The sequence below is a fragment of the Limanda limanda genome, chromosome 20 (genome assembly GCF_963576545.1).
Source record: "Limanda limanda chromosome 20, fLimLim1.1, whole genome shotgun sequence".
In the NCBI taxonomy this organism is placed as follows: domain Eukaryota; kingdom Metazoa; phylum Chordata; class Actinopteri; order Pleuronectiformes; family Pleuronectidae; genus Limanda; species Limanda limanda.
In genome coordinates, this window is record NC_083655.1 from 10563622 (window position 1) to 10679770 (window position 116149).

At 43.2% G+C, this 116149-nt stretch overlaps 4 protein-coding genes across 5 annotated transcripts in view; 2 read left to right on the plus strand and 2 right to left on the minus strand.

Annotated features, from left to right (window-relative positions):
- The window catches only part of trpa1b (transient receptor potential cation channel, subfamily A, member 1b), a 16001-nt gene extending 12779 nt beyond the window's left edge, over positions 1–3222 (minus strand). Inside the window, 6 exon segments of the mRNA XM_061094305.1 lie at positions 337–482; positions 1017–1125; positions 1312–1419; positions 2198–2373; positions 2584–2746; positions 3130–3222. Of these exon segments, the coding sequence (XP_060950288.1) occupies positions 337–482; positions 1017–1125; positions 1312–1419; positions 2198–2373; positions 2584–2746; positions 3130–3222 (795 nt within the window).
- A 24278-nt stretch (positions 3223–27500) lies between these two features.
- On the plus strand, positions 27501–101179 carry kcnb2b (potassium voltage-gated channel subfamily B member 2b). The gene is made up of 2 exons (XM_061094167.1): positions 27501–28085; positions 99245–101179. Exons 1-2 carry the CDS (start codon positions 27501–27503, stop codon positions 101177–101179), a joined length of 2520 nt encoding a protein of 839 aa, XP_060950150.1.
- Positions 101180–106258: 5079 nt separating this feature from the next.
- On the plus strand, positions 106259–111273 carry terf1 (telomeric repeat binding factor (NIMA-interacting) 1). Of its 2 annotated transcripts, none has more exons than XM_061094168.1 (10): positions 106259–106471; positions 106846–106941; positions 107354–107481; positions 107696–107782; positions 107875–108024; positions 109679–109791; positions 109888–109914; positions 110169–110266; positions 110374–110441; positions 110560–111273. In XM_061094168.1, the coding sequence occupies exons 1-10, from the start codon at positions 106288–106290 to the stop codon at positions 110716–110718; spliced, it is 1110 nt and encodes a 369-aa protein (XP_060950151.1). In that variant the 5' UTR covers positions 106259–106287; the 3' UTR covers positions 110719–111273. The 2 variants fall into 2 exon arrangements, with proteins under 2 accessions (XP_060950151.1, XP_060950152.1); XM_061094169.1 differs by having other exon boundaries at positions 110512–110623.
- On the minus strand, positions 111149–115318 carry LOC133027145 (somatomedin-B and thrombospondin type-1 domain-containing protein). Its single transcript, XM_061094170.1, has 5 exons — positions 114776–115318; positions 113793–113987; positions 112772–112850; positions 112114–112290; positions 111149–111602 (listed from the first exon to the last, which is right to left on the minus strand). Exons 1-5 carry the CDS (start codon positions 115002–115004, stop codon positions 111485–111487), a joined length of 798 nt encoding a protein of 265 aa, XP_060950153.1. The 5' UTR covers positions 115005–115318; the 3' UTR covers positions 111149–111484.
- Positions 115319–116149: the final 831 nt, after the last annotated feature.

Genomic DNA, 116149 nt, shown 5'->3' on the forward strand with positions numbered 1-116149 from the left:
GAACAATAACTGTTAACAAAGACAACAGGCTCAGTTACACTTGTAATTGATTATCCATGTTGCACTCTGCACTGGTAGACACGGCTAATGGTTGTTTTGTTCCTGTCACATGATAGGAACCTGACAAATCAGCAAGGCTACGTCGTGACTGAAAGACCTAATCAGCAACGTCATTATTTCCAAACATCTCAGTTTCTGCTTGCCCAGACTGAAAAGCAGTAGAATGGACGCCAAGTGTGTCCTTAAGCAGAGTTGATGGGTTTTCAATTAAAAACTTAGAAGTATGGATGTACCCTAAATGTACTTAAGTGTAAACTAATTGCCTGCTTTTAGTACCTGTTGCTGGTCCACTTTGGCCCCAGAGGCAATGCAGAGGCGGATGGTTTCAATATTTCCACCATGAACAGCCAGGTGGAGGGGACTGCTCTTCGACTTGTCTAAATAGTTGATGTGAACTGCAAAGGAGTGGCCCATCTCCTCTCCTACAGGGAAGAAGGAAACAGTCTCTTAATTGTAAATACTGTAGTCAATGCTTGTTGGTATAAGAATATTTGTTTTTATTGCTAACAAGCTCTCAAGGGAATTTCAACTGCAGGACCCTTTTTTTTTGCATGAAATTAACATTTAGGTTCTTTGTTTTTTTTTAGAAAGGAAAGGAAGTGAAGAGCAATAGAATCCGTTCTTCCTAAGCTTCTCAGTGGGATTTCACAAACTGTAAAAAAGAACCCATTAATTCCCTTGCCATACAATAGCAGAGTCATCATAAATATTTTGTCCTCTGACTGAGCCTTTCTCCAAAACACAAGATTTACCCAGCGACCTCCCACTGTGGATAAACCCACTGTCAATCTGTGGCATCTAGCCTGTAGACAAAGTCTCATGATAATTTGTCTCTGCGGCAGAGGTGAACTCCCTTGTTATCTATCAGCCTAATGTGCAGTTCGGCCTTGTGAAAACTTTTTCGTTATTGTCAGCACTTTCAGCTTTTTGATGATAGATCATTCGTTGTGTCCTACCGATCTTCAGGATCGTTTCCATGGCTTCCTTTGCACCTGCGAAGGCAGCTGCGTGGATGGGATAGTGGCCGAGCTTGTTCCGTTGGCAGAGCCGCGCTCCATGCTTCAACTTTGACAGATCAGGGAATTGATGGGGAGGAAGACAAACAGAGACAATTCGTTGTCAGAGACATCCGCAGTGTAGTGACTGTCAGTTTAATGCAGAGCTACATAATCTTTTATGTACTGACAGGCAGTTTTCCTTTAAAGACTGGTGAAGGTACAACACAACTGAACAAAAACATTTTGTACATACCAGTATGCTTAAAGCCTCACAGTTATTGACAGAGCAGGCCAGTATCACCGGGTTGTTCCCAAGGTCTCCCTCCAGGCTACAGTTTGTGTCAGTGTAAGACAGCAGCAGCTGTAGGGGGCAGAGATGAAGACTTAGCAGTGATCTCCAGCTTGTCCTCTATATACGCGTATGTATATGCATATGTGCGTCCTTCATCTTCCACCATACTGTGACTGCAACCTGTGTCAGTTTGTGGACAGCAGCCAAATGCCATGGGGGTGACATTACAAAGTCTTTCCAGGCCGACCGTGGAGTCCAGTTCTGTCAGTCATGTACAAAGTTGCCAGATGACTTTAGAAAACAATGGCCGCATGCAATGACAAGTTCATGTGGTTTCAAAGATATTATGTTAAAAAAAATAGAGAGAGATTTCAAGGCTACATCCTTTCTCTTTTAGCCCACAATCAAGACAACCTTGTGGTATGATGGGTCCATCAGAGAGAGCTTTTAACTATCTTGTATAACCAGCACTGGCAGGAAAAAAGTCCTGTGTCTTTCATATCTATACCACAGCAGACTGTAATTAAAGATGGACGACTTGTTGCTGTAAATGTGGAAAATATTGATTAACAGCAGGTGACTTTGACTCTTTCTTTTCTTTAAACAAGATGGCGTTGTTTGTATTTGACATAGTTCAGCTTCATTCCTGTATAGTTGGAGGAAGTGGAGATGCACCGTCAATCTTTATATATGGTTTATGATCTATATATTATGATGTGTAACTTTACTGTGTATGTGCGCGTATTTGAGTATGATCAGTGTATTGGGTTGTGTGAAACACCTCTGCTATGTCCTTGCTATCACTGAGAAAACCCTTATTTCACTTGAGCACTTTTAGCCTGTTCACCTCCACCAGGTTGTTGTGTCCGCGGTTGACAGCCAGGTGCAGAGGGGACAGCAGGGCCGTGTTGAGGATGTTGGGGTTGGCCCCCAGGTCCATAAGAGCCCTGCAGCTCACCTCTTTGTTCCTCTCCACTGCCCAGTGCAGGGGCACGTTACCCTGCTCATCACAGCTGTTCAGCTCTTGGAGAGGACGCGACAACACAAACACACACACGCAAAAAAATGTGAATACATGAAGATTTGTGTACTGCCACTTCCTACACGTGCCAGATACAAATCAAACACTCCGTTCGATACAGTAACTCAGAGGCAGAATTATGGTGATTCACGATCCACATATTTTACCTGGGCTGGAGTGCAGCTGATGATCGATGGCTGAGGCATGCTTACCCTGTGAGTCCATGACAGTGGTGATGAATTGGATGAGGGGGACGTGGCCCCCTGCGGCAGCGTGATGAAGGGGACTCGCTCCGCATTCATCTTTCCCACTCAGGACCTTTGGGCTCTTCCTCACCAGGTGCTGCAGGAGAGCGAGGTCGCCCTTCTCGGCCAACTGGAACATAATGGAGAAGAGAAGTGGAAAAGACGTCAATCCACGTAGACCAACAGATACTTTAACAATCGCCATAGTGTGGTGTCTGATGTAATAGATGATATAAGAGTTATTTGTCCATTTTTCACTGCACTCACGTAACATTATTATGCAATCAGGTCTGTATTCGTCTCTCACACTGACTTTCTTAAAGGTTGCACAGAACTGGGATTAGTGATACAGTGTTACATAACTTACATTGTTAAAGATTTGCAGAATAAAGACATCACGTCTTAAAATGTCTTTGAGAGACGTTTAGTTTTTCTTGTTTGTCCATTGACATCATAAAAGTATTTTTCAATCTAAATATCTAAGTTTTTCGTACAGTTACATGTCAGTTTCACCTCAAACACATTTAGGCTCGCCAGGGCTGGATCGTCTTCAGCTACCACACAGGTATACGAGCTGTTCTGTCGGGCCAGCTGCCTGAAGTTCATCATTCAACAGAACCTCCGAGGAGATGAGTCGTCATGTAGAGGGACGACAGTGACACGTGTCTAGACACAACCACGTACACACACACAAACACACACACACATGCACAAAAAAGATAGTTTCAATTAGGTCCTGTACAGTAACCGAACACATAAAGCCTGTTTTACACGGGAGGGAAACATAAAGTGTTGTGTGCCAGAGAGGGCAGATGACGCCTTGAACCATAGACTCCTCTTGAGGAGTGTATCCCTAGAGGAGATGTGGGTACAGATGACTTTGACTCCACCCAGAAGGGCATTCAGATCTGCCGAGTATTCTGAGGTCGAACCCCCTCTGTTTGAAGAAAGCAATTATGTTCTTCACAGCTGGGGGGCAGCGTGTTTGAATCCGTCCCAGGTGTCCTTGCGTGATCCTGGGTGAGTGCGACTGAGGGAGACCTTGTAATTTGCGTCGCACACGAGGCCCCTCGGTCACATTCATAGGGCTAAACGACATGTGCCATTCTTTTTGGTGGGGGAATTACCACGTTGCAGTTATGTCGAAAAAAGTCTCTCGACCTTATGCTTTCCTCTCGGTGTACACTGTGATTGATCAAAATTGTTTCTCAGGTCAAAACAGCAGCCCCTGTCGGGAGTCACATTTTGAGGAAATTATTTTCTGTTTCTGTTACTCACTTTTGATTTAAATCACATTTCTGTACAACTTTGCTCACACACCACCTCTCAACAGACAGGCGTTTACTGGCCGATTTAAGGTGACTCTGACTCCGATCCCCGGATTAGAGATCATTATTTGGGGAAATTACAGAGATTAGGAGCAAAATGGTATTTTGACAAATGGCATAAATCCAAATAACAAACTTATTGTCTCATAAAGAATAGCTATTTTCAAATCTTTTGTTTTACTTCTACTTTTTTGTTTGACTGTCCTGGGTATGAGGACACAAGAGTTGTTCTTTTGAATAAGATTTCCTTTATTGGTGCTCATTTCTATTGGTTGAAGGATTTTAAAGGTGTGCTTCAGTCAGGTAAGTTTTGTTTTAGTTTGGTTGTATAGATTTTATTCGCAAGGCTTGGGAAAGAGGGTTCATGAGGTGTAAAAGAATTGACAGAGCACTGAAACTGTACTTCTTGTGTCCGATAAACTGATGTTTCAAGTGCATGACATGAAAATGAAGAAAACAAACTTGTAGGCTGGTGTTATTTCTCCCAAGGAATAACCACATATGCGAGCGATATATTCCAGCCAAGTTTGTAATCTGATGATGTCCATAAATTTCTACCCAAAAAATCCATTATGATCCATCAATTATTAAATACTCGGTATACTTGGATCAGCCTTGCACTTAAGTCGTGACCACAATATAAAATAAATGATGTGCGGTGGGCGACTGTCATCTGCACCTGATATCTCTCATCCTCTATGGACCCATGTACGACAGAAGGAAGATAACAGCCCAGCCTCCTTTTCCTCTAATTTGGTGACTTTGATAATGACCCAGCGTATGTACCCTCCCTGCTGATTCCTCATTTCCGATCATCAGCGATAAATAAGTGTCATTGTCCGTTGTAAATGAGCCTGTGACTGATCTGTTTGCAGAAGCCCAGTGTGCAGGAAGTGCACTAATGGGCACATGTTAAACAGATTTCCACAGCTGAGGAACAAGTAGGATATGAAATTTTATTTACTTGCGACATCCTTGCATTTAGAAATGTGCTTTTTATATAGTTCAGTCTGAAATATTATATAATACTCGTATTAAAAAAACATGTCTAGTGCAAGAATTTAATTAAGAAACTTAATTAACTCAAAACACTTTCAATGACCAGTCATTTTTTAATAATAGACAGATTCTTAATGAAGAAACCATTTTTACAGCAAAATAACAAAAATCCAACAAAATTATTAACTATTAGACAATTGATAACTTAAAACACTGTGATTATAAAAGTTAGTACAAAACTTTTAAATTCATATGATTATCTCAAATGAATGTAGAGCATTTACCGAGTTGCTGTTTTCAGTGTGCACACTTGTTGGATGTTAAACACACGCTGCAGTCCTAGTTAAGTTTACATTCAAGTAACTTTGAACTAAAAACATATTTTCCTCAATGTAAACATTTGTAAGCATCCAAACTCGCCCTAACATTTCCCCGACTGTAAAGTTGTGAGCGTTAAAGAAGGAGCTGAAGTCTACTTACTGTGTTTGCGTGGTGCTGCTGACGAGCTGAGCAAACAGGACGCTCTCCCTCGCCACTGCAACAGGGTTTTAAATACTACGGGGAGAGAGCTACTTCCCAGTCTGACTCCTGATGCCCACAAGATGCTGCCCCCCTGCGACAGAACGACTCTCATGATGCTTTCACAGACAAGAGGGCGAGCCCGCATGTTGTAACGTGAGAGCCATGCATTCAGCAGCAAACACTGCTCACTGCTGTCTCCACTCCTGATAAGCTTATTAGACTGGAGGCTTGACACCCGATTTACGAGAAATGTGATCTTCAATTTTAATGGCGAAAAAGTGTTTTGGGGGTTTGATTCCGAGCATGAAACTCATGTGGGAGGAAGCAGGGCATGTGCTCATGTCCAAAACAACCTTTTACAATCATTTTTCAAGTTTCCAGTCCCCGTCCTTATTGCTTGTATTTGATTTGATGTCAAACCTGATGTTTAAACAACCTAAAGCAGCAACCTGACCACCCAACTGCGTTTACCATATCGTGTACCATTAATCAAACAGTTACCCGCCGCCCCAGACAAGGCCTGGTTTGCTGCATATGCTCAAAAAGCAAGAGACTCTTGACAAGAGAAAATGAAGACAACCTCTGAAACCTCCTTGTTGATCGTGGGGATTAAGGAATATTCCTCAGGGAATCTTTATCGGGCAGGATTATCAGATAAGGTATATCATTAACTGAGGATTATACTCGCGTTTCTACCAGCATCATCATTAGGCGAGTGAGTGCGACTGGCCTTTCAAGACTTATAACGTGTACTCGCCCTGCCTTGCCAGCAGAGCCGATTTTTTAAATATTTAGTCAGTTAACAACAAGCAAGAATATTACTTGTAATGAATGATCCACTCAGTCGGAGAAAGAACAGGAAGAAAAACGTGTTTCAGCCACAAGGACGTGACCACATACTTTGATCCAGACTGAAATGTTTTTTGATTAAAAATTAATTTAGAGATTTGGTTTTGAGGTATTTGTGCCAACTTGAAGTTGCTGTCTAATTCAGAGGCAAATATTGTACTTTTTATTCTAATACATTACCTGAAATTATTCTTTGCAAATTCAGAATTACCAATAAATTATATAATAAAATACATCTAAGAGTAAGCTCCCCACCTGTACAGAAAGCAGGTAGTAACTGCTTCTCAATTAGCTGTGATATTAAAGTGCTGCCCATGTGTTACTGCATTTGATGTATATATTTTGAGTACTTTCACTTCAGAAGACTTTAGCTTAACGTTGAATTCAGGACTTTCTTTTTAAAAGTAATAGGAGTCTTTATTCCACCAGACCAAATGTATTATTATTATAGTTAGACTCTAGGGGAAGGAACTGTACAATTAAACAGTAATGGTTCCAGGATGATGCTTCATTATGACTGATTTTTGCTTTTAGTGACTTTTCTCAACAACTATCAAATGAATTGCCGTGAAACGAATGAGACAGATATTAACGTGTCCCCTCAGGATAAATTCTCATAATTTTGGTGAAGCCTCAGCATTGCATCTTTTGATATAATTTGTATTCATCACGATAGTCTGGTACTCCAGTCTTATTTGTCTTATATGATAATTAGTAATGATAATAATACCTGCCAAATTGCTGCCAAACAGCAAAGTACAACACTATCCATCACAGTAAATGTCAGCAGGTATGCTTTACCGAGAACCAGAGTCCACTTCTACCAACAGCACCAAACAAATATTTGCCTGGTTATTGTTCTTATCTGTGAGATCTCATCTTGTCTGAGCAATATTTGCAGAAAAGCCACACATGCACTAGAAGCAGAGCACAAAGGGGATCATTATCTCTCCCGCTTAGCTTGATGAATGGCTGGGATCGGGACGCATTACAAATAAAAACATGAGTAATACCTGCAGAACAATCGTTTGAGTTTATCTTGGAAATTGGCAGTGGGGGCTAAGCTGCTGCACACAGAGAGAGATGGAAGTGGAGGAGAAGTCAGGTCAAGTGAGGAGCACCTGTGGTGTTTTGACTACATTTGTTTTGGGGGTTGACTCTGAGTGTTCCTGTATGTCCAGTGGATCGGTAACAACAACATGATTTGAATGTTATGCCATTCAGACGGTGGAAACGTGTACTTAGCGGTGAAGGGATTCTAATGTCCGGATAGTGCACTTCATCTGTCCAGAGAAACCACAACCGCTAACGACTCGGTGCTAGGAAGGCAGGTACCATTATTACTAATACACAAACAAACTTGATTTCCCGTTTTACACACTTGCTCTGAATTGTATATTGAGCGTTTTGCTGGAAACAGAACGTCCTCGAGCATCATGGGACTATCTTTGAAAATCATGTCAACCATGAGAGGTGTCATTGGTTTACAGAGTATGAAAAGACCAAGTGTAACGTGTTGCTCACCATAGATTTTCCAATCCAGAGATGAGGCCAAAACATCCCGGATACGGATGTGTGTCTATGGTTTGGAGCCGGACTCTGGACAGTAGTGATCGGGGGGGTGGAACTGCGGTAGCAAGGTCCAATCAAGTCAGTGTCAGCTTTCAATTATGATGTAATACCCTGTATTTATAGCCTCATATAACAAACTGAAACCAAACATAGTAGAAAAACAAACACACTGTCAGAGACCGTCTTTGAGAAACATGTCCCTGTCCCATCCACTTACATGGATGAAAAGGTTTCGTGATTTATGCTGCGGCAGCAAAAACATTAGGAAACAAGAGAAAATCCGCACCCCCCCCAAAGCTCTCATTAAAGGATTCAGCCGTGTTGTCAATCTTAATATACAGTCTGGTCGCGCCACACACAGAAAGTGGCTGAGAGCAGCGATATGCAAAGTGCATTAACCGCTGAGATGTCAGTCCGAAGTTCATCCCGGCCTGAGTGGTGTTAGCGTGTGTGTTCATGTGTGTCGCCGCGGTAACATGTGGCATTGCGTCGGCGTTCCATCACTTATAGATGAGGTTTACCCCGTAAGAGTGGTGGTGTCCTCGGGGACGGAGCAGCTGCCACACAGCTTTTTGACACTTTATTTGTCGCTGCTGAGGAGGCACTCAGCGTGTTGGACTTTTACGTCCAGATCCACTGAATCGTAAACTAAAGCCACTTCCCACGTCAATTAGGCCGGCGTGACTCAACACAACTTTTAGAATAATTCTGCCCATTTTGCACAATCTCCTGCGGTCACAGTGACGTGCCTTTCAGACGAGTGTAAATCATTTGGAAATGGGGATGCAAATCTCAATATAAATGTGTTTGCACGGGGAATCTCTTTAGTCATACCGGGGATTAGATTCTTTCAAAGCGCGGAATTAAGAGCTCAAAGGCCTGCTCTTCAGGCTTTAATGAAATATGGAGTTATGCCAGAGAGACATATTCAAATCATTCCCTTTTCTGAATGGAACAAATGCCATACTTGTGTTTCTCCATGTTCCTTTTCTGGGTAATTAGGACTTTAAAAGAAATTCGGAGTGAATTTACAATGACAAGGAACAGTAGAACACATTTAAGATTACAATTCTCCACTATACTCAATACACTGAATCTCAAAGTATCGCTTCAGCCGCTGGCTCTTTGACTCTGGATTTGCACGCTGCCATCACTTAACTCTGCTTTACTCCAATTTTTACTCTTGAGAAATATTGTCAACTGCCCTCAGAGCAGACGTCTATATAAACAAGCTTTTTTACAGGGACTATTTTAACATAAATTGTCTATGTTGTTATCAGGCTGTTATTTCTTCATATAGAAACTTTATAAATTCCTTTTCAACTTCACATACAGCCTCATGTCTGGGACCCTGGAGATAAAAATACAAAAAAGTTTGGTAGTTTGACAACAAATACATTTTGGGCTGTTTAAAAGATTCAAAGCTTCATAGTTTGCTTTAAAACTTCGATTTTTGCCTCATGTTTCGTTTTTTAGCTCGATCCCTGGAATCGTTTCCCCTCTGAGACAAACATGTTGTTCTGACAACTTAACACAATAACGTTCAAATGTAATTATAAGTGATGCACGATTGTCCTCATCTCCAGGAGACTTTAAAGTGTTGCTCTCGAGTTTCTGCCATCCGCCTCTTCGTCTCTGTGCCTTGTTTTCCGTCTCTAAAAACACGGCGCCGGTCTTTGCTAAGCTGAAGTGAGCTCAGCCGCACACTGTCTTGAGACTAGCATGAGCATTATGACTGCTGGAACCCCCTGAGGTCTAAATCCCTGATCCCGGTGGCCGTGATTATCCGTGTGGATTCGCACCGGTCGAATTGGAAAAACAATCATGAGCCACGCAGGCTTGGTAGGTCAGAGACGGTATCATTTTCTATCCCGGTGACACCATCTGCTCAGTTTGTCAGGCCGCGCCCTCGCTGCAGCTTTGTATTAGTCTGTATTCCAGTTTATTTCTCAAAAATGTTAAAAGTTGGGATCATGTGTTGTGTTTGATAAAGCACAGTACACATCCTGATACCATTATTGAAATACACACAGCGGATTACATTTATATACAGATTTATGGAGAAACATTCTAGAGCTGTTTTGTGTGTGTGGCATAAATTGCCCAATTCCTGAACCTGCTTCTTTATGATCTTTTAAAGACACGTCTGTGATTTGTAACTCTCTGTCCCCCACCAAATCTTACTGATCAGCAATAACTCCGCGCCGGGACCGAGGAGGAGAAGGATGTGAGCTGCAGCTGCTTCGCAAAGCGATCGATGCCCTTCATGTGCTTCCAGGAGGACCACTTCCCCTGAGCCAACCTTTAATCCTCTTTAGAAGTATTCTTCCATCTGTCAATGTTGTGCCCCGCGCCAATCATTACCGCTGCATTTACACTTCAGCGATCCACCTGGTCGATCCGCTCCCCCCCCCCCATAGGGGCTTACAACGTCGGCAACAGCGAAGTAAGCTTCAACTCTGCGATAAGCAGCGGTACGAGCAAACAGAGTGAAACTGTCCAAAAAAGAAAGGGACTTATTATTTAGTGTGTGGAAAGTGCTTTTTAAGTTCTTAGTTAGAAGCCGGAAAACTGAATGATCGGGAGTCGGTGAACCATCACCCGCTGTGACATGATTCCAGTGGACGTTTTATAGGAAAAGGGAAAGTCTGTAACATTAAACTGACAGTCCTATGTACATATAATAATACTTTGGGCTTGGTGTCATTGACTGAACATAAAGATGGTGGACGTGTCTCTACTTTGCCATGTTACAGCCAGCCACCAAGTGTTTTGATCCACGTCTTGTACTTTTAATCAGAGACATTGCTTGTCATTTATAATGTTCATTGATATTGAGCGGAGTTAGCCTAACAGATGCACTTTAGATATTAAGTATGAGTTTATAGGCTTGTTTGGAAATACAGGGCATGTAGTGGTATTTTTTATAAATTAGATATATAACACGTTTGTAGTTTATATCACATGAAACATGTCACATATCATGTTTTAATCAAAAGTTAGATCATTTGACTGTATGTCATGCTTTCATTCAACTTAAATAACATCTTGCACCGACAAAAAATCGAATAAAAAATATAGGTTGTTGATCAATCTCTGGAAAAAGAGAGATTTTATTATTATTATTATCCATATAACAGTTATTAACAAGTTGAAATTCAAAAAGTAACAAAAATTATATTTGATGCATAGGTTTCTGACGTTCGGTCGAAATGAATCTGGTCACATACAATTGTCTGGTCAGTGTTTGCAGCTCAATGTTCCAATTCATGGAAGCTTCCGATGCTGGTGGTGGCTCAGTAATCTGATCATGAGTCATGGTTAGTTCCACTTGGCTGCAGACAAAGCTTGTTAACCCTGACACCAGGGGGGTTATGCCCGAGTAAACCCTGCCACGACCAGAGCTGACCACCCGGCAGTGTGTTGCCCGAGACAGAAAAGCGGTTTATGTATAATTGTAGTGTGTAATCACTTATCAGCCCTTGGGAGGTTAAACATCAATAAGTGATGATTACTGATTAAAGTATTAAAAAACAAAAACAAACAAGAAATCAACTTTGAATTTTTTTTTAATTCTTGCTGTGCAACAGTTTACAAGAATATTTTCCATTAAGACATAATTATCTTGTATTTTTTCTAACTATTGCAGAGCAAGAATATAATTATAAGTATTAATTGTTTGCATGCAGCCATACAGAACCCTATATTTGGTATTAATGAAGTTTGTGGCTCAGTGCAGAGTGTGAGCAGCAATATTGCACGTGATTGCACTACTACACTATATATACATTATTCTCTCTGGTTTATTTGGATATTATGGATTCTTATATGATATTATTCTTTATGACTTTTAATAGTTGTGTTTGGACTTGGATACCAATACCAGACTGTACTCTTTGACTGAGGAAAGGATCAGTAGATCATGGATTTTTCCACAATTTGGACCTTTCAAGGTAAAGTGAGGACTCACATTTAGAAACCATTAAAATTGGTGTCTTTCTGAAACAGTTCAGGTAAGACATACGCCACCATCCCATCATCTGAAACTACAGTGGACTCCACATTTTTGTTTTTATTGCACAATGTGTTGTTTTTCTTGTAACATGGCACGGCAAAATGTTCCTTGTTTCAAGCGCTGGTTATTGGCAGAGAAGTGGAGCGAGGGGGAGTTTAGGTGACGAAGAAGAGAGAGGATGAAATGCAGGGAGAGACAGCAGAGGAGATTGGGTTGGAAAAGCACAGCGGCTTGAAAAAAAAGGGGACAAATAGGAGACAGAGATGAGAGTCGCCACTCTCCAATGTCCTGTTTACTTGCCCTTATTAAGTGATCGAGGACGTGCAAGCTTGTGGACTGACAGGCATCCTGGGTAATGAACTGTCTCCACTCTTTCTGCAACCATTATTTTGAAGGTCAGTGGACGGGTCAAGACAGCCAGCTCCACGGAGCGATACCTTCCAAACCGTGGTAATGACGCCTTCACCGCCTCACTTCACTGAGCCGCTCTGAGCAGTAAATGCTTTTCGTCCAGTCACACTCGGCACTCCACACTATGGGATGGCGAAGGTTCAGAGCCTCTCGACTGACTCTAATGACTGCAGAAATAGAAAGAACATGCTCGTTATGCAAATCTTTCTTTTTTTTCCGTTAATTACAGGTTTGCTTCGGTCTTCATTACACTGTTGGTTGTGGTGAGTGGTGCAGACGTGGGTGGGGGGGGGGGAAGAGAGAGGTTGTATCGCCCACTCCAAGGAGATGGATGGAGGGTTGTGAACATGAGCTGCTACGTTCAGCTAATGAGCATGACTCCACCTTGTGGAGACAGCACAGACTTGATGCTGAGGGACTTGTGGACACTCTGCATGAACCCATTCAGAAATATCAGACTGTACTTAGACAGGAAATCTGCTCAATTTTTCATGTGAGAGGAAAATGCTTATCAGACAAATTTACCAAAAAAAGGCTTGTGGAGTGCAGTTCCACCCAGACGCCAGACACCTCTTCTTACTCTAAAAAAAAAAAAATGTTTACCTTGTGGCCACTCTATCCCACCTCTAAGGACATTGGTTTTGAAATGTGTTCCACTTCATTATTTAAGAGGTAACACCAAATCAAATGGAACCACCTCCCCTTCCCCCCCCCCCGACTGCCCCTCCGAAATCCAATCAGGGTCGATGAATCTGAAATTGATAGCAAATCTTTATGAGCTCCGGCACTTACTCGTGTGTGCCATGAGGGCCACTGAGAAATGAGAGGAAGAGGAGCTGTAGGGAGAGATAGCCGGTAGGAGACAAGAGAGAGAGAGAGAGGAAGGGAGAGAGGGGGGGGGGAGGAGTGAGGATACACCGGTAGATTTATGACTTCTCGTTTGGAGCATACTGCTGAAACAGACTCATAAATGTTTTTGATGGTCCGCAAATAAATAACTCCCAGCGTGTCTGCTCAGCACACGATAAATAATCCTCAAAAGTTTAATCATTCCCAATCCCCCCCCAATTTATTCTGGGGATATTTATGTGAGCCTATATAGTCTGTATGCTGTGAGGTCCATACAGACGAGGCAGAAGCGTACACTATCTGCACCAATAAGCCCATGTGTCAACTCTGATTCGGGGAGATTTTGATGAAGCTGTGTGCCGCATTGAAGTAAAATTGTTGGGCCTGCAGGATTGTGAGAAACCGAGAGTCGGACGTGTTTTTGTTTTCTATTGGTTGTCTCCTCAGTGTCTTGTTCGCCCTCGATCTTCCTCCACGCTCACGGCAAACAGCTTCCCACACGCACAGGTCGGGAGACGCACTGTAGAGACGGCCTCGGTATTCGAAATAAGGTAGAGAAAGGATCAGGGGCTGCATGTGTGTTTGTTTGTGTGTGTGTGTGTGTGTGTGTGTGCACAAATGTATCTCCTCTATGTATCTGTGTGCATGTGTAAAAAGGTGCAGCTTGAACTGTAAGTGCATCAGCATGCGCTTACAAGATGCACTCCTGTGTAGGAAGACATTTGCAGTGATGCATGTGTTGGAGAAGTGCCTAAGATTGACCAGTGTGTGTGTGTTTGTGTGTTTGTGTGTGTGTGTGTGTGTGTGTGTGTGTTTGTGTGTGTGTGTGTGTGTGTGTGTGTGTGTGAGAGAGAGCTCATGTGTGTTGGCGGAGGTTTCCCTGGAGAGGCCGAGCAACAGAGCTGACCTTGCAGTAAAAAAAAAGACGATAATTTATTCATTGGCATTGCACAAATTTTTCTCTATCTTCTATTAGGTGTTCAGCTGTTATCTCAGCTGTTTTGAAGCGACTCTTTCCTGCACTCTGCGCAGTATTGATTTCTTCCAATACTCCGTCGTTACTCTAGGACATCCAGATTGAGATCCCAATTTATGATGTAATCAGTGCTCCCTCAGTAGCTTCTCCTTCATAATGTGGATTCAGTTTGATGCCGCTTTATAGAGCCACACTGACCCGCCTCCCTGCTTTGTGTATTTTTAAACCCTGAAGCTTAACCTCACTGTAAAAATGTCTCTTATCGGACAGGGTCCAGCTGGCAATGTCAAACCAATGGCTTTATACCCTCTAGGGTTTCCATTCGGAATAAATTTGATCGATAAAATACCAAGAGGGCACTTAGGGAGCGGACAATTAAACACCTTGCATAGAACAGAGTCCAGCTGCATTTCAAATGACTGAAAGATTATACTGATGAATGCCGCCATTAAAAAAGACAGCACTCAATAGCATTTCGACAATGGAAAGTAAACACATGAGCCGAGTGAAGACGGATTCAGAAATCACCTTTCTAATGCAAACTTGGGCTCAGTCTGTTTTATTTGAAGAGTGCATTACGGGAAAGAGTTGATGTTGGCTTTGGGATTAGATCTGTCATTCATTGCGACGTTGAAAGCTCTCAATTTGTGTTTGATGCACGAGTGAAAGATGTGCCACCGGTATTCTTGACAAAATAGTCCCTGTGCTGTTTAAACACTCTAATTCATTGCAGTAATGGGAGCCATCTATTGTCAGCGGGGCGCCTGATTAAAGGCTTTTAAATTGCTTGGTTCAAATCAAACAGGCTGCAGTTTGGGGATCTCGCGGATTTTGTAAAGCAGGGATAATGAACGTCCGAGAAAATGCTACTTTAATGACTTGAATGAATAAGTGAAGGAAGAACGATTTATTTCCCAGGACTGTCTCTCCCCATCTCCCTCCCCCGCCCCCCTGCTCCTCCTCAAGTGACTTCCCTCAGCATACGTTCAGGGATTGTGTCCAAACAACTATCCGGTGACAACTTGTTGGTGAGACGGCAATCCCGCACAGCGTTGGACTGCCACAACCGCCGGAACGATGAAACTTTAATCGAATCCTATACTCAACATAATTAAACTCTATCAAGTTAATTACCTCTGCTGCTGTCACAGTAATCAAATGGATGGAGTGCGGCTGTGGGCTAACCTTTTCCTCAGGTGTGAGTTACAGAGCACCCGGGGGATAGCGTTACCGGCGCCGCTGAGGGCCTGTCTTGTCCTTTCTTTTTGAGGGCTTCATTTCCTTTTTTCTGTCCGTCTGCCAGGCCCGGAAAGGATTTTCTGCCACAGGAGCTCCTGGATGCCGGTCTCTATTAGTGCCGTCCAAAACCCAAAGAAAGTGGAACCTACTACCAACAGAAATTATAAACGTGACAAGTAAATGTATGTTCAAAAAGCAAATAATGAAACACTTGGGTACAACATACTTGTGACACTAGATGGTGTGGTACTGTACATAAAAGTGTAGTATTCTATTACATGGTTTGCAGTTTTCGCTTCTATGGAATTGGATATATCAGTGTTTTATATCATAACAAAGGTAAAACTGCATAAACACTAAGTTAATTTGAGATATCTGTAATATAAAATTGTATGATCATTATTTGAATGTATTTTAACTTTTGATAATTGTAATTTAACGTATGTTTTAAATGTTTGATATTGGTATTGTAATGTATGTTTTAAATGTTTGATATCTGTATGTATGTCTTAAATGTGGACCCCACTAAAAGTAGCTCTGTCTTAGGGCAGAGCTAATGGGGATCCTTCTACATAAACAAATGAACAAATAAAGTATTCATGGAACAATGATCCAGCTTCCTGGTGAATGTCCCGCCTGAGCCTGATCGCTTCACAAGATTTGGGTGCTGTGATCCAAGGAGGAGTTTGCTTTTGGACCAGGGCTCAGACCCTTGCGCCGGGCACAGAGGACGTGCTGAGCTGGTCAGGGTTGCAAGGCACACACCGCATGATGGATGAGGGGGAAGGAAGTCTTAGTCCCGGCATGGATCATTCAGCCTGCCTCGTCATCAGGGATTTGGAAGCGCAGGGCTCGTGTCTGGCTTTTGAAAGTGCCGTAAAAATCAATCAGGAAGCTTTTTTCCAAAAAGAGAAGTCAGAAGGCTGAGATGATCTTATCCCACTCACATTTTTACCTTCAGATATACTTGAAACGCGGATACTTCACCTTTGAACGACTTATACTGCACATGCTGGTCTATCATCACTTTGTGGATTAACTTTCCTTTTTACACCTCCAGGAATGTATCCAACAGGGTTTTTCTTTGGCTCAACAGCAGTATGTGTGTCGGTTCCTATAACAGGTACACAAGGGATATGCTCTGGTACCTCAAGTGCATTAAAAGTTTACGATTCGCCCAAACAGCAAAACTGCCCTTTTCCCAAACACAACTTATATAGCAGAGAGGAAACATTTAAGTGGCCCGGCCAGGTCAGATTTACAGTGATAGGAAAAAAGCCTATTGACTTCCTCTGATGGCTAATGGTATTAAATTCCAAGGCCATAAAGAACTGTGTGTAAAACTCATGACATGCGCCACACAGGCAGACCTTAGAAATACGCCGAGCTAAACACACATCAGCCTCGCAGCACATGTCCGAGTGCTATTATACGACAAAAGGGCGTGTCAATCAGAGCTGTGCATGCAGACATAAGTGTGGTTGTCAGATCTATTTTAACCAGCTATTCAGATACATTAACACATTCAGAGATAACTTCATGGCATCAGCCTTTTGAACTTCTGCTAGTGAGAGCGAACTGGGAGGTAAAACTCAATGAAGCCTTGCATTTCCTGGGCAGCTTTAAGAACCCATTAATGATATAATATGTAGCAATTCTTTATTAAAATGTCTAAAAATGGATGTGGATCAAGGGGCGGATTTCTTTTTTTCAGTTAACAAATTGCGTAAGTAGGTTATTTGACCACTTCCTTATTTCTTTTGGGAGCTCGAGACACTTTTTTTTGTCTTCATTCTGATGACAGAGGAGAGGAAACAGGGGATGACATGCAGCAAAGAGCACAGGGAGAAATCAAACCTGTGACGCTGCAGTTAAGACTCAGCCTTTATCCATAGTGTTGCTAAAGTGTTCTACCAGTGCACCCTAGCCCACCCTCTTCTTCCTCTGTGTAGAAAAACAATCTTGTTCTAGTTTCGGCTCCTTGGAGATATCTCATGCCCAATTTACTGACTTCTGCCTCTGCCCACCCCAGTCTGTGCGGCATCCAGAAATAATAAGGGTGAACACATGCACCAGCCTCAAACAGATTGAATTTGAGAGCAACTTAGTGTGTGTGTGTGTGTGTGTTTGTCTGTGGTTGTTGTCAGTAGAAAGTCCGAGAGAGCGGAGGGCAGAGAAAGACACACAGAGAGGACAGGAGCAATTTATCTATTTCACAGAAGAAAGCAGAAGGGATCCCTGGACTGCACCATTTGAAGAGAGCACTTGTAGAAATGGTTCAAGGAGTTCCAGAAATGGAAGAAGATAAAACAGACAATTGCAGAATGAGTTGAAGCTATGGCTCTTACAGTAAATGCTGAACTTGGATGACGACCAAAGTGACATCGTTTTACTTCTCTGTCGCCTGATGGCCCCTGTCAATCCCCCCATGGTCCCCTTAGTTACTTATACAGTTTTCATATTAAACGCCTAGAAGAATGCCTGGAACTAATTTGCAGTGGGATGCTTTAATTTGAAGCCTGTCATTTTAGAATCAAAAAAACATCCAGGTAATGTATTTAAAACCCCATTAGGATTCGAGACAGTCTGGAGATGATGTAATAGAGCAGTTGATATTATGCTTGAGTGGATCACATTCTCCATCAAATTTCCAACACACCAGTTGAACTACGGCACGGATCGTTAATCCAAGCTTGGCCCCCAGCCCCACGTGTTCCATCCTCTGATACCACGACGCTGTGGGTCAATCCCTGTGGGACCCACATGGGGGGGGGGGTCGCCTGGCGTCAAGGACAGGATCCAAGATCAGCACCGGTGACCTCTTTAATAGACTGCTTTAAATTGGAAGGCCCTTCCATCAAGAGTCCATCAAGAGCCTTGACATCTCCAGCAGTTTGCATTATCTTTAAAGTCCAATATGTGTAACCTTGAAGGACGTGAGCGAGAGGAAGCGATATCCCGTCGCCACCGGACGCTGATAGTGACAGAACATATCAATTGTGTACATTGGATTGGTGCACGTCTGGTGGCTTGAGGAATTGGTAAATGCAAATGTCCAAGGTTATCGCTCACTCATGTGCCACACATACGTGCACACACACACACACACACACACACACACACACACACACACACACACACACACACACACACACACACACACACACACACACACACACACACACGCACACGCACACACACACCAGTTGGCTGAGGGGATGGGGGTTGGATCACTGTAGCTCAATCTGCTCAACCTGACCACAGGTCCATGTCAGCAGGTAAACTACGGCCGGAACAAGGAAACATGGGACATAGGACGATATCATATTCTAGTTGTTAACCTTCACTCACAGACAATGTATGTGAACACGCGCCTGTAGTTCGCCCCATTTGTAAACATTTCTCAGCTATTGGTCTGTTCACAGCGGGAAACGAAAGGCAGACATGAATAAATAAACTATAAGTGAAAGAGGCTTTAATCGAGCATGAACAAAATGAATTAATACAGGCGGGAAAAATTTACATGAAGAGGTAAGAACTCCCACAAGATTTTAATGTAACAGCATCTCCCACTTTATTAAGTCATAATAACTTTATTTGAAGACCACTTTCCTTCTCAATTTAATAAATGATGTGTAATAGGAAAGAGGAAATAATTCTTGTCTGTTTTAAGTCTTTGCTAAAAACATACTTTCTTCAGAAGGCATATTCCTGAATTGCCTTGGGGTGTCACGCAGGCTATTGTTGGTCTTTTACCTCTATTGTTGTTATTTTTTACCCATTTGATTTCTCGTTTTGCCGTACTATGTGCTGTGTATTGAAAGGTGCTCCTTAAATTCAATAAGATTCAATAATAATTATACTAATACTAATAATGACTAGTATTGGATTAATATAATTGATTACTAATTTTGTTTTTTATTGAATTGTAAATATAATTCAAAATTCACCCAGAGATGTTTTCTAAAGAATGTTTTAAGAGGGGATTTTAAGGCAGAAACCTACGTCGCATCTCGTGTGCAGGCTCATAAGGAGTTGGTTTAAATCTTTAAAAGTCATCAATAACAATTTGAAATGGATGCGAAAATGAACAAGGAGCCAAAGCAGCGAGCCCAGAATATCTGTTATGTGTTCACCTTTTCCTGAACTGTGCAGTAATAATCCTTAAAGCAGCATTTTGTACCAATTGAAGGGAAATATAGAGCCTTATTAGTTTGATCTTATCATTGATTCCCATAATTTGTAAAAAATATATAACATTTTAATTTCTTAGTCAAAGACAGGCTACCGACCTGGACCTCTGTCATATCTGGTTATATTTACAAGCTGCTGTTCCTATTCTTTCCCATTATGGCTTCTATATTGAAAATAAAAACACACTTTCACCATGTTTTGATTCCCTTAATAATATTCATATTATTATGCCACTTTCAAGGTGAAAACACAGTCAGCATTACCCACCCCCATTTAAAAAGACCCCTTCTTTCTCCTGTGTTCGTCTGTGAGTGGAAGAAAGAAATTTCCCAATTTTCCTCTCAGGAGTGGTTTTTGTTTCCTGTCCAGATGATTAATCATTCACATTCTTTCACAGAAGGACTCATAACACCCTAACACTACCTGTGGACCCAATTACACAACTGACAGCAATATCAATGCAACTCCCTGACTTATGGAAGCGTAACACGGCAACCTTTGTGTCACATCAGCACGAGTCATACACACAAGAAATATGCACAGACCAACAGCCTGGCTCAGATGCATAAACATGGATTTATGCAGTTTTGGCATCTTTTAGTTCAAGAAACGGCTTATACTTAAAGTACTAAGGTATCACCAGAATCCTATGATTTAAAAACCTATTCGCTAACTGGTTTTCTTGCAATTCTCACTGCGATATACCACAAACTATAAACTAAAACCCCCGTGTTTTGAACGTTAAATGGCACAATCAGCTTGTAAGCATAAACACAAGGCAGGTGTGGACTGAATGTACTTATTGCTTCGCCCCCGAGCTCAGGTCCAGTCTGAAGTGACTTCATTGCTATTCACACCGCGGCGTGTCCTCGCTGTCTTTCACTCCCGTGTACATCACGCAGTAATCACTGGAACACGCTCGAGGTGCCACACCTGCCTTGATTACATAAACGCTTACATTCTCAAGACGAATCTCGACGGCGGCGGCGGGTCAGATTGCCGTCCCCGGTTGTTTTCCCACCAATTAGACCGAGTGCATTATATACACATTATCACGCAGCCACAAGCACTCAGGGTTAAGGTGCAGCAGGGAGTGTTTTGTCTACCCTGCAAGGCAGCGGTATTCTCACTGACGAATGCTGATGAGTGTGGCACCGAGTGGAGAAGTGTGGAGGTCACACTGAAGCTGTGCTGCCAGGGAGGTGGAATTCTTTTACCTGGGAAACGGTGATGCTGCCGTTTGGAGTCAAAGCGAACTGAGGCCTCTCCTCGTGTTTTTTATTTCCACCTGCCTGTGGCCGGGTGCGTGCATGACTGTGAGAGAAATTGACCAGCGGAGATTCCAATAAAAAATACATGTGTGTGTGTGTGTGTGTGTGTATATATATAGCTTTAGCGTGTGTGTGTTTATGCAGTTGCTTTGTGTGTGTGTGTTTATGCAGCTGCAGTGTGTGTGTGTGTATATGCAGATGCAGCTTGAGCGTGTGTGTGTGTGTTTGTATAAATGTATATATGCGGTTGCCACAAAGATCCCAATAAAATAAACAAATGCACACAAATGGACGTACTACGCAAACAAACCCAGAATGATGAGTAGTAATCAATCATGTTTGTTGGTCCCCTGGTAACAGCAGCATCTGACAGAATGCAGTTGATAGAGCGACACAGACATAACATGGAGCGGAAAAAACACCATACTTCTTTTCAAAGACCGTGTTTTAGGGCATTGTTGCCGTGCTGTGATTGATGAGAGGAGGGAGAGACAATAACCACGAGGAGATGGGGGGGGGGGGTCCTTGGATGTTGACATGTTAGTGACTTAGACTGATGGGTCACCTGGACACCCAACATGTGTTCTGTTTCTACACAACAAATCACCAAAGCACGCTCCTGCTCATTGTGTTGTGTGTATTGCCGACATGCTTAGCACTGTTGGCAGCATCAGAGGTGAACAGGTGTGCTTGGGGGGGGGTTGAATGGAAAGATGACATAGATTAATGACTCTGGTCTGTGACGGACCATTATATCGAAGGCCACTGCTGCCCACTGTGGGTGGGTGGCTTGTGTGGACCTTGACATGGCCAGCAGCTAAAAATAGCCAAAGAGAATAAACAGGCTGCTGCCATGGTGTGTTTCCTCCCTCTTATTGACAAAAAACACAAACACACACACACACAAGCGTGCACAGACGCAGCCACACACACATTAACACACACACACCTTTGTTAATAATGTATCATGGCGCCCTTACCGAGTCTTCAAACTCATAGTTGGTGGCCTCAAGTCGAGCCAGTCATCAACCCTCCATAACTTTGAGTTTCACAGAATAATAAATGACGCCTTTGAAAATTACATTATATCCGGGCCCTCAAAATATCAGGGAGCAGGCGGCAGAGAAAAAAGCGAGAGAGGACGTGTGGATACATTTTGTAAATCTTGCCTGCCCATGCAGTCTTTTTTTTTTTTTTCATAACAAACTTTTAAATTGTTGCAGGTTCCTATTAATAGAAATGTGTTGTACATTGATTGAATGCTTATTATTGTAATTCAAGTGAATGTGACTCTTGCTCTCCTCCTCCTCCTGCAGGAGTGCGCACTAAATTACAGCCCTCCACATTTCTTTCTCCCCTCTATCTCTTCAACCGCACTCACGGATTCACTTCACATGCGAGACAAAGTAGCTCAATAACTTAAATGTGCTCTACCTTTGCGAAAGAAGAACATGTTTATGAGATAAACATCTTTATCACGCACTGCAGTGCTTTACGAACCTCACACAGCAGCAAATTCTTCATTTAAGTGAATGCATTCAGCTGATTAGATGAAAAGCTCGGAATGATCTGCACACTGCTCCTCAGTGTACCTTTCTAATGAGTGCGTTATAAAGAAATCATGACGTGTCTCTCTCTTATGAGCTGACAGCACAGAAGAGAAGCTCTGGGGGGCAAGTGTGTCCGCCGTGTTGTTTGGACGATGGTGTGGACGCAGTTTATGATAAATTGGAAACGGGAATCACCAGCAGGCGGTGAAGGACTCTGGGATGAGGCAGTGTAGTCGGTCCACTCTTTTTTTTCCGGCGTAGGAGTGATGAGAAGACGCCCACAAAAGTAGAACCTGTGGGAGCGATGGGCTCCTGACCTTTGAGTTCTTCATTCCTTACTCTCCTTTTTCCCCCCACGTGCGGAATAACCTGAATAAACATCAGCGTATGGCGTTCAGTCCTCATTATCACATCACATTATCCCCGTCAGACTGTGTTATATACTCTGATAGATACCGACAGCGGAGGTTAATTGACCAAACGGGGGATTCAACTGCTGTCACAGAGCGCGGGCCACGCCAGCTCTGCAAAGCCTCCCTGGCTGCATGCATGGCCCAAAGTGTTTCTCCAGCATGATGCTACAATTTGAGTTGCCATGGCAACAGCCCACACAAGCGCACATGCCCACATTGTACATAGGAATTAAAAAAGAACAAGAAAAACATGCATAAACCTCATCTCTGCGAACAACCTTGAGGGGAAAGAAAAAACATTTTTTTTAGTCTTGATAACCTGCAGAGCATCAACACATTTCTTCATGGTGAGTTAGTAATTACAGATGTGAGGCTGGTAACTAGAGTCATTCCGCCCACACGGTTGGACGCGGGCTGACTGCAACTCCCCAGTGAACACATGCATGCAGGTGGTGTGAGTAGAGAGCTGGAAGCAGCTACCGCATTAAGTATTACATTACTCCACGTCACACCTCACTGCAGCGTGCGATCCTGCTCTGCTGATTCTTTTCCACCGACGCCGCGGCATTCCCTCACACGTCCTGACTCACAGGAGACATGACTGGCCTCCACGTTTGATAATATTTGATGAAAAGGGGGACGCACGTCAATCCCCTTTAATCTTTCCTCTGTACCTTGAGTAATTAACAACTGCAGCATCAGCAGTTTTGCCATCACTCAACTCGAGGTCAGGGAGACGCTTCCCTACTTTAGGCCTGAGCGCTGCCAAATTGATGTCAGCATGGTGTCACGGGTTCAAGGAGGAAAATTCAATCTGCAAACTGTACATCAGGGGTAAATATTGTGTTGTTGGAAGAAAAAGAATACAAACAACCTAAGTGAATATTTGCACCATAACTGTATATTTTCCACAAGACTCCTCTAACCCTGTCATCTTCAAATCCCATTTACACAGCGGCAGCCCCAGTGTTCTCGACAGCCAGAGTGGCAAAGTCCCATTCAAATAATTAATTCGATCCATATGCGACTGCTAGAAACACGGGACTCAGTGGGAATGTCAATGCGCAGAATATCTCCCGCAGATCTCCATGTGACATCGAGACAGCAGCGCTAAAGCTTTTGACCTTCAAATAACAGTGTCCACTCGGTTAAGACACAGAATACGTGCACACAAAGACCCTGTTTAGTCAATGCGGCATTATCGATCACTTGTCACTGGAAGGAATGAACATGGCGGGGAAATCAATTACACATATGCACTGTATAATCAAATTTCTGCAAAAGCGCTGGGCTAAGGGGAAATGGTGAACTGACATATAAGCTCTACGGAGAAATATCATTGCTGTATTGAACACTACTCATATGAACTGAGAGTGAGGGAAAGGGGGAGAAGGGGGAGAATGCTCCGGTGGAGTATAGGTAACGATCTGAGGGATAATAAGGGATACATTATTTAATATCTCTATTTATTCATTTAAAGCCAGGGAGCAGGGAGATCATTATATATTGATAGCTAATAGAGAAGATGGGTTTTTTCTTACGTGCAGGAGGCACAAGGTGTATCTGCCCCGGGGTCGCAAGGGATCTACTGCGGCTTGCTGTCTAAAGTGGTCAAGAAAAAGAGGGTCAGGCCATATTATTGTCATCTGCGGATCAGATTACTTGCTGGAGGGTTGAAATGGAGCATCTCACATGGTTGTTGCATTTTGAGGTCTGGGCTGTTTTGCATGGCCGTCGACACGGGTAGTGTGTCAGAATGAGTGGAGGGGATGGATGTTGTGTTTACGTCCTAAAAAGAGGAAGGGAAATTTAGTTTTCATTCAGTTTTAGAGGAGATTTGTTGCCAGGGGCAGATCCAGGGATGGTGTGAGGGGGGGCACTGGCCCCAGCTGGAAACTGTAGAGCCCCCGTCCTGTCAGTGCAAACAATAAATCATAGTCAAAAAGTAACAAGAAGACAGGAATTTGTATTTTCTAAGATTTTTTTGAAGTCAACAATGTGCATTGTCAGTGTTTCTTATTTTGTGTAATTGAGGTGGAGGCTTCAGGATATCCCTCTGGGTGTCCTGCCTCCTATACTGCACAACTTAATATCATTTTGCATTTGTGTGACATGACATTGCTCAAAACAATAGAAATAACACTAAACCAGGAATGACATTAAATGTGCTGAATCATGAATTGTGCATGGTTTGGCCCGTCTGTGTAAATTATGGCCCCCCCTTATTGTCCCAGCTCTAGAAACATCCTATATACGCCCCTGTTCTTTGCAGTGCTGCACAGAGTTTATTCTGCATTTATATTCCCTGTGTAAATCTTTATAGTCGTTTCACTAAAGAGAGTGCACCTGATTCCATTAGACACTTCAAAAACCGAGCCATTGGGACAGGACGGAATCATGGGAGACTATGATTTGATTTCTCAGATATGAAATAAAGGTTATAATGTGTGTGTATTACACTGTTATAGCAGTTATTATACCCGAAACAGTCAAACATCTAACATGAACTCCATGCTGCTCGGGAATCAAAGAGCTGATGTGATCGCTTTTGCATTTCTATAAAAAAACAACCTGCTGCCAAGTTGCATGGAAGGTTCACCTCTGTCATTTCTGGTTTAGTGTTACTGAAATAACACTGAACCAGGAATGACTTAAATGTGCTGAATCAGGAATTGTGCATGGTTTGGCCCGTCTGTGTAAATGATGGCCCCCCCTTATTGCCCCTGCTCTAGAAACATCCTATATACGCCCCTGTTCTTTGCAGTGCTGCACAGAGTTTATTCTGCATTTATACTCCCTGTGTAAATCTTTATAGTCGTTTCACTAAAGAGAGTGCACCTAATTCCATTAGACACTTCAAAAACCGAACCATTGGGACAGGACGGAATCATGGGAGACTATGATTTGATTTCTCAGATATGAAATAAAGGTTATAATGTGTGTGTATTACACTGTTATAGCAGTTATTAGACCCGAAACAGTAAAACATGTCGGGAATCAAAGAGCTGATGTGATCGCGTTTGCGTTTCTATAAAAAAAAACAACCTGCTGCCAAGTTGCATGTTCACCTCTGGGACGTGGTGCAGCCCTCCTGCCCCCCCACCCCCCCTGCTCCTCCTTCACTCCTGTGCAGCGGGACAGTCCTCTCTCCGCAGCTCGCTTCATCCCCGGGTCCCTCCCGTTTGGCTCTTTTACGCGCACGACGTCTGCAGCCCACAGTGCTTCAGTGGAGCCCGTCTCCTCTTTGGATGAAGACTCTGTCCACAGTGTCCCGATGGAGAAACCCAAACGCCGCCTGTGTGTCCGCCGCAGCCGCTGAGGAACACGTTTGTCTTCCTTCTTTGTCTTTCTTTCTTCTGTCCTCGCCTGGGCTCGTCTTTCCAACAGAATGCGGGACGCGCGGTCTTCTTTGCGCAGCGTCCGCGGAGTGCTCTGCCCGGCCGTGGCCGCTTGACGAGTGGGGGGGGATCCCGGCTCCCTTTTTCATCCGCGTCCTCCTGTATAGGACCGAGAGGAGTTTTGCATGCAAAAGGTGGCTCATCCCTGCAAGGTGAGCCTCACTTCAATTCTCTCAGTGTTGCATTTTGACATTCCAACATCTACTTTTTCTAAACAGAGTCGAGAGGAGATTCTGTGCGTTGCCAGCAGCACAAATTGGATGTAGACTGATTTAGGTGCACAAGTATAAAGGCATCAGAGAAATCACTGAGCACAAGAGGCGTTGTAGCGTAACAGGTATGAATGTATTCAACTGCAGAACAAGTAGTTTGCCCCTTTATATCCATATCTGCACCTATTTGTCCATCTGGAATATTTATATGGTACAGTTGTGGTCCAGGCAACTCGGCAGTGGCGAATGTTAACTGTTGCATTCAGGAACAACCTCTTGGCGGATTCTCGACACTGAAATTTAAGCTTTAGTCTGAATTAAGATGATTATTTTCTTAAATGAACCCACAAAAAATGAAATACTTGCAATTCAATTTCTCTTTGTTGCATTAATCCAAGTGTAAAGGATATTTAAAATCTCTGTGTCGGATTATAAATTCTCTAGAGCAGCTTTTTTCACACAATCACACACAGAAAATGTGACAATAATAATTAAAAGGCATGTGGTAATGGGGGGCTTCAACAATAAGACCCCGGGACCTGCTGTCAAGTGCCTCCTCCATCCAAAGTCATAATACATGAGTGAATTTCGAGACTCCTTCCGTCCCACTTGTGTCCCAACCCTACCCCGGGCTCCACACTGTGACCGATGGTGCACCAGCAGGGGCTCATCTCCTCACCACAGCCACAACAGTGCCAGTGTCAGAAGCAGAGCAGCCATATTGAGTGTTAAAACAAAGTCATTGATTCCGTCTAACACCTCCGTGGAAACGTGATGACGGGATCAATGAGCTTGTGCTATTTTTGACTGACAACACGAGTTTAACAAGCGTGGAGTTGATTTATTGTTCAATTTTGTAAATGTGCACAGGCATTATACTGTGATTTACTGTATCCCCCATATTGATACTGAAATTGACTCATGTGTCATCAGTCATTTTGTCATGTCACAAACTATCCTTTTTTCGCTCCTCAGCCATGGAGGGACTTGCCTGAAGAGGGTCCGACATAATTTAAAAGCATTTTGGACTTTTTTTCTGGTGTCACCGTAACATCTCCCTCACGTCGAGTCTCCCTCTCCAGCACCATGGCTGAGAAGCTGGGACCAGCAGGGCTCAAGCCCACCAACGCCCGGAACAGTCCCTCGCTGCCCCCAGAGCCCATCGACATCATCCGCACCAAAGCCCGCTCGCGCAGAGTCCGCCTCAACGTCGGGGGTCTCAACCACGAGGTGCTGTGGCGGACCCTAGACCGGCTCCCCAGGACCCGGCTCGGCAAGCTCCGGGACTGCAACACCCACGAGTCCCTGATGGAGGTCTGCGACGACTACAGCCTAAACGAGAACGAGTACTTCTTCGACCGGCACCCGGGGGCGTTCACGTCCATTCTGAACTTTTACCGCACGGGCAAGCTGCACATGATGGAGGAGATGTGCGCCCTCTCCTTCGGCCAGGAGTTGGACTACTGGGGCATAGACGAGATCTACCTGGAGTCCTGCTGCCAGGCCCGCTACCACCAGAAGAAGGAGCAGATGAACGAGGAGCTGCGGCGGGAGGCGGAGACGATGAGGGAGCGGGAGGGCGAGGGAGAGTTTGATAACACCTGCTGCCCGGACAAGAGGAAGAAGCTGTGGGATCTCCTGGAGAAGCCCGGCTCCTCGGTGGCTGCCAAGGTAGGGAACCGAATGTGGAAGTGTGATCACACCGCCCCCATCGCACGATTCCTGTTCACACGCAGCGACGAGCACTCTGGATCACAGCACATTACATGCACACGTATTCCAGACCTGCTCCCCCCATAATCATGAGGAGTTCATTGATTTGGGTGTCAGGCCTGCCCTGTGCTGTTCTCTCACCAGGAGCTTTCTCGTCCAATCTGTTTGTTTTCCATCAGTTGTTAATGGGGAATTGAACGCGGAGAAATGTGCAGTGTTGGGGATGCAACGGAGAAAGAGAAGCAGAGGGATGGGGAGTGAGGGTGGAGGAAAGGATGCAAACATGGTAAAGGCACATGTAAAGTTCTGCAAGTGGAAACGCCAGCAGTGGAAACACTACAGGGGCTACATTTACACTGCATTAGCCTTGACAAGATAATTGGCAGGTGAGTCAGATGAAGTGTGTCAGCGTCGATCGGACCCGTCGGTGACTTGTGACGTGACACATCTCTCGGGGGGGGAGAGAATTGTCGCCGCTCGTGCCACAATCGCTGATTGGATGAGCGTCCTGACGGTAAACGACAGGATGAATGCAGTCTCTTTAGCTCGTTACTATTTTTACTTTGGCCATTTTTTTTTTTGATTTTGAAGGCTGGGAGGGGGAGAGGGCGGGAGGAGGGGGGGGGGGGGTAGTCATGAGTGTTTCTCCCCATCCCACGTACCACATGTTTCAGAGAGCTGCCGCCTCAGTCACATTTTTCACATGATGAATCCTGCAGAAATGACTGTGCGGCAATGTCAAGCATCCCCCCCCCCGCCCCCCCCCTGAAAACAATGACATCTCCCTCAAATCCCCCCGCCCCCCACTCACCCCCTGATCTGACTCAGTCCCTCAATTAGGTAGGTCAACCTTGATGAAATCCAATCACTGGTAATTTACGTCGGGTCTCCAGTATCCTGATCTCATCATCGGCCAGGGCTGGGCTGGGCTGGCCGGGATTATATTCCATGTCAGAGGATCATAAAAACAGGGTCCATTGTGTGTGTGTGTGTGTGTGTGTGTGTGTGTGTGTGTGTGTGTGTGTGTGTGTGTGTGTGTGTGTGTGTGTGTGTGTGTGTGTGTGTGTGTCTGTGTGTGTGTGTGGGAGACCAAAGCCACAGCCTCACCTCTGTGTAAGAAATGCAGCTCCTGATCATGCTTTTGTTTGTGGTGTACTGTTGTGAGCCCTTTCCCTTTGAATCAAAGGATGTCTCCCTGGCCAAAACATTTTAGAAATCCTGATATATTTAACTTTATATTCCTGGCGTCTTGCGCTAAATTTAGAGCTCAGTATTATGCTTTTAAAAATAGCAAAAAATACACAAATAAAACTGAATACAAAGATCCAGTTACAGGACGAATATTTTAATCCCTGTGTGCTATTCCTGAATGGCTTGTTCTCCCTGAACAAACGGCTGATCTGTGATTGACAGGGGGTCTCGTCTCATCTTAATAATTGTTTCCAGCCTCCATTGAGAAGCCGGGTATCGTATGAATCATTTTAAAGGAGGCTGCCAATATCTAATCTAAGGCAAATCAGGTGATGGGAGCCAGGTAATTTGATGCGCTGTGTGATATTCAAAGTGATTTACCTTCTCGTTACGGGTCCGGCATTCTCTCCAAACACATCTCCGTACTGCTGACCTGTTCACTATCGTGTGGGGAAAGCCTGTGGAACCTTAAAGGGAAATCCCACTCTAATTCAAAATTGGGTTTACATTCTGCTGAGTGCTCTGCGAGGAGGACTTTAACGTGACTCTAATGGCTCGGCCCTGTGTGCGCCCTACAGCTGAAAGTACATTTGGAAATACACTGCAGTGTCCGCTCGACTGTCAGATGGCAGCACAGTGCAGTGAGAACCCCTTAAAGCTACTGACCAAGGAAATGTCATTACTAAGCTGGTACACAACTGAGCGCTTCGATACAAAGCAACCTGAGCCTTTTTCTCCAAATGCAATCACAGATTATGGCATATAAATATTCTCTCTCAGTTTCTGTCTCTTTCTCTTTCACTCCCTTTTCTTTTCTCTTCCCTTAATCTAATATTAGCACCCGATGTGTTGCTTTATGGCACTTGTGTTCCTCTGTGGCCTTAAACAAAGGTTAAGCACGAGAGAAGTGACCTTCTCAACAGCGCCGATCAAGACAGAATTACAACCATCATGCTTTTGAAGAGTGGGAAAGAAAAACGACTGTGGAACCAGCCACGTTCCACAGTCGTTTGTTTGGTGCAAAGTTGGTTGAGGGGTGTTTGGAGCGACCCACAAGTGAGGGAGGGGAGGTGGTGGAAAGGGCAATGACAGAGCAAAGCCCAGAGAGAGGGTGATGTAAGCGGTGCAGTCATGTAAATAAGTCACGCCTCCGGATGCTGAGCTGGATCTTTGCAAACCTTTACCGATGAATAATGAATGAAATGGTCAAAACATAAGAGGACACGGGCTAATGCACTGGCCTCTCTGTGTTTAGGTTGAGTGAGGAGGAGGAGGAGGAGGAGGAGGAGGAGAGTTATTTTGTGCCCCGTTCTATCTGCTGCTTGTCTTGTCACAGGTCCTGAAAGTGTTGTTGGGAAGTTTCTATTGAAATTTGAATCACGGCAGAGTTTGAAGAGCAAAGCCACATTAAAAAAAAATAAATCATAATCCTTCCTATTCTGTTTATTCTGCATCGCGGTCCATTTCTATTCTGTCTGAGTGTCAGCTCATAGCCAGGAGGTGTGCTACTAAATTATACAAGAACTGAGAGGCCGTCATGTCCAGAGAAGCTGTAATTTCTATTAATCCAGCAGAACGTGTCATCCTTGATATTGAGCCAGAAGGATTTGTGCTGCCCTGACCCCCCCTTTGTTTACAATGAGTCACGGTTGTAGTTGCACAGCCAATACACTTAGCATGAGCTCATATAAGGTAGCCATATCCAAATTTAACGGACTGCTTAAAGGGCTTTTGAATCACAGCGCCTTTTGCTTTGTATCTCCACGTGTAAATGTATTACAAATGCATTCCCGCGACGGCCAATCTTGCAGCTTGGAGAGAACCTGCTTATGATTTATCACTGGAATTGTGTTTTTTGGTCCGCATGATGTGGGACGTTATGCAGAAGGTTTGCAGTAAATAACAGGACCTCACCAAGTGTTACTCCACAGCAGTGATTTAGTGAGAGCTTCAACTATAACATATGATGTCCCTGGTATCATCTATCACTGGTATGAGTTGTTCCGTGCATGGCTACACTGCTTGGCTTTAATATATGTGTAGAATATTTTGCAGGAGCAGCATCTTTTTTATTTTGATTTGTGCTCACGCGGAGCTCCTAGATAAGCTTTTCAGAATATGAACTGTGTAATATGAAATATTAGAGCTGTAATACACTCGTCACTCGGAGGCTGAAATTATTCAATTTTCTCGACGTCAGCCCTCAGTCAGTCTGGGTAAATAACGGCTGTGGATTCTGGGCATTTTCAAAAGATCGACGTTTCTACTCGCCAGACAATATTAAGGTGGACTTTCCTGTCTCCATCCTTCCTCCCCACACCGGCCAAGTCCATCCCCGTGCCTGCTCTTAATGTGGATGTGCACCATTACTCTCTCCTTTATCTAATAAGCTGGTCGAGCTAGTGGGAATGCTAAGCAGTGGGCCTGCATGGGCGCATGCGGGTGCTGTTTGGTCCTCCCACGCTTGGAAGCAGCCAGAGTCAGTCCGCCACAGACACTGATGATGATGATGATGATGCCAAAATGTGATGAAGCTGTAGAATCACAAGGAATCAGAGCAGACAAACACCAATATTTATTGACCTTATTCCGAATAAGACTTTTAATTTCTATTATGATGTTTACAAGTTACTGAAATAATATTTCGTTCATATTTCTGTTTACATGTTACAGAGCATAGTCGTTGCACCATTTCAACCGACGTGATCCCAACAGTTTTAAAACCCCAACCTGAAATATTCAAAAAACCCTAAACCCTAAAAGTCGTATATCGGTATCACAAAATGCTGGCAGAACGTGATTGGGCATTATAATGCAATTAAGAGTTATACATGTCTCCACATGTCCCGACTTGATTATTGCTCATTCCCTATATAACCTTCTTGGGGTTAAGATACTCAGAAAATGCTGTTTTCATAGCAGTGTCTTACTCAGACTACGGGCTTCGTCAGGTTAATTTTGGAATATATTGTGTTAATGTAAAATGACTCATTGTTGTCATGATCATCTGTCTGGATGCGCTGCACACTGTTGATTCATTGTCGTTCCACCCACTGCTTTGCTGTAACTTCACAACAGGAGGCACAGAACCGGAACCGCACAGACAGGTTCATGTAATCTAACGGGAGATGACGTCCTTGTCCTCCTGTTTGCATTCTTGGGAAAATATCTGTAAAGCGATGCAGCACCTGTGCACCTGCAGCTGTCAGTGAGTTTCCTCAGTGACGACTTGCCTTCGCCTGTGGATATCGAATGCTAATACTTTTCTGCACTTTTACACGTACGCATTTAACGTGGTGACAGCTGGCCGTTTTCTGTCTTTATGTAATCTGTTTCAATGTAATAGCAGTACACTGTCTGTTGTGTTGTTGAGGGGAAGTGAACGGGTTCAGGGTGGTAGGTGGTAGGCTTTCACAATAAAACAAATCCTTATGACTGACTGGGCTTCATATAAGCTGATTTAGACCAAAACAAATTGTGCACAATCATTTTAATTTCTAGTTTCTCCAGAAAACAAAATTGCTCTCGCCCGCTGCCCGCCTGCATTTAGTTCATGATTTTGTATAAATGTATATTTTAGCTGATTACACATCCTGGTGCAGGGAGAGTCAAACAGGAAGAGAGGCAGGGGATGGAGAAAATGAGAGAAAGGCCTTTAGTCAGCACTACGTCAAACGTCCTGTACAGTTAGGTTCAAGCAGCAGGTCCACTACCTTTTGCTTCATTATCATCCTTTCATCTCTGCATGAATTGTGGTCAGTCTTCAGGAGGTTAAATCAATGGACACTGACATTTTATGGAAGAAATGTTCTCAGCTTGTTGGGCAAATGGATCGTAGTTACATTATTGCTGTTTCGTAAAAAAAAGGCCTTTCCCACTGGCTGCTGTCCACGGCTCCTGCAGACATGTGAAATCAGATTTTTGCTGTTTATGGCTCTTCAGTCATTATTCAGACGATAACTTTCAAGTCAGACATTTCTCTCGTTGCGACTCCTCTGTGCAAGAGGCAGAGCGGCTGATAACACCTGCAACCTGTCGGAGTTATTGTTCCACTAAAGTATTGCTGTACTACATTATCTTATTTGACCTTTAGCAAGTTATCGTGATGTATTATAGGAGCGTAGTTTATCATTTAGGTAGTGTACACCTTCTCCCCTCCTGCTGCCTCCGAGTTACATAAGCCTTCCAGCAGACCTCTAATCAGTACAGCCTAGCATTTAGGCAGCAGCAGCACCTAAATCCTCTTTACCCCGCAATCATAATCAGATAAGAGAGAACCTCCCTAGATTATGGGCATGAGTTCTTATAGTGTCTGTGTTGGTGGAGAGAGGCAGCAGCATTTATCATCCGCATGCTCCAGGACACACTTTAACCCCGGACCCCCTGTCCTCTGCCGTCTTTCTTTTCTCTAGATAAGTCAAGTTTATTTTTGTAGAACATTTTGCATGAAAGGCATAGACTCAATGTGCTTAAAGAAAAAAAAAATCAAAGATAAAACATATAATATGTGACCTGAAAATCTATGAAAAAAATGGATAAACATAAACTCAATTTAACTCCTTAACAATTAGCTCTTGGAACAATTTGCTGTTACCTTACATCCTCCTGATTTTTATTTTTATTTTAATCTGTCTGCAACCATCCCTGTTGTTTTTATGTAAAGTGAGTCTTATATAGAGTAAATACTAGTTTTCTCATTGTAAACTCTAGTCTCCTCATATGGAAAACAAACTGCACCAGTTGGAATATATAGTTGTATGTTACTAAGCACCAAATATCAATATTCACAACAGCAGCGATGCCCCTTCACCAGGATTATGGTACAATCAAATTAATTACAAAATCTAGGAAATTAGTTCTTGCAGTTCCAGACGTAGCGTTTGACCTGTTTACATAATTTTTTTGTGAGTTTACACTGATGCTGCAGATGCATTTTATCCTGCTGATCATGTAGAAGAAATGCATGTGGTGCACATTAAACAAGGAGAACATCAAATCAACAGTTCACCGCACTAATGCTATTTTTATTTTTTAATTGCTGTGAAAACTGCACTCGCACTGGATGACCTCCGCCTGTTGAAAGGCCTGACGAGACCTCATTTGGGTTTTACAGTAGCAATATCCCAGGGTCATATTTGTAAAGAAAGGGGAAGAAAGGACACTGCAGCCCTTTAATGGTCCAACTAAAACGTTTGTATCTGTTGAGTTTCACCTGCGGGCTTGAAAGGGAATAATTCAACTGAAGGCGGAGGAGGAAGTAGCTGGAGACAAAGCAGCAGAAAGCTATTGCCGCTCCTGACCATTAAAATTGATCCGTTGAAAACATGCTGTTGTACATTTTTAATTATTCAAGAAATGCTCATTGATCATCGTGTCGCCTAATTGCAAAAACACAAATGCACCCTCTTCTTTTTGCTTTGCTTTTTAATAAATAACCAACAGCTGTTTTGCAGAGGAATGACAATGCTGCAGAAAATCACTGGACTGAATCGGGGCTTATTGCGCTTGACCGTGCACATAGTGATACACAAATTAAAGCCGCCGTTAAGTGAAACCCCTGCACGGCAGCACAACACTTTGTTATGTAGCTAAAGTAATGAAGCCCAGCGAGCACAGCGGGCGAAGCATGATTCAGTGGATCTTCAGTGGAACACGAAAAACTCACTTGAGCACAAGTCCAGTATAAACGACATGGCCAATACAAGCCACGGCTAATGAGTGGCCAGATGGTGTGAGAGGCCTGATGGCTGAAGTCTCATCAGTAATTCCACTGTCATCCCCAGAACACACCCTCACATTCTCTGACAGACCTTAGTTCACCTTATTTCGCCTACGGTTGCGAAACGAGGATTGTTTATGGCATTGATTAATATGTCAACCGCTCTCTCAATTAATCAACTAGTGTGTAAAAGGGTTCGGAAATAGTCGAAAAATGCTGCTCACAATGTTTAAGAACCCACGCTGATGTCTTCAGATGGCTCGTTTTGTCAAACCAGCAGTAAAAAAGTTCATTTAATTTACAACCAAATAAAACAAGGAAAGCACAAATCCTCAAGTTTTAAAAGCTAAAGCAGTTACAAACTAAAACTGCATGTTTGACACACACACATTTATGTGAAAGTGTTGTTGCATTTTGGAGACAAGCTGTGAGCAAAACCCTGATATACTACAGTTTAAGTTGATTAACATTAGCATAACATGGCCGGGCTATCTATTTGATTTTTTACTCTTGACGTGTCTGTAATTGGGGAAAACTTCTGGTTTGTGACAGGTTCTCACACAAAACAACAGAATGCCTGTGGTTTCGGGGCAGTTATTTTTGTATCAGGATCAAACTTCGTAAAGAGTTGGTAGCCTAGAAGGCAAATAGCATAGTGTACATTTATATGGCTTTATTGTTGAAAACAGCTAATGCAACCAAAAAACAATCTTTGAACAGTGAGACTGAAGCAAACAAGTAGTTGTCGGGTGGCAACCAAAATAAATGCAAAAATGTCTACACAGGAAAAACAACTGCTTTTCTGCTACTGCTCATACCTGCTCTATGTGATCATAGTTTAACATTAGAACATTTACTGCCGCTACTTGAAGTGAGGTTTCTTAGTGTACGTTTGCCTGTACGTTTCCTCTTTTCACTTTTTACCTGTTTCACACATCATTCCTGTTCGGCCTGCACAAAACCCGGGAGAAGTAAACTGGCACAAGGCCCGAGGGTCCGAGCACCAATCAAAGCCAGACATAAATCCCACTGATGGTTGGGAGTGGCCGTGGACCAGTAGTGAGCGGCTGCCAGCGTGAGTGACACTCTGAGTAAGAGGCTAATGTGTTCCTTCCTCCGCCCGCTTCTCTCATCTCCTCCCTGTCCTCCTCCTCGTTGCCTCCGCCGCTGCCTCTTGTGAGGTTTGCTCACCCTGTCGCTCGCTGATTTTCTCCTCCCAGAAGGCATCAGAAAATAGGGCCAGATGGAGAGAGGACAGTGGCGGCTGGAGAGTCATCGTTCTAAACGCTGCAAACACCAGGTCTCTATTACGTGCCTCAGTGATCCCCCTACACACACAGACACACACACACACACACACACACACACACACACTGTGTAGTCACAGTTAACACTCAGTCTTCCACATCTTTGCACATCCACACAATGATACACGCATTATGCACTCAATAACAGCACACAAGCAAACGTGCTCATATGCAGCACTCGCTCATACACACACACACACACACACACACACACACACACACACACACACACACACACACACACACACACACCTCTTTATCTGCAAACCTTCAAGTACTGCTGAGCCAGCTTTCTGTGGGTACCACAACACAGTCAGTGCCACGCTGTTGTCTCACTCTCTCCATGCCATCTCTTTTTCAATATCCTTCACCCCCCCCCCCTCTACTCCTTCCGCAGCTGCTTTCCCCCCCTCATATTTTCTTTTTTATCACCACCACTATACAATCCAGTCATTTCCTCTTATAACTTCAACTTCCTGCGCCCCTCTCGTCTCACCGCTCTGTTTCCCCGTCCCCTACACATTTCTGTCTTAAAGCGAAAGCTGAGTTGTGATCCCGCTCGACCTTCCATCTCGGAAGCGGTGACTTGTAAGTGCATTGGTATGCATTGCAGTGTTTTCACATTCGGCTCTTTATCCATCATATTTGTGATTTATCAACAGCTCAGCTCAGAGGTGCTCTGCTGCTTTATTGTACAAAGAAAGTGTGAGTGGTTTTGTGCGTTTAAAACTGTAAATGCACAAACAATCCAGACAGCTTGAAAAATTACGATCGGAGAAAACCAAATGGGAAAAAAAGGGATATTCCTTGGATTCCTGGTTGTCGTCTCTGCCCAAGAAAAACCCTCTGATAAGCTCTTGACAGTAAAAAACATCAGCGTGTAATCAACTTCATTTTACTTGTTTCCTGTGAAATCCTGTTTGCGTAGTTTCCATGGTGACCGTGGTGTGCCATGGTGACTTATTGACACCCAGGGAGCAATTCATCTCTATACAGGCTGTGTGAGAGGCAGAGCAGCTGGCACCTCAGCCCCCACAGCCACAACCCCTAATGCAAATGTAAGGAAAATGCTGGAGCTCTACCCTATTGCATGTGTTCTCGCTCATTTCAGCCCATGCCCTCAGATTGCATGCTTCTTGCTCACGCTCCCTGGTGAAGTGTCTCTGGTAATTTTCTTTCGCTAATGCCTAAATACTTCTCAACGGCACTGCAACAACCTCCAAATGTGCAGCAGGGTGTGCAGAACGAGTCCACGCAGGCATGCACAGCGCAGCCGCTGCTGTGATATGATTAGTGTAAAATACCTTTCACTTTAATTGCAGCAAAATGCACTAATCTGTTCCTCTCTGTTTGAGACCATCCGGAAGAGAGGAGAGCCGCAGGAAAGATGGGTATGGGTTCATGGGAAGAAGGAAAAGAGGAATAGAGGCGTCTCTGTTTTTCTTGAGGCTCGGCCCTCCAGGTCAGTCCGAGTCTCAGGAGCGTCAGCAGCAGCACGGGGACTTGGCTCGCAGCTTATTAATTAAAACCTCTGCTCTATGAAGGAGCCTCTGAGGACATAAAAGAGGAAAGAGACGGATAGAGCAGATCAGTGGGAGGTTGAAAGCGGGGTTGATACCCACTTGTTAGCCATTGCCTCATGGACACAGGGCGAGAGGGGAAGCAAGGACAATTTCCTGCTCATCACCTCCCCCTCATCCCTCTCCTCATCCTTTTTCCTGTCTTTTTCCTATATCCCATCCTCTGTTGGACCGCTTCCATTTTCATACGCTGTCTTCCATCATGTGCTGTTGGTGTCACTGTGGGCTACGCTGCCAGCTGTTTGCTGTCTCCCAGCACCGCAGGAAGTGACAGAAAAAATGATCATATCTCCTGCTCCTGCTATTGTGTGTGGCCCTGCCGCGTCTTCTGCTGAGCCACAGGAGTTCCCTCGTTGCTGACCACAGTAACTTTTATGCTTTAATGCGCCCTGAAATTACATTTTTCATATATCTGTGAAGCTTTCTTTTAAAAAGGTCATTTGAAATAGATTTTATTTCATGTGAATTTAAAAGTTTACAATGTTTAACAATTTACTACCGTGATAGGTTATATTTCTGGGAGGGTTTTTTTCTCTTGTGAATGTGTCACTGAAGGTATTAGATGATGAATTGTGATAATAAGTTCAAATAACAATGCTGGTCCCATAACTTTTCATCACCAGCTAGTGAAACTTTTAATGCTTTAGTTTTATGTGGGCAATGAATGTCTCATTTTGTGCATAATGGCAGAATAAGTGAACCTTTAGTTGTGAATTATACTTAATGTTGTTTCGCAAATGTCCGCATGCTAACACACGGAACTAAGATGTGAGCATTGAAAGTATGTTCGCTTGCTGACGATAGCATATAGCTCCAAACAACAGTTTAAAACTCTCTTGAAAACTCTCTTCTCAAGAGAAGAAACCGAATAACATACATCATCAATATTAGCAAAATCACATTTTATTTTTATAAAGCCTGAAAGTGAAAGTGAAAATGGTGCCTGACACCAATCTGTTTACGATTTTTGATTTAGTCCTTAAGGCAACAGGGACCAGCCACTAAAACCTTCCTGTAACCTAAAGGTCATATCGCTCTAATCCGCATTGCAGCTCATGTGACAAATATGATAAAAAGTAAAGCTTTACACGATATAATATACTCTATTCATCCCCAGGTTTCCTTTGTCATTCAGCCTCCATCCAAGCCATTCATGAAATTAGTGTCAGTCAAACACGTCCCTAAATGTCCCCTCAAGCAGAACTGTCCATCTGTGTGTCTAGTCAGACGAGGTCACGAGAGGCATTGATACAGCCCTTTAACTCCCTGACTGTATGATTGTAATCAGCTTACTGCCCTCAGGAGGCAAGGACCCGGCTGGCCCGAGGGCTCACAGGGACTAAGACACACAGTCCGACCATGTGACCCTTGTCGATGTCAGGAAGCTGAACCCTGGGCCAAAAGATCAGCGTCTGATACGCCTGAAAGGTCACAGTGACGTCTGACGCCTTTCTCTGCCGTATATGTGGATGTGGACCTTTTGGCTGCACATTTTAAATATATGTGGGTGCAAAGCTGATTTCAGGCACGCACTGAGAACTTAAATGTCCAAGTTAGTTGCTGGGGACATTTTCTGAAAAGTTAAGGATTAAGAAGAGGTGCCATACTTGCAGAGGATGTAGATGAAGATGTCAACTTGGAAAGATAATGCGTTTCGAAAGCTTTTGACAAAAAGGGCAGACGCTGGTGTTGATGTGCTATAAAGCAAAACTTTCATGTCATGTCCTGTTTTCCTGCATTCTCTACCCAGGTGACACCTTTATCTGAAAGTTCTGAACCTTTCCCTGTGGTTGTGAACGCGTCTGACCCAAACAATCTCCTGCTGCGCTCCTCATATCAGAAAACGTCTGGACCCCATTTTCCCAGAGTTCGTATCTGAAAACGGCTGAATCCTTTTGAAAGTTGAAGAATAAAAGTAACGCTCGACATCTTCTGCAGTGACGCCTCACATCACCGCACAGATTTTCTCCTGCGTCTCTTTGGGCTCTTATGGGTCACTGCCACCTCGAGAAGGATGTGTCCTCCATCACTGCGGGATCAGAGAATATTTGGGCCTGTCGGTCGTTGACATTTCATGGAGACCTTCTGAATCGATCGGATGGCTCTCCGATATTAACCAGAGTGCTGAAAGGCCCAGCTGCCTCATTTTATTGCAAAGTACAAGTTGTGTAGTACTAAGTAGTATGGAAGTCTCAAACATCAGTTGTCTTGCACGCTGTGGCTGCACCGGCGCCTTAACACCCTTGTATATTGCTGATATTTGCTTTTTCGCTCCCTGAGCTGCGGCACATATCGTTTATTTATGTCTGGATTCTTTTGTTTATTTCCCTGAACTTGGTGCTTCTTTTATAGCTCCTCTGCTCTTTTTCTTTTTTGCTTGTCCGTGATTCCCCCGCAGTGACTCACACTAAAGTTGATTCTCTTTATACCCATCTTTGATTATCCACATCTCTCATGTGAAATTCTTGTTGGCCTCTTCTTCTTCTCTGTCCTTCATTTTACTGTCATGTCCTCTAATCCTTCACTCCTGCTCCCAAATCACCTGTTTTCCTCTTCAGTGTCCTGCCTTCCAGATACTCTTAAAAAACTAATATTCATTTATGCAACTTTTCAAACTAGTTTTTATTAAATTTGCCTCGTCTGCTGCCATGCGGATCCGCTGTGAGAGTGCGTCCAGACTCCCCGGCGCTGGGGACTGTCTCTGGCAATAGGCCAACTAAAGATTTTTAAAGTATACTTGTTTTGCAATAAATCCCTCTTAAGTAGCATGACAGTATCTAAAGGCCACCTAGCGCTATTAACTATCCCTAGTTTTGTATCTCCTGCTTTAACGTAATGAATAAGGTGTCTGGAAGCGAATAACAATACTAATGTTGATGGATGACTGTTGATACAAGGGAAAGTAGCAGCTGCCTTTGTCACGTTTCCAGCGCCGCCATTCTCGCCTTTTTGAGTGGTTGCTTTCCCGCACTAAGAGTGACAGTGTTCCCGCTCCGCTTGAATCACACTAATACCACTTTAAAACTGCATTAACGTCACCACAACTGTCGTCTTATGTCACAGATAGTCATCATAAAGCTTAGCATGGGAAATACCAAAGACGTGTAGCACTTAGAGGCAAATGTAAAGGGAAGCTCACCTCTAAAATACCCACAAGTTAGGCGACTAGTGCCACCACTGTAAGTGAGAGTAAACAACAGTGTGCATTCGCACAGGGAATTAAACCTTAGAATCTAGATTTTCTCTACTCTGGTTAGTCTTGTGGGAATGCGGAGGGAGATTAAGAGGTAACATATAGCTGCATTGTGAATGGGTACAGGCTAATGCGGATTATAATGTGAAGCATTAAATCGGTTAAGGCAGTGATTTATCCACCCGTGGATGCTGAATTCATCTCCTCTGTTATTACTTCAATATGTATTTATTCCCTTTCTTCACATGTCCCAGCTGATGAAACCCCTGGCCTTTAATCTTTGCTTGATTCAGCCGGGACAAGGCAGATGTTTATGAAATGACTCCAGGGTGACCTTTTTGGCTGTGTATGTATGGACATGTACTTTATGTATCAGTATGGATGTTGATTTAATTATTTAAATAAGCATTCAGGAGACACAGGCTGAGGATTATTCATCAGAAACAGATGAAAGACAACACGGTGTCAATTTCATTTCCATCCCACAGATGACAGGCATCATCAAAAGATTTATGTTGTTTAACTTTGAAGCTTATTTGACACTAAAATCACGTATTTTTAAAATTTTTGTTTCATCTCAGTTCTCCACCTTCATTCAATCCTTCGCTTTCCTCTCTGAGTTTACCCTCAGATTTACAGGTTTATACAGCTGACGGATCTCCTTGCAGGAATGCGTCTGCAGAAACAGCACGCACTTTGGCAGTGGAAAGTCGTCCGACGGTGGAATGCTGTTTAGGTTTAATAGTTTAAAAGTTTCATAAATATTCATTTGAAAATGTTTACCCTTTCGAGCGGTGATTCAATCACAGACGTGTAATTTCTCTTACAGAACGCAGTCAAAAATTCCTCAAATTACTCCTAATTGGAAGCCCAAGCCCATATTCTTGTGAGGATTAACACTGGAGTAGGGGATGTGTAAATCCAGCCTCCTGTTTGACTGACAGACAGGACAGACACACCCCCAACCTGATGTGCTGCAACCCTTATCCCATCTGATGACACTACACAGTCTAAAGACAGAAATGAACGGCCTTGTGACGTAGTGTCAACTGCGACATCCTGCCAGCCTGTCATCGCTGTAATCACACGCCCATGATGACGGCAAATCAATTAGCATTGCTGGCAAATATCAGATTAAGCCTAACCAGGGTCAGAGGGAGGCTCATTAAAACAGTTGTCTGTTTGGCTCATCTAATAGACGGCCAGGCTGAGGCTTAAAGGCGGAGGGTTAGAGTTGCTAAGGGAAACTATGGACTGCCGGGGTTCAGGGCCTAATCTGGAGTATTTGGCTTCTCTTCGTCTCCAAGATGAACTACGATGAGGAAGGACAGGATTACAAGTAGAGAAAGATAAACGGTTTTATGCTTGTATTTAAAACTGATCTTGTCAAACCTTTTGGGGTAATAGTGGGACTGATGACTGTGTAATGTCAAAGGTCATGAACTTGGTCTGCAACATTCAAGTGAAAGTTGGCACCTTGGTAGATCAGGCAGGAGGGAGCACATGACGTATAATCTTTGCTATGACTATCACATTTTACAGTACATCGAAACCAGAGTCTGCCCTTATCGCCAAGAGCTCGCCAAAAAATAGTGCTCAATTTTTCTAAACCAGTTGTCTGGTTTAGAGCAGATGTTTTTGTTCACTCTCACCTCTCTCAGCAGCTTTGTTCGTCCATGTTTAAAATTATAACTGGTGAACATAGTCGAACATTTAGCAGGTTAAAGCAGGTGGTGGAGACCAAAAACAGAACAAAAAGAGCCAAGACTGTAAATGTTAATATTAATTTGCAGAATCACCTGAAACAATGTTTGTGTAGGTAAAACAATTTGTTGCTCACAAATTGGCCAAATCAACTATCGGCCTGCGGAGAGAATTTTGAGCCTCATTGGACCATGTTTTGGTTTTATTTTTAAACATAACTATCTTTCCACTAACTTTAATATATTTAATATACTCACATGACTACAATCTTTCCCCGATCATATTACAACAATAACATATCTGTATTTGCAATGCAAAAATCATGTAAAACCATTCCTGGTTATTTTTACGTTCAAACACTAAATATGAGTACGTGTTTGAAACATATATGTTCATTTGTGTTCATTTGTACATGTTTGTCTCTGTGATAACGTGGTTACATACATGTGTGTCTCCTTTCCTGCCCAGTTACAGGTGGGATAGCCCGCAATCCTGCAGGAACAGTATATAGGACCCCTCCTATTTATCCCCTCAGGGCTTTGTACTGAAAAATTGCAGTGTACACCGCCTGCAGATTACATTAGTGCACACTGCATGCATGTGCACATAGCGTGTATGCTTGTGCATGACTGTGTAGGAGTGCAAATGCAGCACACTGCAGCCAGCCATGTAGAACATTGCATGGCCAGCAACATGCAAAGTACATTGCGACTCGAGTGCTCTGCAGAAAGCGCGGAGTTCCATTCACGAGAATATATCAAATACAGTCTCAGTTATGAATGTCGAATAAATTTCCCATTCGTTCTTTGTCCCGTAGATTGAACGTGAGCTCTGGGTGAGCTAATGTTTTGCTGAGACCTTTTTTTTCCCCCCGCTCTGAACACGAGTAGTATGATAATGAAATCTCCAATCTTATCTGCTGCAGATATCTGCTCTGCTCTCAGACAAAGCACTCATTCATATCCGCGAGCGCCAGTGGAGGCTGTTTTAAAGGAGCAGTTAGTAAGGGAGATGCACTTTGATATGAAATATTGATAGCATGGACATTTACTTGAATCGCAACGACGTCCTCACAAACAAGAAAACAGGGAGTTTTGACGAAGGAAAAATAAACCTGAATTATAGAGTAAAGGCGGGGAACTACCATAGGCAGAGGGGGGTGGGGGGGTCAGAGTAACAGAATGCAGCAGTTGGAGGGATGAAATCTTATTATGGAGAATCTTATTATGAAGCTTCACAGGGACGGAGCTTTTGTTGAGGCTGTGATCCTGTGACCATAACAGGGAGGTGGCTCCATATCCACAAACATATCCACATAACATTTTCTACTGATCACAATCTGCTGCAGGGATCATTTGCCACAAAGAAGAATAAACACTACTGCATTACAATCAATAGTTACTAAATAATTTCCAAATTTAACATATTTAATGTGTGTTTACTTGGGCCTCTGCGAATTGAGGTGAATGTTTAATGGTCATGTGTGTTCAGTCCTAGTCTATGTATTTTGTATGTGGGGCAGTGATCCACTGTACCTGCACCTGATCCATCACCTTATTGAGGCCGTAAAACAACTCGATAGTTTACATCCCATTATTTATTCCCATCATTCCCATTCTTCATCTCCTTTCACTCTGCTATACTTTATCTCTCTTCCTCTTCTTTTTCTGCCCTTGATGCCAATCCCTTTTTCTTGTTCCACCTACACACCCACCTACTATCATCTGCTCCTCCATCCAGCAGAGGAAACTGCATTGCTTTCAAATGTCTCCCCGTGGAGGACACTTCTTGTAACCTTTTATCATCCCAAATCCTGCTTTTGTACTCACTTAATACTTTTTATACAACAATTTCGGACACTTGAGTTTGTTCTTTTTCAAAATGGGACCCTGTTTGTTTACCGAGCAGTGAGAGTTCAAGTCCACGTCAGACATCAAAGGCAAAATTAGCAAGTCTGCACTGGTGCTAATCCGGCAGAAACATAGAGAGGGCTATTTAAAGTTCAGTTTTCACTGCAACAAGTCAAATTTAGCACAGCCACTGAGGTGTATGGATATCACTTTATCATCCTGATAACTTAATCCCTTCTTTGTGTAGTCATGCAGGAGGCAGAGATAGAGTGGCTGGAGTCGGGGGGGTGGGGGGGTGGATGGGTGTGAACGTGTATTAATAAGTTCATGGAACTCTGGTTGGAGCAAAAGGAAAATACCTGCCGGAGAGACGGGAAGGTGATGAGGAGAGAAAGACCCTTATGGGCTTTGACAGTGATGGAGGGCCACTTGTGTTTCTGTTTCCTGTTAAAATAGAGTTTTATTTTTTATTTTTTATAAAACGTTCAGGGAGAGTGTGGAAATTGTCTTCGGTTAAAGTTGAACCAGCTTCAAAAAAGGCGGCGGGAGTTCTTGCCTCAGAGAGCGGGGGTGTTTCAACACAACGCACTCCCACACAACTGCTTCAGAGAGGCCGAGGAACCCAGTGAAAGTGATGTTTATTTTACACCAAAATACTGTCTCAGTTTCCAGATTAGCATGTAGTCAAGCGTTTCGGCTGCAGTCTTCATTTGACTTTAAGATAGATATGTTTATATGCTCATGCAGGGTGAGGTCATTGACGGCTAGAGCATATTTATTCTACAAGAGAAAAGGTGGTGCAGTGATGGTGAGGCTGGATATGGAAAAAAACTGATGAACTGTCACACGAAAAAAAGCAAAATGTAAATGTGGAGATGGAAGATAAAAGGTGGAGAGGGAGAGAGAGACAGATAGAGTGCGAGAGAGAGAGAGAGGGTGGGATCAGAAAGGGCAGGAGGGAGGGAAAGAGAGATGAGAGAAGGAAACGAGAGATGGTGGGATGGAGGGCGGGGGGACTAATGTGTCCTTCATGGGGTGAGGCTGGACAGAAATGGCTCAGCGTGGAGCTAAATTGACTCCATTACAGGAGCAGCGCACCGGAAAGCATCAGTGACATCACCCGCCCCTCCCAGACAGGCAGTTACAACTCTCGGAGGGGAGAGCATGGGAATGATGGGAGCAGTCTATCTGCAGGATGCGGTACCCGCTGTGGGTTAGGCGTGTTTACTGGCGCTTTGCATGTTTGACACGTGACACTGCTGAGACGGGCAAGATAACTCGCTGTGGACACAGTGTACAGGTAACAGAGTGGAGCCTATAGAGCAGCGCACTCACCAATGCACTCGTCAGCATGTTGCACCTGCAGTGACTCGTGTGGATACAGGCCATGTGGCTACTGCACTTTATGAACACATTAACCTTCAGGCACTTATATAAATATTGAAATTGAGTCAATTCATGTTTATAATTCATTAGGTTTGATATCAGTATTTCAGCTATGCCAAGTTATTGATTAAATGTCAGTGTATTATTTATGATTAAATTAGGGCTAAAACTAAAAATTATCTTTGTTATTCAGAAAAATCTAATATTTCCTGAGAAAATATTTAGAAGTTTAAAAGTCTAGTCTCACCCACAGCTCAAAGCCCAGTTTACGATCATAGAAAATGCAAATTGATTTTAAATCATTTAACGGATCAATTAACCAAATAATTGTTTTGGTTAAAGGTGATACGAGCATGTTATACTTATAGAGTTATGTACAGTCACACAGCTGAGGAGATTTGACAGAAATTGTCCTTATTAAACAGAAACATTTCGTTTTAGAGGAAAAACCATGATCATCTATGAGCATGTGTGAGACATCCCTGCCTCGTGTCACCTCGTCTGAACTCTTCCTCCTGAAACCGTCTGAGCGTTTGCTTCTGTTTCAGAGAAAACAGGTGATGGTGTCCGTACAACTCATTTGACCATCAACACCTACAGTAAAAGCAGAGCGACTAAATACAAAATGCAGTTAAAATTCTGAGCCAAATCCAACCTGCTAGCTTCGGATCAACAGCAACACACAGGAATCCGCTTCAGCCCTGTTCCAGTGTCGGATTGCTCATGCACCGGCTTAAGGGAAGGTCATGCTACCACAAGAATGGCATTCATACGCCACGCCGCCATGTTGCTCTGCCTACTTGTATTGTAATACACTGTGTGTTTCGAATCATTGAAGAGGCCTCATCGTGGATATGGTGACAGACCTTGTGGTTTAAGTTGATCTCTTGTGTCCCTCCTCGCCTCTCAACCTGGATCGATACGGTTTATGCGATGGCGTTCATCATACCTGGTTTCAAATGTCATTTTTTTTACATCCCGCCATTCATTTCTGCTACTTAGTGCTTCCCACTGTGTTCCAACTGTTGACTCATACCAACGGGGGCTTCCTCTGAGTTCAGAACCCTCAGCGTTATTAATAGAGGCAGAAAACACAAGAAGGAAGATGTAACCAAGACAACAGTGGATACTTTCACTTTCCGCACTGGATTGGGCTGAATGGAAAAGAAAGCATACAATTATGTTTCTTCCCTTACTGTGATACATCTGCCTGATTATAGAGGCACAGCATGCACAAGCTGGTGAACACATCCAAACAGAAGTGACTGTGGAACACAGTGTGCAGCTTGTAAACACCCATCAGACAACAACGTAATCTTGTCAAATTATTCCACTGGCGTTTGTCTCAGTCTCAAAACTGCTTGTGTATCGACTTTGTCCAGAACTCATTTGAAGCACTGTTGCCATTGGATTAACCTGCACTCTCCATGTCCTGAGCAGGCCACGCTGAGTGGTCTCTTGGCTTTACATTAGGAGGAGCAACACTCAGGTAATGAACAACGAACAAGGGTAGAAAAATATGGTATGCACCAGCGAGCGACTGATTAGAGGAGGTTAGAGGAGTAATTATGCAGCTGTATGGAGTAGTTAATTAAAAGGAGCACTTGGCAGATCAAGCGTGTTAGACACGCAGAGTATAAGATGGAGGAGCCTCACCGCAGTACCCGGCCAGGACAGTGGGAACTGTGCAGCTGCATTCCTCCTGGCCTCTGGCCCGAGGCCTTGGTTTGTGCCCACGACCTGTCCTCCATTTCCTCAAATGGATCCCCGGCTGTTCCCCGAAGCCAGAGCACCTGCTGTCCGCTCTTTACCAGAGCGATTTCCATCTGTTCCTCTTTGAATCTCCTCTGAAGAATATAAGCTTGGGGAAGACAAGGAGAGGGAGACCCTCTCATGGTTAATGCAACAGAACCACGTTGTCTTCTCTTCTCGTCTCTCTGGCCAGCTCCATTATTGATAGCTTTTTCCTGAGGAATTGTACAGTAACTGATTTCTTCCAGCTGGTCTTGATCCATGAGTGACAGTCACAGATCATAGGTCTCCGATGTACTCTAAGAGCTTTGCACAGGAGATGCAACTATCCTTCACAGCTGAAGCCAGTGCGTGTCTTCTAGATCATATTTCAAATTTCTTCCGGCTTACAGTGAAATATTTCCTTAAATCTCTTGTTCGTGCATGACATCTGATACTTCTGGACTTATCCACCCGGAGCGTCACAGTGTTTGTGTCTCTCTTGTCTTCTCTGTTGGCAAGAGCAACATTAACAGACTTTATGAGTTGCATTTGTGCTTGTCATGGTGACCAGTAATTAGTGCATAGGAAGAGAACAGAGGGACATTGTGGTCTTTACAATTCACTTAACCCCCATTATGTTCACAGATTTGATCTGGTACCCCCTTACTCTCATTAGCAGGGTAATTATCAATCTGAGCCCCAAGATACGAGACCCACATTTGGTGGAGCAGCATCCCTGTGTTATCATGCCTGTATTAATTAGACACATCCTGAATCAGCCTTCGTGAACCGCTCTGATGTTCTCGTGTAGGATCAGAAACTTCTCACACCTGCAAAGCTTAATCTCAGCTCCTGTGCTATCAGTGGCCATGCATCTCCTCATTTGCTAATAACACTGTGACCCTGCCGCTAGAGCGATTCCGGTGGCCCCTGTCATCACAGGGCATCACTCCATCACCACAATTAAAGCTTTATGTTTCAGGTCGCCAGGTCTCCTGCTTTAAAGGAGGTGAAATGAAAGACACTGCACGTTGAAGGGGGCTCATGGGAAAGCTTGCGGTGAAGAAGGATTGGAAGGAGGGTGGGTGTGCACTGACAGGGGAGGGGGATTATCTGTCCTTGCATTTATGCTAACAAAGAAGTTTCCTACTTCACAGTTTTTGACAGAGAGGGGAAGAGGTTATTTTATCAGTGGGAGAAAAAAGTGAGCGATGAAGGGGAAAGGAAAGTAGGGAGGGAAGTTACTTCTCAGACAATAGAAAGTGAACGAGGGATGAAAGGAGAGCGAGTGGCAATGAAAGGCAAAGGGAAGGACAGGAGCTTTTTGATGTGGAGTCAGTTCGGCCCTGCTGAGGGGCCCACCTTTATTGTTCAGGTGCACTTTGCCCAGATCTGAAACGGGCTGACTCGGACGGCTCTTTGGATTTCAGCGAGGCTTATTTCCTTATCAAAGAGCGCTACCTCTTAGGAACCATGAGTGCAGGGCTGGCTCACTGTCTGCCCTGTCAGTTTATTTAAATGAACTCAGCTTTTATGCAAGCTAGTCAGGAGAACAGGGCAGGCACTTCCTACATTCCCATTTCTGTCTCAGCTGTGGAGGACTGCCTCTATGGCTCGAGCCCATTTGTCGATTTGGCAGTGAAGCTTTTTTATTTTTTTTCTTCTTTGTTTGCTTTGAGAATACTCAGTCACAAGAGTAATCAGCCTTTTTCAAGTAAGTCTTTAAAGTGGTTGTGCTCATACTCTGATCAGTAAAAGTCATTAAATGTAATTGTATTCACTAATAATCTCTTTACAGTAGTTGCTTTAGTGCTATAGTACAACTCCCATGCTGGATTCATATACATAAGAAATTCAAAGGGTGGATGGATGATATCATCCTTGTACTCTCTACACTCATCAGAGAGAATTGCTAATGTACACTGAAAGTTTCCGTCTGCTACTCGTTCACATTTAGAACATTTGACTTGTGAAACACTGTCTCACGACTTTAGGATTATGATATTTAAAATCCTTCAGAACGCTATCAATATGGGATATGGTTAACAATGGAACAATGAGTGACCACAGTGAGCTTTCAGTCAAAGAGATGTGCCAACTTCCTCCTCAGCAACTCCTTTCACTGTATTGGCAGCTGTGTGGCTAATTACTCACTGTGCTCCAGGGAATCAAACTGCGGTTGCCAATAGCTAATTATTATACACTGACTTTTCTATTAAAACAACGTGTGTTTTTTGGGCTGCACTGTAAACAGACACACAAGTTGCTCTTTTTGTTGTATTTCTCACAAGAATCCAGCAGCTGCTCAAGGACTATGTGATGCCTCCAGACCCCACTTACACTTTGTTGTCAAATCAATAAAGGATGACTAATTTCGTAAATTAATCTTATGAAAAGTGAGATGTCTCCTGCGCTGTATTTGGTAGTGGAATACTTAATTAAATAAATTATAAGCTTGGATTTTTCAGTGCATGTTCTCTTTAGTGTTGGTTTGGGTAGCCATTCATAGTTTAAAGCAGAAATACAGGAAGGAGACAAAGCCCGTTTGGTCTAAATATATCCAGTTGGAGGTTAAGTGTATTCTAAGGTGGAAACAGACACGGCCGTCCCAGTGGACGCTCTGTCCCAGCCTTTATTTTTATGTCTGGACAGCAGGACTGACTTTTACTGTGCTCTACCTGTCCTATGAATGTGGCAGACTCCCCCTCATCCTTCTGTGATCTCGCCCACACTACAGCCGGCCGACATGGCCCATGGCGAAGTTAGCTTTATTCCACGTCCATAAGAAAGTGTACACACATAGCAAAAACAAACGCCACGAACCATGACCAGCACGATTTATAAAGGAGAAAGACCAAAAAAAAAGGGAGAACATGGAGTGAAGGCTAAGTTGTTGAATACATATGAAAGAAAGGACGACAGAGTGAACGGATAGGATGATAGAATACAGTAGAGACAGCTGAGTCACATAGCTTCTGTCTGAAATAATCAGATGGTGTTATTCATGTGGAGCAGGCTGCACCACGCTGCCACGGGCCATGTGCAGCAGCTGAATTACTGCAAGGAAAGTGAATGACAAGCTAATGGACTTCTGTGGGAGTGTGAGGAAGCACTCTGAGGGGAGATGCGCTCATGTGTTTACTTTGTGACATTTGCAACATCATCCCGGCTCATTATTGGCTTGTTTTCCTTTCCTTCTCTCTCTGTATTTTGTTCCTCTTCTCGTGAGTGAGGCTGTCCAAATAACACATGGAGCAATGACGGGGAAAGGGACCTGCGTTTGTCTTCTATGCTCCAGCTGACTGGGAGAACTAACCTGTTTTCTGTGAGATGGAGTCTGCGGTTTGAAAAGCAATCTCTGTCAGATGATTTACTTCACGGAGAACAATAGCTCTATATTACATGACCTGACCGAAGCTGGGGCACGCACACACAAACCTACACAGAGAGGACCTACACTGATATACACCCACACCGCCGTGTAGAAACACATGGACGCTTCCACAATGAGCTCCGCAGAGAATCAACGTGATATATTTAAGCAGATCATATAACCTCTCTCTGTGCATAATGTGCACATGCTCCTATTACCTTTGGTCTTTCTCTTTCATGTTCACAAACCAGTGTCCTCACCTCATCAAGCCTCATAATAAACTGAATAAACTTTCATCATAAAAGGAGAGAACCTGCAGCTGCGAACTGCAACGTTACAGTAATATCTCTCCTTTTTCATCCTATGCAAAGTCCCGTCTGTGTACGTTTAGCCCGTATGCGTAATGTATGTCTCCAAACGGGATAATTGCACCATCCTCACGTCGAACCATGAGGCGGTATTGCATCCTTCTTCTTCCTCAAGTCCCACAACGCTGCAGACCATCAATAATGAACCAATTCGGGGGTTTGATGTGGTGCTAAACAGCAGGATATGATACGTGGAGAGGAGTGTTGGCATATTTGTTATTCTCTGTGTAGTGCGAATGAATTGTTTTTCCCCAGTCTCCTCTGGCTTCATCCCATCATTCAGGTGGAGGACGGCCAGATATTAGCGAGAATTTGTCTGCAGGAATTCAACCACCAAAGGTTTATGCAGTTATTCATACTTAATGTGGGCAAATTATTTGAAAAATACAGATTTACCAGTGAATACTTTTGTTAACAAAGCAAAGTTGAAGGGGTCTTGACACAACCGCAAATACTAATTATAACTTTATCTACTAACTACTTGTGAAAAAAGGTTATAAAATGAGAAGCTATCTACTGAAATCTAATGTTAGCTTGAACCCCTGAAGCCTCTAAAACTGCTCACACAATTAATTATATTATGTTAGGTTATCTTGACACAATTGACTACTTAAGCTAGACATTTTTTTTATAATTTGCGTTACAAATTGAAGTAATTTCTCCAGTGAATGTCGGTAATACACTCTGTGGTTTGGCCCAAGATGTAGCTTGAATTGATTAAAGCTTTAAGGACGTTTAGCTTTTCAACTCATATAAATAATAACCTATTAGAGAACATTTAAAGGTACAGTTCAAAAGTAGCATAGGTTATCACCTGGCTGGTCTTTATGTCATATTTTGTCCTCCTGGGTTTTAAACTTCCATTATGTCTGTGGTGTGGGTTTTCTCTTTTCTTCTTGTTGGTTTCTCGCCTAAGGGCTTAACATCATTAACACTGGGATCCACTGGGAAGCCCCCTGAGACTTAGTTCACAAGTCAGCGAATCACAATGAAAACGGTACAACCTGCCTCTTTCCTGTAATCACTTTATATGTTGCTGCTCCCCTGTGGAAAAGCCAGGTGCACGTCATAAATGATTTGTTATCATCATTACGCTTAACAATTTATCCTGTGTTTGGGGAACGAGTTCATTCATCAGTGACGGCTGAAAATTGCAGCAGAAGATTGGCGAACAAGTTAATATCAATTCTTTCATGCATGTGATGCAGTGGTCTAATCCATTAGGTAAAACCCACGTGGCGAAGGGTCATGCAGCATCTAACTAGATTCCAATAGCTGGTGTTAATTTGATATCAGGTATAAAAGAAAGGCGAGGGAGTCATTACACTATGAGGGGCCGTTCTATCCCATATTTTCATCCTGGCGGAAGCTATTATTCTGTTTCATTTGTCACATGAGGCGTGCAGGACGGCCCTGTGATTAATGGGGGCTTTATGCGGGTCTGCACATCTCCTCTACCCCCCTCTTAAATTCCTGTCTTCATTTCATCCCACAACTCTCTCACATTTCCGTACCTCCTCGCCCTCTGCTCATTCTGTATGATAGGAACAGCAGAGCGCTTGGTGAATGATTTGTCTAAACTTGGATCACACGTCATAGGCATAATGGTGGAAGAATTTGCGTTTGATACAGCGGATGGCTGTCAGTCAACGTGAAGAGCATGGATAGGTATACGTTGGTTGTTTGGTTGGACGGTAGGTAGGCAGACAGACTTACAGATCAACTTTTTGGCCTTCAACTTTGTTGTCGACACAGCAAGAACGTTGACCGCCTCGTACAATCTGGTTCTCACCTTCCCAGTGACCTCCCATCTCTGGGGGATGAGAGTATGAGAGCCAGTAATTAGCCACCCTGTTGAGATTGGGGGGGACATTAGCCTTTGTCTAATTTAACGCGAGCTGATTATATGACACACTGACACACCTGAAGGGTTTCATCGCCGGGGATGAGGGACGTGAGTGGAATTGGTTCGGATCTGACCGTAGCTGGCCTCTAATGAAAGCATTTACTCTTTTATGACAAATAGCCCGAACAGCATCTGAGTTCCGGCGCTATTAGCGATCTTTCAAGCTAACAAAAGGTGGAGAGGTTTAATGAGGTTCAACATGGAGCCTGATAAAACCCAACCCATTACAGGACGTTCTCCAAAACCATCCTCCCATCCAGCTGATTCGCTGTTAAGAGATGCTAAACATCCTCTCTGCGGTTGTTTCTCAATGATTGGAGTTTAATATGTGTGATGTATGCTTGGCAGGCGTACTAATGGTTAAGAGACCCCGCTGTGATCTCTTATTACTATTGAATGTTGTAATTTGCCGTACTCTGCGTAAAAGCCGTCATTATCGTGGGGCGGCTGAATGATGCGTTGTTGCTGATTGCAGGAAGCAGTGAGGGATCTGTTGTACCGCATCACACTTTAAAGGCTTATTATAGATTCACATGGAAACACATGCACCCACCCGGTCATTATCAGACATCTCATTGCAGAGACGGAAACATACTCAGAACCACACACACACAAAGATGGGGATTGTAAAGACAGTGCACATAGGGAGGCTCATCCCTGTCCCAGCAGTGTGTTCCAGGGAATATTGACTTTATTACTGCACCACCACGGCTCCACCCACTGAAAACCATCAGCCGCATCCGTCGCTGATATCAAGCATGTTTCACTTCATTAATAAGGCCATTATCAGTGATGATGCTTATCAGGATGGGACAGATGCTGAACATGCATGGGTGTGTGAGTGTCTGCAGGGGAAATTATTTCTGGAACTGTCAAGGTCCCGGCGACTTTCCCCCTCGGTGTCTAATGGTCGTGTGTGCGATCTTGTCATGGTCTGACATATAGGACGCGCGAGTTCATCCAACACGCCGCACAGCAGGTGCGACACCGCTTGAAAGCATCGGTTAACTGAGACAGAGAGTTTGTCTGTGTGCCGTGATGAGAACCATTGCAACAAGTTAGAGAAGCGAGCCGTCATCATAATGGTGCACCATTGTCCATCCCCACAACAATTTGCAGATCGGGCCTCGTAGCCAGCACCAGCGCATGACTCATGGTGAGCCAATTCTGATTTATCTGTGGCTTTTGCCATGTGAAAATGATTCATGGCTCTACTTTATCCAAACCCATGCAGCATGCAGTCTGGCACACTCCCCGTAACCGCCTGCTTTTATAAATCATGGTCTGAATATGCATCGACTTGCTTTTTCTGGATGAACCTCATATTGTTTGTACACCACAGAATGTAGTGTAGCATGTGCAGTGGCACACAGTGATACAGTCTATTGGGACATTTCATGTTTTAATGCAATGTATTTGTGAAGGGTATTTTTATATTTTTATTCTTGAAGAATTCTAAAATAACGTCCTCTTGAGTTTGTATCAGGACACAATGCTGGATCAGGGCGTGCAACATGTAAAAAAGTACATTGGCATCAGTGTAAAAGCAGTGGCTGGGCAAAATGTTTTTGCGGACATTAATGATACACTCTGGTATGCCTGTGAGGAAGCTGCTAATTGTTAGTTATTGGAGTCAGGGAAATAGAGATGATAAAAGCTCTTAGAGATCACTGCCAGCAAGAGAGAAAGCTTTCCTACAGCGCCTGGCCCTCTTCACTCTTATGACTGCAAAGGGTGTTCCTCAGTCAAGAAGCTAAATAGACTTGCTGGAAGACACACAGAAGAACAGCTTGATAATCCGGAGGGTGTTTATTTAAAGTACAAGTGACATAGCTTGCTTATGAACTTATTATAATGATGAATATCGATTATGATTTCTAAAGGGAAAAAAACAGTTCTACATTTTTTTGTCACAAGTTACCAGAGCTCATACCATCAGAGATATAACTAAGGTATATAATTTCACATTTTTGTTATTGATAGGCCATTATAACCTTAAAATCAACGCAATAAATAGAAATAATGTTATATATTTTACCGATGTATTCACCTTCACCTTGTCTGTTAGTTAGCAGGTAGACAAATTCCTACAAAACTGGATGGTAGGATGTGGTATGGATCGTGCCCATTATATTTTATTTTTTATTTTTCTCAATTACTTTAAAATTGTGAAAGTTTTTTTACATTTTCATTGATTTGTCCGAGAATTATTTGTGGATCTTGATGAAGAACGTATTTACGGTTAAGGCAATGATATTTATGAGTGTGTGCATTTTGATGCAGATCCAAATTAAAAACTGGATCTAGTGAATTAAAGTGTGGTTTTATTAGGGGAGTGTTGGGCCTTGACGGAGGTATGCCGTCTACTGCTAGATATTAATATGTTCTTCCTCATTATTTCCCTCTTGTTACCTAATAGGAGCAAATTAAACTTTAGTATTGAAGAAATATTCTTATATTTTCAAAGTTTTAGAACTTTGTCGGTGGACTCGTCTCCTAATTGACTGTCTACTCCATTCTTCCTCCTTCAGCGAAGCTTTTAACAGTTTATAGAGAAAAATGTCATGACATACTTTTCGTACGTGAGCAGCCGATCCTAGACTCAACAGTTGAGGCTGGGGCAGTGAAGCGTGCAGTTTCTGAGTTCATCAAGCCTCTATGTGTACTGTCAGAGTGCCCTCCTGGGAAAGACTACAATGACATTTAATAAGAGGATGGCTGCTGGCATGAGGCCTACCTGTCACTTTCCTGAGGCTTGATGTAAACAAATGCGCTGAGTTGTGACAAAGTCATCCACCTGCACACTGTATGGTTTATAACTCACCAACACTTACTGCGAAATAAAAGCGTGCACCTATATACTGTACAGATGGACATATAGGAAAGTGACTAATGAAATGTATAATGTGTCGACCCGAATGACCTCCTCCGCAGTCTTTCTGAGATATGACACATCACTTGGCACCGCATTGCCTTTTCCACCTTCACTCCAGACAATGGTGCAGGACATCCATAATTCATGACATCATCACACATGTACAAAGGGATCCTCACTTTGATTTGTCTCCACATGTGTGCGCGAGAGGAGGAGGAGGTGGGTCGTGTTTAACAGGCGGCGTGGACAGAATAGCTGTACAACCGGCTGAGTCAGTGTTACATGTTCACTAAGCGCTCGACTGAGGTTAATCAAGTTAAATGGGATTGAACCAGACAGTGTGCGCTGTGCTGTGTGTTTGGGACATGACAGCGCTTGTTGCGTCACTGTTTGGTGGAAAAGTTTCCTGAAGAAATGAGCGGATTATCGAGAAATTGAGAAACGTGTCTGACGGGCAAGAAAAGAGCTTTATTTATAAATTCTGAACATGAACAAAAAAAGAGCTTGAAACGTGTGTGTGCTTTAATGCAAATGGTGGAGTGAAGATAGAAAAAAGAGATGTCTGATGAGAGAGGTGAATAAAAGCATTAACTCGATCCTCAGTTGTGCTATTGTAAATATATGAGTTTATATAGTTGTCACAGAGAAGATTTTAGATTTTGTAGAGGCCTCTCAGGTCAACCTCCTCTGAGATATAAATACATCAATATTAAAGGTAGAAAACGATGCATCTGTCCAAATCTGTCCAGACCTCTCAGACTTTAATCTGTGTCATTTATGAATGACAAGCAACCTATAAGGTATGCAATTAGATGCTCTCACACTTTTTAACTCACATAAGAGGAAACACCCCGGGTTCACCCGAGGTAACCATGAATTAAAAATCTCTGCGTCACCATCCTTCTGTGCAACAACACCTCAGACGAGACACCAAAACAGCACAGAGCTCAGGTGTCCCTCGGACTTCTGCGGTGGCAGCTATGCTTTGTCTTTACCCGGCAGTGCGATCCTTGGCACCAACTTTGATAATCTACCAGTTCCTGTAGCTCACTGAACTGGGAGTGCCGGCAATGCCAGGATATTCTGTCACCTAATAAACCTTCTCCTATGACAACCAGTGACCTGTGAACTATGAAGTATTACAAGCCAAAGGGTCCTCAACACCCACCTCTGTTTGACACTCTACCCTCCTCACTAAGTCGCTCTTTGATTGTTTGTCGTAAACAGCTTTTTGTATGAGTCACATAGAGTTATATTCGACCCTTGTTAACATGCAGTGTGCATTTTATAGATACCTTTGGTGGAAAAGTACTCGACATCAGTATGGATAGGTCCATAAATCTAAACGTACCGCAGGTGTAAAAAGTTCTGTTGGGATGGGGTGTAAAATAGACAGAGAGACGGTGTGAGAGACTGGATTTACATACACAGAGAAACAATCTTCTTCTCTTGTGGATGCAGAGGCCATAAATCGAGCGAGAGAAGAATCATTATGAGCGCTAAGAGTGTGAGAACAAAAAGAACAGCCTTTGTTTCCTCTTAAACTTTTTCTCATTGTCTGCCTCGTCGCTCTCCTCCTCATCCCACACGCCTCGGAGCTCATCCCACACAGCCCTAATCCTGTGTTCCCATGGGGATTAGCCCATAATTCAGATTGTTCCTAAACTTTGGCACAGTGTCGTCACTGTCTCGCCTCAGTCAGCAGGCAGCGCTACGCACATTATGTCCCCGAGATTAAGATGTGGCCTGGTATGCTTTATTCTCACATCTTTCTAAACCCAAAACCCAATTCAATTAAAGAACAATCGCACCCCACATTGCGTTCTAATTGCCACGGGCTTGTTGGCATGAGCTCCCAAAAAGCGTCTTGTTGTGTTTTCCGGAAAACTGCCCACCCGCATAACAAGGAGGGATTGTACCGGAAGTTTTGAGTGGATAGAGAAAGACCCACTAGGATTGAATTACTTTGCCATTACCGACCACTTAACAGTGGAGACACACACCCGCGCACACACATCAGCAGCAGCATCTGGGTTATGGAAGTCTAGATGGTATGCACTTTATTTCGTCCACTTCCCGGAGACAGAGGTTGGAGACAGAAAACTTAAAAAATACACATCAAGCCTCCAAACACTACTGTTGGGCCTGGAAACTATCTGATATAACATAAATGTCGGGATTGCAGGAAGGCATCGGGGGTTTGATTCATACTCAGACGTAATTGCACTTGAAGAGGTTTGTGGCTTGTGGTTTCTTAATGGTTAAGGGAGGGTAGTGGAGTTCATTATGTGGCATCTGCCAGTCAGTTCAACCTTAATGTCTTGAATGCCAGAACCCACATATGAGTGAAACACATGTCGATAGCTCGGGCACCATGAAGAGCCACATGGCAATTTTGGTCTTCACGTTAACCACTGATGGTTGAAAGCTCTCTCTGCTGTCTTCATGTTCTGGTAATTGACTGATTTGTTCTGAGGAAAGTAAAATTTGCTCTGTCAAGATCAAATATAATAACCCACTCAACGAGCCAGAGAGTTTTCTGATCTGCAGCACAAAGTGTCACTGGTAGAATTTGGCAGATAGCATGAAGGCATGTCCGACCGGTGTTCCTGCCCTTCCTGCACACACGTCCCATCCTTGTGAAGACCTGAGGTCAGTTCGACAGACAACAGAGACGTCCAGTGGTGTCCGCTGATAAGGCTAGTTACCATGGCGACAAACTGTAGTGGCCCCCCTACGTTGTAAAGAGCTGAATACTTGATGAGTCCTATTATTGTTGCCATGTCTGGGATAGCGATAAGATTTAATCTCTGGCAACAGGGACATGGCTGCACACACAAAATATATGTTTGGACGGTTTGAGGTCACAACCCAAACCTACGGGCTTGCAAAGTTTGCAAAGTAATTGATTGATCTGTATCTGACAAGAAAAGCAATGTAAGGTTTGAAACCTAATTCTACTGATGTGATTGATGAGATAAAAGAAAAAGAAGAGCATTTAAAGGGAGCAGATAAAAGTGGTGCAAGTTCTTTGAAGGATAAAGATTAAAGTTAGAATAATTCAGATTTTTAAACCTATAGGTTATTTATCTCAGCAGAATTTCAACTAGTAGATTTTAATGCATGGCAAAGAACTGCTTTCAATTCCACCAGGGGGTGATCAAGATGCTTTGGCTTCACTTTGTGGGAGCACTCATGTCGTCCATCTTAATGCAGAGTTAATGGTTTTAGACCATTCCACAACAGTTTTTTTTCAGTAATGCACCAAGAAATGTAGAAATATGGCAACAAAAGGTACAGACTAGACAAACGTTCATGGATGAAACCATTCAGAAAAAACATTTCAGAATAATTGGCATCACAGCTTATGGCTAAGGACATGTTTTCAAGAAGTTGAGAGCTTTGGGATGCAGGTGGTGCATTTCAGAGGGTAACACTACTGTCAGCTTTCTGAGCAAGAATTGCTTTGTAACAGCCCGCGCATTAATTCCACCTGAAAGAGGAAAAACACTTTTCTCCTCTCTGTGTCCTTTTTCGTTTATTTACAGCTGTTTTACTCTCATTATCAAAGCATCTCTGTGTTTGCTCATTTCTCGCTTTCCTGAACTGAGCCTCCTACTTCTGCTTTGAAGTGATTTATTCATTAATTAGCTGCAACAGAACACTCTAGAGGCAGCGCTTGTTAGCCGCTGTGCAAGAATATCATCTATTCTGAGTGGGCCAGTGCTGCTGACCCTTCACTCGCTGCACAGATGGTTACTTGCTCCTCGGTTGGTGTAACACATTGTTCTATCCAGTCAGGTCAGCATGGAGACATACTTGTTGTGCTGGTTATATAAGTGCTGGTTTTGGAGAATGAATATTTGATTGAGGCCCTTAATGCAGAGTGAGCTTGTAGATGAGGAGGCGGTCAGTGGGCGGGGGAGCAGCGAGCTGCATCTCTGTCCGGGAGCTGGCAAGGTGCCAACACAGAAGAGAGCTTTTACTGTACCCACTCCTCTACTCTTCGCTCGACTCTCCAATTTCCTTTTCCTCTCCTCTCCTCCTCTCCTGCACCCCGTGTCGGGTTGACCGTCACTTGTACAGCACCTTCATAAAGAACAGCAGGAGCAGGACAAAACGCTCCGCTGAAGGGTTTAGGATGTCTTTTGTCCCTGTGGCAATTAAGCTCTTTAATGAGCATTGTTGATGCCATTGGCTTTTCGTTCATTGTGCGACGCAATTACTCACCGTGCTATTGTCTGCACAGCGTTTACATCGGCACATTAGCACTCTTGGTTGTTATGATTTTTTGTTTTATCCATCTATTGGCTTTACACTTGGCTGTCGCTGACCCTCCTTCTGTTGTTGTTAGGAGCTATGTAATTTCCTTTCAATGACTCTGCTTGGCGTTATTGATTTTGTGTATATGTCTCTGTCGACGTATTGTACATGTCTCTGTCTGTGGTGGCAAACCAGTTTCCCCTCCAGGGAATCATAAAGTGACATCTCTTCTATCCATTCCTCTCAATTTCCACTCTCCACTCTTTTTCTCTGGACTTTGCTCTGTGCTCTCGAGGCAGAGGGCTTTTGATCATTTTCCACAGATCCAGGAGGCACTAGGTCTAAAAAGGGTGTGAGATCTGGTGGGATGTGGGATGTGTCTGTGTCGGGGTTTGGATGGAGGCTTGGTGAGTTCTCATGTTTATGCATATGACTGCATGTGCCTCACAGCTCAGGGAAGGCACGGGGGAGTTCAGTCACATGCATGACGAGCGAGGGTTTCCGCCCTTAAGGTTGAGTCAGCAGAAGCTTGATTCCAATAGCACGTTAAAGTGAAAAGTTATGTGTGCATTGAATAACATAGCACACAAGTAATTAGCTTGTATCAGAAAATGACGAATGCTTTATTGATACTGAGGAGAATTAAAACTAACAGCAGAAGGGAAACGCTGCAGGTCACAGTCTCCTCTGAGGAAATACAAGAGAAATGGAGTAAACCTTCACTTTAGATTATGTCAATGCTTTTCAAATAATAGAGTGGTGCATCATGCAGAGGCCTCAGGGCCACTTTCTGTTGTTGTCAATAACTTCTCTCCAGCTCCTCCTGTCAGATAACACTGCGCATTAAGAAATTCCAATATATGGTAACGGCAACGAAAGAATTTGGTGATTTTATGAACGTCGTTTTAACAATTGTTGAATTGTCTTGATTAAACTAATTTAATAATATATGTTCAGGTTGAATATATTAAGTGTGAGTCATTACTTTCTTTATTTACTTATTGAGTCAGGAGTGTATTTCAGAATAAATGGCTCAGCAGTAAATGAAACTAATTTAAACCTTTTACTCAGCTAGTGTTGCTCCGCAAAAAGAAAATCAGAGGGCCTGAGAATAAAGAGCTGTTTATAAAAAGAACAATCCGACAGGTGAGGCTGTGGTTGAGTATATTCTGCAGCCGCTGCACTCACAGACAAGCTGTGTTAAAGAGATCAGGGCTTCAAGTGAATTATTTCACCCTCTTGACTTCGCTGCTCACCTTCCACTGTGGCTACGCTTGGACAACAAGACAGTGTCAGGCAAATCACCCTCTCTCCTTTTCTGGCCACGTTGTCCTGAGTGGTTGATTTTTTTGGAGGTTCTTTAGAGGGGTGCAGCTGTGTGTTGGCAATTTTTCCACTCCGTTCTCTGCTCACTCGCCAGCCACCCGCTGCCCCTTGGGGAGGTCATTTACAGAGGTAGTTTGGATCACCAGTTTAATGCCTCCCTAATTGCCGCTTCCAGGTTTGCCGAGCGAATTATAGGGAAGTGGAGAGGACAGCCGGGTGTGAGGGGGGACCAACAGGGGTACGAGGGTCAGCTTGAGCACAAAGGCACTGGCTAATGATAGCAGCATGGACACACAGGGCGAGCCAGGTACACAGACGTATACACTCCTGATGGATGTGAGACAAGGAGGGAATGAAATTGAAAACCAACCAGGGTCACATGGACCTTCACTAAGCATCTCACGGAATAACACAGCAGCTTACAACAGTATCAAGACTTTGCAAAGTCTATTCTGAAGAAAGAACCGCAAAGACTTCAAGAATTTGGATCCAGAAGAAGTGGAACTCAGGCGAGCACAGGCTGTCCTTGCTGCTTATGTCATAAAAACATTTATTTCTTCATTTTTGTAATATTATATTGTTTTTCTCGTAATACTATAACTTTTTTATCATTGCAATACAACTTGCTACAACTTCTTTTTTTTCGATCCATAAGGCCCTATAATACTCCATCGTCAACTGGCCGTTACAACAATTGATATAAAGACATGGAAACACCAGAAAGGAACAGGCAGAGTGGAAGGCAACGACGCTCACATGGATTTATAGTTTTCATAACACATCTGTTTACAGAAAAAGTTCCTGTTTTGTTTATATCTCGTCTTGAATAATTCGCGTTTAATGCAGAGATGTTTGTTTAACATCTACAGCCTCTCTCCATGGGCTCAAATCAGAGTTAGACTCTGCCACAGCTCGAGACCTTTTAAACAGATTTTTCACACAATCCAGATTTGTCAAACACAGATAAAAAGGACATTGCTCTTTGTTTTATGTCCCTGCAGATTTATTTGAATATTCTCTCTGACATTTAGTTGGATTTGTGGTGTGAGTTCCCAGTGGCTAAAACGTGCTGTGGCATTTAGCCGTTGCCGTTGCCATGGCCCTGTACCATATTTACCAACTGCAGGCCACAGTGACGTCAGGACAGCTGTGTGTGTGTGTGTGTGTGTGTGTGTGTGTGTGTGTGTGTGTGTGTGTGTGCGTGTGTGTCAGTGTCGGACCTGTGTGTGAACATGTGTCGCTCTTGTTGAACTTTGAACGTCTCACACACAATTTAAAACGCATGGAAACCATGTTTTTAAGCAAATAATTTTTCATCCATAAAGATGCCGCTTCCTCTTTGCCCTTTACGTTCTGCGCTTCCGGGTCACCTCCTACAGAAAGGAGGATATTTACATAAAGATAAAAAGTCGAATTACTTTCTGATATCATGATTAGCCGTGATTGATTCTCCGCATCATTGTTATTAATTTTGTTGTGCGGGGACCATTATGCAAATTGAAAGGACTGCATTTCATTAAAATTAACTGTCAGCGTTAAGAGAGCAGAGACTCATTAACTGGAACTGCAAAGGTTTCTTGTGAATGATTTTTCTCTAGCCCTTGCTCCAAAATCCAGTTATTCTTAGCTTTGGTAGCTCCGGGCAACTGTTGCCATGCATACATATCCATAGATACGCTTGGTGGCGCAGGCTTTTCTTTTTCCTTTTCCTTTTTTTTCTGTTTTCCAGCAGTGGGGAGACGCAGTGGTAAGGAGGTTGAAAAGAATGTGATTGGTGAAATGAACCCAGGGGATCATTGATTTCTGAAGGGTGGGAGATATAGCAGTTAGTTTCACCAGTCGGGCACAGAACCATGAAATGTCCATTGTCCAACATCGACGCTTGGATTGTCGCCGGATCGATGGAAAAGGGTCCCAGTGGGGAGCGAAGGCACAAAAGTACAATTGGAAACAAAAAAAGACGTGACGAGGTGTTGTGGATTGTTTGTGTGCATGTGTACCTGTTTGTACTTGTGTTAGAGCACATCTGTGTTTCAACATGTGAGTACATGGCTTAGTTGTTCCCGCTGGCCTGGTGGGGCCAGATGTTTGTGGAAAGCTTCCCAGAAAAGAAAGCTCTCTCTTGTAAACATTTCAACGATACCTTAAGCTTCTTATAGACTTATATGCTGTGTTTGACCCACATGGCTTTAATTTACTTGTATTCATCCGTTATACAAAACTCTGTAATACAATATTGTTTACATTTCAGTGATGGAGAGACAGAGACTGCAGCTAGAAGATGAAACCAGTGATGGCGATGACATAAGACATGAAGACATTTTCTTCTTTTTCTTCCTTCTGTGCTGCTGTGTCAATTTTGAATGTCCTCTATGGAGGATCAATAAAGGGTTATCTTATCTTGTCTTACCGTATCTTGTCTAGCTTGGGTCTTTTTTCCATCTGAAATTAAATACCCATGCTGCGCTGTTACACATCATTTCTTATCTAAATGTCAGGAACCTATTTCAAATCAGCTCTTTTCTTTAAGGTTAGTGGACCACCACAGAAACCCTGTGACCGTGTACGTTTCACTCCTGTTTTCCAAACTTCCTCTGCTGTCTGCTGGTGATCTTGCCAGTGTAAATCGATGTTGAACCTGTTGACTTCTAACAGCGTGGCTCTTACATAAGAGCTCAACATTAAACGGACCTGAAATGTGCTTGAAATGCAGTCTTGAATATGAAAAAGCAGGAAGATTATTTCTCTTCATCCTCCTTTTACCTCCTCCCTTGCTCGGTATCAGTGGCAAGTTATGAAACTATATTACTATTATTACTATTAAAGAGATTATTTAGAGATTTCAGAGTAAGCTTCAGTAAAGCCAGCATAAAGACATTGGGATTAGGTTTGAGGTAGTTTTTTTTTTGTTGCTTGGTTGCTCTCCCTTGGTAAATGGATGTGATGGATGTTGGCTGTATCGGCTAAACCCTCCAATGACCAATGGAGAGTGATCACAAATGAAAAGGGGGAGGTGGAGGAATCCAGTGTGTTAGTGTTTGCGGTAAAGGTTAGGACAACAGATTGAATTTCCTCAGCTTTTCTCCATCTATACATGGATTTATCGCAAGCGAGCCTTAAGCTGGCATTCTTAACTCATTAATTCTGGCCCGGAAGAGAGCGAGAGAGAGTGTGTGTGTGTGTGTGTGTGTGTGTGTGTGTGTGTGTGTGTGTGTGTGTGTGTGTGTGTGTGTGTGTGTGTGTGTGTGTGTGTGTGTGTGTGTGTGTGTGTGTGTAGATGCATGCATGTGTGTGTGTGTACCAGTGCTGTCCGTAGGACGTTCCCGTGGCGTCCTCACTTAAGAGCAGCGTTTGACAGGAAGTGGCAGTGTGGGAAGCAAAGGGGAGCTCTTCCCTGCCAACTCACTGATCAGCTCCTGATCAATGTAATTATTTATCTTTCACTTTCATTTCCTTTTCCTTAAGTGTCCTGCTGTTCAAAATGCAGTTACAAGTTTTCTGCTGAGGGAAAACGTTTGTTTTTACGACCCTTTCGTTGCGCAGAGGACCATCGCCCATCCCCGCGGAGAGAAACCAACTCGGCTAATCACCCGTCGGCTTTTTGATTAAAGTCTCACGGGATGCCGCATGAAAGTTCAGAAAGCACCAAGCCGGAGTGACAGTAGCTGCAGTCTGTTAATTGAATTACATACATGAGAGGCTGTAATGTAGCCGCGTCAAACCTGTGTTATGGCAGAGGGAACGTGCCGGGTGTCACAGGAGATCATCCTCTCTGCTTCAGAATTTTACACTTTAAAGTCTTAAGATAAAGAAAGAGAGAAGTGGTGAACCTTAAATACAGCTCAAAAAACATTTATGGATATTGAGACTTCAGGCCTTTAAGTCTGCATCAGAGGCACAGTGGATAAAACCTCTATTTGCAAGCATCTTAGACCTGGGAGCCTTTTTTTACCGTCATCAATAACTCGTTAAAATGAGATAATGTACAATCCGTGGAACACGGTGTCAGGGGGAACAAATGTAGAGAAGATAAAAACAAGGATGAGGGGCTCACTAGCGGCAGTGTTAACCAGCAAGCCCTACTGGTATGGCCCCGCTCTCCCAGCTCACGATTGGTTGAGGATCCTTTTCCAGCCACTGAGCTCCACCCACATGTTGACAGGATTGTTTTTTATTAGGTTTGTGACATTGTGTTTAAAAACATGGTTTTCACAGGAGTGGGACTTTTGAACATTGACCACCACATGATTATTTCCTGTTTTTTCCAAAGGAGTGAAATCTTATTTTATTGTAGATCAGTGTGTAGCGCACACTGACCCTCCTCACTGAAACACACACAAACACGCACATAGACAAACACACAATCACAGTCTCACTGGCTAAAATCAACAACTCATCTGGTCTTTGCCAAACAGAAATGATGCACATGTTTTTTTGCATATAGAGCGAGGAAGGAGGCTCAGCAGGTGTGAGGGGACGTGTACTTAAAGCTGTCCAGTTGCCATGGGACTCCCAGTGCTCATGGTATTGCTAGGTATTATCACACTCTATACTTTTCTAGAACAAATAATTTCACAAATACGGATGAATTCAACTGTGAAGGACTTTTAATCAGAAAAGGTGGAGACACTGGCTTATACTTTTTACCTTTTTCATGACTTTCACTAAATTTCAGAATTTGATCTGATTCAACTTTTCATTTCCCTCTGGTATTTCACCTTGAGTCCAAAAGCTACAGTAATTTTTCAATAGCCGTACCTCCACCCTCTCTTTTGTCTTCCTCTTCACCTCCACACTGTTGTGTTCTCGCCTCTCTCCCAAACAAGCCCGACCGCCACAGTTCAACTCATCCTAATCTTTCCCTCATTTCCATATTGCTGACTGTATCTTGTTAATCACTAACCTGCAGCCATGTCCCTGACAATCTGACCTGCTTCGACCTCCCGCGTTGTCATGTCGTCTTTGGCCCCGGGGGCTGATTTCATCTCTGAGTAACTCTGCCACCATCTGTCTTCCTGTACTCTCCTTATCTTTCACAAACCTCTCTTCCACGTGCAGCGGCCACATCACCTTTTTTGAATAAACACAACTGTTCACAACACACACTGCGGCGCCTTTCCAGTCACCAGCCAAAACCTACTTGCTAAAAAATGCCACTGTTCTTTACCTCCAAGCATTTTCATCGTTGTGTTTTGTTCAGGAAGTGTGTTTTCTTCACTGATAACTAATGTTAACCTTGTTTTCACATTTCAAACTGTTTCTGAAAAGCTTATCGTCGTTAAATTGTTTTAAAACGCTTTATTCAAAGGGAGCTGGCACGCAGAGACGTTACAGTACCTACAGTATATTGCTAGTTGGGTGTATAATATTTATAACCCATCACTGTTGATTTAAGTAAAACAATGCTGTGCCAAATGGGGAGATAGGATATGATGCAAAGCATCAGTATTTCTCAGTATTAACAGTAAAACAACTTTGTTTTGCTGTATGGAGTCTCACGATTTAAACACTGATCCCGATGTAATATAAGCAGGTGATAAAAGCTATATTTGGGGAGCAACTAAAAGTGATGTTACAACCCTGTATTTATGTCTGTAATCACCACACTGTATTATTAAGCTCCTCCGGTGCTGCGACTGAGGGTTGAACTTTCTGTCCATCTGCTCCGATATTAACAAAACCTGGAAGGATGATGGATCTTGGCAATGTGCAGTGATACTTAGAGCTGCGTGAAGTTGTATTTCTGTATCAACACTGAATCAAATGGCTCCCTGTAAAAGTCAACAAACCAAGTCAATGCCAGCTCCTATAAAGCTGAGGGCGAGAGGCTCATGTAAACTTGTTGAACATCACCTCAGCAGCTGGAGCGCACGACAGTTATACCTGAGATTTTTACGATCGAACCACCTGAGTGCAGCTCAGACAATTTAACATCATACGACCAATTTCACTGAAAATCTTATCGAGATGGTGTCATGATGACTTATTACAAAAAATGGTTGGCTGAAATGAAAAGGGTCACTCGAGCAATTTCGTATCGAACTTTCATAAAGTTACGAGACTCACAAGAAACTTTTGGCTTTGGAGTAGAACATTAGCAATATATGACATGTAAGCTATTGTTTGTATAATTTATTATCATGGCTATATTTGGAATATAGCATGCCACCGTATTTGGATTTCCCAGGGCTTATGTAATGAGAATGATATATCTTGAGCTTTAGTCCCGAGAATGGGCAAAACTCCCAAAACCCTGGATTATCTGATTTTGGGGACCGGGGTCAATGCCGAACATTAGGGAGTCAAATATTTTGAATACCAATATATTATTAATCTCTTATGACATAGAGGTATAATTGAATTTGTATATAACTATTAAAGAAATACACATGCAACAAAGGTATATAGAACTTGAATAAAGAAAATAATCTTGTATTTTAATGTTAAATATAAAGATCCTTTCTGCACATCTTTTCTGCATTCTTTATTCTGTGTAATAAAAGTTTTGATATGGGGTAACACTAATACCAAAAGACTCATATTGGCCAATATCACCAACCACCTGGCTCTAACTATTTCTAGAATACATTTTATTTTTATGTTCCTTATTACATATTATACCCTGCTTTTTCCTATCAACATCAGGCTGTAAGAACCTTCATATGATGACACCTTTTTGTGGACTAAAGTAGATTTGATATGTGTTGAGAAATAAAGCTCAATGGGCCAAGCGAAATGGAGGCCTGCCACCCCCCTGTGCAATGAGCAGACACTCCAGGACCCCTGCAAATGGATCACCCCCCCACTCAGCCAACAGACACCTAGAACTAGAGCTGACGTAATGTACTTCATTCTGTTAAGATGAAAAAAGGTAAGAGTACATGGGGAAGAGAGCACCCAGCCGCACAGCCTGTTATTAGAGTAGATGACCTCATACTCGTATATTCCCTGGCAGCAGCGTGATATAGGAAGAGGCAATAGAAAGTTGGCCATTTGAAGAAATATGACTGTCATAGCCAATTGTCTGGATACGTGGTCATCCTTACAAGCTGTAAGGCCCGACCACAGCCACCCGTTCGTAAGGAAGGATAGATTACACGGCTCCACACCTTATCCATCCTCTCGCACTGCGGGCTGGAGGAAACTGTAACCATGGTCACCTCATTAAAGCAGAGGAAGAGAAAAGAAAAGAAAAGCATAGCAGGGGAGACAGCCTTATAACTCCACAAAATACCACTCACACTTGCACATACCCACACTTACACTCAGACACACTCACAAGCACTCTGTTAGTTCATAAACGCACCGGCACACTCTTTAATATGACTTATTTTGGGTCCCAGTGGTTACGGATTTTGAAAGTGGTGATGTCAGCGTCGTGTCACGACGAGACCTGAGGTCAGGGATATTTTTGCCGGTAATTGAATGCCTTTGAACAATTATATTAGATCTGCGGGACAGGTGCAATTTGGCGTTTATTGGAAATGAGCTTGCAGAAGCAGACATGTCCATCTGGGGGATTTGCTATTTTTAAGGCATATCAAAAAGAAAAGTCTGGTTGGAATGTTCCCCGGGAATCACTTTGGATCTTTTTCTCCAATAATCTGGGACTCAAATGTTGGAAATTCAATACACCCACTTTTCCATTGTTCCTGGAAATAGCTGTATCAGTATCGATCGTGGTTCTCTCTGGGCTTTTGGCAAGGACTGCTCTCACTCTGGAGGATTAGCAAAGTGTTCCCCCAAAATATACCATCGTTCAGCCTTCACCATCTCGTCAGGACTGGCTAAAAACAACCCTGGAGTCAAATTATATACAACATGGCAGTAATGCACCTTGATGCTGGTTGGCACTCGCCACTAAACCAAACAAAGAAGAGGAAGAATTATATACAATTTTAAGTGATAGTTTAACCTTAGTCACAAATATGACAAAGGTCACTGGAGTACGTTAATGTAAAGCTGTGTCCCTTTATGTAAATACAACATATTATGATCCTGCTTGAAAGATTCTCTATAACTAGTAAACTATTGAATGAATTTATAGAATCAAGATGGATCATAGTTGAAGGAAGTTACTTTCAAGTGCAGTAAGTGCAAAAAGTTAAGGTTGTGGGTCAAATATTTGTTTTCTCTAACTCCTTATGTCGACTATATGCTATATTCTGCATCATGACTTCCTCCTTTTATCCTATCACACTAACTAAAGCCACACATCATTAAAACCTATAAAAAGACTCTGAAACGCACTTAAAAAAGGTTATTTCTACATCGGGGATGGATCCAGGAATTTGTTTTCCTTTTCTTTAGCTTTTTTCAACACTGTCAACTTTCTCTCTGGAAAGTTGACAGTCAACTACTTTTATTTTGTGGAGTTGAAACCTTGATATCTTTGGATATTTACTGAAAATCTAAAATGTTTTCATTGTGTGTGCACAAAAGGATTTGTCCGTTTTTCTCAAACACAAAACACAGAATATGGTATCATAGTGGTATCTATAAAATCAAACAAAGCTCTCACTGGCAACACATATATGTATATATATATATATGTTATCACTGCTGCCTCCTGACAAAAACAAATGTCTCCTGATGACCTCTCAGATCTCTCATTTCCTCAGAAGGGATTATAAAGCGATGCTAAACCCCTGTCGGAGCAGAGGTCACAGAGCGAGAACTACTTCTCCCCATATTTCCTTTCAGCTGGAGATGGGCTGTGTCAGTCAGTCGGCAGAGATGCAGGGATAAACAACACAGAGGATTATATTTATTCCTATCTGTGATTCTGTGTTTCTCTGGCTTCTCTGTCGCCTGACATTGAATCTATTTGTAGTTACACGCACGGCAACAGTTCGAAAGGAAGCTGGTTGAGTGAGAGGAGACATCTTGTTCCACGCTGACCCTGTAGCTCACAGTGTGGGAGATGAACAACGATGCTCTGCAGCAGTGATACATAAACCATATGGTTATTGGAAGAACAAGAGGGGAGGGCGCGGAGCAAAAATATTCAGTCTTCCTGCAAGAGCGGGCTAATGATGCTACGAGGATTTAATGTGGACAAACTGTTCAGTCCAGCCTGTGCATCATGTCAGGTGCAGGCACGGCTAGCTGTTTCCCGCTGCTTCCAGTCTTAATGCTAAGCTAAGGTGATAGTCTCCTGGCTTGTGTACGTTTAGTCTAATAAACTGACATTTTCTACCAATTTAAATATAGGAACACCAATGTAATAATCACAGTGTGTGCAGGGTTTACGATGCTTTATCATAGTTACAGGGCTCTGCAACTTAATGTCTCCATTACAAATACGTGTATAGGAGCTTTAGAAGATAACATTAAGAAGACTATTCCTTTTCATTATTTTCAAATGAAGACGTGAGGAAATTGTGCTTCTGTTGTTGAAAAGCTGTTATTGAATATGCATAATACTGCCATAAGAATTAAGTTGTTGAATCATGCAGAAAAACAATATTCCTCACAAGGCTGCAAAAGTAGAACAAATGTCCCTGAGAGCCACACAGTTTACATATTCAGCATTTTCTCAATATGACCTTCACCTGCTCGATTGTTTTTCCAAGTTCTAATCGTGACATTCGTGCAACCGTAGACAACAGAGAAATCCTGGGACACCACTTATCTCTGCAGCCATGGGACTAATTGTAACAGGCCAGACCACGAGGCAGTAAAGTGAAGGTCACCTTGTGTTTAGCCTCAGCTGATAAGCTGTAATGTTGTCTTTTGTGATGCCACGCTCTCCAAGGACCCTCTGCAGCTTCCAACGCCGGATCAATGCTCTAAATCAGACCGTCTCATTATGGCACCCATGGGCGTGCGTGTACGTGCCTGTGCATTTGCGTCATGCAGGTTTCTAATTTTATCCAGGATGTGCTTGGGTATTTTTCATTTGTTGGGATTCTTTTCTGTTAGATTAGATCCATACTGACCCCTCACTTAACATTTGTTAATGTAATCATTAACTCAGATAAATCATTAAGAAAAAATGAAGTTAATTTCAGGTTGCTGAGCTGGACGTCTCAGTTGACATTTTGTGACATTCAATGATGTTAATACGGTCTGGAATTAGGGTCTCATCCAAGCAAAATGTCATTTTTATAAGACATAACGTTTGACATTCTTTGTGACCATTCTTCAGGTCATCAGCAAATTTGAGTCTCAGCCCTTTTATGTTGACTAAATGACAATCAATCGCTTCTAAAACGACAGCAGGCAACTTGACCTTTTCAGGGAAAGTGGAAAGTTTGTGCCTGAGTGAGTGAGATTTTTCTTCGTCTTTTTGTGTGTTGGTGCCCGTGCGTAGGTCTACATGCACTTGCATTTGTGCATATGTGTGTGTACATGTACGCCGGAAGAATAGAGTTCTTTGCCCAGAGCCAGTAATAGCTACCTTGAAGGTTCACCTTCAAAACTCCTGATTACAACTTGTACTTGCCTCTTTCTTGCCTCCTCTCTCTTTATTCCCCTATTCTGCAGGTTCTCCATCCACCTCTGCTGTAATTCATGCATGTCCTCAAAACCCATCACCTCCGTTGCCTGGGAATGAAAGCAGGAAATGTTCTGAAGAACTTCAGTCTCTCTCCACACTGACAAACTGTGTCATGGCTTTGAAATCCTAACATACCTGTTTTCTAACAGAATCAGTGTAGCTATTATATAAAATCGCATTAGCACATTGTCAACGTGGCAAACTAGTCTCTCTTACGACTGATATTATTATTTGGTTCGCTGTGTCCTCATCTCACAGGCCCGTAATTTTCCCTGCTTGCTTGTTTTTTTATCTCCATTTTAAAAGATAAACATAATTCTCCTTTTCTCCTGTCCTGATAGTTTCCATATCTACAGCAGGATGTGTTGCTATGTGGAGCTGGAGGCGGGGCTGTGTGACAGCAGGTCAAGGAATTGCAAGCAGGAGGGGGAGAAAAAGGAGGAGAAAGTCTTGGAGTCGGCTAAATGAAGGAAAATCCAAATCTTTCAATTAATCTGCTTTAGCTCCCCTGTGGGCAGATGTTAGAGCGACTGCAGCGGGGCACAGGTCAGAGAAATAAATAGACAAGGGGAATAAGGAGTGAAAAAAAGCAGGAATCAGAACTTCATCGCTGCCTCCGAGTTGTTACATACCCTCGACATAATCTTCTCTGCCCTTCAGCCACCTTGTCTAAATCTTTTCCTCTGTTTCTGTTTTTTTTTTTACCGTCACCAACATCTGGGTCCAAAAAAAACACCAGTGACGCCAGCTCTGCTTTTAATCTGATGTGCCAAGAATCCGTGTGATATAATAGAGTATACTATCCCATGGAGCTGGGAAATACATCACTACAACATAATTATAATTATAACAGAGTAAGATTCAGTGCTTTGGTCATTTTTCTATTCCCAGGCCAATTTTCTAAAAATCGTTCTATTACAGTTAAATCAACACCCAATAAATTTTATTGTCTGAATTCACATTAAATGTTTTGTTTTTTAACCTGTATTATATATAATAATGTTAAACATTCTCAGTGTCATCCAGGGTAAATTGTTAGCTGGTTATTTTTCTAACAAAATATTGCAAATAAAGCACAATTAAAGATTTTTGATTTAGTTTCAGGTTAAACGGTACAGATAATGAATGGATGGATGACTCATAGGGGCTTGATATTGAGTGTATTTATAGGAAAGTGAGGTATTTCTTCTCTGTCTCAGTGGAAGACACGAAGGTGTTGGGTGGCTTTGAGGAAAGATCATTTGAACACCCATGAAGGACAACGGGTGACCTGATGGTTGAGTTAAACATCTCTGCAGCCGGTAAAAAGGGAATCAGAGGTGCACGCAGCCTCTCAATTAACCCGAGAGCACAGACAAAGAAGCCGAGTCAATTTCCTCACCTCGAGATTATCTGAGACTTTAATCAGCGGTGGGAAGCTAAAAGCGTACATGTAATGATGAATACCAGACCATTAGCCACACCGTTTGTCCAAGTGGGAAACTCCTCATCCTCATTATTCTCCGCTGCGCAGTGCAATTTAACAAACAGCAGTGGTCGCTCACATGGCTACGGAAGCCCCCTCTGCTTGGGCAGGGGCCACGGCTGTAATCTGCACCTCAATTGGTGTTCCGGAAGAATAGAGATGGCTCAGCAGAGCTTTAATCAGGACTCTGACACACTCTGCGCTATCTGATTAACAGGCAAACTTTCCTTCAGGTGGACAGTGCTGACAGGCAGATGAGATAGGGCAAGGGCATAGACAAGGCTAATATTGAGAGATCGTATAAACCGTTCGAACACTGAGGAATTGCAAGAATCCCCCCGTTATTTACCTTAATGAGCCTCGGGAGCTATGGCGATGGAGTTTTTTCAACCAATAAGCTGAGTTTGACTATAAAGAATCGCCCCCCATCGCAGCGTTGAAACCTATAAGTTATTTTTATCTCCCAAATAACAATGTGAATTGAGCTGCATAAACACTGTTTCTTTTGATCGATCAAGCAACACGGGCGCTTTCCTGATTCCCCGCTCCACGGTGAAGGCTTTTTGTTCCGCTTTCATAAGCAATAACATTTCAATAGGTGTATGAAATGGCTTTTCCTGAGGCATATATCTGCTGAGAGCTCGCTGTTTATGGATTATCTTTTTCTGAATACACCGGAGTTATACCCCTTTGATAACGCGTCTCCATGAGGTGGCCTGGGTGTGACATTGGTATCGCCTCTGCCGGAAATGTTCATAGATCTGTTTTTTTTATGGTGAACATATATCGAGGGCGAGTACTTTCGTGCAAGGAGCTCTAAAGAGTGATAGATTAAACCTGAATTTTCATTCCTCGTTGCAAATTGAAATGATTGATTCGGCTATTATATGTGTTTTTCTGCCCCAGACCCTCGCAAATATCTCCTGTTAAGGTTTCCATTAACATTGTCTGGTTTCAGCCAGCCTATGTGCGGCGTTCTCATTTAGGATTATTGTATGGATTAGAGCAAATCTCAGTGTACATAAATCTTTTCATCAAGGCTTTCCCTTTCTGTGTCACAATATAATCTTAAATGACGTAAGTCGGCCGTATACGAACATGGCACCGCTATCATTTCTGATCCCCGCTTGCTTTTTCTGTGAATTTCCTGTGAAGTATCCAATATATCACACTTTACTTATGTGCTTTTTTTCTGCCACCTCCAAATCTCTCATTACCAATTCAATTCTGGCTCCATCAGCACCACATGCATGTTATGATAAGACCTTTGTAAATCAACTGTAGCTAATAGAGCCTGCCAAAGAGAGACGACCCTCTCATGATAATGGTTTACGCTGGCTCCTCTGTGAGACTGTAGCCGGTGACGCTTTGACCTTAATGGTAATGATGTTAGCATGCTAAACTGCCCTCAGTGACAATTAATGCATGCTACTACATGTACCATACTACTACCAAAGCTTCACCCACATTAAACTGCAATATTCCTTTTCCGGAAATCATCTTTTCTTCGGCACTCCAAAGGTTGCTCCATAAGTCCTTCAAAAGTTGCTCAAAAAGTTGTGCTTTTCTAGCCAGAGCTAGGTAAAGAGTCAGCTGTTTGGCTTGGTCCCACAAATAAAATATGGCGTGTACCATGTATTTGCACTAGCCAATCACAACATTATCAATATGCCATAACTTGTTATTCGTTGAAATGCAACGGTATACTCGGTAATAACTGGAACGCAAAGTCCAGGTATCGGAATTTGTATCAGGAAAGGAAAAATATATATCTGAAAATATCTACTTTTGGGAAGCTAGCTGTAATGCTGTCCCTTGTTTTATACCAGAGGTCTTCAACAGGGGTTCCGCGACCCCTAGGGGTCCGTGGAGGTACTGCAGTGGGTTCACAAAATTTTAGCTTGAGACAATTTTTTTCCAAATTTTTTTTTTCCAAAAATTAAAATGTCTCTAAGTACACATTAACATGCATCCGACATATTGTGAGGCTGATATGACCCTGTCTCCTCTACATGTATGTTTAAAATAAAAACATGAATCTGTGAATTATTGTAATAGCTCAGTGTTATATGCAAGATGTATGTTTATAAATAGCAGTGGAATGGTCACCCTTTAAATTAAAAACATGAATATATGAAGCCGTGTTATATTTGAATAGTTTAGTATTGAATGCACAATAACAGGGTAGCTATGTTTATACATGGCACTAAGCCCAGTTTAATATAAGACACAACTTCATACAATATTTATAGTATGGGGTCCCTGCTCCATCTCTCCAGCAGTTTGGGGGTCCTTGGCCTGAAAAACGTTGAACACCCCTGTTTTATACAGTCTATGATGTGGACAGGCCGACACAACCGTCCTCACAAGCAACACAGGGAGCACGGCTAAGAACTGCATCGCACTCCATCACATTTCCAGTCCACCCATCTCTCAGCCAGCAGCAGCTACATCTGGTGCCTCCACTCTGTGTGCAGCCGTGTTTAGTTTGCTAGCACCACAGCTTGCAGCCTTATTAGCACCAACAAATTTGTTCTTGACACTAATTACAGCTTCACAATAAGCTGTGCAGTGGGCTAGACAAATGAAAGGCAGCAATCTCCCCATCACCGGGACCTTTTGTAAGCGCCAGCAGTGACAGGTGTGGGGGAAGAGGGAGGAAAACAATGGATCCTCTCCTCGTCGCCGGGTTAAAAGGTGGCTTCATCAAAGGAAGGAGGAGGAGGGGGAGGAGAGGATGGGAGGGCAACAGTGGCAAGGTCATCTGGAGGGGATGTCTTTTTTGTCTGTATTGAAGGTTGAGGGAAGTTAAAAGGAGGTTCCCAGGGCCTCGCTGCTCCATGCATCACTGGGGAGTCAATACGTCTATGTTGGGATCGGTTCTCCTCCTGCCTGAGCACTGTATAAGTTCCCATCACTTCATGTCTTCCTTCTAACAGGCTTTTCTAATCCACAGCAACAAGAGCTCGCCATCTCCTGTTGTTTTCACTGGAACAATCTGCATTTCCCGTCCAGCTCCAGTCTATATAGGTGTATTCCCATGTGAAATGCGAGTTCACAGCACAGCTCAGCACAGCAGTGGCCCCGTGACTATGCGAATATCTAAAAATGGAACAGTTCCCGTGATGTCAAGTTACTCTCAAGCCTCCAAACATTCACTGTGAAGGCCTATGGTGGCAAAATGTTGGCACCGGTAATGGGCTCACTCACAGGACTTACTACTTTAGAGGAGTCAGGATGTAACTGAGGATGAGGAAGGTGTGTAGGTGGCCCCACCAACGCTGCTGCAGATCAGTGGAGAGGGCGGCAGGCGGGAGGAGCTGCAGCACACACACACACACACACACACACACACACAAATACACACACATGCACAAACACAGATACGAACGTGTGCTCCAACTTTCTCTGAAGAGGGAAAACAGTAAGAGAGAGAGAGAGAGAGAGAGAGAGAGAGAGAGACAGTGTGTGTTTTAGGGAGTGTGGATCATAAAGTAGATACCAGGGATTGAGTGTGTTTCTGGTCAGGGATCATGAGCCAGGCTATGGGATGCCTGGAGCTGCTGGGAGGACAGTGGCTCCTTCAGGAGTGGCCAGCACGTCCAGATATTGCTCTTATTTACTGCTGAAGGTTTTTTTTTTAATGTCACACAAGGGTTGCTATGGTTTGTTTGATCTGACTTTGTTGTAACTCAGGTGCCAAATGGGTTGGATTTGTTAGATCGGCACCGGGCATCGTGCCTGAGTCGCAGAAAGTTTAGGCAACCCCTGGAAAGTATTTGGAAGTCAATTAATTATATTTCCTGCGAACACCAACATCTGGCACATTAGAATAGAGCTGATACAGTAAATGCCAGGATTCAGGCAGCCCAAGCAGGGGTAAAACAAACAGGAGAAATTATTTGGAAAGGCTTTTTATCCAAGGTCCACGACATGTACACACTGAAACTTGGCTGGACTGATAGCGATACTCTGAAGCACCAAATATGGCGTGGATGCGGCACAGACTCTTGGGGAGATTCCGTGGTCCTCCCTCCCACATGTTCTCCCATCTGCACAGTTTTGTGGCAGTGTGTGACTCCGGACTAAACACAGCACACTGAGTGCATGTGAGTACATGCACATACAGTATGTGAGCAGCTCTCTGACAATATTTGTATATTGTATGTAGATTTCATGGTATTCACAGAGGAAATGAATCATGTGTGTGTGTGTGTTTGTGTTTGCGTGTGTGTGTGTGTGTGTGTGTGCGTGTGTGCGTGTGTGTGTTTGGGAGTGCAGCCAATTACTCATGAAAGAAGGAGTGGCCAAGGATATTTGTACTCATTTCCTCAGACAGTCGTACACGTGACCTCTTTTCTTCCCTTCTCCTTTTCTCTTCTTTCTGATTTTTTTCCACTTCTATCTGAACTGTCTTGTCCACCGAAGCGATTAGAAAAGATTTACTCTCCTTGAGGATTATTTTTGTTCTCCATTCAGTCACTAAATCACCCACTAATAAACTCCCTCTGAAGGAATAAATGAAACGCTGACATTTGGATATCCTCATCTCTTTTAGCCCCTCCAACATCCACGTCACCAACCTTAGAGTCTTTAAAACAATTACACTCTCTTAAAAAGCCCACCTGCCCAAAGTGCTGACCCACAACAGACAGGTCCAAATGAAAATAAAACCAATCAAAGGTATTTTCTAACATTTCCAAACTGTGCCATCAGCATTATAAGTCTGTGTATCCATTAAGTCCAAAGTAATGATACACTTGGGATGCAAGGGGACGAAGCTGCATCTGTTTCTCCTCAAATTAATAATTGAGAGAGATTGATTATTCAGTGAGGACTGCTTGGGTTGTGTCATACATTTTATTTTAATTGGTCATTTGTCTCTGATAATCAGTGTCCCGCAAAGGTCCAAAGGTTGAACTTTCACGATCGTCACATGAAAGAAGGAATGAAGCAAACAAGTTCATTAGAAAGAATAGAGCGGAAGAAAGGCGCAGTGCAGCATATGAGCGGTGCCACTGACTGTCATCAATATCTGCCTCGTTGGCATTAACAAACATGACTGCGCCGCACGGAATCGTTTCGGGGGGGGGGGGTTTCACTTGTCAGGCAGGATTACCCACGATCCTCCTCTGGCAACTTGTCTCTTTTTCTTGTCCTGACCAGAGACGTCAGATAAACCAAAGGCTGTTTCACACTGTGTTGATTCTTCATCCAGTCAGTCAGTCAGAAGTGATGATGTGTTACTCGGTGGCAAGACGCTGCTGTAAGGAGCTGCACTGACACGAGGAGGAGATGAATCGGGAGGGAAAGTAGGAGGAGGAGGAGGAGAGGCAGAGGGGAGGAAGGCAGTGACTATTAATAAGGGGACGACGTGATACATATAGCATGACTATTTTAAGCCAGAGTCCTTATAGGCACGTCTCATCACTCAGCAGCCATCTCGGCAAAGGGCCCAGCCGATTTGGCATATCAAGACCAACTCCTGTCTAAATGAATCAGATATGATAAAAAAAAAATACAGCACACTTTTAAGGTTAGCTATTTTCGTTCCAAAGTAAGGTATTAAACCACTTTTTATGTTAGGAAATGTTGAAAACTACCTCTTTCTGCCAGTGCTTGTATAGAATAATCCTGGATCTGTGTATTTAACCAGATCCGCAGCATTTGGTCCTTCCCTGTCCGGTGCCTCATCAGATTGGTGCTGTTTGGTTTGTACCTTTTGCAATAATCCTGCAGACAAACACACAAACAAACGGACACCCACTTCCCTCTCTATCTGTACGATAAATTACTTTATACAAAATATGGAATAATTCCACACCTCATGAGGATGGACGATATGACAGCTCCCAAAATCTGAAGCCAAAACAAAGCCTGCAGTGTAGCTCATTATATTGCTTTTATTATATATACATTATTATTTATTTGATGCTATAAAATGGGGTGGCAAGTCTGAGCCTGGCTACTGATTGGTCAAGCAAGGCAGGACCTCGACAGCATGAACAGCTACTTTGCAGAATTTGGCTCCAAGATGTCTTAATATTTGCCTTTTTCAGTATCAAACAAGTTTTTTAGATGCTGAACCGTCACCCAAACCACAGTTAGTTCAACATAAACATGGTGTTTCCCTCGACGCAGCTACTCACTGTGTGGCCACCATGTACCGATATCGTAGAAAAGTAATAATAACCAGGAAAGGTTGGCAGTAGGAGAAAGCCAAAGTGTTTTTGGTGGATTCAAAAGGGGATTTCAGGGGGTCAAGAGCGGACTTTTTAATATCTGTGGGTTTCAGTTTCAATTTGACTGTAATTTATGTGCCTAGGATTCCCTCGAAAGCTGCGCTGATGCAGAGTGGAATTTCCTGGTGGGGGGAAAAAAGTAAACGGGGGTAATTTTCAGGTCTGTTAGCAGCTGGTGTGGAGACGCAAAGAGCTCCACGAGGGGGAGAAGGGTGGAGGCGGAGCAGGCAACTGGGGTTTTTCCTCGACGGTATAGCATGAGTTGGATGAAGGGATAGCTGGAGGAGAATGCAGTGAGGGAGCACAATGTAATCTCGGTGCCAAGGTTAAAGCCACTGTTGTTCATGTGGCAACTGTTCTTTAAAGCCACAGTGACATCAGATTGCTGCCGCTGTCCCCGTGCTGAATTTAGCCTGGCAGCCACGGGATCCACTGTTCCTGTTTGTCAAGCAGGAATTACTTATGCCAGCAGTGACATCATCAGTCACACATGGAAAGCTTTTAAACCAAAGACACGCGCACACACACAAACATTAACACAAACACACACATATATATATATACACACAAACCAGTACACAGGCATTCAGGAATATCATCTTTACAAGTGTAGTCGATGTTATTTGTGTTCCACCGGTGTCGAGTCACAGTCCGCTCTGTGTTCCCTCTTCGCTGGTTTACACACAAACTGGTTTGAAACAAAGAAAAGACTTGTTTGCTTTTCCACCAAGTCGTCATAGTGACGGATTAAACTGTGATTTGTGGAGCCGAAAAAAGAAATCTCACTCGTCGCAACAGTAATCCCTGTGGGTTGCACCTGAGCTCCATTATTACAAACACACATCTCGCTTTTTACGTGACCACGTTTCTCTAGAAACCGCCCCACCCCGGCGCCATTAATTGTAATGAAGATTTCAAGAGGAGTTTTTTTTATGAGTGAAAGCCGCACGCTGGGAGGGCCTGTGACTGGGTTTAATGAGAAAGAATCAATATTGACATTGATTGTGGGATTTTCTGAGAGCGAGTGTGCCTCGGTGAGCTGCTCTGTAAGCAGCCTACATTTTGTATTTTAGCAGAAGCCGAACACCGAGGTTAGCACAGATTGTTAGAAAGTGTCTTTAGCGTTGGTTGTTAATGGGCCTGTCGCTAAGAGCCGCGGCGGGGTCCTCACTGTTACTCACACACAAAACCACGCAGGATTACGCAGGAAACTACAGAATTAAATTTGGTGCTGATCCAGTATTTTTACATTAATTAACGATGAGAGATAGGGGTGTGCTTTTAGATATTTTCTCCAATTTCCTGTCGGGAATAATTTCATGGATCTTGATGAAAAGAATCAGGCATATTAAGGGAACGGATATCTATGAGTGTGTGCAATTTGGTGCAGCTTGATTGAATTTAAGAGGATTGTTGTGCCTTGGCAGAGGAATACCCTCTAGTGAGTGCCATTCTAGTTTGAATGAAATCAGATTAAAAAAGCATTAGATTAATAACAAATATCCTCTCAGAGTTTGTGTAATGATATCATGACTGCAGTAATTTGGAAGAGATGTTGCTGTCATGATAACATGTGAAAGCATTCAACCTTATCATTCAGGGACAGAGGCTCACACTCATGATACTGCAGATTATTCCGGTTTGTGTGCACGTATGTGTGAGAACCTGCCGCTTCCTCAGACGTGCCCCGTGTGTATCAATCGTGTTAAGCTAAGTGCTGCGGGGAGCGGTTATGTTTTCTTTGTTAGGCGAAGAATCACTTTGTGCAGTGTTCGCTCGATGTGCATCACTAGCAGGGCGAGACGGAGGGGACCTGTATCTTGTATCCTGGCTTAAATTATGAAGAGGAAAGAGCTCCCTTACAGTTGGAGAGTTGTATAATACATTTTGTACCTGCTGTTATGCAGCTGAGACAACTCGGTGGGGGAAAAAAGCAACGAAACACGACCAATTATTTTGACCTTGAGCTGCTCCGACAAAGTTTGTGTGAAGTTGGAAGAGTTGTTCAATGGATCTCAGGTTTTTCATAAGCGAGTTCAAAAAGCAGCCCAATTACAGCAAGTCTCAGAGTTTGAAGTTTCTTGCTTATAATTCTCAACTTTTTCTCACACGCTCAGTAGGAACTGGAGCCACAGTTATAAATTATAAATACTGAGCTTCACCATTTTCATGAACGCACAAAGATTTCTGCCCCTTAATTGAAATGGCTCCCCCTGGTTTCAGCGTCACCCTTACCGCTCTCATTATATTACATATATCTGTTCTGTAAATGTATGTGTGCTACTGTTTGTTATCCGTGTTAAGGCAGAAGGAAAGTTAAGGCATACTCTGCTTTGGGGTATTTTGAACTAAATGGGACCATCATTTCCAAGAACTTGAACTCCTTATTCAAATGTTTACTACTGTTATTTATCAAGTGAGAAGTACAATCATGTCTCAGAGACTTCTATAGAAACTGATTTCTCTTTGCAACCAGTGAAGTTGGTCATTTAAGTGAACACAAGATTACGGCCACTTCTGCATTGGCCTCACTTTCTGGACCCGGAGTCTAAATTCATTCATATATTCAGTCTTTGAGTTAGGAGCCAATATTGGAAAAAATCTAAATGCTTAGTGCAGAAATGCTCCGGCTTTATTCACCTGCCTCCTTTGGCCTGGACTCTTTACTATCTGGAATAAGTTATGTGGCTGTTTGAGATGGACTGCTTTCAAAGATGCTTATGGATGTAAAAGAAAAGATTAGGTCACTGAAGAAGGTTTCTGTTTTACAACCTTAACACAAGCCAAAGTGGAAATCCTCCCGGCTCCTTCTTCATTAAGATATATGTTTACACCTGATTCCACATTAGCATGTTTTACGGTGTTTTCTCTCGACGTTGCACAGGAGTTATTAGACTTTTAAAAATGCAACAGTTCCCTACAAGGTGGCAGTACATGCTTTGTATACGTTGACGTAATAAATGTGATTAATGGACACTTAAAACCCTGGCGGGGGGACGGTAAATCAGCAAAATATACTATCATCTGACAGTAATAAAAGATTTGTGTTTGCTTATTGTTATTTCACAACATGCCAAGTAGGTTCATTAGCAGAGTCACAGTGACTCCTGATAGCATTCGCTTCTCAGGCGCTGGCTGGCAGCATTAGACGTAGCTTCAGTGGAGCATCAGATAAAGCCAGTGTCTCATCTCTGTATATTTACATCCTGTCTATTAAACGTGATCTTGAGCCACTGAGAGAACTGTGTAACTAACGTTATTTCTTTAGTTTATATAACCGTCATCTGCAACATGATCCTCTTTACATCATTGTCTGGATCCTTCTCTACAGTCTCTTGTTATTTCTAAATAGAATAAATCACAGGTGGCGTTGCATTGAGAAATAAATGAATTGCTGATTTACAGCTTGGATCAGTGGTGGAGGAAGTACTCAAACAAGTAAGAGTGCAAATAACAAGTACCACAAGAACTTTTCTACTTCAATAAAAGTAAGTAAATACTTGGTTTTATATGTACTTCAAGTATTAAAAGTAAAAGTACTTGCTGAGTGTATCCTATTCCCTAATGCAACAGTCTACTTCACTACTTCATGATGGCTCAATCTCAGGAGTGATCTCTCTGCTGCTACAGGTGCGTTTAGCTCTGGTTGAAGGAGGCGGGATCTAATGTTACCTTCCCACTCTGATTGGATCATTGGACCAATTCCACTAAATTTATTGATTACTTAAAAAAGTATCAAAAACACATTGTGAACGTGGGAAGGTGCTTTGTTTATAAATCTATTGTAGTTAAGTAAAGTTATGTACTTTGTAACTTCCCAGCACTGATTTTGGTTCCATTGTCTATGTTTCATGTGACTGGTTGATTGTTTCGTTTAAAATTAGTGACGTAATAGATATTTTTTTCTTCCAACCAACAATCTTCACATGTTACCTTTACAGATATATTAAAAACAATGATTTATTGATGCTCTACGTCGTTGATTTTCTGTCCATTGACCAATTGATTAATAGGCCCTGAGGACATCGCATGAACAAGTCACTGCTCTCGCCTGCTCGGTTTATAAACTCGCTGTGCAGACTGTTATTGGATTTTATGATTTCATGATTTATTGCTGCACAGCCCACGAGAGACGGAAAATATACCATTAGAACTAATACCGCGGGTGCTTCCCTCTGCTCAGAGGTCATGATCAGGGCCTAGTTGGGATTTGGTGTCTTACACATTCAGCAGCGCAGATGTTTGCCAACACGTGGGTTTTCAAAAGTGGTCTTCTGCATGGAGGGCAGCGTCTCTTCCCACTAAACTGCTTCGTAACGCCCCGCGTGTGAATTTTTCATGTGCTCTGAATCGTGAATCTTCGTGCTCACAAGCCCCGGGGCACAATGACTATATTATCATCAGCAAATGGTCTGCAGTAATTTGTGTCTCTTGCTGCGTCTGCTCATGTATGTGCAACCCTCTAATTCTCTCACCTCGAGCCCTCAGGCCAGCGCTCGGCTGTAATAACCATACGGCGGTGCACTTAACCCGTGCTCATCAACGGAAACATCTCGAGTGTTGAGAATTCACCGTCTGTGTGTTGGTCAAACACCAGAGGCTCCACTCTGTGTCCTCCTGCACCGAGATGCGGTTCAGGATGTTGGATCTGCAGAGGCTTTCAAACCCTTCTATCTTAGGCTGATTCAGGATAATTGTAATAGGATTTGATGTCTTTCTTTAGTCGCGATGTCAAGAAGGTTGTAAGCAGTTACTCACTCTTTCCCTCACATGAGTAGTGGTAGACGTATCTGATATCACACCTACCCTTTCATTTTCTGCCGCCCCCCCCTCCCACCTGCATGGAAACTCTCTCGGTGTGTGTGCGGAAATGTTGTGGGAGCTTATCGTCTTACACACACTGACACACATTTAAAATAGTTGCCTGTGCAAGCGAGACAAACCTGCACACACACACACACACACACATACACACACACACACACACACACACACAAACAAACACGAAAAAGTCATTTCAAAATGGGAAATTCAAAACAAAAGAATCACTTCATACAAACGAGGTGCATAATGGGAAATGGTGAAAGATTCTTCTTATCTTATTATGCTAACCTGCTGAGACAATCAAGCGAATAGATAGACATGTTATCAATGTTATTGTGTGCAACCTGCTGTTTACTTAAGCATTTAGCTCACAGCTGACAGAGCACAAGCACAGCTGCAAAGTCTATAAAAAAGATGGACGATGTGACAAATACCAAAAAGTGAAGCCAAACCATCTTGATCGCCCCCTGCTGGCTGTTTGCACAAACCCCACCTCCTTCATGCTATAGCAGATGGGTAAATGACCAAACTAAGAGGTCATAATATATGTTAAATGCTTTTTCCCAAAGAAGGTATTCATAAACTTTAATAGTAAATAAATACAAGCTGGCCGAAACCATATCCAGGAAATTTCTGCTTACTTTTGTGCAATGGGAGGAAATGGAGAGTATCTATGGTCGGGAGTTTTAATGGATAATAAAGCCTGGTCCTAATGACGTGTGAGTGAGTGAAAGTGTGTGTGTGTCTGTATGAATTTGTGTGGGTGTGTGCGTGTGTGTGATTGTCCTCATTTGGATTAATTAAAGGAAATCTCCCGTGAAGAGTGGGGGGCGTCCCAATCTTCGTCCTTCTCAAGGACAGACCACCTATCAATAACACCTCCAGCCTCCACCTCAACCTTCATGCAATACCACCACCCACTCAGATGTTCACACACACACACACGCACACAGGCGTTCCTCATTTGAACGCCATGGTAACAGTCACCCAGTGCTGCTCCTAAGCCTGGTGATCATCACTCTCATCTGCTGTGGAACAAAGGCTGTGGAACTCTCTCTGTTATAGCCGCTCCCTTATCAGTGCCTCCTGCTTGCCTCTTGTCCTGAAGCAGCACTCGGCTCACATGCTCAGTCATTCATAGAGCTTTTATTTCAAAGTCACATTTCCATTGTGGTGCGTCGTCTGCTCCTTTGTTGCTGACGACCAGAGTATGATCCAGCATGAGTCATTACTAAAGTAAACATCGGGGCACGTTGCGAGGGAGAGAATGGTTTGATTTGCTCTGCGTCAGGGGTTTCCCCGGCTCAGATAATTGCTGAAATCACTCAGCTGGCCCCATGCATTTATTAAAACCCATAGCTGTGCGTTCGAGCACAAAATCGACTCTAAACTTACAGTGAGTCCCGGTGATGGTGGAGCCTTTCAGACAATGAAAAGCGGGGGGGATTCCCTTCCCATGGTTTACGGCGAAAAGGATCAGTATGTTGTTGACACCTTGGGCGCTGAGTTTCTCTCTTTCCTCGGCAGCAGACGGCAATGTCATGGTGTTGTTTGGTAATTGGGATCCGGGAAGCGAAGCTGGGATAAAATTGGACCAAGATGACGGAAAGAACAAGTTAGTGCAGGAACAAGAAGAGAGAGCAAACACAGAAGCTGTGAATTATCACTTCACATGTAACAGGACACAATTTCATCCGAACAATGGATTTTCTTGTTTTTTTCTTTTGTTAAAATTATTCTTTATTTGTGGCTGATGCTTGTCTGTTGTCTGAATCTTCATTTACTCAGCTGCCGTGTCGTGTCCTGGTGTCATTCAGGTAAACATCATCAGGTCGAATCTCATCAGAGACGGAGGCATGTTGTCGACTGGGTGTGTTTCTCCTGGTAAACAAAGCTTGGTTCATATTCACACCAGTCCCCAGAAGAGAGGCGGAAACAGATTGTTCAGAAAAATCAGGGAATGGGAAAGTGCATTTGTGCCTGTGTGTGTGTGTGTGTTATTTTTGAGTTTTTATGGTGAGTGAAGTGTTACAGGGTGACCGTGATGGAGGTACAGGTGGGTCCTTGGCTGAATAACAGTAAATCATTCCGGCCACAAGTGAGAGTTTTCCACTGTGAGAGTTGTTGAGATCTGAAGCCAATAATTCAAACAGGCCACATTTTGGAGCGATGGTGTTGTGGTGGGTACTGGATGCTGTAATGTTGTGGGGAATATAAATGATGCGGCGCACCACTCAGTGTTGTGTTACTCTTTTCCCTATTCTTTATACTCGATAAGGATTATCTGCTCCTCGGTGGGTATGGGTTCATCCCGCAGTCCAGGGCTGAGAGGCAGAGAAGGAGACGGCGAGAGAAAGACGAGCGTGTTTCTTATTCTCCGCGTGAAGGATAGAGGGAATAGCCCGAGGGATTTTTCTAGTTTCTTCTTGTGTGCATCAAACAGCCTGAGAGTGGAGTTCTCTCTCGACCTCAGACTGACCCTCTTTGCAAAGGCAGAAAGTCACAAAGAGACTTTTTTTCACCAGTTGAATTCAGCATCAAAGGGAGGAGGAGCGCCCTCATGTGGAATCAGGCATCCTCGAATCTGCTCTCTCTCTCTCAAGCGCAGTGAGTGACTGCTGGAGTGTCTTTCTATTTCATCTGGAGATATTAGTATTCTCACACCGGCTAATTCGGACAATCTCCGGACTCTCTACCAGGGAGCTGGCAGGAGGAACTGAGGCGAAAACACATGAGCCTCTAACTCAGACTTTAAACTAAAGTTCCCCCCCCCCCACCGCATGGTACACGTTATCCCATTTCGTTGGAATTCATGATGGCGTTCGCAGAGCCCGACGTTTTTTTGCTTCCAATGCGCCAAATAACCTTTGCTTCCCCTGAGATCCGTCTCCGTCATCCCGCTGCTGAGAGAGCTTCTCAGCTGAATGGTAAAGCCTCTGCAAAAAAAACAAAACAATGTTAAAGTCACAAAGCTGCTCTTAGTGCGTTAGTAGTGCTGGGAGACATCTCCATGGTTACGTGGTTTGACTCAGACAGCGAGGTGATGAGTAGTCATTGAGGATAACAGATAGAGGTACGAGAGGAGAGGGAAGGGGGGGGGGGGGGGGGATGCTGCTTTTCATGTGCGGGTGTAGGGCCGGGATGCTATAGGACCCTGCTGAGTGCAGCTGAATGTGACAGGGAGTGTTTTTAAAGGAGAGTGTGAGGGGGGCATTTTACAAGCATTAGTACTGTATGTGTGTGTGTGTGTATATGTGTGTGTGAGTGTATATGTGTGTGTGTGCATACGCCTGTGTGCATATGTGTGTGGGAGGTGAGGGGAAGAGCTGTTTTTCTTCCTGTGAGGTTTCCCTGGTTTTCTCTGTGAAGGAAAAGAACCAAGGAGAGGTGACAGGAGGCTAATTCATATTCTGAGTACATTTCTGGAAATCACAAGACACACACACACACAGACACACACACGCACACACACACAGACAGTTAAATTCTGTATATTATATATATATACATATGTGTGTGTCTTCTACTTCTACCACAACCACTTCTGCCCAACCCTCCTCATCCTCCCTCAGCCTCCAAGCTCAGATTGATGATGTTTTCAGGAGACTCGGGGGGGGTGTTGTTTTCTGCATAAACCTACAGGGGAGCTTGTGGAGGAGCCCAGCACCCTGTGAGATGATGTCTCCGCACGCAGCACAATCGTGAATATGAACTCTTTCACGGTTCCATGGTCTGCGTGTCGGGTTCGGCTTCCTCCCTCTGGTCTGTGGCCGGAGGAAGTGTTGATTATGGGCCTCGGCCGGGTGATTAACACAGTGATCACTACTCAGGCGCAGTGTGGCTAGCACACTTAGCAGTAATTACACTTAGCCCTGTTGACTGTTCTCTCAGGCTCTCTCTCTCTCTCTCTCTCTCTCTCTCTCTGTCACACATGGAGACACACCCCTCTGGGAGCAAGGAGCTGAAAATGACTCAACACAAGAGAGCGAGTTATCTCCTGCAATTATTTACCTAACTATTATGGCTTGTGTTCCCTTTTTTAAAAGATACATAATTTGCACGTGCAGATAAAGTATAACAAGCATGTGTGTAGTTGTGTTATTTGCACACATATATATATATATATATATACATATATATACTAGAAAAGCCCTCGTGTGTGTACATGTGCATCAGTGTGCGAATGATCCGGAGGGTACTGGCTGTATCTGTGGTCCGCCTGCTGTTCTCTGCTCTCAGGGAAGGGGGGGGGGGCATATAGGTTAATAATGTTGTCACGGCATAAGGGCCGAAGGCTTGTTCTCCCCAGCAACTCACACACACACTCACACACACACAAATGCAGGAACAAGGTACACACAGAAACATATGCACGGCTGTTTCCAGGTCCACCAGCATTTTCTACTGTCAGTGAAAGGACATGGAAGAAGGAAATTGTTTAAATTGGTTTCTATTTTATATATTTGAGCCCAAACAACTCTAAATCTTTGGGGAGGATGCCAATACTTATTTTAGGGCATAGGAAAATTCTGAAATTGACACATAAGCAGATATTCTTCATAGAAATTCATTAATAACATGCAACGAGCTATTCAGTCTGTAGATTTGGTCATTTTGATTTAGTTTTGTCTTTATTTGAAATGAATCTACTTATTTAATTAAACAATTCCTGTTCTTTAAAATGTTTTAGCAATGGCACATATCAGACATATACACTAATAACAATATATCTGAGATATATTTGTGGCCAATATTGGCATTTTGGCTCTTTAAATCTGGCTGTAGTAAAAATGTGTCTCTAGTAAAACTTTGTCTCCAGAGGACAAAAGTATAGAAACAAGCCAACGTTGAGCTGAAGCTGTCTCGTAGCTCTTGGCAAGTTCTTACATGTTTTAGAGGAATTAGTGATGTTGGATTTTCTCCCAATTTGTGCAGAGTATTTTGGTTTTAAACGTATTATATATTTTTTTTAAATAAATATTTCCCTGTGGATCTATGGATTTTTATAAAAAATACCGCTCTGAGACTGCCTCGCAGATTTAGTGCAATCTCCTCTCCCTTGCACCCCCGGGTTCCGCCTGTAATTCCCCCCGCTCTCTGTTTTCCTTTTTTCATGCTGACATTTGTGTTGTGAAAGTCACGAGCCCTGATTGGCTGCAGGGCGGCGAAGAGGGCGATAGTGATGGGCAGATTACGGAGGAAGGACAACGAGGGCCAGATAAAGAGCGCAACGCAGATTGGTTTGATTAGGTGTTTGCCAAAAGTGAAAAGAGCTTAAAGTGTTGATCTCATGAGACCAAACAAGACATTGTCTGGAATCTCAGTTTGTGCTTTGCATTAAATGATGCGTGGCGCAGTGTGCTTGACTTTCCTCAGTGCCCTTCCTCGGCAAAGAGGCCTGGTCTCAGTGGGAAACCACTTTTACATCCAACGCTTAATTCACCAAACTGCTGAGTCGCCCACAGAAATATCATCCCCACACTGTGGGTTCTTTTTTCTTTAATACACTGATGAAGTATAGTTTGACTGCAATCATATCCTTCCTGTAGACTGTGGGTGTGGAAACCTGAGTACACACACATAGGGCTGTGTTACAGGATATACAGTAGAATGGGCCCAGCATCTATTTCAGTCTCAACGATCCACTCAGAGCTTTAAATATATTTACATCAATACACTTGATTGAGAAGGAGGAGAGTTGCTGAATTTCTCCGAAGGTTGAGTCCAGAAATGACGTGTAAGCGATGTGACGTTCAGCATCTGAAGTTTGTGAGTGTGGGAATTGATTGCGCAGCAGCTCCTTCATAAATGTTTTAAGTTGTACCTGAGTGCTGTTGTGCTGCGCTGCCTTGTGGTTTAAAACACACACACACACACACACACACACACACACACACACACACACACACACACACACACACCAACACTCAGCTGCAGGCTGTCGCTCAGACCTGAGGACTCTTTATTTGTTATATAGATGAATCATTTTTAAATGTATTAGCCTGATGAAGATGAGAAAAAAATGCCAATCCAATAAAAGGCCTTATTTTGTATCAAATCAATAAGTGATGCACTTAAGTGTTTCGAGGGTTGTGGTTTTTTCTTTCTATCCTTAGTATTGCAGTGCCAGTTCTGAGCCGGCCTGTTCTGGAATGGACTGTTTGTTTGGCCTGTTGTGAAGCTGGTTGCCGTTTTCTCTCTGGAACTGTAAAGGTGACCTGCAGTTACTGAGACCTGGCAAGTAAAGACCGGCTGGTGGACTCAGAACCCTGAAGCTGCACCACTGCTGCTTCACCTGTTCAGCTGTTTATCACAGTTCCGGTAAAAGCTCAACTCTGTGTGCAGTTAGAAACTGCAGAATCAATTGTTGTGAAAGCGTTGATGAGTCCCAGCCGCCGCCGCTACAGAGTGTCTGTGGCCTGGTTAATCAAAGTTTATTAATAGTGAACGTATCGCGTCTTTAAATCGCATCATATTAACACTGCACTTCCTTGGCCTCATTCCAAGTGTGAAGCCGATAATAGTTCTCGAGATATGCGTTCCACTTACAGACAGACACAAAGACAGGGATTTCTGGGGTTATTATAATAAGAATCAAAAGTTTAGTAGCCAAATGAAAACGAGAAAAGAATAATCAGACCAATGTATGAAAAGCTGGCTGAGTGGCGGCTCATTTAAGTTGTAAGAGATGTACTTAGGGGGTCTGGAGGGTCATGACGTTTTTATACTTAAAGTCTTCAACTGGGAATAAGATGCATTTTTCCTTTTTCTATTCTTTCTTTCTTGTCTTTGTAAATTTGAAGACCCGTTATTTTTGAGTATGATTGTGAATTCAATCTTCTCCCACTTCTGTCAGGAGAATGGTTGACGACTGGAGGGCAGAAGGTGAACAAACAGGGCGCTGCATTGATTTTTGCCAAACTTCTCGACTTCCTGTTGGTATTTAGTTTGGTCCCATGTGACACCGGTTTTCCTGAAAGTTAGAAAAATATAATTTTTTCCCCTTCAAAGTTAGAAGAGGTTGCTTATTTGCACGTTCTACCAGTATCCCATCACACTTTGGGTTTCTGTCTCCTCTATGTCACTTAAACCAAAATCCAGCTTCATAAACGACTCACAGGAAATCATACGCTGGTGTGTTACCCCTCTAATGTGATTGCAACAAGGAATTAGTCTTAATGAGATTCTGCTAATGTGTCATATGAACAACCACCAGAGGGGAACTGTCAGTCCAATGTGTCAGCTTATACAATGTTTTCTGTGCAGGATATTTCTGTTTGCTGTGTCACTCCCCTGACCTGTAATGAGTTGTGCCACACGCTGACACGAACACGGCCGCGCTGCCTATTCCGTGCAGGCGTGTTGCGACTGCTGGTCCGATGGATGAACACGGGCTATAAATATTTCATATTAGCCCATTTTCCTCCCTGGTTCCTGAAGCAAACGTACAAACAAACAGTATAAATAAAGACTGGAGGAGTGAAAGGGCTTTGAGAGGGAGGTTGAAAAGCACTTGAAGTGTGTTTACAAGAATGAGAAGAAAAGGGATATAAAAAAAAATGCAGCTATTGTACAGTCTCCATGCAGGAAATCGACCAAGGGTCTCAATTATATGGAGGGGTCACCATCAGTCCATCCATCCTTTATCTGTGCCGCTTGTCCGAGCGTAACAGTGAGGGCTGACTTTTAGAACGGCTCATTTTCTCCTTTTGACGTTTCAGAAAATCCTCATAAAAAGAGTTTTCAGCCTAGAACCAGGTCAACTAACTGAGGGATGAATCGTGACCATGAGAACTTTGATAAGGAGAAAAATGGAAAAAGGCAAATGTAAAAGATAAAGAGTGACAAATAATGCAGACTTTGTTTCCCAATCTCAGCTTTGGGTATGTCTGCATTGGATGTTTACTATTACTATGACCAAGAGCCCTATCTGCATGCTTGTGGCCTGTGGAGGGAAGCCAGAGAAAACTCACGCAGACACTGGAAACATGCAGACTCCACACAGAAAGACCAAGATTCGGAAACTTTCTTCCAGGGAGACCACATAAATGATAATTTTTCAATTATTTATCGATGCATCCTAATTTTTACATCCTGTTATATTTTGGCAAAGAAACAGCCTCCATAGCGCTCAGTAAGCAAAAGTTGTCTGTGACCTGAAAGCAAATGAGGATTAGTTATTGATTAATGTTCCTCTCGAAAGCCGTCTCATGCCCCACACGCTCGGCGTATATAACATTGGCTGAAACCCGCAGGACCCCCTGCTGTGGCACGCCTCCGGCAAGGATAGTTTTTGAAAGTGAGAGAGATTTCTGCTCCTGATGTTCCACCAAAGGCACAAAAACCAGCAAGAAAAATAGTTTGTCCCTGGCAGTGATTGTAAAGGCACCTCAGTGAGTCTGACCCTGAGATTGTGACGTTAATAACATCGTGCCAATACTCCCGACAAAGCCTGCGCAGCACAGAGGGACACATTATATAGTCGCGCTGACTGGTGACAAATTAAACTGTAAGTGGCGCAGTGTGGCGATGCCGCGCTGTGCCAAGACAAATGGGAAACATCCACTGCAATTATTGACTGCACGGAAAGCTGTCAGGGGTATTTGAACACCTCAATCGTTTTTTTTCTCAAAATAATAAGCCTTCATTGTTGTATTATCCCAAAGGAGTTGCCAGGGATAGTTAACCAGATGGAGACCGCAGTGCTTTGTTTGATCTATCTTGTGTTGCAAAGTTGTAACAACAAAAAAGGAGGATTTGGGACACACTTCAGTCACAAGACACATTGTATCAGTTTCAAGCTGAATCAGTCTGGTCATTTCTCTCCAGTGATTTATCAGCTACTTTCTCTTGACCGCAGACTAATGTTTTTAGAATTGAGGCCCACGTCGTAACGACTGTGGCATTCCTCCAAACATCTCTGAACCTCAGAGGAGCCGTGAGACAAAAACAGTGGACGGCCACCGAATGTCTCAATCCTGGAAACTGGCCACAGAGGAGGCACTCAACCCCCCCCCCACTCCTGACAGAGTGGGAGAGAAGAGGTCGCTCCTCCTTTGTAGATTAATGTTGAGTCTCTCCGAGCGTGAATGTGTAATACCCCCTTAAAAATCTCTCTTTAAGTATCAGAGGTTCCTTGATAATGTCATGTTTGCGGCTGCTAATGGCTCACGAACAGAATTTGTTCACATTTGATAGTCGAATGTTGTCATTTGAGTTCTCGTAGTCCTGTGTCCTTCATAAAGAGACACTGAGCTGAATGATGATGAACAATCTCCCACTGCTCCGAGTAAGAAGAGAAAAGAATAGTTAAGCCTGTGAAATTGAGAGCCGACATTGTGAGAATGGCAATATGTGAAGTATAGAAGAGAATGGGTTATAAGACAGAAAATGATATTATGTGAAAGATAACACACGGACAGAAATGTTATTTATAATTGCAAAAGAAAGTAAACTGTATTTGTGCATTTAATATATGTATATATCGGTATTATTTAACAGTAGTATCCTAAACACTATTATACTATATATAGCCTAATATAACTATATTTATGTTTATATGTGTTTATATGTGTATATATGAGTGATACACATGCAATAAGTCAAGACTATAAGTCCAGTCATTGATTAAATGAAGAGATGATTATTTAATACTTAAACTAAGATCTGTAACAACGTGACGCCCGGCTCTCGTGCACGCTTTGTCGTCACACTGAAGAGATCCGGTCCCTGAAGAGCAAATCATACAAGTCCCCGGGATAAATCCATATTACTGTCAGCACAACCGTCGCGATTCCACAGCAAAAAAAATGATCATACCTGAGGAACAGCTCAATTTGTCCTGCGCACAAAGTGATGACACCAGTGGTTGGGGGACGTCAGTGGGGACCTCGGAGGTGGATCAGGGTCCGTAAGAGCTCCGAGCGTAGAGATCAATAAGGACCTGGCTCAGTGTCCATGATGTGATGTGCACACGATCGATACCGAGCTGGTAGATGGGGGGCGACTGGTGTGGTGCAGGTTATTTTTCTCCTCCCGTAGCGTAAGGAATGATGGGGATGCGGGGGGGAGCAAGGAGGTGAAGCGTGAAGCGGGGTGTAACGTGTGCGACCACAGGGCCGGCCTCGCTGACAGGACATTTAGCGAGAGGAGTTAGTGGCCCGGCATCTTGCGTGGAAGCTCAAAGTGGAGGGGGGGGTGGTTAAAGGCCAGCCTCTCATTTCCAAGAGTAGTGGTTGAGATGACGGGCGGCTGAAGATGGAAGTGGAGAGAGGCTCGAGAGGGCTCTCGACTCAGCGGCCGCAGCGTCCTTTTCTGCTCTCGTTCAACTTCACACTTCCTGCTCGGCCCTCCCACAGGATCTGATCCTAACCTGTAAAACGGCCTCTGAGATAAGAGAGTGAGCGGTGGGTGTGGGAGTTAGCGGCTAAAATACATTTGGCTCTACACCCAGGAGATATTCACTTAAATTGCTAAAGCTAAACCTTCGCCAGCTCTGTTTTTTTCATGCTGTCCCTCGACGGGTTGAGCCAGCCGGTTTGTGCGAGAACATTTGTCAAGTGACTTTTTTTTTATAAAGTCTAAATATTGAATTAAATAAAAAATGTGGTATGTGGTATTTAATAATTCCATCTGTTCTCCAAGTTAAAGCAGCTCTCCTGCACCGTCATTAGCAAACTGTTCCAGGTGGAGTTTTGTGCAGGGAAAGTAAAAGAGCCAGAATAAGGCAAGTGAAGCATGTCACACGTTCCCTAATCATCTGAAGACGTTACCTTCCTGTCTAAGCCAATCAGGTCTCATGACTGGCCTGACCGTGACCTCACCGGGTCGTCCTGAGGTCAATACCATCACAGCAACAGGGACGGAGAGAGACAGAGAGAGAGAGAGAGAGAGAGAGAGAGAGAGAGAGAGAGAGAGAGAGAGAGAGAGAGAGGATGTGGAGAAAGTGGTAACACCCCAAAACCTTTATCTTTAACTTAATTTGAGGCCAATCTAAAATACTTTCAATTGGTCCACAAGTAACTTTGCTGTGTACCACAAAATTGAGCAGATTTTTTCAATATTGCTTTTTAAAAACAGAGGCAATAACGTTTATTCCAAAGAAATCGCAGGAAAACGTTGCTCTCATTCTTTGGCTGTGTAAAGTATAAATATTGTACAAAGTAAATTGATCCGGATACTAGTGACATTATAATCTAATTTTCAAAGAACTCATGATGAGAGTATTATTCTGCAGTTTATTCCAGTGAAATATCTCGTTTCCCTTCCTTCCTCTCCCCCCCCCCGGTTTCCTTCCCGGTCCACTGACGTGCTTGTTTCCGTTTGGTTAATCCACTGCTCACGGCATTTGACGCAATGCTTAATGCACCACCACAAGTGCAAATCAGGGACGACTAAGTCCGAGTAATTGATCTTTTTAACTACTCCCACTCAATTACAGCAGGTTAATGTAAGCCACCTCAGGATTGCTCATCATCGCACTCAAACGCCCTTTGCTGGTGTCAGTGAGCAGAGGGTGGACGGGCGTTCACACGGATGTGGATCAATGAAAATCATCACCTTCCCTACGTGTGTGTGCGTGTGTGCGTGTGTGTGTGTGTGTGTGTGTGTGTGGTCCAGGTTTAAAAATTCACATTATGGGGATTTGTCTTCATTAAGGGGACAAAGAGCAAGTCCTCAAAACGTAAATCATCCCATTTAAAGGTGAAGACACGTTTTAAAGTGAAATTAATGTTAAGCTGAGGGTTTGGGTGTGAATTTTGGTCAGGTTAAAGGTCAGGGTCCGGCATCATGGTTAATGTTTGGGATAAGGTTTCAGTTCGATTGTTCAAAGTGAATGGAAGTCAATGCAAATTCCTAGTAAGGGGTGCTATTCAAATCTGCATTTGTGTGTGTCTGTGTGTCTGTGTGTACGTGTGTGTACGTGTGTGTCTGTGTGTCTGTTTGTCTGTGTGTGTACGTGTGTGTGTGTGCTTCAGCTGTTCAAAGCGCAGGTTCTCTTTCTCCAAACTGTGGAACAGCAGAAGATTAACTGCCTCCTCTGAGACAGCTACTGTGAATCTAAGTAAAGAGTAGTTGACCTCTAAAGAAGCGGTTACCTTTCGACCTGTATTTCCATACATCATTCTTATCTTTGTGGAGTTAAACAAACGGCCCCATGAGCTGCACAATTTACCACCAGTAAAACCTATAAACTGAGCAAGATCATTACCTCATTTCCTACTCTTCCCCCTCTACACCTGTCTGGGCTGACTCGGTGCCAAGGTGTTCAGCGACCGGCGCCCGAGCGAAAGGTTCCTCCCATCGAGTGACTTGGCACCGCGGGCTGAGCCTCAAATGAGCTCGCCAAAGTAAAACCTGAGTGGCAAGGAGGCGATCTGCGTCCCGACTGTGACTCCGCAGACTTCCCAGCACAGTGCCAGACATCCCCCAGGTGGACTCACCTATAGCTGCTAATAGGTTTAACCTAATCAGCACCAGCGTTCATGTAGTGATAACACTTCCTCTGCTGAGCCATGACACCAGCTTGTCTCCACTCCGCTCCCGGGCCCTTTTCTCTCTCTCTCTTTCTCATGCAGGAAGTTCTTTTTTCTCTAAAAGCATTTTGCATGAAGCATTACAACGTGTCTACAGGCCCGTGTGCAGCCGGTGGAAATGGCCGACCCCTGAGCACTGCAGAATCCTTGCGGCTAACATGTGATATTTGCTAAATTAATGAAGTCACAAAGGAGATACAGTGAGTGAGCGGCGGGACGGCTCTGAGTAAATTTGTGCAAGTTAATCAGTGTGTTCTGCAACTTAATGTGGTTTGTGATTAGTATTCAGGGGGCCTGCTTTTTCCCATCTTTGTCTCAGACTCTTCAATCTGTGTTCATTAGATTTTAATAGGTTTTATATTGTCTGGGTCGTAGAGGACTTCACAGAAAAGAATGCAGATTTGGACTTGGCTTTTGAAGTTGCACTGCGGTGCTGTTCGACTGGTAAATCCGGGGTTATAGTGCAAGAGAGTGACGGGTGTGGAGAGGTCGTATCAGAGGGACGAATGACAAGACAGCCATGTACTCACCTCATAACGGGATGTGACATTCAAACACGCTCCTCACTGCACCATATATCAGTCGGCCTCATTTTCTAAATGAGCGATGTCAGAACGTCTAAGGACAGATTTAATCTATCGAGGTCAATAAATCCTGGTCAAGGTAAAGAGCTACGCTTTGAAACGCAGCCTCATGCTGAGCTGACCTCACAGGATTACGCAGGATGTCCCTGCCCGTCCCTTCTCTGAGCTGAAAGCCATAGGAGACAATGTCAATATCAGCCTTTTACTTTAAAGGCCCTTTAGAAAACTTTTGTGCATCTAATTTTCTTTGTAAACTGCAAGTAAGGAATTATGTTTTATAACAGTGACAGGGAATAGCAGAGTGTTGCCAACAGGTGGAGCCAGAATCCTTTTATCCTTCTGTTGTGGAGGAGATCACATGCAAACACACTCCTCTAGTGTATTTCAAAAATAGATTTCTGGCCTACTTAATTTCCCTAGATTCATTATTTTTGGTCATTTTGTATTCCAATGTTACTTTCCTCAGTGATAATACAGTAAATGAACCCTGATGATGATGAAGGTATATATGATGGTATAAAAATAGAAATTCCAGATTTTTGGGGGTAATTCAATTCACTTTATACAGAAGGTCGATGCCAATACCAATGTTAGGAAGTAAAACATTTCTGTAACTGATATATTAGCCAATAGATATGTATTTTATTTAAATGGCAATGATTCCAAAGAGGTTGTTATCAAACTTTTATGGTAAATAAATGTTTTTGAGGCTTGATATTTCACCGTTTAACTATAAGTTTCATTAAATAAAAAGAAAATTTAAATACAACAAAAAGGAAAGAACAGTTACCCTGCTGCATTTTACATTTTATACTGTAAAATAAAAGCTTTATTTTCCTCAAACGTAAGCACTGATAACGATACCAATATGCCTGTGAAAGAATAACATCTGCAGAGCTTTTTAGATTTTCCTTCAAGAATACACCCAAACAAAGATTGATATAATTTACACTCCACAACTTTCAACCAGACTTGTTAATTCACATTAACCCAACCAAGCCACAATGTATAGACTGAGACAGACAAAGTGATATATTAACTGAGTCCAACATGATAATCTGCTGTGTATCGTAACCCAATATTTATGGCTTATGCTTTTGGTATTTGAGTATTATATAAGTTTCCCCACATATGAATACATTATTTAGTATCCTACTAATATGTTCTTCCTCTCTGTGCTCTCTTTTCAGATTCTGGCCATCATATCGATCCTCTTCATCATCCTCTCCACCATCGCCCTGTCCCTCAACACCTTACCAGAGCTCCAGGTGTCAGACGAGTTCGGCCACGCCAACGACAACCCCCAGCTGGCCCACGTGGAAGCCGTGTGCATCGCCTGGTTCACCATGGAGTACCTCCTCCGCTTCCTCTCCTCGCCTAATAAATGGAAGTTCTTCAAAGGCCCACTGAATGTCATTGACTTGCTGGCCATCCTGCCCTACTATGTCACCATCTTCCTAACGGAGTCCAATAAGAGCGTGCTGCAGTTCCAGAACGTGCGGCGCGTGGTGCAGATATTCAGGATCATGAGAATATTGAGGATCCTGAAGTTAGCCAGGCACTCCACAGGGCTCCAGTCTCTAGGGTTCACTCTGAGAAGGAGCTACAATGAACTTGGCCTTCTTATTCTATTTCTCGCCATGGGCATCATGATATTCTCCAGCTTGGTGTTCTTTGCTGAGAAAGACGAGGATGCCACTAAATTCACCAGTATCCCTGCCTCGTTCTGGTGGGCAACTATTACAATGACCACAGTGGGCTACGGGGACATTTACCCACAGACTTTGCTTGGTAAGATTGTGGGTGGGCTCTGCTGCATTGCAGGAGTGCTGGTTATTGCCCTCCCCATCCCCATTATTGTCAACAACTTCTCTGAGTTCTACAAGGAGCAGAAGAGGCAGGAGAAGGCCATCAAGAGGAGGGAGGCACTGGAGCGAGCCAAGAGGAATGGCAGCATTGTGTCGATGAACCTAAAAGATGCCTTTGCCCGCAGCATGGAACTGATGGATGTGGTGGTAGAGAAAGGAGAGGATAAAACCTCCCTTGACAACCACCTGTCACCGAGCCGCTTGGGCAGCTCCACCATGCACGCCACCTCAGAAATCAACCTGAAGTCAAACCCAGAGTCTCAGAATTCCCCTCAACGTATAACCATCACCACCACTGGAAGTCCGCAGCGGACCAGCAGGACCCCACAGCACCTTAATGTCCAGAAACTGGAGGAGATGTACAACCAGATGACCAAGTCACAGTCCTTAACTAACCTCAACACCACAAGCTCCATGAGCACACTGAGCACAACTATGACCGCCCCCGTCTCACCGAAGAAATCTCAAAGCCCAGAACTTACGTTGAAGGAGGAGGTGGAGCTGGAGATGAAGGAAGTCCCGCCCTCCTCACCAAGTAAGTTTCCTAGTGGCCCGGAAGGCCTTGAAAAAGAGGACTTCACCTCAGATGAGGAAGATCATGGGCCGTATCAAATGAGACACCCCAGAGCGCCACCACATCTGGATCTTAGCTTCCTGAGGGCCAGCAATGACGAGAGCTCTCCTGGCTTCATATGCAATGACGACCTCCATTTAGAAGGAGTGGAGAGTTTTAACAGTGCTGTGGAGAATATCCGGAGCCCTTCAAGAGGGAATAATCCTCTTAAAATGAAGGGGTTGAAAGTCAACTCTACCAAAACCTCTGCCGAAGGCCCACTGACACCGCCCAGCACCACTTCTCCTGGAGACATCAGCTCCAGCATCCTGGAAGAGTCGCCGGACGGAGAGACGTCACCGCTCATCCCCTGCTCGGAGGAGCTGCTCCCCATCACAGAAGAGGAGGACGACCCCATGTCCCCGAAGAGGCTGGTGGTCGACACCCCACCGGGCGACGAAGATCCGTCCACGGAGAACCACGAGGAGAAGCATCTGATGGAGGTGGCGGGTGCCGCCGTTGGGCCCTTGTCGCCCAAGAAAGCAGCACAAAATTGCACCCAAGGTGTGGTCGGGGCAGGCGAGGAGGTCAAGGCTGACAGCAACCAAAGTGGACACAAAGTAGAGAACCACATGTTTACATCCGATATCCACCTGATACCCGGGGATGGCGGCCTTTCTCCGACCTGCGAAACCAGCATGTGACTGTGAGGGAAGCAGCTGGGGACAAGAGACCCACTACAACCTCGGCCTGGTGCGTGTGCGCGAGCAGCGAGAAAAGACATCAGTGCTGTTGTAGTGAGAGATATTTTTGCATGGCATGACAAGTCCCTTTTACTTGTGTCGTTGTGTATTGCTGAAAAAGAAACTGCAGTGTTCTGTGCAGATTCAGGAATGACTTAGGAAGGGACAGCGGGCCCCAGCAGGAGGCTCTTTGAAAACAGAGGGAATTCATCTACCAGACGTTTCAGTCCTCCCAATGTACATAATGACAGTCTCCTTTTTTTCTAGCAAAACAAGGAAATGCACAGAAGGGACTTATCTGTAAAAAGCATGCATTTAAAAAAAAAAAAGACAGATATTTTACGGTGCTTAGTTTGCTGAAAGCACTCCACTGTAAATAGTAGGACATCCAAGGCAATGACAATGCACAGGACGGCGAAGGAAAACTGTCACTGAAGGTACAACTATTTGTAATGTGAAAAAGGAGAGGGAGGAAGGGTTGAGCGAAGAGCCCTCGGACCGGCGTTGCATCGTAGCGACCTATAAGAAAAAAACATATCATTACCTTTTGTGGAAATGCAAAGTGTTCCCATGACGACCCTGTAATGTCTTTTTGTTTTTTTGTTTTTTTGGGGTGTGACAAAATGGTGTATGAAACTTGTAACGTTGACATTGTTTCTCTTTGGTTTTCATAATGAATTGTTGAACTTTTCAGTTTGGGCATCTGATATTTAGTCTTTGACTCAACGAACGCGGGCAAAGAAGGACAAAGACACCTTGTTTCCTCTTTAGCGCATACATACACCTGTAGTTGCCAAATATCTTTGTAACCAGTGAGGACAGGAAGTATCACATATTACCATTATGGAAAAATATTTATCACACGGTTTCAGGAGTTCAGGACGAGGTTTAAGACGTTTTACTGCTCGTTCTGCCTTTTGTTGCCATCCAACAGAACTGAAATAAATCCTATTTACTCGCTCAGACATCAGATATATATATATATCTAAAAGTAGCTTTAAGAAAAAAAGTAGCTCTAGATCGGTTGTAGACAAATTCTACGGTAGGTAAGTGAGACTCCATAAAGCAGTGTTCAGACTATTTAGTCATTCAGCACAGTAAACACTGGTCATTATACAATATAGGCTTTATACTATTTTGGCAAATCAGAAGGGATACAAAATATTCTTTGTGATATCAATGGACCAAATCAAGCACAGTGACAAGCTTTCATCTATCTCCTCGCTGCATAATATCATATATAGTAATAACATATATTATGAAAGTAGCTATGTTATTTTCCTTATGGTTTGTTTACCTGCATTGTGTTCGTTGTCCTCTCCTCAGCGCCCTGGCGTCGTCCACACTTGATCCATACTACTGCGATTTGATCCCATCCTGCTGACGAGTTTAAAGCATCTTCTTTTTTTGTATTTATTGTATACCCGTTGTGTCTTGGATTGTTATTTATTGTGTTTTTATTGTGAACAAAGTTTTCAGTCAAACTCGAACCCAAAGAGTTTTTTTCTTTATTTATCTTTATTTTTTCTGCTCATCTTCTTTTTCGCTTTTTGTTTTACACTGACTGAAAATATCCGTTGTATGTTGCCTTCGATTCCAATTTTTATTGCTGGAAATATTTGTTCATTGTTTGGGCATGACACTTGGCTGAGTAAATCAGGAGTCGGTTTGTGAACGCCACACAAACCCGGACGCTTCTGACAGGACGTGCGTGGGTGAATCCTTTGTTGTTTTGTTTTCTTTCTCTTCTTCTTCTTAGTATTATCATCATGTTTTTTCTTGTGTTCTCACAGAGAGGTGTGGAATGTGCAATACCGCATACTGCAATCTATGCAGGCCAAGAATTGTGGCACTTTATTTTCTGTCTATGGGAATTTGTAAGTGTACAGGCAGAAATTACTTGTATTTTTCAAATGTTATATCTTTAATATGAGGCAAAAACAGTATTAACAACCACCAGAATCTCACAAACAATGCAAATGAGGATTTTACTTTTGCTTTTTCATATATTATATGGCGGGCATAATGCTGACAAGCACCTTAATGCCACGTATCAATGGACCTCAAATTTAACGGTGGGGAAAGGGATCCAAATTGACCACTTTGGGCCTTTTATATCGCTGTTAGATTCATGCAGGAATCCAACAGACGTCTGTGGAAGATATAAAGACAAACTTCAATGGCCACACACAAAGGATTTTATGTTTTTTGTGAATTAACATTGAGAATGATTCTATTTTTTCTAAAAACCAAAATGGAGCACGACCACAATTTCCTGCCATATGGTGGTTGAAATGATGCGTGCCTTTTCATAACGCCGCCGTTTATGAGAAGGTAGCAAGTCATTTTGCTTTGTTCATATAGCACTGTACAGAAAATTCTAATTTTATAGGAGAAATCAGGTCTTTATGTAATAGATACAAGTAATGTTATTGAGTTCTCAGGTTTTCTATAACTCTCTGATGTTCCAATTGGATTGATTCTTTGTTTTTTCTTTAACAGCTATAACGTCAACTAGTTACTTCTGTACTTTTTTGAATGGTGATGTTGTCAAATCCATGTTGATGTCTCGGCTCCTGTGGTGTAGGAGCGGCAATATTTCTCCCTCCTGCCGGTTGATGTGTGCACCACCTTCAGTACCCACCGCCCCATCAGTCTTCAGTGGGGCAGGACGGAGCAGGAGCAAAAGAAAGTGACAAAAGCAAGTTGGGACAGAAGGCGAGTGAGGGGTCCTAGTGACGGCAGACAGGCAGTGAGAGATCCCTACTGTCACCACACTGATCCATCTGGTTATTTCCCATCATGACACAACTGGGAGCTCCCGTCCCTGCGGCTTTAGAGGCTCGAACCCCACGTCATGCCCTCAGTCTTGTGGATCAGGGGGTGAGAGGACAGGCTAGGATGAGGGAATGCTGTGAGAGAAAAAACGAAACCCCCCCCCCCCCCCAAAAAAAAAGTTTCATCACATCTGTCGTGGTCCATATTTCCTTTTGTCTGTGTAGCCCAGACCATCGTGATTTGAGTCCGTAAACAGAGATTCATGTGAAATGATTGATCCCTCCTTAGAAACTCAGATTCCTTGCTCCAACGTAAACACATTGGGGTCGGCACCTGTACATTGATTTATTTATTTTTTCATCCGTTGTTTGTAGTTATCATGTCTCTGTGTTATCCTCGAGTAATCCTTCATTTTGACAGGTAGGGTGGAGAAACACGGGACTCGGGATTGATCAGCTGTGTGGATACTGGAATGAATCGCGTGAGCTGACAGCAGAAACGGATCGTGCTCTGTCTTACGCTCTCACGATGGCATTATCACCTGTGATACTGTGCAGAGTGCAAACGTTGTGTCTTTATTTTCTCTGGGAGAATGGGTATTGTCCGTGTCACTCATGCGTCCTTATTAAAAACCTCGCTCCCTGAAATGCATAAAGCTATATTGTTTCTTCTTATGTCTCTGTGTATTCTGCCTCTTACATTTGGATTTGTTTGTTTTTCTCTGTTCAGCTTTTTTAGAACACGATCGTTAGACACACTCTGAGCTACAGACTGTTTTCTGTACAAAGCGACATCTTTAGATGCATGTAGTTGTCCGAACAATTATGTGACCACAGAACACTTTGTCATGGTACATGTATGTCAACATTTCTGTAGAGCATTGTTCCCCATTACATCTATTAGCATATGCAGAATTACAAATAAATGTGTATATAACTCGTGTGTGTGTGTGTTGTTCTATAGCTGATGTTTCTCGGTGGCTTCTACACTCTCTGGATACACATCTTGTATATTAAGGATGATTACATATTAAGATTCAAATATATGCTTTAATAAATCATCTCTATAGAGCGTTAATTAAAACTGATTCTGCATTTGCTGCAAGAAAGTATGAAAAGTGGGGGGGGTTTTATATCCAAAAGTGCAGACAACTCAGCAATCTTGCATGGCTGGCTTATAAATGATTTATCACTGGAGGGAAATGTATTCCGTTCCATTAGATGCAATTAATGGATCTCCGCTCTTCTGCTGTGAACTGCTGCCAACGAGTGATACTGAACATGAGCAGCTCTCCCAAACCTCAGAAACCAGACGATCTGGTGTGTAATGTGTTTAATACGAAACAATGGCACCCATGCATCCTCTCCGAAAGGAAGCAAAGAGGTTAATAATGTATTGTACTGATGTACTATTGTATCACAGTGGACCGTAATGACAGTATCGGTTACGTCCGTGTCAGAGGATTAAAACTGCAGAATCTAGTGTATAACAAGTTTGAATACATAAAACGTGAGTGAGGATTGAGGCATCTGATTTGTGTGACTTGTAAAATGCTTTGCAGGTTTAGCTTTGAAGTCAGAATAAGGATAAACCCATAAAATATAAAGACTTGATTTTCCACCTATCCTACTAACATTTTAAAGTATTAATTCAAAAACAAACTAAAGCACTCTTGCTGTGGAAAATCAAAATGTTTTTATTAGCATGACTAATGTTTGGCAAATATAAACAAAACAAAGAAATATGCCTATTGCTGCACACTGGCCTTCATCAGGCTGTCAGAGTGCCTCTTAATTTATTTTTTGATTTTACATCTTTTTTTATATCAAAATGTATCACCCCACACCAAAGAGCAAACAGAAATTATCCTTTATTGCCTCTCAACATTTAAAAGATGTTGAAAGTTCAAGGAAACTCTTATTTGTCTTAATGTTGTATTATACACAAACGGAAAATTCACAACAACTGTATCCCTTCTAATACTTCAGTGTCAGGAGACATAGGACATGACCCAACACGGCATGTTTATTATATTGGACTGAGTTGCACTTTATTTATTTGTTTGTTTATTTATGTATGTGTTTGTTTTGGTCACTGTATCATATTTGTTTCTATCCGAGTGGTAGTGTGTCGTTGCTCCTGGCCGCCAGAGGGCGCTGCGATCTGTACAGGCGATGCCAAACCGTCACAAACCCCTAAAGCGCGCTGAACTCAAACCGCTTCCACAGAAGAAGAAGACGAAGAAGAAGAAAAGAGAAAGAAGAAGAAGAAGTTGAGTCGCAGACATAAACATGGACCCTGAAACGAACAATAAAAGTGGGACAGACGCGAGAGAACTGGACCAAAGCGTCAGTTTCCAGCGGGTTTCCTCCGTGGCCACCGGCATGATGGTGGACTTCATGTTCCGAAGCCTGTGTCGACACTTTAAAGAAGCTGAGTTCGAGGAATTCAAAGACACGATGTCGGTTTTCGAGGGTAAGTTGTTAACGCTGTTGTTAGCTACTTAACTTAAGATTTGTTAAGTTAACAGCTAACAAATCATTAGTTGGTTCATCAACCACCGACACAGTTAACTTTATACCAACTAAAGAGTCCTGGTATCAGATAGAACCTAACTAACGGTGAACAACTGGAAACCGGAAATGTACAATCAAGATGTAAACAACGCTGTTAAAGTCACACTGGTCATACAAAAACAGTCATGTGGAAAAAGCCAGATCCTACATTAAAAAGCTATGTAGTTCATGGATAGGATTATACCGTAATAAAACGGTACACAGCTCAGTATCAACCGGTGCTTGTAAGTCCCAGTGGTGGATTTTGATGTTTGTTGTCTTTTGTCTTTTTAGTCATTACTAAGAGTCCGGCTCTCAAAGAAGACGAGTACAGTGAGAAAATACTGATCTGTGCCTTTCTCGCCCGAGTCATGCACGGAAAGCAAGTGGGTAAGTTCCTGCAGTGTTAACATTCATATTCATATCTGCAGAGAGATGCTTGTGTTAGTGGAAGTTAGGGAGGACAGACTTACACCGATCAGCCTCAACGTTAAAACTGGTAGATGGTTTTATTTGTAAACTGTGTTAAGAGAGGGTTTCTGCTGGGTCTCAATCATTTTAATGTTCATTGTACAACATTAAAAAGACTTAATGGTTCTGCTGCTGGGGCTGTTCGCTGTAAAGCAGCAAGTTGCTCCCTGTGGAAGCTTCTTCCTGAGTGTGTTTATCTGTTGAAGCTGATCCCAGCTCAGATTATAACATTGCATAGCTGTTAAAGTCTCAATATTTAGCTTCTATTCGCGTAAATATAAATGTTCCCACTCTGAGTCTGTTTTGACTGTGTAACACTGTTTGTCTCCAGACGTCCTGTTTGAGGAGGACAGGAGTGTGATGCCTCTGATGTCCGCCGCCAAAATATGGTCACAGCTGGAAGACACTGCGGCAGATAAAGCTGTGTTTAAAAACATAACCATTCTTTTGGTTGTCCAGGTAATCTTACTGTCAAATATACATTTTTTTCTATTGTAGTCAGGTAAATATCCTGTTATGAATATCCTGTTAATTATATAATGATTTTAATGTATTTACCTACAGTCTGTAGGTAATAATGGAACAATGCCATCAACAGTTAGCAGTGATGTTACGCAGATGCTTGTTTCTTATTTTCAGTTTTAAGTCTCGTATGTGTTTTCCATGTGTCTAGTCTGTGGCTGTTTGTCTGGTGAAAGGCGAAAGATCTTCTGCCTCATCGGCTCTGAAGTGGTTTGAGAATAACGATGGGCTCGCACAGGTCTGTGTCCTTTAGGGTATTTAAAAAAACATTGGGTCAATACTGTGCTGTTTGATTTTTTAAATACTTAATAATCAATACTGTTTCAACAGAACTTGGGAGTCAAGCTGAAAAATATCGTGAAACAGACAGAAACGTACCACCCATTACTCATGAGCTTCAGCTTTAACCACCTGCTGGAGGCAGTCCAGTCTTACCTGGAGGTTTACCTGGAGAAGAATCCTTCTGACGACCTTCTTAAGGTAAAGGATCCAGTGGGTCAACGTCCCTCTTTCCACATTCAGCTTGGTTCATAAATGATGTAGACAAGCTTTACAATGGGTGTCTGTCCACACCACAAGTTTCTGGTCAATGGGTCATACAACAGTAGACTGGGGAGTGGGGACTTAACAGAGTATAAAGTGATCTCTAACAGGGTATTTGAATCTTGAAAAGTCGTAAAAAGCACTCAATTTAAATTGTTTTAAACGGTCATATAGGGGTTTTTCAAAACTTATTTTCCATTAACAACGTTCTTGAAATTGTTTTTCCCCTGGACAGTAACATTAGTTAGATCCTTCACTGGAAGGGAGGACGTTTGATTGTTTAATACAACCATTACATTTCTGATGGATTATGAGACAATAGGCTCCTGGGTATAGAGAAGTAAAAGGCCTCACATCTCTTTTATATGGGAGCCCCAGACTGAAACACTAAATATCAACAGACATTACATTTTTGTCATTTGATTTTGTGTCTCCTGTGGTCATTTTGTTTATCTCCAAGCTAGAATTGTTTCACTTTTTGATACTTTTTACTGAGCTCTTTGACTTGGGTACTTTTACAATCACTTAACATCAAGGCTCTGGCCGAGGGGTCTCCTGATCCCCCAGACTCTTGGACCTGTGCCCTGTTGGCCTGTATGTTTTATCCTGACCAGTATAACTGTGTCAAACTAATTGAATCACATTCTCAAAGTATTAAAAGGGTCTTAAAAACTCCTACTTTTGATTTGGTGAACACTGCCAAAACTTTTATTTATATATTTAAAGACTTCAAAAGTATTTTTTGTCATCATGTTTGAGGTTCAATGGATTTCCGAAGCAAAGCAGAAGTTCTACAGTGTTATGTGGGAAATAATCATTTTTGCAGCTGGCCCTGCAGGACTAATCCCAGTGTAAAATTAAGGATCAGGCTTTTTGTGTTTGAAAAACAGGGAAAGAAATTAATTGTGCAAGAAATAGTTTGGTCAGAGAGCAAGACTTTGACCAAGAGGATTAGTCTTTGCTGACAAATGAAAATAATATGTTGCCTGTGTGGTGGGGTTGGTTTCAGCTTAACTTCGCCCCAACATGTTATAAATTCATCTTAACAAGAATGAAGCAAATTCTTGAGGTTTTTGCTGCTCAGCTGTTTTGAGGTGACGACTTAACAATCAAATACAGAAGGTGTTGAGTGTTTTGCTCCAGCTAACAGCGAGGATTTAATAATACATTTCAGCAGCCAGTACATTTTCTTGATCTTGTGTTTGGGAGCTAATCAGCTACCCTCTTGTTCTTCTAAATAATGGCGTCCTGACCAACTGAAGGTTCTGATGTGACTTATCAGTCACAGCTAATGGACAATTTGTCATCAAATTAGTTGGAAGGGTAAACTGCTCAGGCCAGCAGAGGCCTCCTCAGGGTCCAGCACACTTACTTATTCATGAAAGTTCCAGGAGTGATTTACATAGAGGCCGCTGACCAAGGTTAAACATAGAAGTGTATTATAATGACCGACCTCATTAGTTTCAATTTGAAGTTACAGCAACACCTCCAACTGAAAGTTAATTGTTTTGGCAAAATAATGAAAAAGTAACATCATTGTTATATAATGTATGTTTGTCTGCGTTTTTTTGTTTAACTCTCCATCCATCAGGAAGCCACCAAGAGAGTCCTGTCATCACAGAGTGTCGAGAGTTTAAAGGACAAGGTGACGCATGACAGCTCTCACTCTGAAACAGCCGAGGAATCAACGGAGAACGATCTAGAGTAGGAAATAACTTGTTTTAGACCACACGTGTTTATTGATATGATTCACTTCTGTTCTGTATTCAACATTAAATATGTACATTTATGTCTTACCAGGACGACAGAGAGCACCGTGTGTTTGAGGTCAGTACGAACAAGTGTTTGAATGTGTCATTAGTTACTTGCTTCAATTACTTGCTTAGAATAACTGTTAAAGTTAATAAAAACATGTGGGTACTTGCTGATCTTCAGCAGTGTCAGAGATATTTCTCATGCTGGAATCTGAACCTCTCTTTAATTTTTGGCTTTGACGTCTCTGTTAGGATGAAGGGAGGAATGTCATGAACACAGAACAAAGGGTATTAACAAAAAACCTTTTCACACTTGCATTTCAACAGAACAAAACGGAAACTACTCTCAACTAAGATCCCTGAGGCATGGAAACCTGAATCGGGCAAGAAGCCTTGTCTCTCCATCAGAAGAATCCCCAAGAGTGGTAAGTTCAACTTTTCCTCTGACTTCTTTTTTCTGTGAAATGTAGAAATACTTTCATAAACAATCCTGAGAATGAACAAAAGCTAATGTTAAACCTCCCTCCGTCAGAGTTGTCTCAGTTTTCTGAGAAGTCGATGGACAGCACAGACATCCAGAAGAAAAGAAAAGCGAAGCAGGTAGGTTAAGTCTCTACCCGTTAATATTATCTTGAGTCTCATTTAATACCCGTTCATATTATCTATCCAGGCATCACTCAAGGGCCGACTTTCATTTGAGGCAAACTCCTTTGTTTAGAAATGGACGTATCAGCTGGACCAATACCTCAAGGCTGGCGTCAGACTTCACGGCCCCGGGAAGTGGTCTCGCATATTAATGGATTACGACTTTGACGGACGCACAGGAGTGATGCTCAAAGACCGGTGGAGAGTTCTAAAGAAGGCTGGCGTCTGCTGAAGAGGAAGAGTGAGCCCACAACCCTCCCTTTAATTTGTAAATATGTTCATTGACCTATCTGGTCTACTTCCCCTAACAACTGAAAATTTTCCTTTTAAGTTATTGGCTTGTAATACTTTGCTATTTGTACTAAAAAAGATATACCACCAGAGGGCAGTCAACACAGAAAAATGACTACTTGCATTGCTTTCTATGACAATTCATGTTTGGACATCAAATTTGTAAATGTTTTGGTCTGAATTATAGCATTTTCTCTTTAAGCATTTCTTAAAGTCTCAAGGACATTTCTTAATTTTATTTTCCATTTTTTTTATTTAGTCATGTCACCAGACCATGAGCCGTTGTGTGTTTTCTATTTTGAATAAATGTATGATAGTCACAAATGTAAAATATTTTTTTAATTTTACAAATCAAAGTTAAATATCTTTGACAGAAAATTGTTACAAAAACAAAAGTAGCTGGTTACAATAAAAATGTACAAAAAAACAACAGACAGGTTTTTAATGGGTGTTGGAAACGGTGTGTCTTTACACAGTATGCTACATTAAACAGAACAACGGAAATGTGCATGGTGATTTGAAAATGCTTTTATATCATGTGTGATATGTGAAGTATATTAACATACTTCTAGTTGCTCTGCGCCACCATCACATAAAGTCTCTTAGTACGAGAAGCCTGCAGCATCAACACCTCAGATCTGAGCGATATCCCAGTTCCACTGATGAGGGATCAGATCTGAGCTCTGCTTTCTGCTCCCTGGTTCGGATCAGATGAAGACGAAGCTGTGCTGCGGTGGACAGTGACACTGGTGGGTTCTCTGGACCCGTTTCCATGTCCCGCGGCACTGAGGGTTCCCCACCGCCTGCCAGCGGAGCGAAGCTTCTCTGCAACACAAGATGTTGCTACATCAATTTCACATCTGGGTCCTACAGAACACCGTAGTCCTCAGGGGTAAATTAAGTTAAACTGTAGGTGGAGGAACCTTATTCTGCTCAGATTTGTCTGGTTGAGGTGGCTCCATCGAAGTTTCAACATATCCTAAAATATCTTATGTCTCCCTTGTGCCTTTTATTTGTGCAAAAAAAGCAATCAGTGCAACGCTGCAGTAAACTAATGTCAATCTGAAAAATAATTAAGTAGACAGACAGGATTTGTGATGTCATAAATCTAAGAAACCAATCCTGTCATACTGGGGGTGGGGCTCAGTAGCGTTAAGGCTTTATACGAGAGGGCAGCTCAGGCACTATCCTAAACTGACTGAGAAGGAACAACATGAGTCTGAACCCGACAGGCTTTAGGTTTTTTTGTGAGGTTAGGTAGAAATGAAATGAAGGAAAGTGTAATGTTACATTTAAGCCATTTGCAGGTGCATGTAAAAGATTCATAACTTCATACTTGTCCGACTCCTGACCGTCTCCTTGGCAGCTGCCGCTATTGTTTCGCATGGCAGGAGGTTCACATGCCACACACACTCTGAAGCCCTCCGTTATGTAGCGCATCCAGTGTGTGTGTGGCCGGTTCTCCACGCTGCAGTGGGGCGTCCGCGACTCCAGTGTGAATTCCACACAGAACCTGAGGGGAGGCAGGGGTGGAGTCAGAGTCACACACACACTCAAACCAGGACTGAAGATGACATGTCACCCAGCTTGTGATAACATTTGCTTTAGGATGGAATAAAAAGAAAATACACAAAAACACTCTGCTCGGCTCACAATGCCTCACCTCACAACACCCAGAGCTATTGTGCGTGTGCCTTTCATGTGACCGTCCTCATTAAAGTCTTCATTTCAAAGGATTGTGGGAAGTCTCTGCTCTGTTATATTTAATAGTGTGTGGACAGACACACAGGTGAGCAAACAGCTACCGGTGGCTGATGCTCTTGGATTAAAAACCGTTGGGCTGTTATCTTTTTTCTCTCTCCCATAAATGGATTGGGTTACACGGCACGAAGCTCAAATGAGATTAACCCCTCGGCAGCGCTGGTGAACTTTTCAACTCTTGAATTTAAAGATACCTGAGGTCAGGTGCAGGAGCATGATGGTGTGAAACCTACCCAGGGTCCAGGGGGTTTCCATAGCTGTCATGCTTAGGCCTTCTCTTGCCAAACTCCATGCTGGTGATGAATGCAGGACCTGACAAGAGGAATTCAGAGTCTCAGTTTGTTCAATTTTAGTTCACTTAAAGTGCGAGATCACAGATTTGACTTTAGTTAAAACCATGTAAACTGGAATGGCACAAGGAAAACGGTCGCCTTGAGTTCAGTGAAGCTGCACTAAATTTCACACAGACTAGAAATCAGTTCCCTAATTGGGCCTGATTGTTTTTATCAGATCCACGAATGATCCCCTGGGAAATCAATGATGAAAGGGAAACAAATTCCTGTATCTGGTCTGCCCCTAATTTGAATGGTTTTTTTCTTAGGTCACCACCCAATGTCTCACTAAATGTAATTGAAATCCAGGTAGTTTTGTGATATCTTCCTAACATACAAATACACAAATCCAATCGCTGTTGTCAGATTCTGTTGCAAAAGTATCATGTGGAATTCTTTGCCGGGAAGGGGAGGTTGTGTTGTGATGGAGTTATTGATCAGTTTTAGGTTTTTGTTTGGGAGAGAGGTGAGAGGTGCATTTGGGAAGGAACAACCCCCTTTTCTCAAGGCAGCAACACAACCATTCAATAGAGAATAAAAATACTTAATTAGATACAAACACAACTTCTTCCCCAAAAAGTAAACCGTTCTGGCTAAGATATATGTTTAAAGAGTTTATTTGATAAATTGGATCCTGGTCAAATCAATGTAGGTCAATTTAACGTCCTATAAAGTTTTGGGGACGTGTGTGTGTTCTTGTACTTATTTGCTACCATTTTAAGCATAGACCCTACAGAGTGAGGACCTTTTGACCGGTCCTCACTTTCTCAATGGGTTGTTTGAGGGTTGGTTTTTGGGTCAGAGCTGGGTTAGGCATTTAGTTTGTAGGGTCAAGGTTTGGGTAAGGGACTCAGGAATGTATTATATCAATGAGTGTCCTCACTAAGACAGAAGTACAAATGTGTGTGTGTGTCCACAATACCTGAGTTGAGTCCACATTGGTTGCCCTGGTGATCCCTGTACTCCCTGCAGCCAGCCCGTTGCTCCAGGCTGGGACAGGCCTCTCCACTGTTACTGGGCCGCTGCTCTACCTGGCGGACGCGGACTCGCACCGACGGCAGGCAGGGTTTGGCACAGCCGCTCCAAAAGCTCCAGTCGCTCACGGTGCAGTCCTGAGCTGGATGTTAACACCCACAGTCATTATTATTACAGGATATCCTCCTCTGCTGCAGCAAACAATCAAACTGCAGTACAGGTCAGAGATGTTGGACCTGAACTTACTCCTTCAATCTCCCCACAATGGTATTAAAGCACGAGTATTATTCTCATGTGAAACTGGAAGTGAGCTCAGTTTTCCAGAACAAAACCTCAGATTAATGGAGCATTGAAGCGTTCAGTAGAGTTACTTTCCTGCTCTGCTACAAGAGCTTTGAGATAAACCCATTCCATCACCACGATGAAGCTTTGATGTATTAAGCACGAAGATTTTTTGGTGACTACCGGCCTTTAACACGTATTACCTACGCCCGGCTTGTTTGACTGGAACTGTAATTGCTACGACTGATTGACAGAATCACATTCCTCACATATTTGGACTAATTCGGTTATGTGGGCCAGTCCGCTGAAACGAGGTTGGACACAAAGCTGCCCGGGAAGTTCGGTGTGTGTGCCCGTCATTGTTTTTTGTGATGCTCCGGCCATTTGCACCGAGAACACTGCACACGTTACAAGGCAGTGGACAGACGGGAAACCACACATCAGAGTTAGACAGGACTGTGAGGACGAATATGCACGAGGAATTTCACATGTCTGGGAAAAAATGTTGGCAAGTACACACCCTGATAAGCAGCCCGGTAACAACAAGGTACTGGAATATAATCTCTCGTCTCCATCTTTCAAGCGAGAATCATACAATCTAAGGCGTGTGGAAGACAAAACAAACACTCCCTCTAGTTCATCCCTCACCTGGACACTCGGTGAAGTAGTCGAAGCAGCAGTCCCTGGTCCTGACGCAGCTCTCGTCGCAGTAGCACTCCCCATACACGCGGTCCATCCTCCAGCCGGTGGTGGAGCAGCTCAGGTCTCTGCCCCGGCAGCATTTGCCCGAACAACCGCCGGACACCAAGTGGTTCTTGGCCAGTGTCGAAAGCAGCAGCAACAGACAGGCCAACTCCTCAGAGGATCCCATCATCATGAGAGAGGAAGGGGTCAAGCCAGAGGTCAACCCCTGGAGTGAAACACCGGCCTCCTGGTTTCCCTCTCGGTCTTCTCCTCTCCTGGATTGTGTGTAGTCCAGCCGTCGTCCTTCTCTCACCCTGTCACGCTCATGACCGTGCGAGAGGGAGTTTGGAAATACCAGCCCAGCCCAACTCGGCCGAGCCCGTGCCGTGCCACAGGAACCCTTGTGACCTGGAATTCCTGTGTCCAGCCTCTCCGTCTCCCTCCAGAAGCAGAGCGGCCTACAGAGCAGAGCCCCCCATCCCAGCTCAGATCATCAGACTGTCTCTCATGCTGTGTGTGTGTGTGTGTGTGTGTGTGTGTGTGTGTGCTCCCTCTCTCTCTTCCTCCCCGTTCCCATCTGAGCACCTCCCTCCAGTCGATCACACACACGGGAAGAGACAATGAGGGCGAGGGAGGGGTGAGCCGCTCAGTGTTTTCCCTCCTGTTCTCTCTCTCTCTCTCTCTCTCTCTATTCCTCACCTGTCTCCCTCTTGTTTACCTTTTCTCTCACTTTGCTTCTCTCCGTGCAGAGTTACCGTGACCCCGGTGTGAGGTTTGCCCACCCCAGACCTCAAGTCCCAAAAGAAAGGGAGGAATGCGAGCGGTTGGCAGGTCTCCAGTGGATTGTGCCAGGGGGGCCCGCTGAGCATTGAAAAGCCCCCCCCCCCCCCCCCCCCCACCCCCCTCTGGTTCTCACCTCATTCTCTTTCAGGTTACTGTAACGTAGCAGAAATCACTTCAGTCATGATTTACTCTACTTTACTTTGGACGTTCACGGTTTTCCTTTGTTTTAGATTATTCGATTATCTGATGTTTACTTTGTTTTAAAGGAATGGTTCAAACTTTTTATAAGCTTATTCACTTTCTTGCAGAATGTGGGATGCCAATATTGATTGTGTGCTGATTGGTCAGGGAAGAACCGATAGAATGTAGGTGTGGATCTGGATCAGGAGGAGGATCCTGTAACTTTTTTTTTCACTTTCTTTAACACCGCAAGATCTTTCAACGTTTTCCCTTGATTGATTGTGTGAAATGTGTTGCAGCTTAATTGAATTTACCCTTGGGCCCTATTGGAGGCATATGCGCTCAGTGCTCTTCTAGTTGAATATGGAGCGTGGG

Bases quoted from the DNA above. Each gene is read 5' to 3' on its own strand.
- kcnb2b (XM_061094167.1), top strand. From the start codon at position 27,501: ATGGCTGAGAAGCTGGGACCAGCAGGGCTCAAGCCCACCAACGCCCGG. The intron at 28,086-99,244 runs GTAGGGAACCGA...CTCTCTTTTCAG, and splicing joins GCTCCTCGGTGGCTGCCAAG to ATTCTGGCCATCATATCGAT.
- terf1 (XM_061094168.1), top strand. From the start codon at position 106,288: ATGGACCCTGAAACGAACAATAAAAGTGGGACAGACGCGAGAGAACTG. The intron at 109,792-109,887 runs GTAGGAAATAAC...ATGTCTTACCAG, and splicing joins TCAACGGAGAACGATCTAGA to GACGACAGAGAGCACCGTGT. The intron at 110,442-110,559 runs GTAGGTTAAGTC...TCCTTTGTTTAG, and splicing joins AGAAAAGAAAAGCGAAGCAG to AAATGGACGTATCAGCTGGA.
- LOC133027145 (XM_061094170.1), bottom strand. From the start codon at position 115,004: ATGATGATGGGATCCTCTGAGGAGTTGGCCTGTCTGTTGCTGCTGCTT. The intron at 113,988-114,775 runs GTGAGGGATGAA...GTTAACATCCAG, and splicing joins CTACTTCACCGAGTGTCCAG to CTCAGGACTGCACCGTGAGC. The intron at 112,291-112,771 runs GTAGGTTTCACA...GCCTCCCCTCAG, and splicing joins GGAAACCCCCTGGACCCTGG to GTTCTGTGTGGAATTCACAC.